This window comes from Panthera tigris, chromosome C1, assembly GCF_018350195.1.
Source record: "Panthera tigris isolate Pti1 chromosome C1, P.tigris_Pti1_mat1.1, whole genome shotgun sequence".
In the NCBI taxonomy this organism is placed as follows: Eukaryota; Metazoa; Chordata; class Mammalia; order Carnivora; family Felidae; genus Panthera; species Panthera tigris.
The window spans coordinates 198,161,883-198,306,061 of NC_056667.1; the positions used below are offsets into that span (position 1 = coordinate 198,161,883).

Genomic DNA, 144,179 nt, shown 5'->3' on the forward strand with positions numbered 1-144,179 from the left:
CTCAAAAGTAAAACATTAATTTTTTTTTTAATTTTTTAATTGATGTATTTATTTGGGGGGTGGAGGGGCAGAGAGAAAAGGAGAGAGGTAATGCCAAGCAGGCTCCATCAGCACAGAGCCAAGATGTGGCTCAACCTCACAATTCGTGAGGTCATGATCTGAGCTGAAATCATGAGTCAGAGGCTTAACTTACTGAGCCACCCAGGAGCCCCTCAGTCAATATTTTTTGAGTGAATCCGAGAGCAAGTAAATAGTATCCTTGGTAAATATTCATCAGATGAACACTTACCATATCAAATTTTTTTAATTATACTATTGGCTACTAGATTAATTATATGAAGACCAAACAATTAAAATCCACATGTACTCCTAGGGTATTAAATGCTTGAACAAATTTCCTTTTTTTGGCCTTCTGACCTCATCTATTCATTGGGTCTAATGTGTCTTCTTTCAGGCTTAAACTACTACTTCAGTGTCATTACCTTTCCAAATTTATTTATCTTTAGCTTCACGTCTATTCCTGATTTGCATTTGTATTTCTACATTTTTTTAAATATTTTGGGGAGAGCACAAGCAGAGGAGGGGCAGAGCGAGGGGGACAGAGGAAGTGGGCTCTACACTAACAGGCTGATAGCAGTGAACCTGATGTGGGGCTCAAACTCACAAACCACGAGACCACAACCTGAACCAAAGTCATACACTCAACTGACTGAGCCACCGAGACAGCCCTGCATTTGTATTTCTAAAAACTTAGTGTATATTTTCATTTTGATGTCCCTCACTATTTATACTTTAAAATCAACATTTAGAAACTCAAATTTATTTACCCAACCTCTCACATTGACCTCAAACAGACACTGGCAAAACTTTCTTTTTTTTTATGTTGATTATTTGCTTCACTGATACTCAGATGATCAAGCTAGAAACAATGAAGTCTCCCTTATTTCCTTCCATTTTATATTTCCTTTATGCAATTAACCTTCATGTGCTGCTGGTTTTACCTGATTTTGTCTCATACACATCTCTCCTTTTCCATGCTTTCAAGTCTTTGGTTGGGAGCTTGTTAATGCAAAACCTTCTTATTTGGTTTCCCTGCTTCTAGATATTCAATTCACTCTTTGTATCATTACCATCTTTTACAATTCCAAACAGTTCCCACACCCTTCAAGGAAAATGTTCAGATTTCTTAATATGTCATAAGAGAGTTTAACCTCTAGATCAGAGAGGGATTTTGTAGACAATACTTAATCCTATTACCCAAACTCCTGGGAATCACTTCACACGGCAAACTACATCCACACGAGTGGGTGAACTCTTGCTTGGAATAAGTTAGCTCAAAATGGAGCAGCTTTACTAATCCTTAGAGGCCAGAGGAAATTCCAGGTTTAAAAACGCGATAGAGGCTTTTTGGAGAAAGTGTTACGTTTACACAAGAAACAAACAGCATATAGGCAAAACAGATTAAAGCACACTTGAGGAACCGAAATCACTTATAAATATATTAGATATTTTTAGATACAGTAGTCCCCCCTACTGTTCCAAAACCCCTGGTGGATGCCTGAAACCACGGAGAGTACTGAACCCTATACACAGTATGTTTTTTCCTTTACGTAAGAATGATAGAGTTTAATTTATAAATTAGTCACGAGAGATTAACAACTAATAATAAAATAGAATAACTATGACAATATACTGTAGTAATAGTTATATAAATTTTGCTTTCAAGATATTTGACTATTCTGTACTCACACTTATGATGATGCGAGATGATAAAATGCCTACGAGACGTGACGCGATGATGATGACGTAGCAACTGTGAAGTAGAGCTAGCGTACTATTGACCTTCTGCTGATTCGTCATAAGGAGGCTCATTTGTTTCCCTGCAGCAGTTGGCCTCGGATAACAAACTGCGGAAAGCGCCACCACAGGTAAGGGGGAACTACCGTATATAAAGATGATCCCTGGGTCTTCAAGCTTCCTTCTGGACGGGTGTCAAGTAAGAGAAGAAATGAAAATGTAACTATTATAGTGCATGCATGTCTTTTCTGTCTTAAACAGTAATGCTAGTGATAGAGGAATTCAACATCTCCCATTTCTAATACACTGGCTTGCTTGTGACTAGCATCTTTGAGGAGGCTGTATTCTGAAGCCCAAAGAGATACACATTTATTCACCTGCATCAGGTGAATGGAACAAAAAAAGAAATTACAAGTTCTTTCTTACCTACATCAGTCATTTTGCAGCTTGTGCTTACTTTTTATTTATTTTGAAAGAGAGAACATGCACGTAAGCAGAGGAGGGGCAGAGAGAGAGAGAATCCCAAGCAGACTCTGCACTGCTAGTGCGTAGCCCAACGCAGGGCCCAAACTCATGAACCATGAGATCATGACCTGACCCAAAATCAGCTCAACCGACTGAGCCTCCCAGGAACCCTACAGTTTGTACTTTCAACAGATTAATTTGCTTCTTACGATCTGAAGTAGACTGCAGAACAAATGTTATATCCATATTACGTAACAGGTAACTATGGTCCTAAAGTTGAAGTCATGTGGCTAGGATCACAAAGCTAGCCAAAAATTCATTTACTCATCTTGCCATTTACATATGAGGTGATTATCAAGTCTGAACTTGAAAACCACGGAAGTATTAGTCAGAATTCATTTTAGTAAACATCTTTAAATGGAAAAGCTGTGTCTTGGTCTGGAACCCACGGTCCATTCTTTTTTAGTACCTAGAACAACATTACAAAAGACCACTACAAAAATCAGTTTAATCCCATGTTTTCTCTTTATATTAATATATTCTCATTGTACCTAACTATGTATCTATACCTTCATTCCATCATGAGCCCCTTAAGGATAGTGATTAGGTAATATTCATCTGCCACTCAGGCAGAAAGGGTTCAATAAATATTTATTAAATTAAATATTTGAAATTCATAAGCAGGAAAAATATCCAATGCCTAAATACTATTTACTTTTCTCTTATCACTAATTTCAGCATTATTTTCTCCTCTCTCTGCTTTCTATTTCCTATGAAAACCTAATGGTGACTGAGCAGTGAGATTTCCTTTATTATTAGCTATGAAGCTTGTCTCTTTTAATTTTTTTTAATGTTTACGTATTTTTGAGAGAGAAAGAGAGAGAGAAAGACAGAGTGTGAACAGGGGAGGGGCAGAGAGAGACACACACACAGAATCAGAAGCAGGCTCCAGGCTCCCAGCACATAGCCAGATGGAGGGCTCAAACTCACAAACTGTGAGACTGTGACCTGAGCTGAAGTCTGACACCCAACCGGCTGAGCCACCCAGGCGCCCCTGAACCTTGTCTCTTTAAATTCAAAGTTGGCAAACACAATCTGAAGACACTGTGATAATATTTCTTTCAGAAATGTGAGAAATATTCAGAGCAAGAAGTTCACATATTCAGAGCTCTTGATTCTGGCCAATAGATACTCATTTGGTTGAGTAAAAAAGCCTGGAAGAATTACAGAGGGTACCAGAAAAAAACACAAATAGCATATACGTAATAAGAAAATACTCTCTTTTCTGCATCTGTGAGCCCTAGACTAAGAATAAAAGATAAGCAGTACTATTTTGTAATATAATCCTAAGAAGGAACACTTAAAAAATCTCTGTAAACATCAAAATGAATTTATGTTGTTGGAAAGTGTTATTTTCAAAATGAAACGAGTGTGCAGTGTTGCTTTTCCTATTTTTAATGAATTAAGAAAGATGTCCTCCCTTCCCCCTTAACCGTTATCATTCCTTTCATCCAGGCTAAGTCAAGTATTATTTACTGATGCAAGCCAGTCACCACCTTTAAGCAGATCTCAGACTATTTCAAAATGTAGAATCAAAAACTTAAACAAGTGTCCATTTCACTGTTTTGCCTCTATTACGTGAACCGTGGTGTCAATAGCATTTTAATCTTTAACCATCAGGTCTTCATTTTATTTATTTTTTTAAATTTATTAAAACGGAGTCGGTGATTGCTAAGATGCTTTCTATCTTCGCCGCTGTAGGTATTATTCCTTGTGTTGCTCGTTTTCTGTCCCAGTGCTTTTGACACTGCTGGCCGCGTTCCAGCGTCTGGGGACAGGGTGTGGGCATTTGCTCCTGAGGTCCTGTGCCACCTCACTTTTGCGGAAAGGGACAAGTCACGCTTAGAACGTGAGATTGCAACGGTGATCCCTTCAAGTTCCGGGCCTAGGAAGGCCAGCGCCAACCTCGCTGCGCCTTCCCCTTCAACCCCGAGGCTCCAATTTCAAGCCTGAAATTGACAGGGCGGGGGCGCCCGGAAGGGCGGCTGGGTCACGTGGCAGGTCAGGTGACCGCTCGGCGCGCCCCTCTTGCCTGATCGCGCGCGTTCTGGGCACTCGGCGCCCCTCCGCACGTGGCGTGCCCGCAGCTGCCCTCGCTCGTCCGGGACCCCGCAGCCCGCAGCCATGGCACCCGGCCAGCTCGGTGAGCCCCTCGCGCGCCCTCGCGGAGCCACGCCCTCCGCGTCCCTTCCCCGCGGCGTCCTCAGCTCACAATGGCGGCGCCGGGCTGCGCGCCGTGACTGCAGGCTCGTGGTCCGTTCGCTGTAGCGCGGCTGGCAGGTGTCTGACCCGGGGGAGGCTCCGGGTTAGGCCCGACCAGTGTGGGCCACGTGATGGCCTTGAGTTTCGTGACCGTCCTCCCAGCCGATCCCCCCACTCCCCAAGGCCTGGAAGGACTTCGTGTAATGTATTGCGAGTAGTGAGGGGAGATGTCTTCTGTTTCAGCCTTATTTAGTGTCTCTGACAAAACGGGCCTCGTGGAATTTGCCAGAAACCTAACTTCTGTTGGTTTGAATTTGATCGCTTCTGGAGGAACTGCAAAAGCTCTCAGGGATGCAGGTCTGGCAGTCAGGTAAGGCACAGCTTAGTTTTTAAGGTAAGTCCAATCTGAGGAACGGAGTGTGATCCCGTTGACCAGAAAGGAATGCACTCCCAGCACAGAGACTGAAAGAAGTCATTTACTCCTTCCAGCAGCGTTGGGAGGTTGGCACACTACTTACACACTTTGCAGAAGAGGAAAGTGAGGCTCCGATTTAGTAACTTGTGCTCAAGTTTACAGAGCACCGTGAGGAGTTAAGGGTTGAAGCCCCAGGAGACCCCATTTCAGAGCCCTCTTTCTTAGCCCCTTCCTATAGAAAATTAATTTAGGCAGGCCATTTGTTATTAAAGAAAAACCCAGATTACCTGATTCACGCGATTCACATGATATGTTTGGACTGGCTCTGTAGTGAAACTGTTGACATTGTTAAGATTCAAGTCTTCCTGTGTTCCCTTACCACCTCTTAATGATATGAAGGCACGGATCTTTCATTCATTCCCTTCTTCACAAGCTGTTCCTTACCTGGCTGAGTGATGGGAAGAAGGAATGAATAAAATATAAATCAGCTGCCATTCCTGACCCCAAGGAGCTGGCATTCTGGTGGGAGAGTGGGCAGATAACTACTGAGGGGTAGAAAATGAATAAGGCTGTAGGAAAGCTCTAATAAATGACAGTGACTTTTTTTTTCCTTTAAGTTTATTTATTTTGAGAAAGACAGAGACTGTAAGTGGGGAAGGGGCAGAGAGAGAGGGAAAGGGAGAGTTCCAAGCAGGCTCCACAGTGCCAGCACAGAGCCCAACGGGGGGCTCCAACTTGTGAAACTGTGAGATCATGACCCAAGCCCAAACCAAGAGTCAGATGCTCAACTGACTGAGCCACTCAGGTGCCCCTGGATTACTACCTTTTTCATTGTGTAATCCTGCCTTCTGTAGCCAGCTTTCCTAAATTTGACAAGTTCAGATGGCGAGAATGCTTTATTTTCTTTATTAAATAAATGCTTTCTATTTTCCAAAGTCTTTTTGCATCATCTCTCTGATCTCATAAGAACCCTGTAAGAATCGTGAAAGACAGGCCAGCCTTTTCTGAAGAGCAGCAGGGTGAGAATCCAGTATCTGTTCTTTCTTTTGGAGCATGATGGATGCTGTTGTAGTTGGACCTTTCAAATTAAGCAAGCTCCTCTTCTATAGCCTATTTTTCTCCACCAAACTTTGTATCATGGGACCGTTTCAGACATAATCAAAAGTAGAAAAAGGTAACAAGTCTTCATGTTGCATATCCATTCTTCAGTTTAAATACTTGGCAGCTGTGGAGTCTTGTTTGATCTCTGCCTCTACTCACTTCTTGCTTACCTCCATTATAACTATGTATTTCTTACAAATTGGGAATGTAAATGTATTTCTCTCCCATTAGAGCGTGAGACTGTTCACACTTCATATTATACACACACGCACACACTGTCCTGTAATCCTAACAACTTTTCAGTGTAGGTAGTATTATCCCCATTTAATAAATAAGGAAACTGAGGCACAAAGAAGTTAGGTAACTTGCCCGAGTTCGTAACAGTTAACACAGCTAGTAAAGGGCAGAGCCAAGATTTTATCCCAGGAAGTTAACCTGGAGGTTGAGGTAAACTGATGAGATTTTAATTGGTGACTCTACAGCAGTGGGCATACCGAGACTCTTTGAAGACTGCAGCTGCTGTATGCAAATTCTGGAATACAAAGGAGCAACAAGCTTTTTAATGACCCCACATGGTTTTTCATTCTAAGAATAGATCTGCCTTCTCTGTTCTTAGCAATCATCTTCAGTTGGAGAAACTGGATTTTATTTCCCAAATGCCAGGAAAGGGAATTTTGAATTGGACAACATGTCACCAGTTTTTAGTGTGTGTTGGAACTGTGTGAGTCATTAGTCAAACACCAGTCATCTGCAGATGGCCCTTCATGGGAGACTGTACCCAGGAAATTCTGTATCCTATTGGAATTTGCTGCTTTAGTTTTTTTTAATGTTTATTTTTGAAAGGGGCGGGGAGGGGCAGAGAGAGGGAGACAGGATCTGAAGCAGACTGTGCACCTGCAGCAGTGAGAATGATGTGGGGCTCGAACTCACAAACCCACAAGATCATGACCTAAGCTGAAGTCTGATGCTCAACCAACTGAACCATGCAGGTGCCCAGGAATTTGCTGCTTTAAAATTTTTTTTTTAACTTTTATTTATTTTTGAGACAGAGAGAGACAGAGCATGAACAGGGGAGGGGCAGAGAGAGAGGGAGACACAGAATCTGAAACAGGCTCCAGGCTCTGAGCTGTCAGCACAGAGCCCGACGCAGGGCTCAAACTCACGGACCGCGAGATCATGACCTGAGCCGAAGTCGGACGCTTAACCGACCAAGCCACCCAGGCGCCCCAGGAATTTGCTGCTTTAAAATATTTATTGTTTTTTTATTATAAAGGCAGTGTATGTTGGTTGTAGAAAATTTGAAAAATGTAGAAAATTATAATGAAGGTAATAAATAGTTTATAATCCTGTTTAACAGTTGATATGCTTCCAGTCTTTTTATAAACATCTGTTTAATTTCATAGCTCGTACAGAAGATAGTTTTGCTTCTTGATTTTGTTCACCTAACATATTGTCAGCATTCTTCATGTCATTAAAATTTGCTTGTAAATCAGGCTGGGGAATAGGGGAGTTCATGTCAGTTTGGTGATAATGAATCGATATTTAAACATTGTTTTGCATTTGGCCGGGCCCTTTGTCAAAGTTTGAGATTGTTTTTTCCAGCTTTTTTTTCTGTGTGAAACTTTTAACATTTTACATAGATCTATTAATTCTTTGTTTAATGCTTTGAATGCACACCTTACGTATTTAATTTTAGTAGTTCTGTGATTTTTTTAAATGCTCAAACCTTTGGGGGTACCTGGGTGGCTCAGTCAGTTCAGTGTCTGATTCTTGATTTCGGTTCAGGTCATGATCTCACAGTTCATGGGATCGACCCCCGTGTCAGGCTCTGAACCTGTTTGGGATTCTCTCTTTCCCTCTCTCTCTGCCCACCTCGCTTGCATGTGCATGCTCTCTCAAAATAAATAAATAAACATTTTTTTATTTTTAAATAATCAGACTTTTGATTCATTGGGAATTTATTTTTATGTGTAGTAAACTCGGATTATTCCAATTACGAATATCACTTTACTAAAACACAATGTTTTATTTTCCCACTCATTTGATATGTCATCTTTATGCTTGTTTATTCTTAAAACTGAATTCTTGTTTTTACTTTAGTCTGATTCTGAGATATTTAGGGGATTGTTAGTGCTTTTTTGTATATACTGCTAAATTAGTTTTCAATTGAACGCATGGCTTACAATTCAGTTTCTGAATTCTGAAAATTAAGGCCCTGAAAAATCCCCCCCAAATGAGAACTGTGGACATAATGTTGAAAGATGCTTTGGAATAGCATAAAATGGAAAAATGACAGTTCAGTGGAAACAGCAATATCCTGTTCATCTATTTTCAGAGATGTCTCCGAGCTGACGGGATTTCCTGAAATGTTAGGGGGGCGTGTGAAAACCTTGCATCCTGCAGTCCATGCTGGTAAGTGGTTGGTATCTTCAATTCAAAACAATCAGTGGTCTTCAGGAATATTTTGGTTGACTACTTTATAGAATAAATGAGGAAAAAGGCAGGTGATAAGCCCCCCCAAAAATTACCTGTGAGTCTGTATTGGCTTTGTCACATTTGCTGCTAAAGTTCATACTACGTTAGACACTGTTTAGAATCTAGAATGCTTTATTATGTGATGGATTCACATCGTTTTCCTCTGCTTGCTTTTAGTCCTGATAACTAAAAGTGTTATTTCCTTCTGTAGTTAATGAAAATGTTTCAGTTTCTTGTGTGAAAAGATTTATTACACTCCACACTTAGGATAAAGTATCACAGTGTAACTGACTATCAAAATAATTCTTTTTCAAAGTGCTTTAGTTTTGTTTATTCATCTGAGACCAAGAGTTACGTATTAACCAAAAATGGTAAGAGATAGGTGTATTGCTAATTACAGTTATAGTAAAATTTGGCAGAATAAAATCCTTAAGCTAAGGAGGATCACCAGACAAGCCACTTACTTTTGGGAGCACATACATTAATGGAACTGGCAATGGTTATGTGAAAATTCCTCTTACACTTTGTTGCTTAAGAAAAGGGGGAATAATCGGTGTGCCTGGCTGACTCACTTGGTATAGCATGCAGCTCTTGTTCTCAGGGTTGTGAGTTCAAGCCCCATGTTGGGTATAGAGATGACTTAAAAATGAGAAATCTTAAGAAAAGGGAAAATGAGGAACTTATAACAAAGCTTTTTAAATATGCCCACTAATCTTTCACTATTTTGTTTTCTTTATCAGGCAGTATTAGAGGGTTTAACTTGATTGATGGGACCATATTGGAAAGAAGTACCTTATTATAATGTGTTTTTTTTTTAACTTAATACTTTAACTTTGTTAAATTAGGAATCTTGGCTCGTAATATCCCAGAAGATAATGCTGACATGGCTAGACTTGATTTCGATCTTATCAGGTAAAAATTTTGGAGTTGCAATTTTAATACGTTGAGAATCAAAGATTGTAACCATGACAAACACGGTGCCTCCCTTTTAAGACTAAGGTTAACAATAGGTTTAGTTTTCTGTTCACTCACTGTAAACGTTCATTGAATACCTTCTATGTGACATTGTACATACGTGAGCATTTTTAGTTCTGCCAAGTTTATATTACCAAAATTCACGTTTAAACTAAAACAAAAAGAAAACAACAAAAAGAACTTTTTTTTTAAAGAAATTATGACCTACATTTTGATACATATTAACGGTGTACTTATTTGCATAAAAATATGCACTGTTTCTTTTCAATGTATATAACACCTTTACTCAGATATTTCTATACCATATAATTTCCCAATTTAAAACACAATTTAGGGGCGCCTGGGTGTCTCCATCGGTTGGGCGTCTGACTTCAGCTTAGGTCATGATCTCGAGGTCCGTGAGTTCGAGCCCCGCATTGGGCTATGTGCTGACAGCTCAGAGCCTGGAGCCTGCTTCAGATTCTGTGTCTCCCTCTCTCTCTGCCCCTCCCCTGCTCACACTGTCTCTGTCTCTCTCAAAAATAAAATGTTAAAAAAATTAAAAAAAAAAAAAATATACAATTTAGTGTTATTTAGTAGATTCGGATTTGTACAGCCATCACCACAGTTAAAATTAGAACATATTCATCATCCCCCTCACCCCCAAACCCCCACACCCATTAGCATTCATTCTTCATTTCCCCCCAAATTTCTAACCCTATGTAACCATAAATCTGTTTTCTCTGTCTGAATTTAGCTGTACAGGTATATCATACCAATAGAACCAGATAATGTGGGGTCCTTGGATTTCTTAGCATGTTTTCAAGGTTCATCCATGTTCTAGTATGTCTTAATACTTCATTTTTTTTATTACTAAAAAATAACCTATTGTATAGATATATCCTATTTTATTTATTGTTTTGTCAGTTGATGGGCATTTGGATTCTTTTCACATTTTGTATATTAGGAATGAGGCAGTCATGAGCATTCACGTACAAGTTTTTGTATGGACGTGTGTTTTTACTTCTTTTGGTTATATACCCAGGAGTGGAATTCCTTGGTCATCTGGTAACTGTGTTTAACCCTTCTAGAAGCTGCCATACTGTTTTTCAAGGTGCTGATCATTTTACATTCCCTGTAGGGGATGTTTCTGCACATCCCCACCAACATCTGTTAGCTAGCCTTTTGATTCTAGTGGTTCTGGTGGGTATGATGTGGCATCTCATTGTGATTATTACTGGCCTTTCTTAGTGATGTTGAACATCTTTTCATTTGCTCATTAGCCATTTTGTATAGCCTGTTGCAATCCTTTGCCCATTTTTTAATTGTTTTTAATAACATTATTAAGCTGTAAGAGTTCATTTTGTCCTATTAGGTGGATTGTTTTTTCCTTTCTGTAATGGTGTCCTTTGACTATCACAAAAGCTTTAAATTTTGATGTCCACTTTACTTTTTCTTTTGTTGTCTGTGCTTTTGGTGTTATATTTGAAAAGCAGTGGCATAATCCAAGATAATAAAGATGTAAGAGTTTTCCGTTTTAGCTCTTATGCTTAGGTCTTTGATTTTTTTTTAAGTTATTTTTTACATATGGGTGTGAGTTAGAGGTCCAACTTCATTCTTCTGTATGTGGCTGTCCAATTGTCCCAGCATCGTTTGTTGAAAAGACTTCTTTCAGAACCCCATTGAATGGTCTTGGACACTTGGCCTATATCTCTGTCATTAAGCCAGCACCACATCATTAGTTTTATCTTTGTGGCAAGTTTTGAAATTGAGAAGTGTGAGTCCTCCAACTTTGTTGGTCTTTTTCAAGATCATTTTGGACATTCAGGGTTTCTTGCATTTCCACATGAATTTTGGGGTCAGCTTGCCCATTTCTGCAAAAACCAGAGTTGGAGTTTCATAAGGATTGTATTGAATCTGTATATCAATTTGGGAGATGTTGCCATCTGAATATTGAGGCATAAACTGGGGTGGCTTTTCATTTGTTTAGATTCTTTAATTTTTTCAACAATGTGTACTCTTTAGCACACACGTCTTATGCCTTTGTTAAACATTCTTAAATAGTTTTTGTTTTTGTTTTTGATTGTACTGTTAGTAAAATTGTTTTCTTAGTTTCACTTTCGAGTTTTCATTGCTGATGTGTGTATAGTTCAGTTAATTGTATGTCCTACAGCCTTGCTGAATTCAGAGATAATAGTTTTTGTGTGCATGTATGTGAAATACCTTGATTTTCTATATACAAGATAGTGTCATCTGCTGATAGAGATACCTTTACCTCTTCCTTTCCAATCTTGATGCTTTTTATTTAATTTTCTTTGTTAATTGACCTGGCTAGAACCTCTAATACGATTTTGAATAGTGGGGGTGAGAGTGGACATCCTTGTGTTGTTCTTGATCTTAGGAGAAAGCATTCAGCCTTTTGCCTTTAAATATGATGTTAGCTATGGGTTTTAGGGTTTTTCTTTACTACCTTTTATCATGTTAAACAAGTTCTTTTCTATTTGTTGAGTGTTTTTATCATGAGTGGATGTTCAGAATACTTTTTGTGCATCTGTTGAGGTAGGTGGGTTTTTGTCCTTTGTCTTATTGACATGGGCTATTACATTAACTGGTTTTTAGATAGCAAACCAACCTTACGATCCTGGGGTAAACCATACTTTGCTGCCATGTGTGCTTCTTTCTATATTTTGTTGGATTCAGTTTGCTAGGTTTTTGTTGAGGAATTTTTTGTTTTTATCAGTTTTTACCAGTTGTGCTTATTTCACTGTGTGTGAACCTGCCCACAGAGCCCCTCACGTTGCAGGCCCAGGCACAGAACTCTACTCCACTGGTTAATTTTAGATTAGTTTTGTATCTTAAATTATTCTTTTGGCCTTACTGTTGCTGCTGTTGTATATGATCTCTCTGAAGACAAAACAAATAAATACTTCACTCTTAGAATGGTCTATCGTTTTTCATCATTATACCTAACCCGTTGGAAATAGAGTCTAAAATTGAATGTCGAAGGTAATAGTGATTGTATTCCAAAATGAGGATGTTATCTATAGCCTTGTATTTTGCATTTCTGCTAAAATTTAACCAAATTTTTTAATGACTGGATCATATCATAGGAGCTAAGTGTACCTGGACAGCAACATTGCAAAATGATTTAGGGGAAATATGTTTTGAGAGTACCTGCTGACCGAAGCCACTTATATTTACCTATGTTCTGCAACAGTGGGAGCTCCTGATGTCTCAACATACTTTTTAGAATTCTAAAATGCCAGGCTTATATTTTACATCTTTAGACTCTTTGGTCTTGTTAAAACTACTGACTGACTTACATGTAAACCCCATAAAGTTTGTGTTTCTAATGGCAGCTAAATCCTTTTTTTTTGGCTTAGGGTTGTCGTCTGTAATCTGTATCCCTTTGTGAAGACAGTGGCTTCTCCAGATGTAACTGTTGAACAGGCTGTTGAGCAGATTGATATTGGTAAGTTAGAAAAAACATATTTGAAGACTGACGGGGGGATTATTATATCTTATTTATTTATTTTTGGACTATTTACATTTTTTAATTTTTACTTTTTGCTTTTTTTTATTTATTATTTTTTAGAGAGGGAGAGGCAGGTGTGGGGGTTGGAGGGCAGAGAGAGAATCTTAAACATGCTCCACGCTTGTGGAGCCTAACGGGCTCGATCGCGTGTCTCTGGGATCATGACCTGAGCCAAAATCAAGAATCGGATGCTCAACTGACTGAGCCACCCAGGTGCTCACTGGCTGTTTACATTTTAAAAGATACTTTGTTTTGATGTTCACTGAAAATCAAAAAATTGAGAGAGCAGAAAATAGTTACTGCTCCAAGATTGTGTTCTGGGATGACCATAATTCATCTATATTTTCTAAGCTCTTTCTTTATATAGAAATACCTCTGGGGTACATTTTCCTTATTTTTTTAAGGCAAAAATTAAGGTAGAAATACGTATACAGTGACTTTATTTAAAGGAGGCTAAAGTCATGGAAATACAAATTGTCTTGTTCTTCTAAGGTGGAGTAACCCTCCTGAGAGCAGCAGCCAAAAACCACGCTCGAGTAACAGTAGTATGTGAACCTGAGGACTATGTGGCCGTTTGCACAGAGATGCAGAACTCCGACAGTAAAGACACCTCCTTGGAGACTAGACGCCAGTTAGCCTTGAAGGTGGGGATGCACTTTTATCGAGCAAAGTGTTTGCCAAACCAAATGGTGTTCAGTTTTTAAAGACCATGTCACTCATCAGGCCTCTGCTTGGAGCTGAAATCCTTTTCCTGTAAGTGAAGAGAACCAAGCATTTCAGAGGTATAATGTCAAAAAGTTGAAAGACACTTGAAAAGAGAATGATTTGTTGTGTTCTTTAGTGATAGTGGGTGTCTTTCTTGCACAGACATGTGTGGGAAGGAGTGTGGTTTGCTCTGTGCTACCTGAAACCCTCTCGCCCCAACTTTGGTAAATGCTGCTGGTATTTCACAAAACTTACCCTTTTTGTAGGCTTTCACTCATACAGCACAATATGATGAAGCGATTTCAGATTACTTCAGGAAACAGTATAGTAAAGGAATATCTCAGATGCCCTTGAGGTATGGAATGAATCCTCACCAAACTCCTGCCCAGTTATACACGCTGAAGCCCAAGCTTCCCATCACAGGTAAAGGATGTGTGTTAGGTGGCATAGTTTGCTGTGTGTGGGTGTGTGTGTCTTTCTCTGTATTATATCTGTTGTGGTTGACATTGAAAAGGTAAATGAAATTACATCATGCCTTTTAAAGCCACTGGAAGTCTGAGGTGCTAGGTGTTCTCATGAACAAAATCTGTTGAGACAGTCATGGGTTCTGGAGAGAGGTCAGGTTGGAGATGGAGTTTGAAATGTCCTTGGCATATAGATGATTTTGAAGATGTGGGACAGGATGGATGGATTTCCTAGAAGAGGTCAAGATGTGGAGGGACCAGCTGAGGAACACAAGGCTAGAAGACCGGCAGGGCTCCAGCTGGTTTGGAGTGCTGCTAAGAACAGGAAAGTGACTGTTTGATCCCGGAAAAATTTCATGAAGCAACTTCCTTGGAATGATGGTTCTGGAAGCCCAGTTGAAGTTGGCCGAGATAGGAATGTGAGGTTAGGAGATAACAATAATAAAGATAGTTCTTTGAACAGGAAAATCAGTTAGGACTTCCATGGGTTTGTAGAATTAAAAGAGGCTTTTCACTTTTTTGTCCTGTTTTATTCTTGAGGTGGGCATTAGAACACGTGCTACTGTCTGGTCGGGGACGGGGTGGGGCGGGTTGCATGCGTGCAGAGGGCAGGGGAGAGAGTTGTGTGTGTGAAGGCCTTGGGTAGGAGTGCTGGCCTCGGGTGACCACAAGGACAGCTCTCTTCATACACTGGGAAAGCAGGGCGAGAGCACGCTTGTTGGTACATGGGGTGGCAGGAAAATGCGGGTACTCCTGTCTGCTTCTCCTTTCCCTTGTTACCAGCAGAGAGAGAGGAGCAGGGAGCAGGGTGGGAGATTTGAGGAGAATTTCAAATACTCCTTTCTTTCCCCTTCCCATTCACTGGATCCAGTCCTATTTTTACCCTACTTCAGATACATTTGGAATCTCTTCTAACACTGTGCCAGCCCCCTCAGTCACCCCAAAAGTCTCCAGACTGCAACAATCTAATTTCTCTCTGTTTTGTCTTTTCTACTCATGGCAGAATAATCTTAACCATGTAAATCAGGTGACGTTACACCCAATTTGAGACCATGCATTGGCTTTCCTTCCCACTTGAATGCCTGTGCAGGTAACAAACCCTGTTATCTGACTGCTCTTCCGTGGCAACCCTCCCCTACCCCATGCTCCTCAGCGCCTTGTTTCCATTTGGTCCACAGGCACAGTGTCTGCGGCCTTTGCTCTGGTCTTCGAGGTCTTTTTTGCCATTCAGATAATCACCTTAAAGTCACCTCCTCAAAGTTTTCTCTGATCACCCAGACTGAAGTAGCTGCCCATCACACTTTTCTGACAACACGACTTGGTTGCATATACAGTAAAACCTTGGTTTGCGAGCATAATTCATTCTGGAAACATGTTTGTAATCCAAAGCACTTGTATATCAAAGTGAATTTCCCCATGAGAAATAATAGAAACTTAGACGATTTCTTCCCCAACTGAAAAATACTCATATAAAAATGATTACAGTAATGTAATATGATACAAAATAATAAAGAAAATACAAAATACAAAGAAAAATAAATTAACCTGTACTTTGAAAACCTTCATTGCTCATGTGAAGGAGACGAGAGAGGAGGCTTATTGTGTAGGACGACTTTGACTATCACTAAGGGAATTACTGCTGTCTATTGGCTCAGTGGCATCTTCTTTTTATGCAACTTGAACAAGGCACCTATGTAATGATACTTGGTTTTGCCTCCTTTTGAGGATTTCATGGAAAGTTGACATTGCATTGTCCTTAAGCAGATTCATCGCTCACACTGCTGCGGCTTTATTTGGGTGGTGCTTTTCTACAAAATTTTGCACTGTTTTCCACATTTTACATATCTCCCTAATCTCATTACAAGTGAGGGATTCCTCTGCCTTTTTCTTCTCCTCTGCAGACGAGACACAGACTTAGACTTACAAAGTCTTGCAATTTTGGCCACTCACATAACCTCATTCGTACTTTTCGATGATTTTCTTCTTCCACTGTAATCATCGTCTTGCCGCCTTTCTTTTCAACCTTTTTCTGCGTAGGGGCCATTGCATATGCTCACACGGATGTTGACTATAGTACAGTATTAATAAATTCTTGTCATACACTGTATTGAATGTAACTGGCAATAAGGCAGCAGAGGAAAGGGTCTGAATGAAGGAATGAAGCAAAGTTCCTAAGCTGACTGTTGTGTGGAAAAGCAAAGGACTGTCCAGAGGTGCCTTGACATGACAAAAAATACACTGGTACCAGTTGTGGGCACCTTCCGATGTTCTGAAAAATCCCTGATTTCTGCCAAACACCACAAGCTGAGATGGAGCATCCGAGGATGGTAGACAATCACCCCACAGTCCTGCAGTGAGAGAGAGAGAGAAGAACCATTATCTTTGTTGTGATCCTGTGACATTTGGAGTCACATACTACTCATTGCAAGACATTGCTCATTTATCAAATTAAAATGTATTAGAAATTTGCTAATTTTGCAAGTTTGCTCGTCTTGTGGGATACTTAGAACAAGTTACTTACAATCTAAGGTTTTACTGTATTTATGTTTTACTTGTCTCCTCCCATTTAATCATCTTCTCCCGAGAACAGAAACCTCAGCTTTTTTCATAGCTTTTTGTTCATCGCTGCATCCTCAGTACTTAGAATATTGCTTGGCATGTTTCCTAAGTATTTATTGAATGAATACCTGGAAATTTGACATTTTGTGTGAATTTTTACATTTAGATTTCTTAGAAGAAATTCTCCTGTTTTATTCTCAGGTATTTCCTCCTTATAATGTTTCCCATTTAAATTCTGAGGCAAGAGATACTTCCATGTACTTTCAGTTCCCGTATTTTTCATTTTCAAAAGCTATTTTGTTCGTGCTGGTCAAGGGAACTCTTTTTTAGGAACTTTTTTTTTTTTTTTTTTTTGGTAGATTTTATCTTTTAAAGTAGTTAATAGATTCACAGAAAAATTTCTCAGAAAGTACAGAGAGTTAGTTCCCAGACATTCCCTCCCTCTGCATCTCCTCTCCCCAGTTTCCCCCTTTTACATCTTGTATTAGTATGGTATGTTTGTTAAAATTGAGGAACTAGTATTGATTCATTATTAACTAATGTCCACTTTACATTAGGGCTCACTCTTTGTGTTGTGTATTCTGTGGGTTTTGACATGTATAATGTCATATATCCGCCTTGACAATATCATGCAGAATAGTTTCACCAACTAAAAATTTTGTCCATTCTACCTCCCTGACTCCTGCTGCCATTCATATTTTTACCATGTCCATAGTTTTGCTGTTTCCATAATGTCATAAGGTTGGAATCATACAGTATGTAGCCTTAACGCTAGCTTGTTTCATTTAGCGGTATGCGTTTAAGTTCCTCTGTGTCTTTTGGTGGCTTGAGAGCTCATTTCTTACTGTTTAACAATATCCCATGGTATAAGGATGTATCATAGTTTATCCATTCACCCCTTGAAGGACATCAAAAATGGAAAGACAATTTTTAACAGTTATAAAAAGTTGCTAAAAACTTTCAAGTTTTGTGTGGACATGTTTTCAACTCATTTGTATAAGTATGTAATATTTTCTCTTATCGTTTTCTACTTATTGCCTATTTTGTTTCTTCTCTGGCTCTCCCATAATCTCTATGAAGACAGTGATTGGGGGATGAGACATTGGGGGCGGGGGGCTAGCTTATTCACTGATAGTATTATCCCCATTACCTACAACAGTGCCCAACATTGTTGTAGGCACTCAGTAAATATTTGTCAGAGTTTTATTTTTAGAAGTATGTATTATCCAAGATAACACAAAGGAAATGCAGTTATAAATTGGCTTTTAACTAATGGCTGCCATTTTTTTGTATGTGCTGAATTTATAATTTATATAAATATATATAAATATTTATCTTGCTATTGTCAGGAAAATAGGCAATGAGAAACTCTGAAATTGTAATCTTTTTAACTGCATTTTAGGCAGAGCCTACTGAGGCTGGTATAAAAGAGGAAAAATCCAATACATTTTCCCCCATCCGCAGCTCTTGCATTAGTTTGTAATAATGTTTTTGTTTACGGATTAGATTTTGTACTACCTCTAGAATTGCCATGACTGTTCTTAGTCCTGTACTAAAGTGGATCCCTGACGATCACTGGTCTTGTTCTCCTGTTCCTGAAATCACTGTTGGTTTATTTCTAGATTGGCTAGATTTGGTTTCTTCAGTAGCATATAACATATAGCATATGTGAGTGTGTATTGTATATTCTTTTTGGGCAGGGGGCCAGTGAGGCAGGCTAAGGCTCTAGTGTTTTGGTCTCTGTTTTCATCAGGTTCTTTTATGTTTGTGTATATGTCTTTGCCTCTTAATTATACTTCTCTGAAAACACACTCGTGCGGCCTTGACATAGGTTATGTTTTCAGCACTGTATATCTGACTTGATTGATCCTGCTTGGTAACATGTTGTGTATGTTTCCATATGTAGTTCTAAATGGAGCCCCCGGATTTATAAACTTGTGTGATGCTTTGAATGCCTGGCAGCTGGTGAAGGAACTCAGAGAAGCTTTAGACCTTCCTGCTGCTGCCTCTTTCAAACATGTCAGCCCAGCAGGTAAAGCACTGCTTTCTGAATGCTCTGGAACTGTTCAAAATGCACTTTTTAATTTTAGAAAGAATTGACATGTTCTAATGTGAAGTCTCAAACCACTTTTTTCAAGTCTGTTAACAATATTGATATGTGGTAGCATGACAAAATTTGGTAGTAAATTAATACATAGATGTTATTTATGTGTATGTAATTTTGTAACATTACTGTGAGATAATAGGATCAGGAAAATGCTTTTTTATAGTGGAAACAAAAAATAAAGTAGAATGGTTTAATGCAATATGGCTAAATATTTTTCCACAAGGTTGAAATAGAACTGATACAAAGAAGTTCTAGGGGCACCTTATCTGTAACTTTTTATAGCCATTGTATAAGATACATTTTTACTTCTATGGCTAAGTCAAATCTAACACATAATTCTTTGAAGCTTATTTGATACTAAGGTGATATAAACAGGAAAGAAATAAATGGTATGGGTATCAAGCCGGGTGGAGGGAGTCAGTAATGAAGCAAACTAACTTTGTAGATGTGTGGTGCTGGTAGACCCAGTGGTTGTTTTCAAAAGGCAGAGAGAAGAGATTCCCCCCTCCTCCCCCTCCCCTGCAACTGTATTTTTGTTGTTTAATTATCTGGCCAGATTTTTGTGTAATTTGGCATGGACACTAGAAATTAGCTGCATAGACCAGATGTTAAGAAAAGTTGCTTTGGGGCGCCTGGGTGTCTCAGCCTGTTAAGCGTCCACCCCTTGATCTCAGCTTAGGTCTTGATCTCACAGTTGTGAGTCAAGCCCCGCAATGGGTTCTGCGCTAAGCACGAAGCCTACTTAAAAAAAAAAAAATATATATATATGTATATGTATATATACGTATACGTATATATATATATATATGTATATATATATATACGTATACGTATATATACATATACATATATATATATATATACGTATACGTATATATATATATGTATATGTATATATTGTCTTGATTTAGGAGATGATAAGTAGTAACGTGTGGGGGTTTATTTTATGGTTTTCCATACCAGGTGCTGCTGTTGGAATTCCACTAAGTGAAGATGAGGCCAGAGTCTGCATGGTCTATGATCTGTATGAAACACTTACACCCATATCAACTGCGTATGCAAGAGCAAGAGGTCGGAACAGTAAAAGGGTTTTTGTTTCTTTGTTTGAAAAAGAGAAAAGAATGTTTTATCCTAAGTAGAATAAAGTAGTAATATCTTTTTTTTTTCAGTAAAAGATTCCAAGTTGTCTTTAATTTGTTTTTTTTTTAATACTTAGGAATGACTCTATGAGTGCCTTAGAATAAATTTGTTTATAAAAGTGTGTGCTCCTATTTTAATGTAATAAATGGAAACATAATTAGAATTTGGTGCATCTGATTTCACATTAGGCTGTTGAGTACATTGTTTAATATATGACTAAAACTGTATGGTTGTTTTAACTACACTACATTTGGTTAGAGTTATTTTTTATGTATTTCAGAAGTATCTAATTCATGAGGTTAATAACCTGTGAATATTACTGTAACATTTATGGAAGATCATTGAGAAACTTGACAGCACTGTTCACCTTCTACAACAGGGTTAGCAGACTGTGGCTCATGGGCGAAATAAACCCAGCCTGCCACCTACTTTTGTCAATACAGTTTGATTGAAGCAGGGCCAAGTCCCTTCGTTGATGGGACTGATTGCTACAATGGCACCGCTGAGTAGGTGTGACAGAGACAGTGTGCCTGCAAAGCTTAAAAAGTATTTGCTATCAGGCCTTCCACAGAAAAAGTTTGCCAAATGCTGCCTTAGAAGTTAAAATTAAAGAATACTTTGTTATGATCATTTCAGTTAAGTGGCTTACTAATCTGTTATTTAGATCTTATATAAATAATAGAGTTAAATTTAGAGAAATGGATTTTATATGATCACATTGGGGTTTTTTAAACATCTTTTTCTATGCAGAGACCATTTGTAACACTTCATTTTTATTTTTATAGGGGCTGATAGGATGTCTTCATTTGGTGACTTTATCGCATTATCTGATATTTGTGATGTCCCTACTGCCAAAATTATCTCCAGAGAGGTTAGTGGACTTTCCTGTATCTTGACCCAGGCATAACTGAGTAAAGCTCTATTTGTTCATAGTTTTCATTGAAACTATAACTTCTCATATTTATTTACACCATTTCTAAATTAAGTTTATCATTTAGAATGTTCATATTTTATGTAGAACGTGAGTCCTTGACTGAATTGTAATTTTGAGATTTAGTGAGTGTTTCAAATGAATATTTTGCTATTATGATAAAGTTTTAATTTATATATTTAGGTTTTTTTTTTATATTCTCTAGTAGTCATTATCTTAATGCCAAAGTTAATGTTTCTAAAGAGCAGAGGATAATGTAATAATGATAGCCTTACTGTAAACCTTTGTAGATCTGTAATGAAAGATGTTGTATAGGGGAAGATTATAAACTACTCTGAAAAACTAACCCCCATTAGTTGGATACCAAACAAGCCTTCTGGAAAGGTGGGTTTTGGGGCAAGGAGACAGACTGAAAGAAAAAGAAGATAGCTTGGAGGGAAAACAAATAGGTAGAAATGAAGGCTACATGAGCTTGACAACATTTAGTTGTTTTGGGGATTCTCCCCATGACCATTACCATCCCTCTACCACCCCCATGGTAGTGGAGCTGACCTGCTGTGTTTTATGTTCTAGCATAAGGCTTTGTAGTAGGACTTCGCTGTCTTTCAAAGATGTTAAATATGGTCCCTTTGTCTTGCTGTTGAGGTACTTGCTTTGCCTAAGGTTATTAGCAAAGATGTAATCTGATCCCCATGCCCTGCTCTTGTGGAACTTGCTTTGCCGAAGGTCATTTTGCTAGTACTGGCGGAGAGGGCACTGGAGAGGGCACTAGAGCGGGCTCTTTCTAGTGCAAAACACTTCATGAACAGGATAGTGAGAAATCGTTCTTCTTCTTAAGGTACATGTGTTACTGTGAATCATTTGTTTGTTCTTAGTTAAAACTGAAACAGCCCGAAACCCTGAAAGGAGAGCAAGTGAGATAAAGTCAGCTGTAGAACTCTGTGTTCTAATATAGGCTTATCTTTTCCAGGTATAGGTACTAGCATTATCTGCTGGAGAGAGAAACCAGAAAATGCTGCTGCATTAAGACAGATAATTGTGTTTAGATTGCTTAGGAAATGTTCCCTAATTTTTGAAAATAGAAATTAATGTTTAAAGGTCGCCTGGGTGGCTCAGTCGGTTAAGGGTACAACTCTGGATTTTGGCTCAACCCAGCATCAAGCCCTGTGTTAGGATCCGGGCTGAGCATGGAGCCTGCTTGGGATTTCTTTCTCCCTCTCTGTCTCTCTCTCCCCCACCCCCCCCCCCCCCCCCACACCTCTCCCTCTCTCAAAATAAAAACTTTAAAAAAATTAATGTTTAATATATTTATAGGTATCTGATGGTATCGTCGCCCCAGGATATGAAGATGAAGCTTTGAAAATACTCTCTAAAAAGAAAAATGGGAGCTACTGTGTTCTTCAGGTTAGTTTAATTCATGTTTGAAATAGTAATTTGTTTTCTTATCTTATGTTTCTTTTCCCCCATGTTTAATCTTTTCTTTATGATGACAACCTTTGAATTTACCCTTTACTGAAGTTTCTTTAATTTTTAATCCTACAGGGTTTTTTTTTCTTACTGTTAATTTTTTGGTTTAAGATGAGGGTAGCTTCCTTAGTCTTAGTTTTAAATTCTAATTAAAAAAAAAAAGTTATTCAAAAGGTGTTAAATTTAAATATCATTTGATGAAAGGCCTCCCCATCCTTCCTTTTTGCCACTATGTTACCTCTTTAAAAGTAATATTTTAAATTTCTTGCTTGTCTTTTCTGAAATAGTTGGTACTTTTTAGGAAATACTTGCATTTCTTTTTCTTTTTGTTGTTGTTTTTTCCTCCTGACACAAATGCATACAGTCTGACCATCTTGGAAGTTTGCCCGGTATGGGTGTAGCTTATGTAGCCAGTCACCCAGTCATTAGCCACCACACACGCTCTGCAGTGAATTAGGACCGGGTCAGTCTGTGATAGGTCCTGCTCCTCTTTGAGGTTGTCCCATCAAATTTTATGTCTTAATGGGATTTCCTAATAGCTTTGCCAGCATTGTGTTCTTTAACTTTTTCTTCTTATCAATAGGAGATAAAAATGGCATCTCATTGCAGCTTTAGTTTCCCATTATGTGTGTGGTGAACATCTTTTCATATTTAAAGTATTTTTTATTCCTTATTATAAATTATCAGACTATATTCTTTGCCTATTTTTCTAATTGATGAGATTTTTCCTTACTGATTTTTACACACTCTTAGGTATTAGGGAAACTAGCCCATAGTCTAAGATCAATATTGATGCCTGGCCATTCTATTATACCCATAGTGAAAGGATCTTACACATGCTTAAATTAGAAAAAACGAATATAAGCTTGCTTATAATGATTTTTTTGTAAAGTTAAATGAAAAATGTTAAAGGTTGTAGATGTGTTGGTTTTGACTCTATATTTGTATTTTAGATGGACCCGTCTTACAGTCCAGATGAAAACGAAGTTCGAACTCTCTTTGGTCTTCGTTTAAGTCAGAAGAGAAATAATGGTGTCATTGACAAGTCATTGTTTAGCAATGTTGTGACCAAGAATAAAGATGTAAGTTTGAAAATATCTGAACTGTATGCTAGTTACTCAGTATTTTTAATATTTATAAGCTTATACATTTTTAAAGACTCATATTTAAAAATGGTTGATGTGCAAATGTCTAGCTCATTTTTAAGTTATCAAGTAAGTTTGAGAGCTTAAAAAAAGAATAAATTATGATGTTAGAAGCTAATGTGTGTATGTACATAGAGATATTTATCTTCATTTCTACATAAATGGCATCGTATCTTTTATGATTCTGTTCCATAACTTGCCTTTTTACCATGCACTAAGCTTGCAAATATGTTTTCTATATCAGTAAGTGTAGATCCACATCTTCATCTAAAAGGCCACATGGCGATCCATGTATAGATGTACTAGGATAGATACTTAGATTGTTTCCATTTTCAGTGCTGTGATCAGTGTGTTCACGTAGTCAAGTTTTTGTTCTTGTGCTGTTTGTCATCTGTTAGGAAGGACACATTCCTAGGATGATAGTGGTGATTTTTTTCTAGTATTTATATATACCCTGTCATTTAATATGCATAGCACTCTAGGTGGGGGTTGGGGAAGGGTGACTACCCGATCATCTCTATTGTAAAGATCACAAAATTGTGACGTCAGGTACAGTTAAGAAATTTGTCCAAGGTTGCATAATATGGAAATGGATGAGCTGGTATTTCTTTTCTGAAATCTCTTAATTGGACCTTCGATTTTGAAGGATATTTTTGCTGGTTCTAACAGCTCTACTTCCCCCGCCCCCCGCCCTGCCCAAGTACTTAAGATGTGTAACTACACTGTTTTGTGGTCTTACCTGCTGGTATGTCTGGTATTTTTGATTGAATGATTGGGTATTGAATGTGAGAAAACTATAGAGCTATTTTGAAGGTCTGGACGGTGTTTTTTTCTTCCCTCCAGAAAGAGCTGACTTCTCCTTTTGGCAGGCAGATCAGATGGAGTCCGACCATCTTTATCCTGGCAGGAATTAAGCTGACTTGAATTTGGGCTTAAATCTTTGTGAGGACCAGTCTGTTTACGGTTCACCCCTGCTCTGCTGAAAGCATCAAGGGTCTGCTAGTATCACTTTTCCCTGGTGTACTAAACTCCATTTTTGCCACTTATTCCTGTAACACTGCCAAAATTTGGGCTCAGTTCCTTTACCTTTTAGCTTACTGCCTTTCAACTTAGAAAATGCTTGAAGCAAAAAGCATACGGCTACACTCGTTTCTTCCTACTTCCTTTATCTCTGGGATCTTTGCCTCTCAGTACTTGCTGTTTTACTACCTCACTGTTGAGCCTGTTTGTTTCTGGAAAAGGTTTAGTCTCGTAACAAGTCATTCATTGTAACAGAAATAGAAAATGAGGAGGTGCAATTGTTCCCAGGTCTGACTCCTGAGGCTTTAGGTAGAGTTGCTGAAAGTAAACCTCAGAGCCTTTATTGGAATAATTTGATCTGTTAATAAGTATATGGTGATTGAGACATGATTTTTGTTGTTTTATTCTTCCATTTTTATTTTTAAAAATCAGTGGTGCCCTGAAGTAAAGGAACATGGTAGGCATTTCATATATAAATAGCTTTCAGTCCTTTGCAATCTACTCCTTTGGTCAAGGCTATTAAGTACTGGGATTTCCAGATGGAAGCATGGTTTTGTACCATTGTTACTGTAGGCAGCTCACATTATAACATAGTAATATGAGGCTCTTTTTCTTCTTACTTTATTAATCTGACTGGTTAATGTGTCTTTTTAAAATACTGAAACAGTATTGTCCTAGATTCCATAGTACCTCTGTTGACAACCCTGCCTGCCTATTGAGACTCTTACTTTTGTAAGTTTTCCTTATAGGTTTGTAGGTATTGGACAGATGAATAATTTAACAGTATTTGATAGATTTTGTACCTCTGACTGTACTAACTTAGATGTTTTTTTACAAGGAATGAAGTATGGTTTTAATGCCTCTTTTATCTAAATTCTTCTCTACTTGTATGTATTTTTAATTAGAAATTTGGAAAGTAAAGCATAAGAGTGATGGTTTTATCTTTCTTTGTATTGCCCTCTCCTTTGAAAGCAGTGTTTTGTTAACTTTTCAGCCTCAAAATCATTGGAGGTGTAGAACAGTGGGAGAAGCGTAAGGATTGATTGTGCATTAAGAATTAGTGAACATGGGGTGCCTGGGTGGCTCAGTCGGTTAAGCGGCCGACTTCGGCTCAGGTCATGATCTCGTGGTCAGTGAGTTCAAGCCCCGCGTCGGGCTCTGTGCTGACAGCTCAGAGCCTGGAGCCTGTTTCAGATTCTGTGTCTCCTTCTCTCTGACCCTCCCCCGTTCATGCTCTGTCTCTCTCTGTTTCAAAAATAAATAAACGTTAAAAAAAATTAAAAAAAAAAAAAAAGAATTAGTGAACATGGTCGAAATATTTCCTCTTCCATTTTTCTTAAATAATGCTTTAATTTGTTTTAACTATTTGTGCCATGTATATATGACTGGATTCCTTCACTCCCATCCCCATACCATCTCCCCCTTGAGATGTCTTGTCTCACATTTCTTGATCCTGTCTCAGAATACCAGGGTTACGTTTCAGGGCAGACCTGTAGGAAAGCTGGTTTATGTTATTCATCTTTCTTAGAACCAAAGGAATAAAATGTATAGTTGGTGACTCAAACAGATACAGACAGGAAAGGATATACTACATTAATACTATCTTAGAATAAGAAATTCTTAAGAAATTCTTTTAATTGAGCTTTTAATTTTGAAATAAAAATGAGAATTATAGATTACAGGCACTGTTAAGAATTCCCATGTCCCCTTTGCCCCATTTCCCCTGATGGTAATATAATGCCTTGTAATACTGCAGTACAGTATCACAACCATGGTAATGATATTGATACAGTTAAGGCACAGAAAGAATGCTTCCACGACCACAAGGATCCCTTATGTTGCTCTCTTACAATCACACTCCCTTCCTTCCTGCCTCCACCCCCTCCTTAACCTTGGGTAACATCTAATCTGTTCCCCCTTTTATAATTTTCATTCATTGCACATTCATGAGTGAGTTTTTCTGTGAACATAAGTTCATATTCCTCTGTTATAAAAGGCCCAGGAGTATCATCAGTGGCTGCTGGGTAGTATCATAGTTGCATATTTAGTTTTTTTAATTGCCAAACTGTTTTCCAGAGAGCCTGTGTGATTTTGTGTTTTACACCAGCAACATGTGAGTGACCCAGTTCTCTGCATCCTCACTAGCTTTTAGTGTTGTCGCCCTTTTTAGTTAAGTGTGTGGCAGTATCTTGTGATTTTAATTAGCATTTTCTAATGGCTAATGATGGGTGTTTTTTCATATTTATTTTGCCGTCTGTGTATCCTTTTTAGTGAAATGTTTCTTTGTGTCTTTTGCTCATCTTCTAATTAGAATGTTTTTGTCACGGAGTTTTGAGAGGTCTTTACTTACTTAAATAGTAGTCCTTTTTTGGTTATGTGGTTTGCAAATATTTTCTCCCAGTCTGTACTTAGTCTTGTTTTTTTTTTAACTTTTTTTTTTTTTATGTTTATTCATTTCTGAGAGAGACAGCATGAGTGGGGAAGGGGCAGAGGGAGAGGGAGAGGGAGACACAGAATCCGAAGCAGGTTCCAGGCTCTGAGCTGTCAGCACAGAGCCTGACGTGGGGCCTGAGCCTATGAACCATGAGATCATGACCTGAGCCAAAGTTCGATGCCCAACCGACTGAGCCACCCAGGCGCCCCTGTACTTTGTCTTTTTATCCTCTTCATACAGTTTGCAGAACAGAAGTTTTAATTTTGAAGTCTGATTTTAATTTTGATGAAGTCTGATTTTTCCCTTAGCTAATTGATCAGTTAGCTGCTGCTTATAGTCTTTGTCCACATAGATAATCCTTCTTTTCAGTTTGTATTTGCTCTTTACATTAAACATAGTGACAGGGGCACCTGGGTGGCTCAGTCAGTTGAGCATCGACTTTGGCTTGGGTCATGATCTCACTATCCGTGGGTTTGAGCCCTGCATCGGACTCTGTGCTGACAGCTTGGAGCCTGGAGCCTGTTTTAGATTCTCTGTCTTCCTCTCTCTCTGCGCCCCCCTCCCCACTCATGCTCTGTCTGTCTCTCTCTCTGTCAAAAATAAACAAACATTAAAAAAAGTTTTAAACATAGTGACATTTCTGGCTATAGCAATTGCTTTATTCTGTTAGGACTGGTAGTTCACAAGTATTTTTGAATAGTTTCTACTTAGAATATTCTAGACAAAGCAGAAAATGATCGTAATTTGATTTTTCCTCAACAGCCATGGCTCTGTGTAGACATCACAGTTGTTTGTGATACCTGTGAAAATTATTCTCCATGTTCTTTCTCAACATAAACTTTATCATGTTTCCATATATGTTCCTTGGCACTGTGGTAGAGAAAGTATTATTTGTCGGTTTAGGAATGGATATGGTACTTCACAGCATGATATGTAAACACGCTTAAGCCGGAGTTGCTGCAAAATGGCATTAGTTTGAGTCCGTGATGCACTAGGCACTGTTGAGTTCCACAACAAGTATGTTGAATGTTGATCTTTTTCAGTAAAACACAATAGTGATTTCTATGAACAGTTAATTCCATTCTATCATTTGAAAGGTACAACTACTGGGCGCCTGGGTGGCTCAGTCGGTTGGGCGTCCGACTTCGGCTCAGGTCACGATCTCGCGGTCCATGAGTTCGAGCCCCGCGTCGGGCTCTGTGCTGACAGCTCAGAGCCTGGAGCCTGTTTCGGATTCTGTGTCTCCCTCTCTCTCTGCCCTTCCCCTGTTCATGCTCTGTCTCTCTCTGTCTCAAAAATAAATAAACGTTAAAAAAAAAAAAATTTAGAAAGGTACAACTACATCATAGGTCTATAAGAAAATGACCTGTAAGATGCTTAACGTTTTCCATTGGAGCTACAAATTCCACTGTAGTTGACCGCCCTGTGTCTTTTCAGTTGCCAGAGTCTGCGCTCAGAGACCTCATTGTAGCCACCATTGCTGTGAAGTACACGCAGTCTAACTCCGTGTGCTATGCCAAGAATGGTCAGGTAACCACACTCTCAAACCCACTTCGGGCAGACTGTTGTTTTTCAAAATGATATTCGTCCCTCAGGTGCTAGACTGCTTGGAAAGGAAAATTGGCCAGGTTTTTCTTTTCTGGGTTTGTTGGTATCTACTCAGTAATGTGATAAAACTGTTAGAGCTAGTGACGATCACAAAGTATCTTCAGAATGACATATTAAAATTGGGCGTATTACTTGCCCAGACTGAGTTGGCACATTTGGGTTAGTGGGACTGTAATAGCCGCTGTAAAACTAGTTTATTCACTCCCCTCCTCCTGATGGCTGTGATATTTCCAGTGAAGAGAGAGTCAAGAATAGTACTGCTACCTATTACTCCATATTTTTGTAGCTTGTTGGATATTTTTGCGTTATTTCTAAGGTTATTTTACCAAGAATCTGTAGACTGCAAGTTAACGTGATCTTTTAAAATCAGGTTTACTGAGACATAATTTATATACAATAAAATTTACTCTTTTTAAGTGTCGAATTTTGAGCAGTTTGCCCACATTATGTAGTTCGATGAATGACCACTACCACGAGCAAGGTGTTGAATGTTTCTTATAGACGTCAAGCGAGATATTTCACTTGTTTCCTAGTGGGCTGAGCCGTAGAAAGCAGCACTGAACCAGCTCCTCCTGGGGGTCTCTTCTAACTCTGGACTGAACTGGTTCTGCTTTCGCCATAGCTTCCGAGGCGTTGGGAGCCCTTCTCATGGTGTCTTGAGCTCTTCTTGGCACCTGTTAAATTATTTGTTCCATAAGTGGGGGAGGGAAAGTGTGGATATTCATTAGCATGTGACCTGGAAGACTTTGAAATTCAGAATTTTAGTGATTGTCAACTGTTAAAAGACTGCTTGTCTCTGTTAACAAAAACTTGGGGGATTGTGGTTACAATGGTGTTCTTGGAGTCGGGTTCTAATAAGTTCCAGTAAGACTGTGCCTCACTACTGATGTCCAGGAGTTCTAGACACTTACAGAGTATTAATAGCCATACTTCAAATGTCACCAAAGAGGTAAAATGTGTTAATAGTAGTTACTGACATCTACTCTCACCCTTAATAACTTAAGAATAATTTGTATTTTGGCCTACTGTTTTTTTCACAGAATTGATAGATTTTAGGAAATGTGCACAAAAGACCTGTTTAAAAAAAATATTGAAAGAGAGATTCATCTTAGTGTTCATGTTCTTCAGGTTATTGGCATTGGAGCAGGACAGCAGTCTCGAATACACTGCACACGCCTTGCAGGGGATAAGGCGAACTACTGGTGGCTTAGACATCATCCACAAGTGCTTTCAATGAAGTTTAAAACTGGAGTGAAGAGAGCAGAAATCTCCAATGCCATTGATCAGTATGTTACTGGAACCATTGGCGAGGTAAAAGTCACTGGGTTTGTGAGTGGAGTATACTGGTATGCTCACTCTTTTCTGTAACAGGTATTTTTCTTAAAATTTTACATTGTCTAAAATTGTAATTCTAAACTTTTTACCAATTCTCCATTGTCTGCTGTCTTTAATTTTTTTGTTCATAGTTAATCCCTTTCTGATACCACAGACCTTCCTTGTCTTTTAAAATTATAACCATTGGTTTAGTTTTATAACTTTGTACTTTCCCTGTTGGTTTTGAACTTTTGATGGCAGGGACTATTTTTCACCTATCCTGAGGCTTCTTTCACAGTGCCAACCAAGCATGATGCTTCTGCATGATAGGTGTGTATTCAACATGAAATACAAATTATCTGATAGCGGGTAACCAGTGTCTTCTCCCCCTACACTTTTCTTTTCTTTTTTTCTTTTTTTTAATGTTTGTTTTTGAGAGAGAGAGAAAGAGCGTGAGTGCATGGGGGAGGGGCAGAGAGAGAGGGAGGCACAGAATCGGAAGCAGGCTCCAGGCTCTGAGCTGTCAGCACAGAGCCGCATGTGGGGCTTAAACTCATGAACCGTGAGATAATGACCCAGGCCGAGGTCAGACACTTAACGGACTGAGCCACCCAGGTGCCCCTTTCCCCTACACTTTCTACCAGAGTCATTAACAACAAGCATACGGGTGCATTGAAATGACAACTCGGTGTACCTGGGTAGCTCAGTCGAGCAGACCATGATCTCACCGTTCATGAGTTCGAGCACCACATTGGGCTCGCCGCTGTCAGACTGCCAGTGCAGAGCCCACTTTGGATCCTATGTCCCCTTCCCTGTGCACACCCCCCCCTTGCACTGTGTCAAAAATAAATAAATGTTAAAAATAAATAAATAAGTAAAATTGCAGCTATCAAGTAGCCTGCTAAAGATCTAGAATTTAAATCTATATTTGGACATAGCAAATGTCGATAAATCCTATGTGGAAAGCAAAAGAGAAGTCTGGTAATCGGATACTCGATAGTCTCCTGAGGAGGTGAGTTAACCACATTACGTTGTCCACAAGTTCAGGGACAGGAATCCATGACATCATAAGTGTCACATAAGTGTGTCTTATAATCATAAAGTACTTAAAACATAAGCCTTTCTTTTTTTACTCTAATATTGGTATTATCCTGTTTAATATTACTAGTGAAATCTTGCTCGTAGTTCTGGAAGGATCTTTATATGTACGTGAACAAGAGTTAAAAGTATGTTGTTTTAGCCAACAAATCATCCAAAATGGAAGCACCTTTTTAAAAATGTGAATACCGTGAATCATACCTTGATTTCATCTGTATGACTAACTGTAGACTTGAGGCTGTGTAAATATAGTTCTAGAACATCCATCATCATCTGTTTGCTTGTTTTGATACAGGGATATAAAATAGTAGATTTAATTTTAGGCAGAGATTAAGAAACAAAATATATTTAGAATAAACTGATTTTGAAAGTAAATGGTATAATCTTTATTTGGTACACTTAGAATTACTTTTCTTAATGAAATGTTAAAAGCATCAAAAAAAATCCTGGAGATGTAAATTGGAATGAGCCATTATTTATAATTAAATCCTGGGACAAATGCCCAAGTGCTTTCTGGCATTCTGATTTGCATCAGATAGTATTAAAGATTGTATCCAAAATCTTTCTTTCCCCTCTCCACCCCCTTCTCATAGGATGAAGATTTGGTAAAGTGGAAGGCATTGTTTGAGGAAGTCCCTGAACTGCTAACTGAAGCAGAGAAGAAAGAATGGGTTGACAAACTTAATGAAGTTTCTATCAGCTCTGATGCCTTCTTTCCTTTCAGAGATAACGTAGACAGAGCTAAAAGGGTAAGTGTGGAAATGATGTGCATTTGCACAGAATTGATTATGATGTAAAACCACTTCAGAAACCCTGCTTTTGGTGTTTAAGTTCTGTAAGTTTTATAGCCAAGTTATGGCAGTGTGATCAGGAATATTTAAGTATTTTACTTTTCCATTTGATGTTCTTTTGCTCTTTTGGCCGAGCGAATCGGTCTGTATTGTGAACCCTTGTTAGCTTATGCTTTGTAGAGGAGGATTTTGGTTCTTGAGTGTCTTCACCTGAACTTGTGTCTTGAAAGTCAATGTCTCTTCTCCCCGCAGAGCGGCGTGGCATACATCGCTGCTCCTTCTGGTTCTGCTGCCGACAGAGTTGTGATAGAGGCTTGTGATGAACTGGGAATAATTCTCGCTCATACGAATCTTCGGCTCTTTCATCACTGATTTCGTTGCACAGTATTTTATGGTTTGCTCATGTGTAGGTGAAAAATCGCATGTGACCTTTTGACAGATGCCTTTTTTAAAAAATAAAACATTAAGTCTTAGTTATCTTGGATCCACAGCTTCTGGTTTGTATTTAATTTCTTGAAGTTACAGGCTCTCTAGCATGACAAACATTACCCACAAATACTTGTGTGTAAGAAATACAGGTATATCCCTGCCTCCTGGAACTCAGTTCCTCCCAAAACATTGCCTGCACCAAACATTAAAAATCATCAAGTAAGCCAGAGAAGCCGAGCAGACACTGGCGTTAGATAACATGAGCAGCCTGCAGCCTCACTGCTTTCCTCATAGGGGATTTCACTCATGCAGCCTTTTTTTTAGCCACAGTTCTAAAAAGCTTGGTTTTCTCCTTTCTAAAACAGCACCTTGCAGTGTGGGGCCTAGAACCTTAAAGGGGATAAATAAGTCTTCTGTTGGCCACATATACGAGTAATACTAGCCATACTCTTCCCTTCGTGTTAAATAAAAAGTTACCTGCAGTATCAGCAAGCCCTTCGGGTCCCTTCTGGAGGTCTGTAGAAACATAATCAATGTTTGCTCTTCAAAAGTAGACCCAGCATTCCATGTACAGGCTTACTACTGAAAGTAGAGCACAGTGGGGTGGCAGTGCCTCCCCACATCACAGAATGGTGCCCTTATGTGCCCTGCACAGGTGGCCCTGACTGCTGATATATGTGATACCTGTGGCCAACTAAAACCTTTTGTGATTTTTCATCGTAATGGAGGGGGTCTTCTTTTTCTATGTCTTTAATCTACCTCCTCCCTAAATTGAAAGTTCTGAAACTTTTGTGTTTTTTAAGGTCATCCTTCTAGTCATGCAATGGACTAATTTCCCAGCCCTCATTGAAAGAAGGCTGACTTGGCGTAACCAATAAAATACTCACAAAAATAGTCGACTTCTGGGGCTAGGTCCTGAAAGGCATTGCAACTTCAGCCTTAGTTTCTTGGATTACTTGACCTGGGACTGGCGAACACCATGTTGTGAAGACATTTAGGCAGCCCTCCACGGGGAGAGGAGCTGTTTTGGCAACACTACCTGCCAGCTCTGGGAGCCAGCTGTCTTGGAAGTGGTCCTCCGGCTCCCATCTCAGGCAACATCTGGCCGCAACCTCTTGAGAGACCTGAGACACAAGTGTGCGAAGGAGCTTCTCGTGAATTCTTGGCCCACAGAAACAGAGACATGTTTGCTTAAAGCCACGATGGTTGAGGGTGATTTGTTAGTAATAGGTGGCTAACCTAGGTTTTGGCTTATAAATTAAGTGTGCATTCGATGTCCCCAACTTGAGTGTTCTTTAACTTTACCAAAACTTAGCATCAAGGGTATAATTATCAAAACAGTGGTTGCTGTATTTAACACTGTCTTGCCTATCCATGCTTGCACAAATATTCTTGAGAACGGTACTACAAAATATCCTACTTAGATACACCAATGTGCAAATTCATCAAATTCATTCATTCTGTAATTACTGTTTTACATTTGCAGAAGAGGACTGTGTGAGAGCTGAAATGCCACCCTCCGTTACTTCCCAGATATGGAGGAGCAGTATTTTTTTCTTTTATAATTTATTTTTTATTATTTTTTTAATGTGTTTATTTTTGAGAGAGAGAGAGAGAGCGGGGGAGGGGCAGAGAGAGGGAGATACAGAATCTGAAGGAGGCTCCAGGCTCTGAGCTGTCAGCACAGAGCCCGACGCGGGGCTCAAACTCGAGCTGTGACATCATGACCTGAGCCGAAGTTGGACGCTCAACCGACTGAGCCACCCAGGCGCCCCCAGAAAAGCGATATTTTTAAAGACCCAAAATGCTTTTAAGAGTATTTCTGTTGGGGCGCCTGGGTGGCTCAGTCGGTTAAGCGTCCGACTTCGGCTCAGGTCACGATCTCACGGTCCGTGAGTTCGAGCCCCGCGTCAGGCTCTGGGCTGATGGCTCAGAGCCTGGAGCCTGCTTCCGATTCTGTGTCTCCCTCTCTCTCTGCCCCTCCCCCATTCATGCTCTGTCTCTCTCTGTCTCAAAAATAAATAAAAAAACGTTAAAAAAAAAAAAATTAAAAAAAAAAAAAAAAAAAGAGTATTTCTGTTAAAGAGTAAACTTTTTAAACCAGGTAAGTTTTTATTTTGGACTTCAGGCACACAGAATTAGAATAATCTTTAGCCCATGACAGACTGGTTTATGTACATGGTCTTAATAACATTATAGGACCGTGACTTCATCTCCAGGACAAAATCTAGGATCTGGACAATAACTTAGAATCCAGCCCTTTGGTGTCCCCCTCTTCCCCCACGCTATCCTATCTCCTCCAAGATAACCTCATCCTGAATCCCATGTCAATCTTTACATTTTTATGTAAACTTAAAAATTAGAAATGTTTGCTACCTACCCAAAGATTAGGAAGATTTTCTCTTATGTTTTGCTCTAGACAATTTATAGTTTTTATTATTACAGTTTACATGTAAGATCTGTTTAAATTTTAGTGTGATGATGTATGTGTCAAGTTTCATTTTCTTTCCATACGTTCATCCAGGTGTTTTATCATCATTTGGAAAAACTTCCTGTTGGATTTCCTTGTTTGCTTAGTTAACCATTATTTGCATGGGTCTGTTTCTGGCCTCTGTTCTGTTCCATAGTTATTTGACCTAACACCAGTGTTACGTTATCTTAAAAATTACAGCTTTGTGGTAAATTTTGAAATCAGATAATGGAAGTCCTTTATCATCGTCCTTTTTAAAACTTGTTTTTTGGTTAATCCAGGGCTTTGGCATTTTCCTATACGTTTTAAAATTAACTACTCTATTTCTATAAAGAATCCTGTTGGAGGGTGCCTGGGTGACTCGGTTGAGCGTATGTATGGCTCTTGATTTGGGCTAAGATCATGATCCCAGGGTTGTGGGATCAAGCCCTGTGTCAGGCTGGTGCTGAGCATAGAGCCTGCTTAAGATTCTCTCTCCCTCTTCCCCACTTGAGCTTTCTCTCAGGGGAAAAAAAAATTCTGTTGGCATTTTGATTGGAATGATATTGAATCCATAGATCAATTTGTGGAGAATTGACATGTCCCCTTCTTTCCCTGTGAAGGCTGATCCCCTCTGGTTTCTACCACCTTTTGGTTCCTCTCCAGTGGTTTCAAATATTTTGTAACATTTTTGTTCTATGTTTATAACTATCTGTAGGAGAGTTAGTCTAGTATAGTCTACCCATAAGAGAATCAGAAACGCCAGTGAACATCATAGGAAAATTTTTAGTCACTGCTTCCATTTCTTAAGTTTTTTTTTTTTGTTTGTTTGTTTTTTTAATTTCTAAGTCAGTTCTAGGGGCACTTGGGTGGCTCAGTCAGTTAAGTGTCTGACTTTGGCTCAGGTCATGATCTTGTGGTTTGTGGTTTCGAGGCCTGCATTGGGCTGTATGCAGACATCTCAGAGTCTGGAGCCTGCCTTCAGATTCTGTGTCTCCCTCTTTCTCTGCCCCTCGCCCGTTCACACTGTGTCTCTCTCAAAAGTAAATAAACAAATTTTTAATACATTTGAGTCAACTCTAGAAAGAATATTTTTTTTCTCCTAGGAATTTGACCATTTTGTCTTAAGTTGTCAAGATCGTTGGCACATGGCTATATTGTTTTGAATTTTTAAAGGGTCTTTATTATGGAGGTTTTGGGATGGACACAAATCAGCTAAACTCTGTACCTGTCATCCAAGTGTAACTCATGATCACTAGTTTTATCTGTTTGCCCACTTAACCACTCCTCAACACTGATTATTGTGAAACACAATATAGGTATTTCCTCTGTAAATATTTCAGTTAAAGTGACTCTATAAAATTTTAAAGTATTTTTACTCTTTAAAATATATAATCAATCTATCTGCTGAAGGGGCCAAGAAATAATAATACCCCAGTAGCAAAGAACATGCCTAATGCCGAGTTCTTGGTTTCTGATGCTATCCAATAAAAGGAACCAGGACTCCTTAGAGAAACAGCCAACTCTAAGACTAGGGCAGAAAATATACAAGATGAGATGGATGCCTGGAGCATCTTAGTTTCAGTTAAGGAACTGGTTTAAAAACAAAAATATAATGAGAGTATGTCAAAAGACATGGGAGCCAACGAAAAGAATTCCCAATAGCCAAAGCTGGAATCATTGGAGCAACAAAATAATGTAGTGGTGGATTATAACCCAATCTATGAAATATCTGAGTTCAACGCCGACATAAATGAATGACTAAATATATGAAGAATAAATCCATGGAGAAGAATTTTAAGTAATTTATATGGATACTGCACTTTCAAGGATATGAGCATAACTTTCCACCCCTGAAGTGTGGGCCCTCTGCATAGTGACTTGTCAAGGAGCGTAGCATGGAAAGGAGGGTGAAAGAGTAATTACAGTGGAGAAAGCTGCCCACCACCTTGGCCAGGTGAAGGTTGAACCACTGTGTCACGCTGTTAGTGTATGTATACCTAAAAATGGGAGTGGCACTTTACCTCTCTGGTCTTTCCAAAAACCTGTAACCCCAGTTGAGTCATGAGAGAAACAGACAACTCCCAGCTGAAGGACATTCTACAAAATACCAGTGCTTAACACTCTCAAGATCATCAAAAACAAGGGAAGTCTGAGGACTACTATCTAGAGGAGACTAAAGAGACACAGCCACTAAATGTAATGTCCCCAGGATAGACTGCTTGAACAAAGGACATGAGGTAAAAACTAAAAGTCTGAAGTATGTAGTTTATTATGGGTCAGTGTTGATTCATTCATTGTAACAAATGTACCATAATAATGTAAGATGATAACAAGGAGAAAGTGGGTGTAGGGTATGTGGAAACTCTGTACCATCTTCACAGTTTTTTTCTGTAAATCGAACTACTAGCAAATAAGTTTTTGTTTCTGTTTTTAAGTATATCACCATAATTCAAGTATCGCACTGAAAGACCTAACCACTCTTAATATCAAATACCCAGTAACTGTCCAGATCTTCCACACTGGCTTTTTTTCCCCTTAGTTTGTTGGGAATAAGATCTGAGCCTGAGACACATTGCATTTGGCTGGTACATCTCAAGTTTGTTAGTTGACTGGTTCCTCTCCTTTTTTATTTTTATTTATTTTTTGCAGTCGATTATTGAAGAAGCCCACTTTTTGGTTCCATAGATTTTCTGATATTCTGAATTTTGTTACTGCTTTCATATAATGTCATTTTATTTTATTTGTGCCTCTTTTTTTTTAATCTCTTTTAAAGTGTTAGTTGTAGTTTAATGATTTTTTTTAAACGTTTATTTATTTTTGAGAGAGGGAGACAGAGCGTGAGGCAGAGAGAGAGGGAGACACAGAATCAGAAGCAGGCTCCAGGCTCCGAGCTGTCAGCGCAGAGCCCGATGCGGGGCTTGAACTCACAGACTGTGAGATCATGACCTGAGCCGAGGTCGGGCGCTTAACTGACAGAGCCACCCAGGCGCCCCTGATTTTTTTTTTTTTTTTAAAGTTTGATCTATCAACAGTGGAGAAAGATCGGTTGAAACCTCCCTCTGTGAAGATGAGTTTACGTTACTCCCTGCAGATTTATAGATGTTTGCTTCTTGTATATTTGAAGCTAAAAAAGTGCTTGCATTTTTAAGTTACTATTTTTCATAGTGCTTTTATTATGTACTACAATCCTACTAGCAATTTTTGTCTTAGATAAAATATATAAAGTAAGTTATTTTATCTACTATGAACATAGCTAGACTAGCTCTTTTTCTGGTTTATATATGTCTAATACCACTTTTCATTCTTCTTTGGTGCTCTTACACTATAGGTGCAGATACATCTGGAACCTGTTTTTGTTTTTAATGCACTTTGCCAACCTTTCCTTTTGCTTTCAGCTCATTTGTATTCATGTCAATTATTGATATATTTGGACCCTATTTCTACCATCCAATCTATAAAGTTCAAACCACTTTTTATTCCCTTCCTGTATTACTGCTTTAAACTGATAACTCTATATTTCTCCCCTAATAAGAACTTCTTCCTGCTGAAAGAACATTTCTCCATTCTCATCCCCCAAAACTCCCATGTTAATCCCAGATTTTCAATTCAGGGTTAGAGAGAGACATTTTCTCCTACCTTTTTTTTTTTTTTTAATTTAAAGACAATCTTTCCGAGGTTTCTGTTAACTACTTTGCATACCTCTTGCCATTTCTCCTGCGTTTTCTCTCATGTAGAAATTGTATGCAGTGTTGTGGTCTCTTTAGGGACAAATTCATTTTTAAAAATAAATTGTAACAAATCATGGCTGTGGAAAGTGCATAAAACATCTACAGTTTAAAGAATAATATGTGAACAGGGGTGCTTGGGTGGCTCACTCGGTTAAGCCTCTGCCTTTGGCTCAGGTTGCGATCTCACAGTTGGTGAGTTCCAGCCCCGCATCGGGCTCTGTGCTGACAGTGCCCAGTCTGCTTGGGATTCTCTCTCCCTCTCTCTCTGCCACTTCCCTGCTCACTTGCTGTCTCCCAAAATAAATACACTTAAAAAAAAAAAAAAAAAAAAAAGAACATGTAAAGAAACACTTATGTCACCATCAACCAGGTTAAGGAAAGTAATTTTTGCCAGCAGCCCCCCCCCCCCAAGCCTGTTCTGGATTATTTTCCCATTTTTCCCTCCAGGAAACTACCTTGTGCCTTTTATGATAATCAATAACTTGTTTTGCTTCTCACCAGTTGGGTGATCTTGGGCATGTGGTTTGAACTCTTGCAGTTTGTTTCCTTCCTCACTTGTAAAATAAGGATGGATTTGCTTCTGGAAAGGCTGAGTAGCTCTTGGTTAAAAGTACTTCTGGTTAAAGACACATGAAGCCAGTTTGTCAGGTTCAAGTCACAACACTGCTACTAACAAGCTGAGTGATGTTAGGCTATGCACTCAGCCTTTGCCTCACTTTCTGTCTCTATGCACCTCATAGGGCTGTTACGAGGGGTGGGTGAGACAATGTGTAAGAACACTGAGAATACCACCTGGAACATAATAAATACTGTAAAAAATGCTAGTTACTATTCCTGGTGTTTTTTGTGTATATGGAAGGTGGTGGAGGATGACATTAATGCATGGAACTTGCTTCAAAAGTAGTAAGTGTATATTTGTGGAAGATTTTATTTCAGTTTCCAAATAGGTAGCCAAGAGATGTCTGATTTCCTTCAGCCTTTCATCGACTCTGTTTCCCCACACCTTACTTCTTACCAGTAGGCAAAAAGATATTGCAGAGACTTTCTGTAAGTAAAGAGGCATTTTCTTTTCTTTTTTTAAATTAAAAAAAAATTTTTTTTAGTGTTTATTTAATTTTGAGAGAGACAGAGTGGGAGTGGGGAAGGGGTAGAGAGAGAGGGAGACACAGAATCCGAAGCAGGCTCCAGACTCTGAGCAGTCAGCACAGAGCCCGATGTGGAACTTGAACTCACAGACTGTGAGATCATGACCTGAGCTGAAGTTGGACGCTCAACCAACTGAGCCACTCAGGACCCCTCTTTTTTTTTTTTTTTTTGAAATAAGAGTCACATAACACAAAATTGACCATTTTAACAATTCCAACTTGTATAAATCAGTGATTTTTAAGTGCATATATTCACAAATTTATGTCACCACCACTGCCTAGTTCTAGAACATTGTCATCAACCCAAAACAAAGCCTGTTCCCATTAGCAGTTACTCTATTCCTCCCTTCCCCCTGCCCCTAGTACCCTTTAATCTACTTTCTCTTTTGGTTTGCCTATCCTGGATACTTCATATAATTGGACTCATGATATATAGCCTTTTGTGCCTGACTTCGTTCGCTTAGCGTAATGTTTTCAAGGTTCATGTTGTAGTGTGTATCAGAACTTCACTTCTTTTTACAGTCAAATACTATTCACTTGTACGGACACACCACATTTGTTTATCCATTCATCAGTTGATAAACATTTGGATGGTTTCCACCTTTCGTCTATTAGGAATAATGGTGCCATGAACGTTCGTGTACAGGTTTCGATGTGAACATATGTTTTTGGTTCTCCAGAGTATGTACCTAGGAGTGGAATTGCTGGGTTCTACACAATTCTGGGGTTAACTTTTTGGAGAACCACCAAATTTTCACAGCAGCTGGACCGTTTTACCTTTCCACCAGCAATGGATGAGGGTTTCAGTTTCTGTACCAAAGCTGCATGTTTTTGAGGCAAATATAACTCTTTAGCGCTTGGCTCAGCATCTTACAACTAATGCTGAATTAATTAGATCAGTAGGTTTCATTGTAAAGTCCCGTCCAGCCGTTTGCTGGCAGAGGCAACGTTTCCTTCTGGAACGAAACGGCAGTTTCCAAAGTACTGTAATGCAAGGAGAGAAAAGAGAAGGCCAAGGGAAAATCCTTGGCCTTCACTGCATTATGTGGGAGAGGAGCCTCCTGTGGCAGGCAGCGTGCAGACTTGTGTTCCAGGGCCCCGAGCTGCCTGCCTCCCTCGGCCTCCACGCAGCGCTAATTGTGAGTCTTCGGGGCTCCACACAAGAGCTATTTTAGAGATAAATTTGGCTCCTAAGATTGTTAAAACGCGCATGTCTCTAAAGAGTAAGTAAAAAGGAATTCAAGGAAATGTAAAACATGCTTTAATATCTTCTACCTGACCCTAGTGAAGAATGTTAGAAAAGGAATTTCCATTCTTTGCTTTCAGCTGAAGCACCATTTCTCTTGCTGTTTTATTAGAGTATTTTCTTCCTTTGTGATTTATATAGATTTTTGTTTGCAATTCAAATTAATCTTTTATTTCAGCGAACTTATGGAGTGAGCCAATGTGGCAATGATTATAACTCTCATTTCAAATGTGAGTGCCATATACTCTTTAAAAATAATGTTCTGGGGCACCTGGGTGGCTCAGTCGGTTAAGCGTCCGACTTCAGCTCGGGTCACGGTCTCGCGGTCCGTGAGTTCGAGCCCCGCATTGGGCTCTGGGCTGATTGGGCTCTTGAGAATCTGGAGCCTGCTTCCGATTCTGTGTCTCCCTCTCTCTCTGCCCCTCCCTCGTTCAGGCTCTGTCTCAAAAGTAAATAAACGTTAAAAAAAAAAATTTTTTTTTTTTTTAAATAATGTTCTTAGCCTGAAAAACCCACAGCAGGCAAGGTCATCCTTGTGTTGTTCTCCTTTATCAGCCTTTATGCTTATCTTTAAGTGTTCCTGAACACGAGAAGTCCCAAGAGTGGTCTTTTTTTTTTTTTTTAATGGTTGAAATCTATCTCCTGAAAATGGGATTTTTTAATTGTAGCTTGCCACTTTCCCTACCACAGTAATGGGAATTTACTGAATAGGAAGCAATTTCAGCATTTAAATGTGCTGATGTGATGTTTCTTAATCACTTTAATGAGTTTCATGCAACTAGAAATGGAATAGAATTTTCGATGGAAATATAATTAAATAGAAAAGTCATTTCCTATACTTGTAATTTCCACCTGATCATTTCTTTATTCACTGCCTTAGAAAGTGTGCCTTACAGACTTATAGTGATATTATTATACAGACTAATTTGCATCATTCACTTAGGTCATTAGAGCTGAAAACAATATAAATACACAATAAATTTCATTGCAAATCAAATGCAGCAAGGCAAGGTAAAGCTTCAAACCTATGATTTTTCTTTTTGATTCTGATATATTTGTTAGTTTTACCTGATTTTTTCTTAAATTGGCAATTTCCTGCCTGAATCCAGATTGGTCTTTTTTTTTTTTTTAATGTTTATTTTACTTTTGAGAGAGAGAATAAGACAGAGCGCGAGAGAGTGCATGCACAGTGGGGGAGGGGCAGAGACAGAGGGAGAGAGAATCCCAAGCAGTCTCCACACTGGCAGCAGGGAGCCTGATAACGGGGCTTCAACTCGCTTTCAATGGAACCGTGAGATCATGACCTGAGCCAAAGTTGGATGCTCAACTGACTGAGCTACCCAGGTGCCCCCAGATTGGTCTTTTAATTATGCATTTTCAACCTGGTCTGTTTAAGACAGGTCTCAGGAAGAAGTATCATGAGTCAGTAAAAACTGTTTAAAGAACTTTGGAAATCCTCTTGGTTCTTGTTTTTGAATGATTTTTCTGAGAAATAGTAAAACAAAGTTTTACCATTCTTGCATTGTGATGCCAAAACATAAAAGGCCATTGAAATTTGTTTAATTTGTTCTGATTATTTGAATGTAGTTAACCGGTTCGCTATTGAAACAGTTTAATTTTAAAATTAATGTATTGCTCTTGAGAATCTAGCAGACATTTTGGAAAACGTGGTATTTTTAAATCTTAAATATGGAGCTTGTGGTTTTTTTTTTACATATCAGTGTATAAGTTGTCAAGAGGCTTTGCTGTCCATTTAATCAATACAGTCCAAATGGATTTACCTAAACTCACATTTGGGAAGATAGTTTTAGGTTGCAGATAGTGGTTCGAAGCACATTCTCAACTGATAGCTACTCTTTTGTCATGTTTTAAAATATAAAGACTGTTAAGCAAGATGGAGTCGGGGTGTAGACCTTGACCCACGTGTTACCTGGGCTTCCTCTTCACATATGGAAATGGAGGGACCCGTGTCCATTCTCGTAGGTAGGCCTGCACCTTCAGTGGGACAATCCACTGCACAGTGTGCATAGATTTGTATCGAATCACATGTTCTCTTCAGTGATGAATGATGACAAACGAGAGAGTCACTTAATATCACCATGATCTGTTTCTTCTGTGATTTATCTCCCTTTCTCTTTTTTAAACGTATTCAGAGCTGCTGTCTTGGTCATTACTGGCCTAATAAAGCTGAAAGATTAGGAACGTTAAACAGAAACCCAGGGTTGGCTTCTATGTCCTGCTAAGGAAAACTGATCTGAGCTGCATTCTTTATAAAATTAGACTGTAAAACCTTGTCCCAGTGAGACACTAAATGTCAGGGCATTTTATAAACCATAAATCAATTCAGATGTGAGATGTTTTTTTTTCAACAAATGAACCCTGAGGAAATCTCTTTCTGTATTTAGTCTTAATATTCATTGGCAAGTATTTATTGAAATATTTTCTTCTGTTACTCAACAGTGTATAAAAAATGTTTTCCAAACGCACTTGGGTGGCTGTCGGTTAAGTGTCCAACTCTTGATTTCGGCCCAAGTCATGATCTCCAGTCATGATCTCACGGTTTCTGGAATTGAGCCCCGTGTCAGGCTCTGCGAGGACAGTGTGGAGCCTGCTTGAGATTCTTTCTCCCTCGCTCTCTGCCCCTCCCCCACTCGCGTGTGTGCATGCATGCTCTCTCTCTCTTTCAAATATAAACTTTAAAAAAATGTTTTCCATCTCTTGTATATTATGAATTACTAATTTTTAACTAATTAGAAATCAACTGTTTCCAACACCATTATTTACTGTTTTAGATGGCAGATCTGATCTCAAAGTTTTATTGTTTCCCCAAAGTTAAACTGAAAAGGAGATGTCCTCTGTAGGTCAGGAGTGTGCAAACTCTGTTTCCCGCTCTGCTGGGGCACCTCAAAAGTGTCAGCTGGCAGGAAGCAAGCAGAGCTGAGTTGAGGTTCTCCTATCACAGCATCTCCTTAAGACAGAACTGCTCTAGGATATACTGTTCAAGCAGTTTTAACATCACAGGCCTCCTGGTTTTCCTTTGAACCTCTTTGAATGGGTGTTTATTCAATGAAGGATGGCATGGAGAGGGGAGGGAAGGAAGAATGATAGTTGGAAAAAAACAACTAAAGGTTCTTTCAATCCCACTTCTGAAGAACCAGCTAGCAAGCTAAATAAATATTTGAGTCCACTGAAATCTGGTAAAGCAGAAATATAAAACTAGCTCCATTACTGAAGAGATGAAATGATAAGAATGAATCTGTTTTTGTAGTGACAGATTTAGAAAATTTTGTATGTAAATCGCCAAGGGGGAAGCTGTACACATGATTGGTTTTCCAATGTTTGCTGAATTGAAAAAGAACATTCATTTAAAACAAAAATTTTATTGTTTATTTCTGAGAGAGAGACAGAGCATGAGTGGGGGAGGGGCAGAGAGAGAGAGGGAGACACAGAATCCCAAGCAGGCTCCAGGCTCTGAGCTGTCAGCACAGACCCCAACACGGGGCTCGAACTCATGAGCCATGAGATCATGACCTGAATTGAAATCAGACACTTAACTGACTGAGCCACCCAGGCGCCCCTGAAAAGGAACATCTGTGGGGATTCTTCTTTATCCCAAATTCCTTTATACGACATTCAAGCCATGACAGTCAAGTTGTGGAATGTAAATCTTTTATTAAACAGTTGTCTTTCCACAGTAGTAAAGCTTTGGCACATACAGTATAAAAAATAATCACCAACCATAATTATACCAAATTCCTCTTATCAACTGCATACTAAGTGTCTTCAATACAATTTTTTCCATATAAAAATACTGGGAAAAATTGATAAATAACAGGTAAGAGAAAGATATTTCTAGACCATTACTAGAATCATTTGGAAAAGGTGAATACTGTGGATATTTTAAATACCACAGTTACAAGGACATGCCGTCCCTACAATACTGCAGGCCAGTTAAGTGGAAGCAGAAGTGTTTGGGTAACTTTCCTACTTAAAAATTTGAGAATATCATTTCAATACATTTTGTATGTCGGTTGGTGCCTATGCTTCCCTATTGATCCCAAACCAAATCACAAGTTAGAATCATTTCATTTAAAATACTGAGCGGTATTGAATACTTCGGAGCAGAACAGGCGATGTACTGCTTCCATTTATGAGAAAAGTCTCAAAACACTCCCAGGGTGATGCTTGGAGAAGCTGTGAGTTGAGCTGAAGCTGGAGAAGTCACTCCAGAGCAAAGGGCTTAAGAAAGAAACTCTCTAAGATGGGGTCTGCTAACATCACTCCAGTTTGGATGGACCTTGGCAGAGAATCCATGCTTGTTTCTCTGGATTGAAAATATCACTCTCGGGAATCTTCTCTGTCAGCCTGTACATCTAAAGGCATGAAGCACTCAATTGGGCAGTTGACATTCTGTTAAAACAGAAAAGGAAAGGAAAAAAAAAAGCAGCATTCGGTTAAAATAGAAGAAAAATTTATAAAAAAATCCTGTAAAGTTACAGAAAAAAGGCGGGGAGGATTTTATGACAACCACTTATAGATAGATGATTTTTAGCTTCAAGAACTTATCAATGTACCGGGCAATAGGAAATGTTTAAGAGTTTAATAAGTCTGAACCTAAATTATGTCATAGGGTACACACTCTTATGTGGATCCTGAGAAACTTAACAGAAGACCATGGGGAAGGGGAAGAAAAAAAAAAAAAGAGGGAGGGAGCCAAAGCATAAGAGACTCTTAAAAACTGAGAACAAACCGAAGGTTGATGGGGGGTGGGAGGGAAGGGAGGGTGGGTGATGGGTATTGAGGAGGGCACCTGTTGGGATGAGCACTGGGTATTGTATGGAAACCAATTTGACAATAAATTTCATATTTTAAAAAAAAAGGTGTTTTTTAAAAATTAAGAATATTTGGTTCATTCAGAAGAAAGGTAGCTACAGAAAGAGACTCCCTACTAGGTGTCTAACTGCGTTTAGGGAAGAAACAGTCGAGGTGCAGGTGCACGTACAGTGTTCGTTCTCTGGTGGTATCTCTGCGAGTACTGGTTGTAGTGGCCGGTGGAGCCTTCGTGACCGGGTTCAGCCCCTGGTCTTCGGCAGTTGTCACAGCGCCAGCCCTGAGAGAACACAGGCATGAAGTCAGATGGGGTTTATGATAACCCGGGAGCATCACAATTTAGGTCTTCCACGTTGGCAAAGTATAAGCTATAAGTGGTTAACCACTGAGGGAGCTTAGATGAGGATTTTATGCATTTACAACTTGTAGGATACATTTGGGCTTATTGCTTATATCTTATAATTGCCCCTGTCTACTTATGCTTTTCCTGAAATGTTGTCCCTTCTCTCCCTATTCAAACCCCACCCATCTGCTAAGGGTCATTCCGGTCCCAACTTCCTAAGTAAGCTTTCTGTACTAGAAGACAGAGAGGTTTTCCTAGAATCCTAGAGCTTTTTAAAATGGACTTGCGATCACAGGGACCAACACCCTCATTTTGCCGGTAAGGAAACTCAGGCCCAAAGAGTTACTTGCACAGAGCAAGTGGGAGAACCTCGTACTGAACTGCCGGTGGATTTGGGACTGCCACCCAGCTGCGTGACTCCTGGCCATCTCTATCTGTTGTCACTTCTTCCTCAATTTCCATGCCTAGTGTGCATTGTAGCCTTTCATCTGGCCAGACACGGGATGAGAGATGGGAACAGGATGGAGCGGGGCCACTGAGACTCCTCCCTGAGAGTTTTGCTAGAAATGTTAGGGAACAGGTTCTTTTTCGTTGTTGCTCCTAAGCCTGTAGGTGATAAACATGGAGCTGACAGAGGTCATCTTTTTCACTATCAGCAGGAGTTTCTAGAAAACAAAGCCAATACAAAGGAACAAAGCATATGAGAGAGTGAGAGACTCTGAATGCCACTGCCGCAGCAGCCCTGAAGCTGGTCGATCCTGGACTCTTCAGCTTTGTGAGTCTTTTTTTGCCTAAATCAGCTTGAGTTGAGGTTTCCTCTCATAACCAAAAGAACCTCAAATAATACAATCACTTTCTTCTACTGTCACTTAAATATTCCAGACATATTTCTCCATTAAAAAGTATATTCCCGGGGCGCCTGGATGGCTCAGTAGGTTAGGTATCTGACTCTTGATTTTGGCTCAGGTCATGATTTCGCGGTTTAGGAGTTCGAGCTCCATGTTGGGCTCTGTGCTGGTGGTACAAAGCCTGCTTGGGATTCTCTCTCTCCCTCTCTCTCTGCCTCTCCCCTGCTCTCTCTCAATAAAACTTATAAAAAAAGCATATTCCTCCTAATACCTAATACAGGTAAATACCTACTTACAGAATCACTGAATCTGGCTTTTACACACATAAAAATGTAACAGTTTCTACTGCTGTCTTTAGTGTTTCATTTAGCACTTTCTTTAGAACAGAACAGGTGTCACAAATGAAAGGTTTCATGTGCGTAAATAATGAGGAGATGCTGAAGTGAGACCACAGTCTAAAAATTAACTTTCCATCACACATTTCTATACCAACCACTTACCAGAAATGCCTGAGTTCTATGATCACAGTCTTAGTTTAATGAGAGACAGTGAGCACCTCCACAGGTTCCCTCCATCAGAGGGAGGAGGTCAGAGTACTTTCCATGAGCTCAGGTCCTCAGGTGGGGACAGAGGCAGACACCCGAAGACCCCTTCCTGCCTTTCTAAAAACCATTTTCATCATGTTCCTTTTCTTCTTGGGTACCTACAGTTGGCTAATACCAAAGGCATCAACCAGTGAATCTTACCCTGGGGTGGGGAGTATGCTCTTCATGTATCAGAATGTGAGGAGCTGTTGGAGAGGGTGTGTTTTCATTGAAAATAAAAGGAATGTTATGTTTCATGGCTTGTGAGTTATAAGAACCATTTTATTTTGAAATTTCAAATAATATTAGAGAAAAGCACAGCATTTTCTATCATACTGAGGTAGAGCACAGACTAGAAATGGTTGAGGGGCCCCTGGGTGGCTCAGTTGGTTAAGTGTCTGACTCTTGATTTCGGCTCAGGTCATGACCTCACGGTTCGCGGGTTTGAGCCTGAGTCAGGCTCTGTATTGTCAGCATGAAGCCTGCTTGGGATTCTCTCCCTCTCTGCCCCTCCCCTGCGTGCACACGCACACATGCTCTCTCTCTCAATAAATAAACTTAAAAGGAAATGGTTGAGAAGTTCCAGTTTAAATGATGGACTTCCAAGCCTTTCCATAAGTGGCTTCCCACTTCTTCTCATCTGATTTGTTACCATAAGACGCTCTGCAGACGGGTGGCTCCCTGGACCCCACTTATGCCAGCCCCTTCCCTTCTCAGGTGCTTTACTCTGGTCTCTCTGCTTCCTCCTCTTCCCTCAACCTATTTTAAACAATCTAGTGGCATCTGGGTGGCTCAGTCGGTCAGGTGTCTGACTCTTCATTTTGGCTCAGGTTTTGTGAGTTCGAGCCCCCACGCTGGGCTCTATGCACTGACCACATGGAGCTTGCTTGGGATTCTCCCTCTCTCCCTCTTTCTCTGCCTCTCCCCACTCGCACGCTCTGTCTCTCTCAAAATAAATAAATAAACTTAAAAAAAAAACAAAAAATGAAACGTTCTAAACCCCAGCCAGTTCATGTTTCTCATTCCATGGAAACTTTCTTGCTGATTCCAGCCTACCTAGAAAGTATTCGTCAGACTCACTAAGAAACTTAATCACCTTGACTTTCAGTGTATGCTAATTTAATGTTTCCAAATATATCATGAAAAGCCAGGACCATTTCTCCTTCCCTCTGTCCCATATTCCTGAAGCACAGTGCTAGACCAACAGCAGGGATCTATTACTGGATTGAGAGAGGATACAAGAAAGTGGTAATTTCTTAGGTCCAGGATGTTATTCAGAATATTTAATAGCAATGCCACGGGGACACCTACCTATCAGAATGGATCTAGAGGCCCAGTGCTGTGCAGCATTTAACACTTTAATTTAAGATGAAGAATTGAGACAGCCCGAGAATAGTAGGTGTGAGAAGAAGGGCTGGGGCTGCCACGGAGGGGAGAGCTGGGAAGGGGTGTAGAGGGGCCTAACGTTGGCAGCTATGTGCCAACAGGAAATGAGGTATTTCTACTTTCATAACTGGCACTACCACACCTTTGTGTACAGCATACACACAGGAAGCTGACCTCTTAATCCCCAGTGCAGGAGCCCCCTCTTTGTCTTATTTAAATTAGAGGGAGGCTGGCCTTACCCGTTGGCCTCCGAAGCATGTGCAGGAGCAAATGGCACCAAGATATTCCTTCTGCCACTGTTCTCCTACATGGTATGTCTTCCCATCATCATAGCACGTTGCCTCATCTGCGTGGAGACACAAGTCAGAAGCTCATGTAAAATTGAGAATAAAACAGACCTCACCTTCCTAAAGAGGGTGGGTTCTGTTTCTCTCCAAAATTTGCATCATCACAGCCAAAATCCTACATGTTTGTGAAAACCATTGTTAGGAGAGGTACTGCTGTATAGATCTTAGGGCAGCACTTCCAGAAACTAAATCTGATAAACTGGATAAGGTTCGTATTTTAAAAGTTGGATCTAAAGAACCATAAAGCTTTCTTGTAGTATTTCACTGCAGCTTATGGTCAAAATACTGAGGAAAAGTGCTCATGTGCCCTGTAATAACATTAAATCATGGCTCATTTTTGAAGCTTGTCTCCACTTTCCCAAATCAAAAGATTAACAAACCCACTGCTCACTCCTCAAGGAGACCTAAAGTCTCCAATCATTTCTGTGAATGAGAGCTGCAGCTCAGTAATAAAAGTGGGAGTGCTTAATAAGCCACTAAAAATGATGTGTGGCAACGTACGAGGATCACACTTGAATTCTCCTTTTCCATTTCCAAGACAGGTGCAGCTCATCATCTGGCCATTCTCCCCCTGACGATCCCACTTCTCTCCAATCTTGTAGTTCACGCCATTGTCATGGCACCATTCTGCAGGGTGGGGAAAGTCAGAGGCAGAGAGTTACCAGGGTGTTCTGACTCGCAAGACAGTGCGTGAGCTGGGACACGTCACAGGATTTTAAACGCCAGGCAACCTGGAAGGAGTGGCAAGAAAAGTTGAAAGTCATGATCTCCATGACAAACCAGTTTTGGGTTGGATTTTAAAATATTATCTTTACAGTTTCGCATTTTCTAGGATATTTTAAGACGCGATGTATTCCGCCAAAATCATGTCATAAGAATTGTCAGTGACCTTCATTTGCATTCTCACTCTTAAGGTTTAAAATTACTGGAAACCAAAGTAGGATTTAAATAGTCTTTGGGGAATGGATCATAGATGAAAAGTCACTTTTTGGATTTGCAGAGAACCTGGATACAAAGTAGTTCTATTAACCAAAAAACAAAGCTCAGCTGGTTTCCACGAGTCACAGCCTGTTTCTTGTAAACGGAAAGGGTAAACGAATAGGCCTGTGTGTCAAAACAAAACAAAAACAAACAAAATGATAGATCACTGGTTATTATCCCTACAAACAAGGCTGCTTCTGAGGAGCATCTAAAAGTCACAGTGCTGTATCTTTACTACACATAAAAGATGTCTTTAATCTCCAAAACAAAACGCACCTCAGAAGTGTGTATAACAGTATACCAGTTCTTCCCTTTTATCAAGTCGGTCACTCCTTACTTTGGCAATTACGACACATAAGCAAAGGACATGTGAGTTGGGCCAAAGCATCACATAAATCCTTATAGCTCCGCTCCCACAGTTGCGCCTAAGTACTTAGCTTGGTAATAAATATACAAACTTAAAATAGTTCAGTTTCAGAAATGAAGAGCCACCTAAATGATGCCAAATGCTAAAACTTCCAACTCCTACTGAACGGCATAGGGCACACCTGCTCCATCTTTCCATTTTCAGATGGTCAAGCACACCAGCCTGCATTGAAAAAATTAGTTGTCTTCATATGTTAGTCTGAATTAAACCACTTCACATTTTAGTCTGAAAATCTCTTAAAAATCTATTATGTTGGATTTCCCCAAATACAACTTCTGGATATGTCTTGTAGGAGGCTCATTTATAAGCCATAATGGTTAACACCTATAAAAAGAAACCAATTGTCCATAACAATCACATCCCCTAAAAAAAAAACAACGCAGAAATGAGAGTTTTATAAATTCTAATGTTAAATCTCAAAGCATAATAAGTTATTTCTAGGATCATTTTAACTGAAAGTATAATTAAAAATATTACAATCTTTTTACAGTTTGAAACTCAAATATATTTCAAATGAAGTCGATTCTTAATTATGTAGAGATGAGTATCTGTTCTCTCTACATTACGTGGCAAGATTCAAGCTACCTGATGTGTGTACATGGATGTGTGATATGAGGGTGTGTATGCATGAGAGTGTGTATATATTATGATATGTGTATGATTGGTGTGTGTTGAAAGAGAGCATGAGCATAAATGTTCACCTCTGAGCTTACTCAACTTTAAAGATTAAAAAAGATTTGGGATTCCTTCATGTCTCTGCTATTCTTCATCAGACTTGGCTCCAGAGAATTTGACTTTATTATCTTAACAGAAAATTTTTGTAAAAAAATCACATTATCATCACAAATATATTCTTAATTAATAGTCATATTGCCCCATAACCCTGGAAATGAGGCAAGAGTTAACAAGTAAAATTTCCCATCATTTTTTATGATGCAAAATGTTACTTTGAGGCCAGCAGTCTCCCCTCATTTGCTTCATGTTTGGAAGAGCCCTTGTCTGCCAAACATGCTTGCTTGGCACACTGTGCTAACGCCTGGAACCGGAGGAGATGGACAAAGCAAGCTACTCACTAGATGAGTCACATCTGAAATGCCCACTGCCAAAGCCCAAGCACTGGCACGAGAGCTTAAAGCCAGATTCAGACAGCCGCTCCCACTCCTCTCCGACGGCATGATGGGAAACCGTGTAGGGGTCGAAGCACGAGTCACCTGTAGGTTGGTTTAGGCCTTGGTCGACTACATGAAGAAAAGGAGGAAAAAGAAAAAGAAAAGACATCTTATTGGTGGTTTTGGAGCATAAAGAGAAAACCGAATTACGGTTATAATGACTTAGTCTAAACCAGAAATCCCAGCAGCATTAAGAAACATGTCTCTGTTCTACCCAATGCATCAGCTGCTCTAACAGTGCTTAGATGCTGCCAGTGAACACTTGCCCAAGCACCTTAAAAGGAGCCCACATTTCATTTTTGCCATCACTTCTAAAAAATCCTCATTTCTGGCAAAACATGGAACACATCTCAAGGCATTTTAAGCTAGTTCAGAACCTGAGCGGGACGCAGAGGCTGGACTGTCTCTCCAGGAGTATCTGAGGGACCTTACGCTAGTTACTTTGCATTTCTCTGTCTTACTTCCCTCACCTGCAACACGGGGATACTAATAAAAATATATCTACCTGCTCAGGATCTTGTGAAGGTGGATATTATAGCATGAATTCAAAGCACTGGTCCATTGCTAACACTTAGAAAGTGCTCAACAAGTAAAAAATATTAGAGAGCATCTTTTGCTTTTGCTTTTTATTTATTTATTTTAATGTTTATTTATTTTTGAGAGAGAGAGTGAGTGAGCAGGTGAGGGGCAGAGAGAGAGGGAGACACAGAATCTGAAGCAAGCTCCAGGCTCTGAGCTGTCAGCACAGAGCCCGATGCGAGGATTGAACTCACAAACCGTGAGATCATGACCTGAGCTGAAGTCAGATGCCTAACTGACTGAGCCACCCAGGTGCTCCTGAGAGCATCTTTTGCTTTTAATGCAAAAGTCTCAGCCATTCTTATATACCATTAGAATGCAATATTCACTTTTATTATTGCAGCTTTTGCTTTGCATAACCGTGCAAAAATAGTGCAAAAATCCTAGGTTCTGTACATTATTATCATAATAGTAGGACTGCTTTACTTTAGCAATAAAATCAACTGTTTCAAATAAGAGAAAGCAAGGGATATGAACGACTCAGGAATGAGTAATGAGGTCTCTTCATGTTGCCTCAGATCTTGGTCTTTATGTTTTGAGAAAACTTAAAGTAATCTGTGCAAACAAAGCATGCTTCCAATGATTTTCTAAAAATTAAATAAACTAACTTCGGTGACTTTGAATCCCACCGGGTCTATTTCTTTTTATAGTGCAAACATCAAAATCTCAAAAGCAATAGATATTTCAAGTGGCTAATAGTTTAAAAGGCATCACCCTGGAAGAAACTAGAGTTTGAGAGCAACTAAGAAGTCTGACATGTCTAAAAGCCAGGAGAACCTGGCTAGAATGCAGAATACTGCTGCTGGGGATACTGGGTTGGAAAGAGAAATGAAAGGAAACTGAAGTGTTACTAGGGATTTCGGTAACCCTCCTAAAAATAGCCAGGAGTTAAAATTCCACCTGACTTAAGTTATGGAGATGGAATCTTAAAGAAAAAAAAATGATGTGGAAAAGCACAAAGACCTCTGTGCTTTTGAAAATTCCTTTCATGTGGCTCCCCACTAGTAAAACCATGCAAGGCAGAAGGCATGCATTACCATGGATACATAACACAACAAGCACAAAATGATCCCCCCACCAAATAGTCAAGTGCTTAAATTCACAGACATTTATACACGTAAAGTAGCATGGTCATCTGTGTACTACACATTCGGCAGCTGACCCTGGAATAAAGCCCCTCCCTTGACAGGGATAGAATTTAGCACTCCCTGCTGATGTGGGATACAGAACCCTCTGGTGGGAAGATGGAAGGTTCATGGTTTCGATTATTCCCTATCTCATGTTCCTTGGTGAATCTTCAGCTGATGCAGGTTGAAAAGCAGGTGATACACTACTGGCTTAAAAGGACTTTGCAAGTGCTGCAAAGAGGAGTCGGTGACCGTTTAACCTCTATTTCAGCTTTGGGCCTATATAATCAGAAAAAGAAACTGAAATAACACTGGACTAAGGGAGCTCCTTGAACAGAAGGGGGCTATGTTGGCAGCATTTTACATGAGGAACAAAAACCAGCAGTCGCTAATGTCTGCAGATAAGGAATTTCCTTTACAGGTAATCAGTTCCAGTACTTAAAAATCCCTGAAGAGGCAGCAACATGGTGAGATGCAGAGGGCCTGGGAAAAGAGATCAGGAGACTTGTGCCCTGTATCAATTCAGATACTCACTGGCAGGTAGTCAAAATGTTGGACTAAATAATATTTGAGGTCCCTTCCAGGTCTATTATCATACACTGTTTGAAACTATTTGTAGATGCATTTTACAAAGATACTTGGATATCATGAGGGAAAAATCATTGCATTTAAAGTTGCTCATTTACTTAATGGCATTACCTCCCAAAGTTAAAAGACAACAGCGACAAAGGAACATTCAGTCAAGAGAAAAAGGGTCTCTGGGGTAGTCCAGAGGGGAGCCTGTGCCTGAGTAACCAGGCATGCACGTACCAGAGTTGCCCACGGTAACGACCTCCTCCCGAACCTTGTGCCTCTTGTGGTCTTTCAGTGCCTCCACTATGATGTTGTAGGTGGCCCCTCTGGTGAGGCCTGTCAGGGTGGCACTGGCCGAAGTTCCAGGAACTCGGAACTGCAATTATCGGCACATCCAAAGTGACGGAAAGAGCGTTATAGTGAGGAATTCATGTGACTTGCCCTATTCCCTTATCAGTAACCCGCGCTACGTAAATAAAGCAAACAAGGAAGGACAGTGGGAAGGTCTCAAACCAGCCGTAGAGAGAAATGGAACTTGGGGGAGAGGCCATCTTTTTTATTTGACCTGCCAAAAATCTACCCTCTGTGCTCCCTAGTTATCAGGAGCCCTCAGTAACTTAATAGCCAGTCTCCTCTTCGTCCTGCTGTAATCGCAGGTCTGTGTAAGCCCACTGGAAACCCTCACCACCCCATTTCACATAAAATGTGGACACTGTGCCACGAGCGAGATCTGTTCATCCTATGCAAGGTGGCATGTGACCCCCAGATGGGGGCCTTAAAGCATTTTGGCAAATCCTCAAACTCATGTTTCTAAGCTCATGAAACTTTCACGGTGTGGTCAGTTTCTTTTGTTTTTGTTTTTGTTTTTTAACTCTTCCACTTTCTAAAAATAAGAACACAATAAAAATTGATACCAGCAAGACAAAGAACAAAAGTTTTAGAGAATCCATCGCTTGTAACAGCTGATATGCACGGCTTCACTTAAGTTCCTTCTCCTTAGACATATTGTAGATAATGGGATTCTTCATGGACAAACTATAAGGTGGCTATTTATTTATTTATAAAGATTTCATTTTTAAGTAACGTGTACACTCTACGTGAGGCTCGAACTCACGACCCCGAGATCAAGAGTCGCATACTGTTCCAACTGAGCCAGCCAGGTGTCCCAAGGATGGCATTTTAGCCCTTCTTGCACAAATGTAAGTTCAGGCAGGATATTGATCTGTCTTTTCTCAGATAACTTTTTGTCCATATTACTAAGGAGTCCCAAATGTGTGAGAATAATAGAAGTTATTTTATTTTCTCTACTAAACAAAAGTTAATGATACTTTTTGGCACATCCCCCAAAGTAAGGCATCCTGAGATTTTAAAAAGAAGAATCAGGGCTTACGCATGTCACCTTTCTAAAAGGTACTAGAAATAGAGCCACTTTATAGTTGAGCTCTGGTCACTTCAGTTACCTAGCTTACTTATTTCCAGGCAACTCAGAAGTAAAGAGGAAAAGCAATTACCTGTAAAGGTTCTTCATCAATGCCAACGGGATGACATGAAATGATATACTCAGAGCTTTCTTGGAATGGGGTCCAAGAGATGGTTGTCTGAGAGAGAGCTTCTTGTCCTGTAGAGGCATTTGGATTGAGTCCCAGAACGTGAGGGTAGAGGTGATGGTCTACGTCTCCCCTGGGGACATGACCAACTTGGATCTCCTCATTTACATTCGGCGGATATGGTCTTGGCCTATGCCTTACAGGGGTGGCCGTTGTGGGCGGTGTGGTGCGCCTAAAACCATGCTCCTCAAAGATCATTTGTTGCCCAACACTGGGCTGCTGACCAGAAGTGCCAGGAAGCTGAATACCGTTTCCAGTGTCATACCCAGGGTTGATGAAAGGGGTCTTTTGAACTGTGGAGGGAACATCCAAGATCTCTGGTCCGTGAAGATTGGGGTGTGGAAGGGTTACCAGTTGGGGAAGCTCATCTAGCCGAGAGAGGTTAGAGCCAAAAAAGCAAAGCGTGTTAAGCTCCCAAAAGTAGCAGCAGTAGTCGTTATCAATTCAGGCAACAATGACTCTTTATCAATCTGATCAAAGCCCTTAGAAAATTAGCAGTTCTTAAATCACAAAACACTTTTTCCAAAAAGAAATCTTTATGATTTTTCTCAAAGGTTTCTTTATAGTTTAGAATGAAAAAGCGTTCGTATGAGTTTATCATACACATAAAGCTTTGAACCGCTGAGCCCCATAGAAGCTGCTTCTGCTCAAATTAAGCCTAATGGAACTGAAATGTGCAGCCTTTTTTCTTCTTTTTTTCATTTGAGAATCATGTTATAAGGACTAGAGTCCAGACTAATTATTTCAGCATCTGAAGTATGAGAATTCCAGAGGTCTGACTCAACAGTTTTTCATGAATTGAAATGATAAAAATACATACATGTTTATTTCTAAAACTCTCCTATCAGCATAAATATTAGCATTTTCTTCAAATTAAACTGAAATTGGAATCATAAAGTTGAAAAAACTATTTAGCTCAAGTTTCAGAAACCAAATAATAAATAAAGACAAATAGGAGGGATTATTCTCCCTACTTTTTTGTTTTTTGTTTGTTTCACATTAACTTCAACAGAAGGTATAAAAGAAGAGCAGTAATAGCAACCTGCTTTTTACATTTTAATAACTGGCTTACATTTTTGAAAAGTGAATAGAAGGCTTTATATTGACTGGCTAAGAAAAAAAAAAACTGAATGTTGCCGATTATGTTAGGTTATTCATGATATCAAAGAGCACAATATACATGCTGAGCTGTTTAAGAAACAATTTCCAGGAGAAAGGTATCAAAACCTCGAGAACCTTTTCACGGCAGAATTTATCACTTATAATTAGTTTTGTCTTGATTATCTTCCTACCCAGAAGGTGCCCTTTACCTGTCTTTTTCCTTCCAATCAGAGGCTCACTCTTCTGGTTGTTCTTGAGGGCAATGACTTGGATGGTATACTCGGTCCCTGGTTCCAGACCTGATGGAAGGACAGATCATCACATTAAAGTCTGTATGCTCAGCTAGTCAAATGGAAGTTGATGCTACTGGGGAGCAAGCATCCTCTCTCTAGCTGGCCTTTGGCCTCCTGAAAAGTAAAACAGATTTCACCTTTTTCCTGCAAAACCCAAATACTCCACATAGGATGACCACTTGGCAAATTAATAATTTTCCTACCAAATCCGACACCTGAGTAAACATGTTTATGCTAGTTTTTTGTGGGTATTCCTTTAACACATGGTCTTATTTGCCCTTTTGAATTCAAGAAAGTCTATCAGCATCATAAACCACTGGTGGAATACACATTTGGGGGAGATCACTGCAGATTGTATACATGAATCTACTTAGGCCTAATAACCAGATGGTCCTCAGTGACAGGGTCAATGAAAAGTTAGACTATAGGTAAGTACTCTGTAAGAGAAAGCAGCCAATCTTTGTGTGGTCCCTGTAGGAAGTATCCAATTCAACTCCTTCCACATCTGATTCTATTTTCCTTCCTCCAAAGTTTCTAAAAAAGCAGCATCTCTTTCTGGTTTCTCTGTGTTCCATAGTATTTTAAAATCCAGATGATATCCTGTACATAGTTTAACATTTTAATCTCCTGGAACAAAAATAATACCAGAGGCTTATGATCTTTCCCACTGAGATGCACAACTCTTATTCTCCATTCCAGGCATTCTCCCCAATATGGGTGGTTGGGAATCACTTTGCCTCAAGACCTAGTCTGTGAAACTGGGCAATGAGGGCAATGGCAGGTGGCATTCTGGCAAGTCCTGTAAGATCATCAGATCTTTAGGGAGCTCATGGGAGGACAGGATCACAATTAGTTTGTTTTGAAAAATGTCTTTTTCTAGGACTGGACTGACAAGTATTTGGCAAACATATAGCCAATAAATCTAGTTATGCCATTATGACAGTATTAGAATTACTGCATTTTCATGAATTCCTGTATTTTCAGATGTATTGAGCTCTACAGCTCTTCCACAGAGAATGCTTTTTGAAGGTATCAGAAACAGGGCTTCTTGTTCTCGTGATACAGCATCAAAGGCATAGTTGGGATCTGCTAAGTGCTTTGTGTGTCCTAGGGAGTCTGGAGGAAAATAGCAACATGGAAACCCCAATACCAGTAATAGTAGCCTCTGTGACACCAGGGCGAGGACGAGGGACCACTTCTCTGGGAGGGGACCCAGGTTTCTCATACTTGATGATGTAACCAGTAATCCTGGCACGGGGTGGCTGCCATGATACCAGCAAGGAGTTGGGTGTGGTGGCCAGGAAACGCAGATTGGATGGTGCATCAATGGCTAAAAGAAAACAAAATTAAGTCTCTAAGAAAGTGAGTAAGCAAGGAAATTATTCCCACACTCCTTTCCCTCCCTTATCAACAGACTTGAGAGAATCTGAGAGTTCTAGAACTATAAAAATGATTCACTTGTGATCTGCAATACAACGTCAGTCTCATTTATGTTTCTTAAGCTCACATCACTGATCACCTATAAGTTGATGGCATTTCTTCAGTAAAAAAGTAGTTACAAAAAAAAAAAAAAAAGTAGTTACCAGTGGAGGCATCGATGACCACAGGAGAGCTCCGAGCATTGTCATTCAGGGTGTATAAATAGATCTTGTAGTCCATGCCGGGTTGTAAACCTGTGATTTGTAAACAGATGCTTTTTATCTGATCTTAAATTTTTAGGAGAATTTTCAAACTCCTGTGCAATTTTCATGGTTCCTCTACCATCCCATACAGACCACGTTTGAGCAGTAAATTAGAGCGTGGCATGGGTGCTAATAAGAAACATATCTCAAAAGAAAATCACTGATGCATACAAAGATACTGGCTAAAATACATTTTAAAGTTAAAAAAATGCTATTAGAAGTGGTCGTCTTGGAGAATAAGGGGCGAGCACCTGCTGAGTGTGTTTTCTCTTATTGTAATCAGTCACTGGCTGGTAACCAGACCTAAATTGACCCAGATATTGAACATTCTCAGACTACCACTTTGATTTTTATGAAGTAGTGTTGTTTGCTTTTTAAAATTTAATTATGTTTTATAATCAATATTAATGTTACGAACTGTATGCCACTATTTAGTTTCTTTTGGTTTTAAGCATTATGTTATATATATATTTTTATATAAGATGAAAGTTTAAATTTAATAAATGGAACTTGTGCCATTTCTTTGGCAAGCATTAGACAAAATCAGGCATTCACAGAATACAATGATTTCTAATCATAGTATGAAAGTGAGTTTTTAAATATTATATCTGGATTATTGTAAAACACTGACAGTAAATTTAATCATTGCAAGTGGCAGAGTAACTGAGAAGCTAATTTATGTCATGAATGGCAATCAACAAACGGGATCAGTCCAGTGAGTTCCCTGACCTGTGATGGTGTAGCTTCTGACATCTGGCTTAATGGTTCTCTGAATTGGAGTCTGGCCGTTTGCTGGGATGGCATCAACTTGGAAGCCAGTGATTGTCTCAGTCTTGGTTCTCCAGCTGATGGTGATGGTGGTCTCCGTAGCATCAGTCACACGGGCCCTTCTTGGAGGGCTGACATCTGCACAGATCACAACTGGAGATTAGCGCCCGGCTGACTCATTTAGGTAAGGTTTTGATATTTTAAAATGTTTCTTTATTATACACTAGATATATCCATTTCTATGAATAACTAATAATATGTAGATTTTCCCCTGCATCCAGAGAGAAAGGTTGACAGTAATTAGAAAGTATGAAAAGATTCACCTGTCATGCTTTTTTTTTTTGCAAAATAAAAACCTTTGCAGATATTACTAGTGGTTTCTGAGTCTGACTTTACAGTATCTACAAATATCTTAGTAAGTGTTAAAATTACTAATTTATTCTAACATAAAATATGGGTGGTAGGAGTTTCAATGATATGGCCAGCCAGCAATAACATATATAGTATTGCTAGTATTTTGTCCTTTTTATAAGGCTTCATTTTTTTCTCTCAACATATGCAGTGGAAACTGTATTTTATAGATTAGGAAATTTTGATACTTTATGTGATTTTTGAAAGAGCATACTATAAATTATTGATATGGCACAAAACTAGAATTTTGACCCAATTTTGTCCAATACTTATTGTACTGTTAAGGTACAGCAGAAGTCCATGTGTCTAGCCTCTGCATTTATGAAGACAATTTCCAACAACTAGAGCATAAACTAAATGTAAGTCCTAGTTCATAACACTAACATTATCACATTTTGAAGTGATTCCATTTATGTGCCAGTACACACTTTCTGGAGGGCATAAAAGGTGACTGTAGGCAGTCAAAAAGATGGGCAAGCAAATCAGTTTCCATATTGCGAATGCTTCTATGAATTTGGTGATCTAGAAAATCATTTACCATTCTTTCATTTTTGCTTATGCAGAATATCTGTCGACATTAAAATGCCTGATTACTCACTCTCCAGAGTAGTGACAACTCCCTGAGCTGGTCTGCTTGTCAAACTGTCCTTAAGGGCATAGACGCTCACTTCATATTTGGTGGCCACCTAGAAAGGAGGACACGGTAAGCTTTAGTAACGTGATCTACTGAAGCCGAGGCATTTTCACTACAGCATTAGAAAAGCACAATGGTTATAAAAGAAAAAATAAACTAGCAAAACCCATAAATTCCTAGATGAGTTTTATTCCTGCACTGCAGATGATCAACAGGACGTGTTAATTACATGAATTTAAAAATGTGCTTAGGGGTCAAGTTAAAGTAAGCTTTAACTTACATACTTACACTGATACAAAGCTGATACAAAGTGGGGAAAGCAGGTATTGGCCTGTTTTTCTCCTTTATGATCTGACAGGTGCCAATCATGAATTTTTCTGACCACCGAGAGGCAGAAAGAACACTCTACTCTATCTCTGAACCCTCTTTCTGTCATTTCTCCTGAAACTGGCCTTATGTTAAGAAGTCCATCCATATCCTAGACTCCTGGCTAGTTTTCCACATGCTTATCTAGAAGGATTAAAAATGTTTCAATGAAGGGAGAGTCAGGCTGGATTGGTACACACTGGAGAATATTCCTTGCCAAGATAAAAGAGCTCAAAAAATGCATAACCAAAATGGATTTATGCATTCAGCCTATGGATATATGAATTGCCCCCCTCAACACACACATACACACATACAATCTTTTAAAATAAACAGAATACATTTAAAGAGCTGTGCAATATCCTAGTAATAGCCCCCTATTGACCAAAAGCATTACTGATAAGCAGTTGATCACCACATATTTTTGTATGTTATTTGCATTATGTACTGTACTCTTATAATAAAGTAAGCTAGAGAAAAAAATGTTATTAGTAAAATCATAAAGAAGAGAAAATAAATTTATAGTACTGTACTATAAAAAATCAGCATATATAAGTGGACCCACACAGATCAAATCTATATTGTTCAAGGGTCAACTTTATTTTATTCCAATGAAAAAGGGCACTGCATACCATGAGTCCTGATACAACCACAGATGAGCTGTCAGGAGCAAGGTTGATTTCTTTCATTGGTCCAGTCTTTTCCTTGGGGGTCACCCGCACTCGATATCCAGTGAGCTGAACATTGGGCGCTGTCCACTGGGCGGTCAGGCTTGTTGGTGTAACCTGGGTGAACTTCAGGTTGGTTGGTGCAGGAATGGCTGTCGGGATGGTCATTAATTAGAGGTTATATTATAGGAACTGGGGAAAAGGGAAATTAAAGTGAATTCCGAGAAGTATAGATTGTGCTTGTTTGGTGAGGTGGGTTCCCTGGTCAAGTCAAGATTCAGTATGAGAAAGTACAAGAAGGGATGCAAAATAAAGAAAATGTTTGCTGAAAAAAATGTGTTTTATATCCACCAATTCTCAGAATCACTGGAAACACTTGGAAAAATGCCAGAAGTCTAAGGGACTTTGGGTTTGAAAAGTTGTTTTTTTTTTTGCTTTCCCTTAAAAAAAATAAACATTAAAAAAAAAAAGTCAAGTTGGCTTATTGGCCATTAGGATTGATTTTCCATTTTATATGGAAAGATGAGCAATAGCCCTTTTCCTGGATAAGTGATCTTTGTATAGAAAACCACTTCACAGAGTATTCCATCCCCAAAAGACAGAATTATGTCTTTATCCTCTTTATTTGAACCCCACAGCAGATAGTGCTGCTAAATTTGAAGTATTCTCTGTGGTGCAGCATAAGAAGAAAATTGGCTCACAACAGAAGCAGAAAAGAGAAGCAAAGAGCAATAATACAGATAGTCACCTCCAAGGTTTATGGTGCCACACAGACACAAATTTAGCATTCCACTCTGCTTCAGAAACAAAGCACAAGCGGATAAAGTATAGTGGAAAGCATTTGCCCTAAACTGTTTCCACTGTGTCTGACTCCCAAACCCGTAAGCAAATTGCGCACTCAGCACATGATATCTAACCAGAGAAGGAAGGTCTTACCTACGTGTTCTCAGAATCATGCTGCTAGGAAATAGCCCAGTTTGGGTTCCTTTTTTAGAGTAAGCTCTAGGATGCCAAACTCCTTTCCTTTATGCACGGCGAGTGTGACCGCAGGGAATCCCGGTTTAAGAAATAATTCACAATTTTAGGACCATCTTCAGTTGTCTCACTTTATGGCCTTATTTATAAGCCAAGCCACTCTAAAACTTCCCTTTATGAGACTGTATCTGAATATCCCTTAAACTTTGTTGCTTATTACTATTCCTTTCTAAAGAGGGTCTTTTCTATTAGAGAGGCTGCTTTTTTTTTTTTAACCCCCTTCCAGGGAATCAATAGCCCAAGAAAGTATAATTCATTCAGCAGGGCATAAAGCCGCTGCTCCCGTGAGCACCCACTGGTGCAGTTACCGATATACCTGTGGACTGGGTTCCAATCAGGGGCTGGCTCTCCATATCATCGTGCAAGGCAACCACACTGACTGTGTACTCAGAACCCGGCCTGAGGCCTTGCAGCTCTGCTGTGTCTTCTTCACCATCAGGTGCAGGGAATAGCTCATGGATTCCATCCTCAGGGTTCGAGTAGGTCACCCTGTACCTGGAAACTTGCCCCTGTGGGCTTTCCCAAGCAATTTTGATGGAATCGACATCCACATCAGTGAATGCCAGTCCTTTAGGGCGATCAATGTCTGTTAGGCAAATTAATGGTAAGAGGTTATGTGAAAAGCAAGTTGTGAAATAAGCATTTTTACAACATGCAAAGCAGTTTTGCAGATACCATTTTCTCTGATGAATTAAATTCCAGTGAACCCACTATTAAATGGAAAATTACTTGACACCTGAATAGGTTTTTTAGAAACTATTTAATGTTACATCACTTATCAAAACGTAGGTGTATGTGAGACACATAGGCACCTGGTAAAATGTCCCCACAATGAGGATTTATTTCTATTAATTTTACGATATTGTGAAATTTGTTTTTTACAATTTGTTTTTTACAATTTGTTTTTACAGATTTGTTTTTGCAATGTGATGTTAGTCTCACAGACCTGAATTTTCTATACCTTGGAAGCGGTAAAGTTGATTTTCAATGTTAGAGTCAGATTATTACAACCTTTCTTTAACTCTTCTCTCCCCACTCTATTATTTACATTAATCACTGGTCCAGACAGTTTTCCACATGCTCCGAACATAATAGCTTCACGAAGCATGCCGCAATCAACTTTACCATCCAGTCGTAGAAAAATAGGTCCAGGCAAAATATTTTGTAGATTTGCTATAGGCAAACAAGATTTTGCTGAGGCCATTTGAGCAAAAGAAATTCAAAGCACAGCAACTATGATAGCTCCACAAACTTCCTTCCCTATATGTTCATTGCTTGGCACCAAGAAGGAAAAATGTTCGTAAAGGGCTCAGCTCAAGATTCAAACTAACCAAGTTGGCTTTCTCTAGGTATAATCGCAAAAGATGTGCAGAGGGCATTCATTTGCCTAAGAACACAACTGACTTTGAAAATGGGAAATAAGCATCTGTTACATACTGGTTACTGCAGTTTGAACCAGAGGCTGACTCTCTCCGTTTCGATTCTGAGCGTAGACACTGACCACATACTCCACTGTGGGCTGTAAGCCTTCAATGGTCATTTCTGTTTGATCTGCAAAGGGAGTGAAAAGCAAATGCATCTATGTCATCCACTGTAAGGTCAGCTAAGTGACTTTCAGAGTTCCGTAATAAACACACGGTGGCCCAGAATTTTCATTTGCAGAATTACCATGAAAACATGGATGAGTCGGATATGAATTTCCCTTGGACAAACACGTTCTTTGCTAATACAAACTGCCATACTGGAGTAAAGTCAAACTAAAAGAGACACTTTAAAATTTAATATGATGTCTCCAACAATGAAGGATGCTGCTCTTGGAAAAAATGAAAATTAGCCTGACCTCAAGATACTACCTTGGGATCCTGATTTCACCAGCATTTTATATAAAAACAAAAACAAGAGTTAAAAGGATCTTAAAAAGTTAGACCATCTCTCTCTTTGGTGTGCATGATAAACAAACCCACAAAGATAGATCTAATCATGTAAGATGTTCACACCATCAAACAGAACTATGCATGTAAAAGTAGAAACACACTTATCCTAAAAATGCTACCATGGAGGGAGTTTGTAACAATCTTGAGCCCTGAGTTCACAAATGGGGATCTCTGATGCATGATATGAAAATATATAGTACTTCAGACCTAGGTGGCCATTTATATTAAAAACCATATGGTGTGACCCTATTCTGTTTATCCTGATGTACGTGAGATGCTGGTTTTTCTTACCTGGACCCGCAGTTTTAGTTTTTGATGGTCCTGGGCCATTTTTGGGAGTAGTGGTCACTCTGTAGCCAGTAACAGGGGAACTTGAAGGCAGCCATCTGACACTAATGCTGTTTTCCTGAACGTCAGTCACTTGCATCTGTGCTGGCTTGTCAATTTCTACACATAAACACAAGGAGAAATCAGTGAAGCCCCAGTCCATGGGGACAAGAATGGACAAGTCTTGTTTCCAGTTCTGGTATGTACAGAATCATCTCTTATTACCATTAAACGACTCACAGGTGTATCTTTTGCAAAAACACAGAGATTGCCTTCTGGAGGTAGGGCATGCATCTAGATGCCATTACCTATTTTCAAGATGGCTGCTTCATTCACAAAGACTATATTCCAAGTAGGTGTTTGTCTTCTTATCACCTCATTCCTTCACTCATTAACGAATATATTGAACACCTTCTATGCTTGTCTCTATTGCAGGCACATGGAATATATCCATTAACAAAATACAAAAAATCCCTTTGTATATCTGGTGATACTTCTTTGTATATCTGGCTCAAAACTCTGCTGGCTGTCTATGTTGTTTCTTATTAAAAAAGAAAACCAGGGGTGCCTGGGTGGCTCAGTCGGTTGAGCCCCTGACTTCAGCTCAGGTCATGATCTCGCTGTCTGTGAGTTCAAGCCCCGCGTCGGGCTCTGTGCTGACAGCTCGGAGCCTGGAGCCTGTTTCAGATTCTGTGTTTCCCTCTCTTTGCCCCTCCCCTACTCATGCTCTGTCTCTCTCTGTCAAAAACAAATAAACATAAAAAAAAATTTAAAAGAAAAGAAAAGAAAAGAAAACCAATTCCACATGAGGAGAGTACTTTTGAAGAACTCTGTAAAACTAAGTAAATATTCCCATGTCACCTCAGAGCAGGGGTTGGTACCTGTTCGATAATCAATGGAAATTGGCTTGCTGCTTGCTGGGCTGTCTCCACGGCCAGTGACAGCATACACGGTGATGGTGTAGTCTGCTCCAGGTTTCAGGCCACTGATGGTAGCTGTGGACTTGCTCCCAGGCACAGTGAACTCCTGGACAGGGCTATTTCCTCCTGTGTGAAAAGAGGTTAGTTCAAAATGTGAGGGGCTGAGAAATAGTCGGTGATTGTTGAGTAACTGTAATAACATATTGAGACAGCAGTTAGTCACACGTTTTCTTATTCCTCTTAAAAGAGTGCTATTAATAGGGCCTAAACAGAAACATATTTATTTATGCATATAGTGAACCTTAATAAGTGTGTAAAAATTGGGAGAAAATCATAGTTAATGCTTAACTGTGGCATGCTTAACATTCCAGCTTTAAAATGTCTCTGAATTGTGGGTTAAGATTAGAAGAAGAAAGAAGGTAAGTCCTCATATGTATAGACTGTGTTCCTTTTTCAAAATATTAATGCAATATATTCATGTTAAATAAAATTTTTAAGGGGTGCCTGGATGGCTCAGTCGGTTAAGCATCCGACTCTTGATTTCAGCTCGGGGCATGATCTTATGGTTCATGAGTTTGAGCCCCATATCGGGCTCTGTGCTGACAGTGTGGATCCTGCTTGGGATTCTCTGCCTCCCTCTCTCAATGCCTCTCTCTCTCCCTCAAAAATAAATAAATATTAAAATAAACAAATAGATAAATAAAATTTTGAAAATATAGGAAAGTAAAAAAAAATACAAATCACTTATCATTTTACCACTGATAATATATTTGTGAATTTTGAATTCTTTCTTCCTCAGCCCTTCTATTCCCCCTTTAGTATTACATTTTTTTTCTTGATTTTTTTTCTTGATTTTGCCACCCATTATAGCATACGTATTTTTTCACATCATCTTAGAAAAGACAAGGCTCCTCTGAATGGACTTGCCAAAGTTTCTTTACATACGTATCCATTGCTGGGCGTTCAGGTTACCCACAACACAATCCGACTTGATCGGAATGAAACAGCGTCTTCCTAACGCACCTGTTTCTCCATAGGTGATCCTGTAATATCTCACTGTGACAGCGGGAGCATCCCAGCTTATCAGGAGGCTGGTGGGGGTGGCGGCGATGACTTCCAGGTCCCTCGGAACATCAGAAACTAGAAAAACATGGGAAAGTTGCCACATCTATAACTTTCAAACAATGCCCAGATTCACTCTTCGCTCATTTTTCAAGTCAGCGCCTTTATAATTCTCCCATATAATAATGTAAATACTATGCAAGATTAGTAGAATTAAAAATTATGAACAATTCAAGGTTAAGGGGTTAAAAAGGCAATTCAAATTGTGATGAAATCATTATTACAAATTTATCATAGTGCTTTTTTCTTCAACTTTTTATTTTGAAAAATTGTAAAACAACAGAGAAGTCACAAAAATAATATACTGAACACCTATATCCCCTTCTCACAGGCATTTGCTAATTGGTAACATCTGCCACATTTGCTTGTCTCTGTCTTTCTGTTAGTCCACTTGAGACTGAGGTACAGATATCATCATGCTACTTCTCCCCCAGATACTTCAGTATCCATCTCCTAAAAATAATGACACTATTACATTAAAATAATTGTGTTTTTAAAGGAACTTTGAAACAGGGACTTTCTTAATATTTTGAATAAAACTTTAGGTATTGGAAACATATAAATATCTAAATTCAGTGAGAAATTTTTTGCAATAAAAAAATGATCTTCGGGGCACCTGGGTGGCTCAGTCAGTTAAGCATCCAACTTCAGCTCAGGTCACGATCTCACGGTTTGTGGATTCGAGCCCCGCATCAGGCTCTGTGCTGACAGCTCAGAGCCTGGAGCCTATTTCGGATTCTATGACTCCCTCTCTCTCTGCCCTTACCCAACTTGTGCTCATGCTCTCTATCTCTCTCAAAAAATAAAAACTGAGATGTTCATTAAAAAATGATCTTTGATACAGTCTAAGAAGGAGATTTTCTCCACATACACTCTCACTTCTCTCTCCATGTCTCATAACCACAATCTATTTTTAAGAGACAATGACTCAGACAACACAAAGCTGTTTCGCAGAAGACACCCCCTGCACAGGAAAGTCCTCGGAGTTTCTTTGCAGACCAGAAAACAAGTTACCTGTTGCCTGTTGGCCAATCAAGGGAGGACTTTCCTCTCTGCCATTAAGAGCAACGATGCTGACCACATATTCTGTGCCCGGAATGAGATTGGTGAGGGTGATGGAATTCCGAGACGGGGGCACCCGATCTTCCCGAGGTCTTCCACCAGTGTGCTCAGGGTGATGGCGAATCCGGTAGCCAGTGATGGTGGCTCGAGGAGCAATCCAATGGACGGTGAAAGAGTGGGCAGTGATATCAGAAAAGTCTATGCCAGTTGGGGAATCGAGACCTGTGTTTCCCACCCAGGGGAGAAAGGTGGGGATGGGGAAAGACACCACCAGTTTAGAAGGTGAGGAAGAATGCAGGGAAGGTAACACACAGCCTTCTGTCTGTCCTTTCTCATTAACACAACATATTGCCATAAACCTCAAGTTATGAAGCACTGATTCTAAGCCACACACAAATTTCGAAATCCTAAACTGACTCAGTTCCAAATGGCCAACTCAAGCTCTTTTTTCTTTTGCTAAATAATCCAAGTTATGTATGTGTGTTGTTATTCTAGGCTTCTGCATCACTCTTAAAGATGGGTGTTTAAGATATCCTGGGAATTATTTTCAAATGCCTCAGTGTTCAAGTATTCCACATTTCTATCCTGTGTCTCTCAAAATAAGGCAAGTTATGCCCACTCTCAAGCTTTTGGCTCTCAAGGAAGTTTTCTATACTCAAAGGGAACTGATAGGTCAATGGAGTGATAATAATGCCAAACATAAAGCTCTCAAAAACTAAAACAAGACATCATCCTGGACAAATTACAATGCAGGTAAATCCTCATGAATTGAAAATTTAGTGTACCATGGAAAAAGTAATCAGAATTTAGAGTTTATCTCAAATTCAAGTCACTTAATCTCTCTGGGACTACCAGAAAATTTTTATTTTAGTACTAATAATTACTTATTCTATTCAATAACATATTCAAACCAAATTGAGATGTCACAACTTTTTTGGGGAAGCAAGTGGATTATAATACATAAGTTAATGGATACATCACATTGCAGTTTCTTAAAAGGAATAATTAATAGAAGCTCTCATATTTAAGGACTTTAATGTAATATTATGGGATTCAAATCAACTTCTTTACATTATGCATGCATATTTCATCAAGCAGATAAAAAAGATAAACTTGTTGGCTTAGCAAAGGAGGGAAAAGACTTCCATGACAAGGACAGTGTTGGGTCAGCCTTAGAGCTACCTAATGAAAAGGAATGTTTGCTATCTCTAAATAAATAGGGATTATATTATTCTTGGGTGATTTTTTACAAGGACAGATAACAAAGTTCCTGGACTATTTTGAGTCCTCTCTGGAAGCAGAGAGTATAATCTTAGTGACTGGAAATCAGGATAATACTTGAAGAAGTATCATTTAATTTTTAAGACCGGTGATCAAAAAGGAATGACAAGGTTATAGCACCACTACCATCACAAGAATGGAGATGTAGTTTTAGAAGCAGTATTCTACTTTACTATTAAAATTGGTAGGTGAGAGCTATTTGATAAGCATACTGCCAACATGACTCACCTGTTTTCTGTCTTCCTCTAAGAGGTGTGCTCTCGTGTTGTTCGTAAACACTGGAGACACTGACCAAATATTCGGTGCCAGGCAGGAGATCTGAAGAGGCAAGTGGCACTTACTTTTAAATTGTGCTCAAAAGCATGAAAAAGCAAAGCACCCTTAGGACTATTTCAACTGATAAAATACAAAAAGGTTCAGTCCTATAACTGACTTATACTGACATGACTATTGCTACCTGGAGATGGGCTGTAACAAGGTGATAAGGAAAGGTCACCTCACCCTGTGATATCTCTAAGCTCTGCCCTCAGTTCCACTTCTGAGAGTGATTCAGCCATCTGCAATAAGATGGTCGCTGCCATGTAATATTATCTCTGTCATCCACTTAATATGATATCTATTGAAGGCATATAGTAATAATGACCGTGGCACTGTGGATTATCATTTACTCCTCACCAACAACCCCAGGAAGTAGTTTGCTACAATTGAAAGTGGACTTATGGCCATACAATAAACTACAAATATTTAAAGTGTACAGTTTTGACAGGTTGTGGTGTATGTAGGAACTTATGAAAACATCACCACATTCATAACAACGGAAGTACCCATTTCGCCCAAAAGTTTGGTTTATAACCATCCCCATTTTACACAGGAGAAAACTGAGGTGCAGAAAAGTCATCTTCTTTGGTGTACTTACCCTAGATCATATAGGATTTGACCCAGACCAAGACCAGTGGTCTTAATAATTAACCTTTACTGGAAAAGAGTCCTATTCCATGAGGAAAGTGATTGGTTCCACCATATTGAAGGAAGAACAGACTACTTAAAAAATTACATACACATTCCTGAGTATCCTCTACTCTTAATTTTGAGGTCCCCAGAAAGGTACAGAGTAGGGTTTCTAACCTTTGAATTCCTACTCAGTAGACCTCATTCCCCTCTACACCATCTCCTCTTCAGCCTTTGTACAGAGGCCGCAAGGTTTGGGAAAGCACCAGACTAAAGAGCTGGATACTTAGACTCTACTTCCCTTATTCCTGCTTGCCCAGGGGCAATTGACTTAGCCACTAGAGACCTCGGTTGCTTCATCTGTAAAATTGGGTAATAATGGCTTCTCTGGGGGGCGGCGGGGGGGATGGCTACCTTGCAGTCTAGAGGAGGATCTAAAATAAGATCTTAGAATGTGTGATGAACATGTGACCAGTCAGTGGGGCAGACAGTGGTCCTGAAGCAGGAGCTGTGTAATGAGCAATGCTGTAACTACTGACTCCAGAGTAATCGAGAACAGAAACAACAGCCCTGTTGATAGGCAGAACTAAGGATGTTCTCACCCTCAGCCATGAAATGAGAAGCCAAGACTATAGTCATGTTGAGCTGCCTTTCATTTTCTAAAATGTGTCTGCAACATAGAGGATATTTTCAGACCGTCATTTGGTAATATACCTAAATGTGAGCTCTTTCTTTCCTTACGTAGAAACCTATGCTATTCTCATGTGCTTATTTTACTATTATGGTGAAAATAATAAGAAGCAACATTTACAGGAAAAACAGCGCCATGTTGCAGCTTCCTTCTATTTTCTTTAATAAACAATGTCTATTTCAAAAAGGTAGGATCCAGAAAGACACATAAATGGTTGCTGTTTATTTGAATGTTAGCTGTTTTCTGGGTCCTCAGCCTTCAGAGAAGTCCTGCCAAAAGATTCTTTCTGAAGTACCAATTACACTTCTGGCTCTTTCTTCAAAACAGCATCATCCCGATCTATCCTGGTAACATGTCACTGTTTCTGTGTTTTCAGAAGCTGGAGATTACTCACTGGCACTTTTTTTTTTTTTTTTTTTTTAATGAGAATAAAACAGATATGGTGACACTATTTTCAATCCTTATTGTTTCTCTCTCTGAACATCTAAATTTAGTCCTCTATTTTCTCTTGACATTCATTTATTTGTATGTGCTTATTTGGAAGCAGAATTTATTTGAAGTCTTCGAACTTCGCTGCTGGTGCTTTTCTACTGTGATCTTTAAAAAGTTGTGGATCTCAAAGATACATACATTAAAATAGTGACAAACGTGACATCTTTCAAAGTGTACAGAGTCACACATCACATTTGGGGTTTTGTTTGTAGTTTTGCTGTAGCTGTCTTGATCTTAGTTGCTCCTCCCTGAGAACCCGGAATTCTCTCCTCGTGCTCTAGCTTAGCATTTATGGAACAGATACAGTTGACTGCTTACTTGTTAAGACCACTGCGTTGTCTGAAGGAGAGATGGACAACTCCGCAACATCTTCCTCATTCTTGACAGGGGAGTAGCGCACCAGGAGGTTGGTCAATTCAATGGACGGAGGTGGGGCCCAGGTGACACGCATAGTGTCTGGACCGATATTGGTGAATCGCAGGTCAGTGGGAGGAGGCACAGCTGGTTTCAAATAAGAAGGAAGACAGAGTCAATGTCACTTTTAAAATGAAAGGTAACAAAAATTAGCTGGAAAGGTAAAACCAATAGTTCATGCATTAAGGAAATGAGTCAGAATCATGCAAACAGTCTAATCTAAATCTGATCTAAATCATAGTGAACTACTGTTAAAAATAAAACACTACACACAGTACTGTTAGGCCTCTTTAACCTTTCTGCCATCAGTACATTTCAAAGAATACTTTTCATCTACTTTCAAACATGTTGATTGTAAGTACATTATTAACACCAGTGACAGTTATTTTATCCCAGGCTGAAGAGGCTGAAGTTGCCACACAGCAAAGAGAAACACAGCGGTACTTTTCAAACACATGCACACAGACGAAAAGACAAGAGGTCCTACATTTCCCCTGATGTGAGATGACTACAGCTACCGGCATCGCTACGATCCCACTCCGTGAGTTCTACCTACGAGTGCAAAGGGTTCATGCAGATTGGTTCTCAGCATGTTTCTTACCATGCAGGGCAGAGAACCTTCGGAATGTTGCATGCTTGGCCCCAGACTGGTTAAAGAGGAGTTTCTTTACCTAGCCATGGCAATGCAATCCACAGTGCCCCAAAGTTTCTTTTTCTCCTATGTCAAGACAACCCCCTTCCAACCCGCCCTAAATTTGACTGGGTTTTTAAGTCCACTGCAAAGAGGGAACATGGTAGGGTTTATCAAGGAGTCGAAAGAAGAGCATAACGGCACATTCTATAAGTACCTCTCTCATAAACTGGTGCTCATTATCCGAGTTGGTATTCATGTGAGATACTTTGTAAAAACTCCAAGTCTGCAAATTCATTTAACCTTTGCCATTTTGTGTTCAACAGATCAGATCTCGTTAGCTTTCTACACATTTGTGGCTTAAATGAAAGTGTCTTTAAGACCACTTGCATATGCCTGCATCCAATCAGTGTAGCATATACATTCAATTCCTTCGCCCCGGGCCTCAACCCACCCTCTCTTTCTTAATCATTGGCAAATCGCTGGCTTTTCCCACGAAACATCCATATTTAACCAGAGTGACTGGTGGCAGCATGCAACACCGTCCACGTCTCAAACACAGAAGTTTTCAAAATTCACCCGTTTGCTGTGTCAGTGTAGTAGGGGCACTCTCTCCGCCATTAATGAGAGTGATAACGCTGATGTCATAGTCAATGCCCGGCTCCAGCCCTGTCACTGTGTAGTATCCTACTGAGGAGTCCACAAAATCTTCAAAAATAGGGATACCTTCTCCTGCCGCAACTACTGTGATGCGGTACCCAATAATGGTGGAAGAGTTTAGCGGGGTCCACCTCAGGCCGATGCTTGAATCGGTTATATCAACAAAGCTTAGGTCAGTGAGTTGGGGCACCTCTATTGAGTTACAAAGCAAAGAGGGGCAAAAGGAAAATAGAGGCAAAAAAGAGGAAAAAATAAAGCAGTGTACATCAGGTTACCAGTGGTAATAATTGATGGAATGTTAAAGCAATGATGGTAATATGCAATCTTTTCCAAATTTTCTGAAGAGACATCCTAATCATCATGAATAGTTTGCTTTCCTGGGAGAATAAGACAGGTTACAATATTCCTTGGGATTTTCTTGCATTTTAGAAGTGTCTCTAAATAGTAGAGTTTGAACCTCTCAGATTCCTAAAAATCATAGGCCTATTTAGGAGGTCAAAACCATTTTTAGAACCTAGACATGATATCTGTAGTAAGTATCAACAATGCTGTTTTTTTTTTTTTTTTTAAATCCAAACTGTTTTAGTAGGAAAATAGAGCTTGCATGAAGAAGCTTAAAAAAAAAACATCGGTGGGTTTTTCTTTCTTTTCCCATACAAAAACTCATGACAACATTATGGCCATAATGCTGATGCAGTATCACTGTATGGTGTGAAATGTGCCATTCAAAAGCACATTCAGGTGGCAGACAGACTTGAGTCCAATGCTATTGCCAATATCTTGTTTAATTCATAATCAACGTTATTTAATTAGCATTAGTAAAAGCATTCTACCAAACAGGGCAAAGGAGAACACCGCCTGTCCAATGCTTTCATTCAGTCACAATCCAATTTGGGGCAAATAAAAAACCTATCCCTAGATAGGTCTTTTCAGTGTTGTCTTTCAATCCACCAGAAAGAACACCCGAAGGTATGGCCTTTCTTTTTTTCTTCAGTTTTATGAAGGAAGGATTTGAAACTGCAAGACGAAGAATTAGACGTGTCAACCAAGTGCTAAGCCAATGCTCACATGTGGAGATAGGTACGATTGTACAGACAGCTGTTGAAAATGGATATGGACTGTAAAATCAGGGACAGATGTACCGATGGGATGCATTTACCATATTACTTTTAGCCTGTCAGTACAGAGGACAGACACATGACACTGTTTTAGTAATATTTCCACGTGAGCTGACAGTACAGAGTGAAGGCCATGGTTGCCACTCCATTACATACCCATCGCAACAAACAGCATCCCAGTGAAGCACAGAAAGTAAAGCGGTGTTAACAGCAAAAGCATTTGTCCAAATAGTTGCTTTGACTTCATGGTTTGGGAGAGTGTGGTTGGGAGGTCAGAATTAAATCCCAAATGTATCTGACACACTCAGCCATCTGGGGATTAAGATATCAGTCCCCACTCTCATCGAATCTGCCACTCTTAGGATAACTGCTTATTGTTCCATTACCTGGGATGATGGTATCAGAGATAGGGGCACTTTCCTTGTCATCTTTGACGGTGTAAACACTGACATTGTACTCCAAGCCAGGACTCAGGTTTTCAAAAGTGCAGGAACTCTGATCTGCATGGACCACTTCTTCCAAAGAATATCCCTGTTGGCCATTTGTAGGGGTGGTGGTAATTCTATAACCAGTAATGTCTAGAGAGGACAGAAAGGAGGAAGTTACTGCACAGAGCATTTGTGACCCAGGCTGAATCAAAGTAGACCCCAATGATGGACCCACAGAAGGGAATGGGGAAAGGACCCAGCATTTATTGAGGACTCTCCTGTTGTTCAGTGCTACAACAACCCTTTGAGGCAGGTATTAATATCCTCAGTTTAAAGAAAATCTTGGAATGGGGGAGTGATTACCATAGGCTTGTCTGACTCCTAATCCAGGTTCCTTTTACCACTATACCCTGCTTTGCCTTAACAGATCATCTTCAGGACAGATGAGGAATCCTCCATTTTACCTGCTTAGTCTGGAATGGTTCTCAACCCTAAGCATATTCCCCAATATGGGCTCTCCTAATTTACAAGGTCTGAACCTATGGGATTTACAGGAAGGGAATAAGGAAAGGAGACAAAGTGAAAAACAAAAGTGGCTATACTTATATTGTATACAAAAAATGCTCACTGTGGAAGATGTAAGGAATCATAGAAACTGGGCAGTAAGAGTGTTGAGGGGGAAGAGAGAGACATTCAAATTAAAACAGTGATAATTAGAGATCCACAGGGACCAGACTAAATGAGAAAATATGTTTAAGTTAAACTTACTAAAGGGTGAGGAACAGGCTGGACACGAAAATGGTGTCTAGACAAGAAAGTCCAACTGGATGGAAATAAAGGTTTAGGTCATTACATTTGCTAGTGACCATCCAGACAGGCAGCCTAGACCATCCACGAAGACTAAATGTTAATGATCTGGTTTCAAACAAGCATACGACTTGCCAGCTTAAAGTTTCAAACTGGAGGTCATTTCTGTCTTTCATCACCTTTAGAGTTTTGTGGTGCCTCTCATGACAAAATATTTGTAAAACTTCATTGAATAGTATACTTAGACTCTCTAACAATAGACAAAAGGAAATTTCTGCAGTATGATTTCAGCCTTTTTTTTTTTCTGGCAATTTTTAGCGCCACTGAGCAAAAGATACCATCCAGAATGGTTTCTGTCAGCCCTCATGATTCCCTACAGCTTGATAAGGGTCTGCCTTATTCACTTTCCTGTTTTCTAAAGACACATGCAGTGAAACACTCTACATGTCACTCTGTGATGTATGCTCACGTACTATATTTTTTATGGAAAGCTGGGTACTTATAATGTTGACCCTTTCTCTCAAAGTTTCCAACACCTTTGTCTTGTGACAGTACCACACAGACTTGCCCTTGATACATCCCAGGCTTACCTGGAGTGGTGCTCCTCTCCCAGGACACTGTAAGCACACCGGTGTCGGGGTTTGCCTCCAGGTGCAGGTTTGTGGGTGGAGACAATGCTATGCAGAAAAAAGTTTAAGTTACAAGTTAAAGCTAACACCAAGCACTTGACCTGTGGAATGTTTCTTGCTGCCCTTTCCTTCTCTCCCTCCCTTCCTTTCCCTTCCCTCCCCTCCCCTTCCCTTCCTTCTTTCCTCTTTCTTTTTTCTCTCTCCTCTGTCTCCCCCTCCCTCCTTCCATCCCTTCTTTTTAAGAATCAGTAAAAACATAATAGAAGCTATACTATGAAACCATGGTGGACAGCAATTCTCTGAGACCATTTTTTTTACAATTAACAATTTTGAAATACTATTGACATTCTTTCTGTCTTTCCAGTTCATAAATATTTTTGACATTAGAAAGAACAGTTCTGATGCCATGGAATATATGACAAGAGTTGAACTTGCTGCTCCAAATTTAGAAATAGCTAATAAGATAAGGAGACATGGGATCTTCCTCTTACACCGTCATCAGAAGCAAAAAGTGAGACTGATATCAGTTATTTTTACAAGTTGGAACAGTTTTAAAAGCTAAAAGAAAAGAGGCAAAGGACTCCTCTTACGTGTCACAACTTTCTTTACAATCGGTGTATCTCTCTCCTGCCCATCTCTCAGGACCGAGATGGTGTAAATGTATTCCACGCCTGGAGTCAGGCCAGACACGACGATGCTTCCTGACTCTGAAGTCACTTCTCGTGGTGCTTCCCCTCCCTGGCTTGGTCGTACACCCAGCTAGAAGAAGGAAAGCAAAATAAACACCAAGGGCAAATATTTCCAGAGCTAGGTTACTGCCAAGAGGTTTTGGTCATGCTTTGTATAATGTGAGCTTCTATGCACACTGCATGCTGTGCTTTTATTAGGGAATGAGTTGGCGCCTGCCTTTCGCTCTATTAGATTCTTCAACTGGAAGCTCCCTGGACTGGGGGCGCAAGGTGGGAGAGGTATCTTCCCAAACTGCATTACATTGGCTTGTAATGGAAGTCTCTGGAGAAATGTCATTACATAAGGTTTTGCTTGATAAATAATCTCCTGATATAAACCAGAAGTACACAGAGGCTTGAGGCAACATGGCAGTTCATTTCTATTTTCTTTTTTTTCTTTTTATTATTTATTTATTTATTTAGTTAGTTTTTTGAGAGAGAGAGAGAGAGAGAGCGAGCGGGGAAGGGGCAGAGAGAGAGGGAGACACAGAATCTGAAACAGGCTCCAGGCTCTGAGCTGTCGGCACAGAGCCTGACACGTGGCTCGAACATATGGCTGGTGAGATCATGGCGTGAGCCGAAGTCAGATGCTTAACCGACTGAGCCACCCAGGTGCCCCTCTATTTTCTTTTTTGCTGGAAGAAATCCTCTAGCACTTTTTTTAATGAGTTATGAACATTCAATGTAAAGGTTAGTAGAGCCTTTAACATTTTGTACTTCAGAAACATTTCTTTTGAAGAAGTATGTTCATAGCTTAAACTGCAGGACAGTATATTACAAAAGAAGAATTAAAATAAATGTGCCCATAATTTTCAATTTTTTAATATTTTATTTCAAAACCTAGGCAATACCGTATCATCAAACAGTGTTCTACTCTAGAGACGTCCTTTGTAGGTTACAAGGCTTCTGAAAGTCAGAATGACACGATTAAGGAGAATTTGAAAGGTAATCTTCAAAAACCGTTTCTCTATATTTAAGTAGCATAATCATCAATATGGCTATTTGCATATTTCAAAAAAGAAGTGACCTTTGGTGTATTTTTTTAAACAAGCTGTCATTGGGATTTAGTCTTGATTTCCAATTATAATAAATATTTCTCTCCCTATACTCTAAATGCCAAAGAAAAGAATTCTTTTAAACGTATTCATTTGTATTCATCACTTTCCTAATATCATTACTTTAAAGAACATGAATCCAGATATCTACAGGGAAGACCTTAATCTTAACTTCTATTAAGAAATTCACCCAAGGGGCTTTGAACAAGTTGAGATGAAATGATTGGATGAAAATGTGATTTTTAAGTGACTCTGACTTTAATTGGTCTCTCTAAATGGGTTTTTGTGAACTTGTTGACACCCATTTAGAACAACACAACAAATGGTGTTTCCTTATATATTTTAAAATGCAGTCCCCTGGGGGAAAGGATGGAGAAAATCAGATAACAACAACAGTTCCATACTAATGTTTTATCCTTTTGCGAAGCACTTCCACAGCCTCAGCCCATCCTTCCAGAAATCCAGTGAGGCCACAGTAATGTTATACCTGGACAATGCGGTCAGAGAGGCACAGACAGAAGCAGCGAATAAAACCCAGGTCTCCTGACTCCCAAACATCCTGTTTCTACCACATTCAGAAACATAAGGCCACTTCAGGGCTGTCTCACAAGAGGTTAGGGATATCTGCAATTTACCTTAAAACCAATCCTTGGAGCAGGTGTCCATGTGATCACAATGGTGGTCTCAGTGACCTCTGTGTTGTAAGGTGGAACGGAGCCGAGAGGCTGCCCTGTGAAATAGAATCAATGCATGTGTTCAATGTGCTGGAATCACAGACTATTGCACAGAATGCATGTAGCAATTTTTTTGTTTTTGTTTTGTTTTTGTTTTTTCAGAGAAAGAGAGAGCGAGAGTGGGGAGAGGGGCAGAGAGAGAGAGAGAACCTCAAGCAGGCTCCACACCCAGCACAGACCCCAACGCAGGTTCAATCCCACAACCCTGGGATCGTGACCCGAACCGAATTCGAGTCATCTGCTCAACCGACTGAGCCACCCAAGCACCCCAGTAACAATTACTTTTATGGAGAACCTCTGTTTACTCAGCTAGTGGATCCTGAATGTAACACCCTCACTGGGTGAGAATTTGGAGTAGGTCAGCGCTTCTCAGTCTTTTCTGTGCCACACAAGTTGTCTGACACCTGGCTAAAATGCAGGTTCTGACTCTGTAGGACAAACATGGGGCTAGAAGTTTGCATTTCTGGAATGCTGATGCTGAGTCCATGCATCGTACTTGAGTGACAAAGAGCTAAGTGGCAAAGAAGACACTTTCAAGTCCTTGCAGTCTATGATTTGTGTCTTTTCATCAAGTTTGGGATTTGAATTTTAGGACAATTAATTTCCCTGGAGAATCCCATTTGAAATATGAAACTGACCACAAATTGATTATCATTCTGCTTTTTAAATCATTAATTTGAGAACAATAGTTAAATTACAGATGAGATCTGAAAATAGCCTTAAGTTGAATTATTCCATAATTATGGTCAATTATTTTTGGTTGCAATAAGAAATGCCACATGAAAGTTAAACAAAATCTGCCATTAAAGACACACTTAAAAATTCTAAAGGTTCCTTAAATATGTGATTACCCATTTAGGATAATCAGACTGAAAAAATTTAGTACTCTGCCACTGAAATTAAGAATTATAACAAAAGTTAATTTTGCATCTCCTAACATCCTAACCTCACTGTTATTTCTCTTAATAAAAATATTACTTTAAAAAGAAAAAAACAGAAAAGAGGAGTGCCTGCGTGGCTCAGTTGGTTAAGCGACTGACTCTTGATTTCGGCTCTGGTTATGATCTCATCGTTTGTGAGATCAAGCCCTGGACTGGGCACTGCACTGAGTGTGGAGCCTGCTTGGAATTCTCTCTCTCCCTCTCTCTTTGCCCCTCCCCCCCTCACATGCACACTCTCTCTTTCTCTCTCCCAAAATAAATAAACAGTAAACAAATTTAAAAACAAGAAGAGAAAGGATGAAAGAGTATGTGTACACAAACTTAAGATAGACATTTTCGGGGTACCTGGGTGGCTCAGTTGGTTAAGCGTTTGACTCTTGGTTTTGGCTCAGGTCATGATCTCATGACCTGAGTCATGAGATCAACTCATGAGTTCGATGAGTTCACAACTTCATGAGTTCACAAGTTCGAACCCCACATTGAGCTCTGTGCCAACAGCACAGAGCCTGCTTGGGATTCTCTCTCTTGCTCTCTCTCTGCCCCTCCCCACCTCGCACTGTCTCTGTCTGTAAATAAATAAATAAATAAATAAACTTAAAAAAAAAAAGATAGACATTTCAACAGTCCTATGAATCTTACTACAGAATTAGAATCTCTAAAATATAATCGGCTGAACAACTAAACCTTGTAATAAGGAAATGAGCATTTCAATAACTGGCTGCTATGGGAAAGGTGAGGTCTCAAAAGCCAAGACATTTGAACAGGGCAAGTGTCAAATTCAAGGGTTTCAAGTGTGTTGCCAGCTCGGATCACGTGTTTGGTGTCTTCATAATTCCTTCTTTTTTATGTACCAACCAAATTCTGTGCCCACTGGGGGAAACAACTATTAAATGCATTTATGCTAAATTGTGAATGGCTGGTGAGACAGTCATCCCCCAGAGGCACACACATGGAAATTAAAAGTCTCAAGACCCCACTCACTACTCAGCGCCATTCATCTTCCCTGTGATCACATGGGAATTCAGGCACCATTGCAATTCTTCCTTCCCCCCACTCCCCAGTATGGACTTTAATGTGTGATTTTAAAAACTGTTTTGAAAATACTGTGTGGGGGAAAAATAAAATATGTGTGTGGGCTACTTTGTAATTACTTACTCTAATGGCCAAATTGAAGTTCTACTGGTTTAGTGAGCTTTTTCCTAACTATGTTATTATTTCAAGGGTGTTTTGGGGGGAACCAGGATGGGTAATCCATGGTGCCTTCCCAGAGTCTCTGAAATCATACACCACTTGGCTGCTGCTGACTTTGACAAAATGCTGTGGCCAGCCCTGAGTGACCATGTTAATGGCCACCAAAAAAAAAAAAAAAATTCAGAAAGCAAGCAGCTTCTTGTACTGAACATCTGTGAAAGCCACAACTTTTTCACAAATTACATTCTTTTCAACTGTCTTGGGCTTCAAGACTGGGTGTTTTCTACTGCTTGAGCCAGCCAGCTAGAATCTTCCTAAGTTTAAGATGATACTCTCTGCCTGGGAAGACCATTACAGGAAAGTCTCCAAACCACAAACCCACAAACTGATGTCAAACAAAGGATGTGACTGTAGTATGAATTATGGGTTCTGGCAGGTCATACATGAAGAATAGCCTAGCTGTTAAAGAAATAAAATTTGCCCTATTTATAAAGGAATAAGCTGTATTTTCCCCAGAAACAGCCCCCCACCCCCACCCTCACATTTGCTTTTAAGAATTTGGCACAAGTTGTAAAATCCAGAAAAGTTCTTCCCAGAATTAAGCTTCGTAAGACAGTAAAAAGCTACAGAAACTTACAGCAATTTCAAAAATATGCAAGCCCTACTGATGTTTATAGCCTCAGAGAGTTCTCCAAGTTCAAATGAAGTTGTGGAACTCCCTACTTAAGTAGGTTTATTTAAATTGAAGCTTGGTTGAACTGTTTTCGTTCTCATTCTTCCCTCAATCATCTATTCAGTGAATATTTTTTGAAAGCGTACTGTGTGCAAGGCACTATGTTAACCTTTATCTAATAAAATTAGTTTTGACTATCAGTACTTCCCTTAACTCAAATATAATTTTATTTTATATAAATATACTGTGCAGAGAATAAAAATAACATGTCCAATATATCAAAGTCTCCAAATAGTCTACACTGACCTGCCATACTCTACCTAATTACTGTTAGTACCAGTGAAAATGGTTTTTCTTTCGTGGGCACTCAGTCCAACAAAAGAAACTACACAAAATATGTATCATGTTAAGGAGTGAAAAAGTAAAAATGATAATTTGTAGAATCATATGTGGTCAGAAAAAGGCTAAATCTACTGAAATCTCCATTCTAATTCATAAAGGGCATCTGTAAGAAATAGATATTTACAAGAAATATAAAACACTGGTTTCGTATTAATGGATTCTAGAGTATCTTAGTAACATGTAACATAAAATAGCAAAATTTAAAGGTTAACTTACAAATAAAAAGACTTCACTTGCTTACAATTAGTAGTTACTTAAGAAAAAGACTCCACTAACAAAAATCATACACCAAATTTAAATGGAATTAAATTTTTGGTAAATTATGAATTCCTACAGGAAAATGAATTTTCTTTGGGAAGTAAATTCCATAGTTATTTACAACTAAACTTATATTCACTTTTTGAATGCTTATTAACGTCTGTATTTTTAAAAGCTTTTAGAAAAATGTAAACTAGTTGATAGTTGTAATATATGTCAAAAAGTGTTACGTGCTTCTGTAACTGAAAAGGTCAATTTAAAAATAACCAATAAAGCTAGAAATTAGGGGTCTCGTAATTCTTTGTAATATAAATGAGAATGTTTTTAATAGAAATCAGTTTATGAATATAGGTCTTTATTGTGATGTAGATACATAGGAGATTTAAGGCCACTTCCTATAAAAAAAGGTTGAATAAAAAAGGATAGATGTGACCAAAAATTGTCAGTATTTTCTCTCTTATTAAGAATTCTTGAAGTGGAACTTCAAGAGTAATTTAAGAAATATAAAAGGAAAATAAAAGTTACTCTGTTCCTCAGAAATACTTTGATCTGCTGCAGTCTCATAAAGAAATAATTTCCTGGGGCACCTGGGTGGCTCAGCTGGTTAAGCATCGACTCAGCTCAGGTCATGATCTCATGGCTCATGAGTTTGAGCCCCACATTGGGCTCTGTGCTGATAGCTCAGAGCCTGAAGCCTGGTTCGGATTCTGTGTCTCCCTCTCTCTCTGCCCCTCCCCTGTTCGTGCTCTGTCTCTGTCTCTCAAAAATAAGTAAACATTACAAAAATTAAAAAAAAAAAAAGAAAAATCATTTCCTTATCTTCTTGGTCTGTTGGTTTCCATTCAGTTGGTAAATGTTTTTATTCTACATTTACTGCTATCATTCAACACCCAGAGTATTAGGATGTAGACATAGGTGCTGTTTCCTTGCCTTAACTAGGATTTGGTAAATTCATTTAATACAATAGCATTCAATTTTCAAATAACTAGGTGCTTTAAACTGTGTTACTCAAAGTGGTCCCAGAGGAAAGAAGAAGCTTGGCAACATTTGTATTTTAACATGCTGCTACCTTCATCAAGAAAATCTTGCTTCGAAAAATAATCAACTGAACTGAATGGTGTGTTTCATGATTTATATTATGGCACAAGCTCCTTATTGTCCAATAAGAAACAATTCATGGTTCAAATAGCTGCTCCATGACCACATTTTGAGTAGCACTGGTTTAAATCTTCCTTTTTTTTGTTTTTTTAAGTTTATTTATTTGTTTTGAGAGAGAGAGAGAGAGAGAGAGCAGAGCAGGGGGAGGGGCAGAGAGGGAAAGAGAGGGAGAGAGAATCCCAAGCAGACTCCTCACTGTCAGTGCAGAGTCCGATGTGGGGCTCAAACCCAGGAATTGTGAGATCATGACCTGAGCAGAAACCAAGAGTTGGAAGCTCAACCGACTGAACCACCTAGGCACCCCTTATACTAAGGTTTTTTAAGTTAACTTTTTAAAAGTGGGATGAAGAACAGGGAATGTAAATAAAGGTAAAAGAACCTATGACATCACTAAGAAAAGAGGGTAAACTTTGGCTTACGGGTGGTAAAGACTCCAGTGGCTTTGGGGCTCTGTTGGTTGCCTTTGACAGCCATGAGGGTTGCAGTATACTCAGAGGCAGGCTGCAGATTCCTCAGTGGGTACTGGGAGGCAGAGGGCCCTATGTTGTACTGCTTGGGCTGGCCTCCCCGGGTCAGGGCCACGGTCAGTCGGTACCCGGCTATGCGGGCCCGAGGTGGAGTCCAGGTCACTATGACAGTGGAGTCTGTTTCGTTGGTAAATCGGAGGTTAGTGGGAGCATCCAATTCTAGAAAGAAAAGATGAAACACATCAAGAAATATTTGAACCTTGGTAATGCTCATACTGAAACTTAAAAGCCCAGCTGAATTTTCTAAAGATTTCTCAAGGTTGAAACTAAGCAAAAGTCAAAACCTTGGAAATGTTGAGCCATTAAGAAATGGAGTGCTACACAGAACTTTGCAAAACTGTGTCAGTCATGAGAAATTGCTGCTTTTTTTTTTCTTTTTTTGCTTGACTTTGATCCTGAGGAAGGTCTAATTTTCCATCCTGACTTTTCCATCACCCTCTGAAATTGTACTAACATTATAGAGATAGCATTAAAAATACAAAAACGAAAACACTTGTGAAGGCTACAGTTAGACTCTGCTCTGAGCCAAACAGGTTAAGAAATGAGAGACAAGCCCACTAAAATGAGGGCAAGACATAACCTCTACAAGGAACAGAAACAGTATTCTCTGCATTTATTGAATGACTAGTCCTTTGCTAGAGAAATAAAAGTAATTTTCCCATGATTCCTATCAAGTAATAATTATAACATATACATCAGAATCATGGTAAGACACTGGTGAGTGTGCACTATCAGAAAGAATCACACACATCGTGAGTTTCCTTGAGTATGATTACTAGCGGTTTCCCTGCAGTAATTTAAAACCCTTTTCAGATGAAGGGAATGCTTAGGAGATAGTCAAGGATAATCACTGAAAGAATGGGACATAGAGTCAAAATGCCATTACGTCTTTGTAGATCTAGCTCCATCACTTCCTAGCTCTGGAACTTTACAAATTGCAGAAATTTTTATGAGCTTCAATTCCTTCATGAACCCAATGAGGATAATAAGACCTTCCTCATTAGATCCAAAAGAGTATTAAATATAAGGACAACGCTTGTAAAGAACTGAGCAGAGGACCTGGCACTTAATAAGCAATGTTTCAAGCAATCACTATTCGTAAGTAATTCTCTCATAGAAGGGTTAAGAGCATACATTTCAAGTTTGACAGAGACAAATGTAGTTATAAAAAATATACTCAGGTTTGTAATCCATGTCTGTTAGCAAAGAAAATTAGGTTCTCTGAAGTTGTCCTCTCTCAGTGCCATCACGTGGGTGCATGAATTTGGGGCACAGGTTACCATTTAGCATGACGGAGCGGGTCTCAGTTTTGCTTTCAGGTGTGATGTGCTTTACGTCCACTCTGCATTTCCTTATCCACTGGGTATTTCCCTATTTCTAACCATAAACCTAGGAGTAAATGGTTTGCTGCACATGCACCACAGATTGGGAATGAGGGTGGAGGATTCGGGGTGGAGATGGAGGAGAGCAGAACATACTGGTCGTCTGTTCTGCCGTCAGAGGCTTGCTCTCCCTCCCTTGGTTCACAGCGAAGACTTTGAAGTGATAGGTGACCCCGGGGGACAATCCGGTGACCTCCGCAAAGGTGTTCCTGCTAATGGGCAGCCTCTGTCCATGCTCCCCAGGCAAGTTGACGGGGATCACGTCCACGCGGTAACCCGTCACGGGGCTCTCAGGGGGTGTCCACATGATGGTGATCTTGACGTCAGTCACTTCCACAAACTGTAGGTCCTTGGGAGGGGGAACTTTATCTAACAGACAAGAGCCAACTGGTCAGTCACAATTCCTACTGAAGACTATTGTTTTTTGTTTTTTTTTTAAAGCCAATTTCTAGATGTATATAAGGAAATTCACAGGGGCTCTCATTCCAAACTAATGCCAAGTTTTGTCTCTTAACTAGAAAATATGAATTTTTTCTTATATTTTCATGGTTCTGACATACTGCTTACATAGAACATTTGAAGTTTTTATCTAAAATATGTAGGTTAACCGAAGAGTTTCCAACATATTAAGTGTCCTATCAAGTAGTTTAAAATAAACATGCAAAAAATACAGTACAATACAATGCAATACAATAATACAATAATAAAATAAAATAAACCCTTATTGTGCAACAGAAAAAAATGTGGTTTGTATTTTACTGAACCATTTTATAGTATTTCAAAGGAACAGAGAAAGTGAGCCTTAAGTTTCTAGAGAAAAATGTGAAGACGCTAAGGTGTCAGTTTTTATTCGGGAAGGCCAATAGCCAGCTTTGATAAGTCAGTTAATAGTGTGGACATTTCAGTCATATTTCTTAAGTTTAGGAATAAACTAATCTATAAGATCACTTGCATGGAGGAAATGTTGACAGAGACGAAGCAACCCTCCCACAGAAACAACTATTCTTTCGTCTAACATTTCTGGTCCTCCCTAGCAGGCTAAGGAAATGAACACAGTCCAAGGATAGTTTTATTTCTCCAACAAAAGAGCGGTTAGTCGTGTTTCCTCGTTAAGCCCTAAGAGATACAATGCCATAAGAAGTGACTTTAAGTTACCTGAACGCGGGACACCAGTGGTTTCTTGCTGGATGAAAACAGGAGTACTTTCTTGATTTTCTTCCACAGCATAGATCGTGATGTTATACTGAACTCCAGGTTGCAAGTCACTGAGGGTGACGGAGTTAGCAGTTTCAGGAAGGTTAAGTTCTGTGCTACTACCTTCTACTGATGGCGAGTACACTATTCTGTATCCTGCAGATTCAAGGGGGAAACGTTAGCCACACTGTTTTATGAAACAGAGGTTTCGTAAGTCGTAAATCTCTTATCAGAAAAACCCTTAGCATCTTGCTTGATTAGTTAAGAACCAGTGATGTTGCCACTTCTCATAAGGACTATTCAGTACAAAGGTAAAATAAGAGCAGCCGTGCAAACCTTTTTAAATAATAAATATCATCCTTGAAGACCTAATATCCTTAATAAATGTCTATTAGAGATGCCACGAGGTGAAAATACTCATGTTAAAATGATTTCTTCTCTTTGAGCTCCGAGCACTGAAAGCAATTAGTGAACTACCTTGAGCACAGATTGTCTAGCACTGTCTCTTTCAGAAACTTTAGAGGCAGCTGAGCCACTTAATGAGCTAAGAAGGCAACTGAGCTACCTCTTTAAGAGTAAGTCTTAGAATGAGGTTTTCAGAAAAATTAACCCTCTTCGGCCTCAGAAATGCCTGGTTAAATAAGTCCATGAGCTGGCTTTAGAAATTGTGTGTGTTGGGGAGCCTGGGTGGCTCAGTCGGTTGAGCGTCCGACTTCAGCCTGGGTCATGATCTCGCAGCTGACGAGTTCGAGCCCCACGTCGGGCTCTGTGCTGACAGCTTAGAGCCTAGAGCCTGCTTCAGATTCTGTGCCTTCCTCTCTCTCTGCCTCTCCCCCACTCATGCTCTGTCTCTCTCTGTCTCAAAAATAAAGATAAACATTAAAAAAAATTTAAGAAATTGTGTGTGTGTGTGTGTGTGTGTGTGTCTGTGTGTATGGGGGTCAATAAAATGGATATGATGGGAAATGATCCGTAAGAAAATTGAGCTGTAAGCCTTGATGATAATCACATTCTGAATTACTATTACACACACACACATACACACGTACCCCTCTACCCTAGACTAGTAATTATGCAGAAGATTTACGTGACCTCCCTGTCCACAGGTTAGAATCGGCCACCTCGCCACCTACGCCATCAAGACTAACATGGCAGCCAGGGAGAGGAGGCCACGCTCACCTGTGATGGGCGCCTGGGGTCTGCTCCAGCGAACAACAATCGAGGTGTCATCGACTCGGTCCACAGCAGGGTCAGGAGGCGCATCGGGCGCTAACAAAAAGAAGAAAAGGGCAAATGAGGAAAACAGTCAGGAAATATCACTCTAGGCCTGTTCTGCAGACAAACAATTCTTCTCACAGCATGTAGTACACATGTACCTGTTGTCTGTGAAGTAGACAGGATCAGACTCTGCTCTCCTTCTTCAGATATCTGATAGACATTTACAATGTATTTTCGTCCAGGAAGCAGGTCAGGGATGCTCACAGAAGTGGCCGTGCTTGGAAGATCTTTAAAGTAAAAAAGGAAAGGTTACCAATCAGAGCAAACCAATCCCTCAAATCACTCCAACCTATAAAGGGGATATTTTTAAAACTGTACATTCATAAGGGAAGGGGAAAGTCTAGAAGGAAATGTACTAATGGGTAATCGATAATTATCAATACATTATGAGATTTTTCTTTTGTTTACCATTTTTTTCTGAATTTTTTCTCTGAAGATATAGAATTTTGTAATCCACCCCCAAATTTATAAAAATAGCTTTCTGTAGTTAAAAGTCAGGGTAGCGGTTATGGTCAGGGGACGAGGGGGTGGGGGGTAGGAGGGATGATCTTTTTTCTTTAAAGTTTATTTATTTTGAGAGAGGGGGAGAGAGAGAAAGAGAGCATGAGTGGGGGTGGGGCAGAGAGAGGAGAAGAGGGAGAGAATTGAGAGCAGGCTCTGCTAACAGCACGGAACCCAACTCGGGGCTTGATCCCACGAACTGTGAGACCATGACCTGAGCTGAAATCAACAGTCAGAAGCTTAACCAACGGAGCCACCCAGATGCCCCTGAGTGTTCTTTTTCTTAATCTGGGTGCTGCTCACATGGACGTCCTCACTTTATAAAAATTCATCAAGCTGTATGCCTATGATATATTATACTACAATAAAGTTTTTTAAAACCCCCTAACCATGAGAATTTGAAAAGCATGAGTACACCCCCAAAGGCTAACATTTTCTGCTGTGGTCCTCATACTGGCAATCACTTCCCTGGAGAAAACACTATGGTTGTACAGACTTGTGCCCAGGCAAACGGGTAAAGCAGCTCACACTGGGACCAGGAAAATGTGAGCATGGCTCAGGAAAAATCCAAGCTCAGTTCTAGAAAGGGTCAGCTGTTCTCCTTCCTCACATTGGAAGTTTGTTCGGTCTGAGCAGTCAACTAGTTCCAAAACTCAATGAACACCTTCTTGGAGGTCCCCCAACCCACATACACATAGAGTCACCATCAGCCACTCAAAAGCTATCATGGCAACACATTTAGCTTACCAAGGTACTGTGGTTCATCTCCCTCCTCACTTAGCTCGTATTCCACACGGAATCCTGACACGGTGTCTGATGCCGAGACCCATGAGACCACAAAGCTGCTGGCCGTGATTTCGGTCACAGATTCAGAAGTGGCCACAACGGGAGAAAGGGGTGTCGTCTCTCCTGTCACAGTGTTGCCTAGACAGCCACGGGAAGGGGAGAGGGAGCCTTCAGCCATCAAGAAAATGTCCTACTGTCATCTACAGAACACCATTTTTTAAAAACAGTATTGGGGCCATCCATGGAAGAATAGGACTTGAGAAGCAAACCACTCCCTGAGGACAGCGCAGCTCTGAGGAACACAGGCATGGACATGAGGATGGCTCGGGTACGTACTAGTCACTGCTGTGCTCGTGCTGGTGGTGGTGAAGTCAAAGCGTGTCACCTCTCTGTGGCCGTAGTGCTGAACACTGATGAGCTGTCCCTCATATACCACACCTGGGGTCAGGCCTTTGATGGTGTAGGAATTCAAGTGGCCAGGAATGGTGGCTTCCTTCCAACCGCGTGGGGAATTTTTCTAAAGATTTAAAAGAAAAAAATCACATAAGTATTCACAAGGGTGAACATTCAGAGATGATCATGAGTAATCTTCAAAGAACGAGGGACCTGTGCAGCTCCATTGTGGAGGAAAATCGTGGAAAACTGAAATCAGAATAGGGACCTGTAGCAGAGTTTAATGTCAATAATAATTATTAGTGTGGCTAATATTTACTGATAGCTTATTGTGTACCACACCCTGTGCTTTTACTTGCATTCTCTCATTCAGTCTTCATCTCTCCCTTCTCCAACTTCATGGTATAAATGCCCTCATTTTACGGGTGAAGAAACAGTTATATGACATGCCCAAGGTCACACAGTCACAGGCACGGGGCACCTTCCTTTTTGCCAGACGAATTTATTTCATATTAGCAAGAAAATACGATGAGCCTAAGTTTTGCCTCTCCCATTTTTTAAATGTCTATGATGCACAGAGATATATTCTTTTCTTAGGTGGGAAACGGCCAGATATTCTACTTCTCACTTAGTAGGATACAAATTTCTTGCCTTGCAGAAATAGTTAAAGATATAATATTACTTTGTGACTCAGTTCCTGCAACCATCACATATAAGGTTCAGCTGGTCTGGCTGTATGACTCATTCTTGGATATGATTTACCCCATCAAAAGCGGTTAGCCAACTTTGGGCAAGACTGCAGAAGAATGTGATTTCGGTTTATTTAATCTTTGCTTCCAGTTTACATTTCACATCCGTCCAGCTTCATTAATATGTCATGGATCACAAAACTCATTGCAGTAAAATGTGTGGAAAAGAAAAACACTTACTTCAAACAAGATGAGATCCTTTTAAGTGTAAATATTCTAAGCTAAGTCAAAATACATTTTTAATGCCCAGCGACTTTTTAAAATTATCCAATCAACCAGTTCCTCAATAATTCAAATACTCAAGTGTCCATTTATATACATATATATATTTAATTTTTAATGTTAATTTATTTTTGAGAGAGAGAGAGACAGAGTGTGAGTGGGGGAGGGGCAGAAAGAGAGGGAGACACAGAATCCAAATCTGCGCTGTCAGCACAGAGCTGGATGCGGGGTTCGAACTCACTAACTGTGAGATCATGACCTGAACTGAAGTCGGACGCTTAACCGACTGAGTCACTCAGGCACCCCCATTTATATTTTTGAAATAAATGAAATGGATCGTAGTATATTTTAAATTTAAATTTTAACTCAAGTACGTTGAAAAAAATCTCAAATTAGTCATTACAATTAGATCAGATTTCATGATAACTGTTTTATTCAGTTCTAGAAGGTTAGGCATCAGAAGAAAGTATTCAAAAATACACTCTTGGATAATATCCATTGAGGAAAAACCTGAAAATTCTTCATCGTTAAAAATCTTAAAGAAATTAATCACTGCTGCTTCTTTGAAGATTTTCCAATTCAATGTACATCTTATGACTTCCCTATAAATGTCCCTTATTACAGTGATCTCACGCAATACTTCAGAATTAGTTTTAAAGTAAATAAAACTGGGAGTGAGATGTAAAGATGAGAGACAAGAAGGTATTGGAGGGGGAAATACAGTAATCCCACTGGCTAACATCACTAAATGCAAAGTTCTGGAAATGGCTGCTCTGGACACTATGACGAGAATACTGAGTATACTACAAAAAAGAATGCTTTTGGGGCACCTGTGTGGCTCAGTTGGTTAAGCATCTCTTTGTTTCAGCTCAGGTCATGATCTCATGGTTGATGAGTTCAAGCCCCATGTCCGGCTCTGTGCTGACAGCTCGGAGCCTGGAGCCTGCTTTGGATTTTGTGTCTCCCTCTCTCTCTGCCTCTGCCCTGTCCATGCTTTCTCTCTTTCTCTTTCTCTCTCTCTCTCTCTCTCTCTCTCTCTCTCTCTGTCTCAAAAATAAACATTTAAAAAAATTTTTTTAAAAAAAGAATGATTTCACAGCTTGAATTTTTCCCAAAGAGTTTAAATACAATTGCCTGAGTTGGTCCAGCATTTTGTTTTATTTTGTTTTTAATTGCTAGGATTTAACAGCTGTGACTAAAAGTGGACATTTTTTTTCCCTGGGTTTAAAAGAGTGTTTCTTAAGTTATGAGTCATGAATTTTGGAGATCTAACAGGCAGGTTTGAAGGGTAAGAAATACTAAAATTTACTAGGTCAACATCTTCCTCAGTATGATTTCTTCAATTTCTAGATGCTTCTCATTAAAAACTCAGAAGGTTCACTTTTTAAACAAGCCAACTATCACCCCTCATTTTCTTCCCTGGAATCACCTCTTTTCCCCCTCTACCTAAATAACTTCAGAGAAACAAAAGTAACATTTTAAGAAGTGATCCCTTAAAAAGTGAACCTCTATAGCTAAATATTAATTTTTTCAAATCATGGAAATGATGCCGATAACTGTCTTCCTCTGACAGAGGTGCAAGATATACGAAGCCTTTAGATTCCCTTCCCATATCGGGGAAGAGTTGTTTCAGACATTATCATCTCTAATTCCTTGTTAAGAAGATCCTTCTAAATAACAAATCTTTCTAAATCCTTCTAAATACCAAAAAAGCAAAATCTATATATCAAATCACAGACAGTTCATCAGATCGGTTGGCTTGAAAGCTGGAAAACAAATATTTAGAATGTGTTTGTTTCAGAACCCTCAATGTCCCGTTTGTGGGTGGGATACTCACAGGTTTCCATCTGAGAATGTACTTGGAAATGTGAGATGGCTCTGGTGCATTCCACTGAATGGGGTGAGAATTGGGCTGACTGGGGGTCTCAGTGATGATGACTTGGACGGGACCAGTTGTGCCTGAAAATGAGAATGCGAGATTTGGTGATCTTGGGTATTCACTTGCTTCAACTTAAAACTAAGTGCACGTGGATGGCCATCATTAAAAGATAGTTTTGCTTATCAGTAAGGGTGAGTATAGTTAAAAAAAAATTCTGGGATTACTTTTTTACATATTGCCCTTGGAAATCAATGCAATAAAATCCTTTTTAGTCAATAAGTCATTGTCGTTCACATGAGAAATGCAAATAGAACTTGTTTATAGCAAATAAAATAAAATTTGAAAAATGCCTTAGTTTTATTTTGTCTCCATTTTCAAAATAAGAATTGAGAAAATTGCCAAACTACCCTAACCCAAATAAAGTAACAAAGAACCCAAACTCCCATTTATTTATCATACTAAGCTTCTTTAAAACAAATTCTCATTTGTGAAGCCTTTCATCTAGAATGAATCCACCCACTAAGAAGGAAACAACATTCTAAAGGTCATATGACATGATATAAAACACCCATATTTCTAAATGGGGTAGAATCCTAGATGAATACACAAAAGCAGTAATTACAGGTTCAGTTTTATTTCTTATCAGCCTACGCATCCCATTAGGGAAAAAGTTTTCATTTTATTTTTACTTAGTAAGTATACTCTAAAATCATATCACTGATGGGCCATGTTATTAAGAGATCAAACTTTTTTTTTTTGAAAAGCAATTATCAGCTGAAATGACAGGTTGAAGTATATACTAAATTCAGTATTTCCACATCTCAGTATGTATTATTGTTTCCTACAAAATTTAAAGTATGTTTTTTTAAAGAAAAAACAATATAAGGAAAATGGAATTAATTTCTTAATAGTGTAGACTCCACTTAGGATAATAATGAATTACCCAGAAAATTTATGCTTGCTGAGCAGAACACATCTTTTCCCTAAACACTGTCTTTTTCATGATGTCAATGTTCAACTTTTTTGAAATGAAAACAAAGTTTCTTGTCATAACCTTTCCAAGAATTTCTAACTGCCACTCTATCAAAGACAGCAAAATTTTGCAAGTTTAGTAAAGTATTTCACCAGATTGTTAACAGATTTAGGTTTTCTGAAAGCTCTTAGGAAAAAAAAATATTGATTTTCAAACCTAATTATCTTTGCTGTCAAATTCTCTTTGAAAACAAAGTTTTCTGTAGCAGAACAAATATATAACTTGCATCTCTGCGTAGACTTAAAAGATTTACAATAATATGCTCACTTCCACACTGAGAATAATTCAAAGTGGTTGAAAACTAACAAGTTAAGATTCTTTGAATCTTAATTTCATTTAATGCACCTATTTCTAAGCCACATAAATATCAAAGCCCATGTACAGAATTCTTAGTTTTCTATAATTCCATGTCACTCTTTGAATTACCCCTTCTGTTCATGAAGCTCCTCAAAAATACAAATAAATTTTTAAAGACAAATGGTGAAGCAAAATGTTAGAGATGTGACTTCCGTGAACATCAGTAAATACAGGAATATCAGGTCCTTAAATTACTTACAATAATTGGCATAAGGTTGTTCAAATATCAATCCTTTAAAGAATTCCTACTATAATTTCCTTAGGTAAAGAGACCTCTGATATGTATATTATTTAATTTGGCAGTCATGATTTTGAGGGAGGAAAAGGTTTATGATGCCATAGAATGTACAACACCAAGAGTGATCCTTCATGTAAACCAAAGACCTGGGGTGAAAATGGTGTCTTGATGCAGGTTTATTGATTGTAACAAATGCACCACTTGGGTCGGAATGTTTGTAATAGGGGAGGCTGGGCATGTGTGGGGCAGGGGCTGTACGGGAAGCTCTGTATCTTCCTTTCAATTTTGCTGTGAACCTAAAACTGCTCGAAAAAAAATTAGCTTTTAATTAAAAGAAAAAGTTTATGATGGTTGAATGTCTGTTAAGTTTTAGAAAGACAATACAAATGACAATTACTGTCCACCTTTAACCCTAATCCTGTTCCTGGGTCCACAAGGTAATAAACAAGAGGGGAGGGAAACAAAAAAGGTGACTCACTTGTTTTTACCTCAGTGATGGAGCAAAACTACAGAAGTTTTTTCTCTTTCTAAACTTTCAAGCACTGGTTTGAAATTATAGGTTTTAAAATTTAGGCTTGTACCATAGACCACTGAACATCAGTGTGGATTTCATGCATTTAGTGTATTTTTTATCAGAGAGTAAAGAGCCCGTGTCCATCATTTGTAAGGCCAACTAAATTCTGGTTACCACTAGACTTGAATCTACATATGATTTGAAGACAGGACATCTGAAAATTCTGACATCATTTACATTGGTTAGATTTGGTAAAACTAAAATGAACCTAACTGGTATATACTAGCAATTACCAGTAAAAACCTTACTCCCTCTCTTATTCAATCTGCTCAGGCTAACCATAAAATAGTTAAGTAAAGATATGACACAATGTGTATGCTTTTAAAATCAGTTTAAAATAAGGCCAAAATGAATCATTTCCAGGAACAATGACCCTGGGGAAGTTAAATATTTATGAGTTTGTGACTCAGTCCTTTTTTCTCTATTTTGTTTGCTGAGATCTGTGCTTCCATGGCTGTTTATTGACAAACCAAATGCCTCTTATCTTCTCTGAGTTTGAACAACTCCACCAAATCCTCTGTAGATGGGAGCAAACAGGGCAAGGCTCAGAGACAGTCTACTGGTCATCTGTGGTTCCTTTATTCTCCCCAACCTCATGAAGCCCCGCGCGCTAGGCATGAACCACTGAGCAAACCAGGCATGGAGATAAGCACCCAACCACGTACTGAGGGCAAACACCAATCCCCTCTCCAAATCTCCTTCTCTGTGTTCCCTGAGCATTCTTCTTACCCTTTTTAAAAAATAGGAACAAAGTCAACAAGTAAACTCCAAAGCAGAAGGCTTCCTTCCCATGTAGATTTCACCCCTGTCCGGTTCACCTAAATGCTTCCAGCGAGCAGTTTTGTGAATAGGCTCATTGTAAAAGGGTGAGAAAAAATTTTTTCTCTAAATCATTGAGGACAATTTTCGACAAGTTGCCACAACGATAACAACCATAAACATAGAAACTCAGGAGCATTTCTTTAGAAGGCTCTACCCTTTAGTTGCCTCATTAAAGGAAAAAATATATATATATCATTTCTGAACTTAAGGTTCTTCTGCAATCAGATATTTTAAACGTTATTAAATAAAAAAAATATATTTTAAGTGATTCCTACACCTAAATTCACCATGAATACAATTTAAGAGCCAGGTCAATTTGTGCTGTGAGCTTGTTTAAGCAAAGTCACCTTGTACGGCCCTGGCAGTGACTGAGGACTGGGGAGAGCAGTGTTTCTTCCAAGTTTGTTGGAAGGGTGTATCTGGGCGGTTAGTGTTTAGGATCAGAGATTGTTAGGTTGTTTGTGCTAGAAGGAACTTTAAAGGCAATCAACTTTAATATCCCCATTTTACAGATGAGAAACTAGTGAGTGAAGCTTGACATGGAACTCTTTCACAGCCTACAGCCAGGACCCATGTCTTGGCAAACTCTACCTTTGGCCAAATTGTTCCATATCCTGTTTTCTGTGATAGTGAATATGTGTAATAAGAGATACTAATCTCTTATGACATTATGGAGGGATTTAGTTTACTTAATCTTTTTCTGTTTATTTTTGAGAGAGAGAGAGAGAGAGAGGGAGACAGGGCACAAGCAGGGAAGAGGCAGAGAGAGAGGGGGACAGAAGATACCAAGCAGACTCCTCACTGATAGCAAAGAGTCTGACATGGGCCTCAAACTCACAAACCGTGAGATCATGACTGGAGCCAAAGGCAGACACTTAACCGACTGAGCTACCCAGGTGTCCCTAGTTCACTTAATCTTAATTTCTGTCATAGGCAGAATCTGATGCTCTCCCAACTTCTTTTTGTTTCTGAATGTGGCCCATGTTTCAGGTCTAAGGGTAACAGAGGCCTAGGAGGCTTTGCAGCTTAGTAGTTGCTCAAATAACTGGTGCCTAAAAATTTGAGCTTCATAATTCACCGTGTCTTATTATAATCACTCAGTGAAAATTAAATTTAAAAAATGTTTTTTTGTCTAAAATGAATTAATCACACCTCCAGCTAGGCATTATGTCCTGTGACCTAAAAAAAAAAAAAAAAAAAAGAAAGAAAAAAAAAACGAACCCAGCAATAAACATTTGAGAATATTTGAACTGCGTAGGCAGAAAATTGACCAAATTACTCAACTCTTGACCGAGGATACTTTGTTCTACACTCCAACTGATCAAACAAATGAAAATTTTGACACAAAGAAGCCCCAGATGAAATGGTGAGCGAACACACATACCCTATATTGTATTTCACATAATCTCTCTAGGCAACCTTTCTGTTAAGAGCCGTAACATACAACCCCACACATTACTTCCAGTATAGTTCACGGTATGGTTTCTATTTCCACGTGGGGACGTGAGATGAAATTAGCCAGAGTGTTTTAACCTAATGGAACGCTCTACAGTGTTCAGGAACAAATTTACACACAGGCACATTTTCACAGCTGAGCACACCTTTAACTTGATGGAGGAGAAAGGAAAATTATTTTAGTCAAACATCTGATTATTAGAGACATGAGAAAAAGATAGAAAATAGAGAGGAGGCCAATGCAGGCATCAGAGTATTAAAAATACTGATGCTGCTCTGTTTTGGAAACTCCGTTAAAGACTCTCAGTTTGCACTAAGAAAGGTACTTACCTGGATAGGTCTGCAAAGGTTGGCAATGCCACTCCCCAATGCCACGGCCATAGCAGTAGCACTGGTACCTGACACCATGCACGTACTTCTCCCAGGAGTCTCCAATTTGATAAAATGTTCGGGTTTCTGAATCCTGGCATTGGTCTAAAATATAAACAAGCAGAAGAAGCAGCATTGAAGACAGGGAGGTACAAATTTCATTTCAGTGTGCTAGACCATATATTATTTTTTTTTTAAGTTTTTTAAGGTTTATTTATTTTTGAGAGACAGAGAGAGACAGATCATGAGCAGAGGACATGCAGAGAGAGAGAGGGAGACACAGAATCCAAAGCAGGCTCTAGGCTCTGAGCTGTCAGCACAGAGCCCGATGCGGGGCTCGAACCCACGAACTGTGAGATCATGACTTGAGCCAAAGTTGGATGCTTAACCGACTGAGTCACCCAGGCGCTCCTATATTCTTTAAAAAACATTTTTTAATGCTTATTTATCTTTGAGAGAGAGAGAGAGAGAGAGAGAGACAGAGTGTGAGTAGGAGAGGGGCAGAAAGAGAGGGAGACACAGAATCTGAAGTAGGCTCCAGGCCCTGAGCTGTCATGTCAGCACAGAGCCTGATGCAAGGCTCAAACCCACAAACTATAAGATCATGACCTGAGCTAAAGTCGGATGCTCAACCAACTGAGCCCAGACGCCTCCCCCTCCTTTTTTAAAAATTTTCAGACCGTATATTCTTAATTTTAATGGAAACTTGCAACTGTCCTTACATTTAAAAAAAATTTAATGTTTTTTATTTTTGAGAGAGAGAGAGAAACAGAGCATGAGCTGGGGAGGGGCAGAGAGGCAACTGTCCTTACAAATATATGTGGTTACAAAATGTTTTGTTCATATCTTTTACCTTACAGAGCAATTAGTAGTAGTAAAAAAAAAAAGTACCCATTGGGAGAAATGTTTAGCTTTCTAAAAAGATGGTATTTCTTTTTTAATTTATTTTTATTTTTTTCAAGTTTTATTTATTTTTGAGAGAGACAGCATGAGTTGGGGAGAGGCAGAGAGAGAGGGAGACACAAAATCTGAAGCAGGCTCCAGGCTCCGAGCTGTCAGCACAGAGCCCAATCCGGGGCTCAAGCTCACAGACCGTGAGATCATGACCTGAGCTGAAGTCAGACACTTAACCGACTGAGCCACCCAGGTGCCCCAAAAAAGACGATATTTCTAAATAAAAAATTTATGATTTAGATTTCAGTATATACTGACATTCTGAATATCAATTTTGGAACAATAAATTAGATATTATATTTAACCTATATTGATGCACTAACTTACCATTTGAATAGTAAGAACAAAGGATCACTTTATATACCTCTTTAAATTTTGGAGTGCTTAATTTTACATGCACGTGGATGAACTAGATTTTAACAACGACTACTTGCTGAGCAGTTTCTAAAAAAAAACCTCTCAGGCTTCTCTCTCAGCTTTGATAATCTCATGTCAAACAAACTCATCTGATCAGTTTGTTTTCGTGGTGAGCAATAGGTCTCCTTTGGTAAGGGAATATTAATGGATTACCTTAAGGCTGGCCACGCAGCTCTTTTAAGGCTCAATCTTCACTATTTGCTTAGATCTATTATAAAGGGCAGCCAAGAAAAATAAAGTATTTGGAAGGAGGTATTTACTGGCATGCTCACTTGCCCGCGTTATTGCACAGTCAGCAAAGGAAAGTTCTCTTTCATAACATGGATTCTCTTTATGATTCAGAACCAAAGAACTAATTCCATTCCATTAAAATAAACCTGCATGTGTTACCAAACTCAACAAAAATAGATAACTGTCACTATCAAACTGGTATCTTGGTCTATGATTAGAAAAAGACTTTGCAAAGCTCTCTGCAAGCCATTGATCAAAGTCTGGAGTCAACTTCCATTATGTAATATCAAATGGCTCTCCTTATCTGAAACTTGTTAACTAGTCCCAGCGTCCAAAACCTCCTAGAGACATGAGGCTAATTACCAACAGGATCGCATTTCCATCTGCCCCGGCCCTGACCAAAGCAGGTACAATTCAGCATGTGCCCCTCTTCATGACGCTTGTGGAATGTGTCATTCACGTTGTAAGTGATGTCGTCAACAATACACTGATCTGTTTAGGAGACAGTGGGATGGTGGAGAACTTTTTTAAGTTTCATGATGAGATAAAAAAAAAAGTCATGTTTTTCAAAGCATACAGTTTTTTTCCCCACTAAATTACCAACACCTCCCACTAAAATAACTTTTATACTAGCATAGAAAGAACATTTTTTCAAACCTTAGTCAGGAATACAGGATTTGGAAAAAAAAATTCTCTGTCTTATCAACTTTTTTATAAACTTAAATATCAGAGGTCAAAGTCTATGCAACTAAGAATATGGTAAAATACACCTTCCTGTGGAAAGATAATTTTTAAACAAATACATGTTTTACTTTTGGAAAAGTTCTTGCTAATTTGATAATGTCCTTTAGATCTCTGCGTGCTATGAGAAATAGGAAGAAAATTAAGCACACTTATGGAGTACCCAGCATGGTGTGATGGTCTGATCTCTGGAATGGCTGGGGTGGGGAGATATTTGGATTTGGGAAATAAAATAACATCGATGGCATTTGTGAAATTAAAAACAAAACAAAACAAAACACAAGAGTAGGCCAACTGTGTTCCAAACTCTCTGAGAGATCCTGAGAAAATTACTTTCCCTTTTTGGGTCTCAGCTCCTTCCTCTGTAAAATGAAGAGTTAGTCTGTACGTCTTTCCTTTCTGTTCTGCAACATCATGTGGAATTATTATTACTCTGGTATTGTGTTACCCACAAAAGGAGAACAAGTTCAGGCCAAGGTCAACACACCAGTTATATGGACTATTTATTGGTTCAGAGTTGTACTTAAATCGTACTCTTCAAATCAAAGAAACAGAAGTACCAACATGGTTTTCATAAATCGATATCCTATATTATATCCCAGGATCCAAGGGAAAAAAAATTGAGCTGAGCAAAAGAAATAGGTCTCTCTGATTGTCACCTTCAATTTGGATCTGCAAGGATCTGTTTTTAGAATAGCAAAGTCTCTTTTCTTTACAGAAATTATTCAATCTTTTCTAGACATGAATCCAATGGTGTAACTAAAAGCTGACAGGATCAAATAATTGTGTTCTAGCCTTTGAAGTCATCTTCTCAGCCTAAGTACTTACATCCTGGGAATGTTTCAAATTTTAGAAGTGCTCTGCCAGCTTCTCTCCACTGGCTGCCTAACATGACAAACCTATCTAGCACGGTAGACTGATGGCATGGCGTCACACATTTCCTCTCCTGCTTTTGGAAAGTACAAATGTCCACAAAACTTGGTCCTCTCTGCAGTCTCGGTCCTTTCACATGCTCTCATTAATAAGCAAGCATACCTCGGAGCTGAGAGTAGGCGACACAAGTCCATTCTCCACGACCATTCCCAACGCATGTGCACCTCATCATGTGGCCCATATCATGCTGTTTGTCCCACTGATCTCCAATGCGATACATGACCCCTTCATTGGTTGTGCAGATTTCCTCGTGGGCTATATAGAAATGGATGGAGAAATGATCACAAGGTATAAAAACATGTGCAGTATTATCAGTCCTTAGGCTAGTAGGGTAACCAAGAATTGGTTGGAAAGCAGTCTGGTGTGCTTCAAAGAAGTCTCAGGGCTACTCTCTGCATGTGTAGAGTTTTAAGTACCAGAGGGAGCAAACATAGTCCACAGGTGAAGTATGTTGTAGGGAATAATTACAGGAAAGGTTGAGGGATGTTAAACCACAATAATGCCTACACATTCATGTAGAGGGCTTGCATTGTTGTAGAAGACTGATGTTGACTACTGCCTCATAATTTTTTCTACTTCCAGCTTATTCTATCCTGAAGGGAAACTATGCATTTGGGTATAGAATTGTAAGCTAAAGCATGTTTTTCTTCTAAATCCGACATTCTCTTGTGTTGAAAGAAATAAAAGTATAAGTAGTTTTCTTATGTTTCATGGCCTCACATTCCACAACATACGGTGCACGGCTTCTCAGTTCCAAAACTACAAGATCAACTGTAACCTATGGGGTTCTTGAAATTTGAGAACAAAGAAAAGGTATTGGCCCCCCTTTCTCTATCCTTACAAACTAGATCCCCCTTAAAAAAGAAAAGATCCCATACTTGAAAGAAAAGCAGAGTTTTGGTCATTTTGGTATTTAATAAGTGACCGGGCTTATTCTAATCAAACCAAAATTATGTTGTAAATATCGTGGGTCTGTGACTACAGCAGTTATGTATTAAATGCTGTAAGTTGTGTGCTCTTTACAAATGACAAACCTGTAAAATATGTGCATTTCCAGACTTTAAAAAAAAGCATTTTTATTGCATTTATATGTTTTTGGAATTCAACTATATCGAAAGGATTTTACAATTATATGAATGGTTATATAATATATAATTATATATGATATTATATAACTATATGTATATAAATATATCCTACAAAGTTGCATGCTGCCTGAAAATTAAGACTTAATGGGTAAAACAGGAGTAAACCGGACACTATTCTTCTGTCTTACTGCGTAAATGGGTGTCTACAGGGCTTTGTCTTACCGGCCATGGGGCAGAATCCAAACTTCTGGTCAGCATCGTAGTTCTCCGTTGTTCCACACCACTTCATGTTGTCTCTCCTGCCCTCAGAAGTACAGTCCGTGTAGTTGTGGTTGTTGTACAGGAAGGGGAAGTGGCACAAGGCACCATTGGAATTTCCACCTCGAGTCTGAACCAAAACTGCCCAGAATAACAGACAAATAGGAAGAAATAATATGACAACTGAGCTTACAGTGGGGACTAAGCATACAGCTTCATATGACCCCAGCTTACAGTGGGGAATTACCACAGGAAGGTTCCGAGCGAGCCAGGTCTCTGCAGCTAATTCACGGGGAGTCTACCTCAGAAGAAAGGATGCCTGATAATATAGTCTCAAGCTTCCTTAGCGTATTCACCTTCACCTTCAAAACAGATTTAAATCCAATTTCACTCTCATTTTCCCAGCCAAAAGAGAAAAGATCAAATGGTCGCTTTGAATAAAACATAGTGTTAACCAGTAGAGAAGCAAAAGCACTCAGGCATTCATCCTGTGTATTCTTTAGCGCTGGGGGATTGCCTACGGATGTTAATATACCCGTATCTTTAATCACATCATAATCCCAGTGTGTCAGAAATAATTGAACAGGAGGGCTTTCCCCTCGGTGTCATTTCCCAAGGGTCCTGGGGAACATGGAAGGATCTTCAGCTGCTAAGTTCGCTTCACGTCTCCTGGGTCCAGACTGAACAAAAGTGATACATCTTTTGCAGCCTCAAGATGAATGCCCAGAAGGCTGGCAAATAAAAATAGGGCGTGAGAAATGGGTTTTTCTCACTGCTGTGCTTTCCTCCTGGGAGACTCACCAGTATGGTCTGTACAGAAGGAATATTTCTGGTCTTGCTCATAATTGGAAGTTGTGCTGCACCAGAGATGTCCATCCTGTCGCCCTTCTGTGGTGCAGGAGTAGAAAGTCCTGCCGTTGTAGGTGAATGGTAAGACACACGGCTCCCCGTTTGAATTGCCACCGTAGGTTTGGGTTACAGCTACAAGCACAACCAAAAGGGTCTCAGTAAATAGAGCTGCATTTATCTCCCACCAGTAGCTGCTTCTTTATAGCTTAATGGAGACTAAGCTTGTGCCTTCAAGCAGCCAGCACAGAGAATCACCTAGTCAGTCTAAATGTATTACTCAGGAAACCTATCTTTTGTGAATAGAGTGACACCTGAGTTCCTCTGCCCATGTCCTTTGTTGCCACCTTTGCTGCCGTGCCTCAGTTTCCCAATTTGCAATGGTGTATTAATACAGACTAGTTAAGAATGCTGTTCAAAGTATACTGGAGTGATATACAGAACTCTGTTGGTGCCATAATAATTAATACATGAGGTTATTCTAGGGAAAAAGTCAAAGGTACCAATTGTTATTGGTTACTACCAATTATATAGTTATACCACTATAGTGGTTACTACCACTTTTGTAGCCCAGAAGCAATGTATTAAGTTGTTGAAAGTTTGCATCATGAAGCTCCAAAAATTTGAGATTCAGAGTATAAAATATGGTTGGTTTGCTATTCAGAAAGCAGCCCTCTTATAACAACATTTTAGACAAATAAAGATAATACATAGCAGTTTAATCCCCACTACAGGAAAGAAAATACGTAGATTAAAAAGATTGGAAGAAAATATATGAAATGCCAACCCTGGTTGTTATCACAGGGTGGTAAGATTATAAGCTTTTCTTGTTTGCTTTATTGTTTTACTTTGTTTTTTTTTTTTTTTTTTTTTTTTGTAAATGAATGTACTGCTTCTCAAAAATTTAATAATAAAAAGCTATCAGTATTATTTTTTGAAAAGATAATACAGACCTGTCTCTTGGCAGCTGACACCATTGCCCAGGCAAGTGCACAGCATTTGCTTATTTCCTTGTGTCTTCAGCCACTGCATCCCCACAGAGTAAACCACACCACTGTCTGTGACACAGTGACCATATGGAGCAGGCTGGGGGTGAGGCTGGGGCTGGTAAATGGCGGTTCGGACATCTGTGAAAGAGCCAGATCCTGAGGGCATGAGAAAGGAAAGTCATAAAGCTGGGTGAGAGAAACCAACTAACTACTTTCTGGAGTGGGGATCTTCAGGGTCCCATACAGATCACTCTGAAATCCATGGTGTTACTGATCTGGAACTGAAAAGAAATGCCCCTCCCTTTGTTAGCTTTTACGTTCAGCCTAGGAAATAACCTATAAGAGTCTAACCAAAGGGTCTCCATCTTCCAGCTTATCTGGATTATATTTCTAAATCACAGACATTATCCTGCCACTCAACAGAGCAGATGCCCTCAACAATTCCTCACTCAATCCAGGAAGAACATGGTCCACAGCTTCATAATCCTCCACACTTAAGTTCTTCCAGCTCACCTCTGACCACGTCCTTCCTTGGTGTAAGCCTTGTCTCCTCATTCACTCATTGTACCCTGTACTGTCTTCATGTCTTTCCCTTCTCCTGGAATGGTCTGCCTCACCCTCGCTCTCTTAGCAGCTTCTATACGTTCAATATAACTAGGCATTTCTCTTGCCAATATTGTTTTTGAGAAGTCCCTGACACCCTGCGGCAGACCTGTGGCCGTCTGTTTAACTCTGAGCTCAATGAAAGCATCCTGGGCAGCCATTCTGGATTCTCTAGAAGTTGTTCCTCCTTCCACATTTTGTTTCCCCCCAGGATTATTTGAGAATCGGTGTGTGTGTGTGTGTGTGTGTGTGTGTGTGTGTGTGTTTCTAAACCCAATCAATCCGCTTAACACAGCTTTGTTTTCAGAGTAAGACAACACAATACGTTGATCTTTTCTCTAAATTGTTGGAAATCTGTTCTCTCAAAGGCCAGGCCCACAGAAGAAGAGTCAGAATGAATGCCAGAATAACTGATGGACTGAATTCAGCATCTCTCTAAGCCCTGCTCACCACTAGAACCCAAAGACACTTTACATACAATGGGTCCCAAGGTCATACACACCGGGGAGTGGGCATCTGTATATACCCCACTGAAGAGCCACAGTACAAAGTAACACAAAGATCTCATAGAAGCAGGATCCATTTTGTTTGACCCAATGCTTCTCAAACTTTTTAAACAGAACCTTTTCTGTATAATATTAGTAATATTAATAAAAATAGATAACATTTATTGAATCCTTACCCTGTTATACCTCAATTACCCTTTTAATTTAAACTATTTCAGTAGGGGAGCTGGAGGAGGGAAAAAAATAAAACATAAACTATTTCAGTAGATTGATGTTTATAATTGTTTGTTTTTTTGGTTAGCAGTAATTTCACTGATATAATCAAAAACCTCAGGATGCATGGGTGGCTCAGTCACTAAGTGTCCGACCCTTAATTTCAGCTCAGGTCATGATCTCACCATTGTGAAATGGAACCCTCCTTCGGGCTCCACACTGTGCATGGAGCCTGCTTGGGATTCTCTCTCTTTCTCTTGCTCTCCCTCTGCCCCTCACCTGTTCTCTCTCTCTCTCCCTCTCTCTCTTTCTCTCTCTCTCAATCAACCAATCAATCAATAAAATAAAAATGAAAATAATCAAATAACTCAAAGATACTACCAAGTCTAATCTTGTTTACCTTTGGAAGTGCTCAGAGCAAGACGAAAATTCACCAAAGGGAGAAAAATCTAAACGAATAATATTTTTATTTATGGTTAAATGGTTGATTGATAACGGGCTAAACAATAATGCTAGTACATTATGCAGTGAAAACTTGATGAGAACATATTAAGAAGGATAACAGAAGCACACACCCGTGATCGCCATTATTTCTGTCTTCAGACTCTTACAAAACAAGTTACAATGCAAAGATCTTGCTCTTGTGCCAGAAATAATGAAAACTACTTTTTTTTTTTAAGTGCTTTAGACATTGTGTCATTCATTCTCATCCCTAGGCCTCCTCTGAATTTCTCGAATTGTAAATGCCAATACATGAAGAAAATGATTGTGCATTATTTTATGGAATGCAACAAAGTCTGCTGGAGCATGGAAACCACGCATAAAGAATTGTTTCCACTACAAAGAAAGCTGAATGTCAGGACAAGGAAACATATTCCAGTTTGGAAAAGAACAAATGTACTTTTTTCCCTTTTCCTAGCAGAAGAACCAAGTAGTCATGTAACCCATCATAACCCTTTCATTTCCATTAAAATGCACTTTAGGTATTAAAAATGCATATGTAAAAAAATGCATATGTATGTGAATGTATATGTGTGCATATCTACATATATATCTATATATTAATTGTGTGGGTTTTTTAACATTGGCATTGCCTTAAACATCGTTTAATCTCTTGGGGCTAAACCTCCTTTTGTTCCCTCTAAGATCTATTTTTATTTCATTTTTTAAAAATTTAAAACCTGATATTAAACAAAGTTTTTAACAACTAGCAGTCTGTAAATGAACTCAGATTATTAGCAGAAACATGGCAAACTCATCCTCAAATGGCGTGTCAAAGGAAAGATGGATTTGCAGAAATAGGTTTCGAAACGTGCTGCGGTTTCTGGCTAGTTCTGTGCCTCACCAGCGGACGTGGTCTGCAGAGCCGCATGCCTCTCACACTTCCACTCCCCCCTGCCGTTGCCTGTGCAGATGCACTGGAGCAGGTTCCCCCGATTATCCTTCTTGCTCCACGTGTCGCCAATTCGGTAGGATGTCCTGGTGTCCTGGTCATTGCATCTGTCTGTATCAGAAAGGAAGCATTTCAATATACACGTCATGTCAAGCTGGGCAAATGCTCAAGTCAACGCTAAAAAAAGAACGTAGTGGTTTAAAGTTTGGTGAGCTATTCTCTGGTGGTAGGTTTCTATGTGGCTCTGGTACCACAGGTGTCAACCTTCTGAAAGATGGGATTCCATTTGTTAGAGCAGAAAGGGAGATGTGTGACTTTGTAGGATTTAGTCTCGTTCCTCTTTGCTTTTGCCAAAGGACTTTTTCATCATCTTTCGTCCATTAATTTAAAAAAAAATTGTTTTCACATTGGTCCTTGGATCAAATTCATTCTCTGGCTTTCTATTTTCCCCCTCTCTTTCCTTCTCATGCTCTCCCAGCTTTCTCCCAGTAATTGCTGGATATGACCAGCCTTTCAACAGGGGACTTTCTTTAGAAAGTGGGAAACAATAGGAGGCAAGCAGGTTTCAAAAGGTCTCCCCCCAACTGCCCCAAAGAAGCTATAAAAAACAGTAGCATCTCTTTTTTCATTTGTTATGTAAGAAAATTCAGAGTACTGCCAACTTCTTTAAAATGTTCTCTTCTAACCTTCCCCAACACACACCTATTTAAAATTACCAGTCAAATGGCTTCTTTTGAATGGCTCAGTGTGAACCTTTCATGGAAAAATGGAATTATTAACATAAAGTGATCATTTGTAACTAAATTGCCATTAGTGTATGTGTTCAATTATCTGACAAATAGATTGTTTCAGTTATAATCCAGTTTTGCCCATATGCTACAATGTGAGGAGGGAGGATTTGATTTCTGTATGAATCAGAAAATCACAGCACGAGGTGAAAGAGACCATAATTAGACGGTTGATGTAAGTGCACACAAATACACACCCACATTGATCTAGCATCAGAATGGAGGTCTGGAGGAAGATATTATAGCTTTTCTCCATATCCCAGGGAAAAGTACTTCCCTAAACCCCCGTAGCACTATTTTCAGTATTTTTCTTGAAGCCCTTAATATTACACTTTGTAGAAAATGAATATGTATAAGCCTTTCTTATCTCCCTGACCGACTAAGTAAGTGCTTTTGGAGGCTGTACTAATGTCCAATTTATTTTTTGCATTCCTATACCATCCTGTATAAACTGGGGACTTACAAAATTTCATGCAATACACGACTTTTCTTTGAGGAACTTTCCCCCAACTTGCTATTAGAAGAACTTTAAATAATAGATGAGGGTTTGAGTCAGACACTTACTTTGTTTTGAGCTAAAACTTTGCCACCAAGGTCTTGGAAGTCTGATGATCATAATAACATTCTAAATGCAAAAGATCTAATGAACAAGCAAGTTTCTGGGAAAGAGTCTGCCAGAATTATTATCACTTTCCATGAAAGACTCATTTTTTTGTTAGCAAAGAATTCAAATTTAGAGTTTGAACATTTTAAGATGGTTAAACACTTTAACCTAGATAAACAAAATAGGTTCAATATATTGAGATTTGACTTAGAATTTATTTATACCAGCAACATTAATGGTTGTTTTGCTTCAATAAACTAGTTGCCTTTGGTCTGAAAAGTTCAAAAGAGGAGCCTTGAGTCCCTAGGGCAACAGGTAGGACCTCCAGACAATCCTAGAAGGAGCAGCAGGGGTGCTAGAGGTCAGCTTCTTTATGGCACTAAGAAGCCTATTTAAGAGCTTTGGGTAAGAGACACTGTCCTTAGTCCCACGTAGACACATAATTTTAACCTATATGTACTTTTTATTTTCATCAGTTTTGCCAGTGAATATGCCCCAGTTAAATTTCAAACATAGAAGGAAACCTAAAACTTTAGAGCTTCACTCCATTCTCTGTTAATAGTACCTACATACCCAAAGATGTATTTGCATGGATTTTGATGATTTCTTTGCTTTTAATACTTGGAAAATATCTCAGTGATAATTTAATCAAACATTTGCAACTAATCTTCAGGTCCACAGCATATTTGGCATTTTAATGCATATTTGGGATCTTTCTTAGTCACTCATAGCCGAAGACCTTATTATTAAACTTTATAGTTTTCTTTGAAGAAACAGAATAAGTTGATTGTGGAATTTTTCTTGACATCCAAATGTTACCAAAGCATGCTGGTATGGTGGGTGTGTTATAAGTGACATCACGTTACATACAGGTCTCTCTAGGAATCCAGAAAACAATACCTCGCCTCATCTTGAGCAAAAGAACTAAGACGTACTTCTAGAAGTACAGGTGATACGTCCACTGCCTTCTCCCAGACAGGTACAATCCACCATCATCCAGCCTTGATATGGCTTTTCCCAAGTTTCTCCAACAACGTAGGAAGTTCCAGCAGCATGATCAAAACATTTCTCAGCTGTAAGGAAATTTGGATGAAAAACAGGGGCGGGGGGGAAAGGGTTATTTTGAATTGTGCAGGCTCCTTGTAATTTAAAGTATATTGTGTAAGCAAAAATCCAGCCACATTTTTTTAAGTGGTACTCTGTTCAAAAAGAAAGGCACGCCCTATAACTAAGCACATAGTAAGTAACCAAAGTGAAAGAAAGCCCAAGACGAGCTGGCAGGCGGAAATTCTATTCTCCTAATAAGTACATAGACTATATATATTCAGCTAGTAACATTTCTCACACAAGTATTTGAGTGAAAAGGATCTGTATATGTATTCATCTGTGGGGGACAAAACACCCACAATTCCGATCTTAATTATGAATGCATAAAAAAAAGACAAGAAAGCTGTTTAAAATCTGATTTCTGTAATAACTACAACACAAAAAGTCTGATTCAGGAACAATTTATATATTCAAATCTACAGGCAGAGACTTAGACTTGTGTTTATAGAGTTTAAGATTAAGGCCAAAAGAAGCTCAAAAAGTTTGAGTTTGAAAAAGAAAAATTACCAAGGTGTGACAGAGCACACACAGTATTGTTTCAGTCCAGCGTGTTCCAATAAAGAAAGATGTCAAAAGTGCTATTTTTTTTCTTTTAAATAATTTATATCTTGACCAACGAGAAAGCAGCGATGAGACAGTAGACAAAAGAAATGACTGTTTCCTAAATCTTTCAATTCGATCCTGTCCTTTTGAAACAAAATTAAGACATCTACCAATGTTAGTACTTTTGGGCCTGATTCCTTCAGGGCTGTGGATTATGAACTATTTCAGTAGTTGAAATAAAATTTCCACTTCCCTATTTTTTGAATTGGAATTCAGATCTCGCGTCCACAGGGCCTTTGGTGCAATCCACCATGTTGGCTGTGCCTCCCCGCCTCTCCGTCGTCCCTCAGAGCCACACACCTATCGGCTTGCAGGTCCATTCTCCTTTCCCATTACCAAGGCACACACACTCCAACATGTAACCGCCGGTCTCATGTGGTCTCCTCCACGTGTCACCGATCTTGTAGGACTGACCCCCTTCATGGCAACGGTCTGTTCAAGATAAAAAGCAAATGTTAGAGAAAAAGACAGAGAATATTTCAGTTAAAAAAAAAAGAAAGAAAGGAAAGAAAAGGTCTCACGTTCCACCCAGGATAGGTACTTGGGTTAGGCAAAGCAAGAACACAGACAACAGCTTTCCCATCAGAGGCAGGGGGAAAGTTAACAGGTCTGGTCACTTTGGGTCTTGGTTAAGCATGATGGGAAATCACACAGAAAATTGAATGGCAAAGAAAGAGGTCATAAATCCTGGTTCCTCAGAGAGATCACAGGAAATTGGGTCCTAAAGCAGAAAAGAAAGGCTGGCAGGCAGATTGAGGCTGACGGAATGAAAAGGCCACACTGGGCATAGCTTTCCAGCTTTCAGGAGTGGGAGAGCCCATGTTTTACCCCAGCATAAAAAATGTCACATTGGTGGAAATCACATAGATGCACACCTATCAAGTGCGGAAATCTGGGTACTCTTCTAAGCTATTAAACACAGTGGCACATCAGAGGCCAAACTGTCCATTAGATTATAAGCACTATGGACCACTAATTCATAAGACTGCCAATAAACTTGAATAAACCCTAACATTAAGTACAGGAAAAGCTGATTGGGTCTATTGACAAAGGACTGCTTTGTTCTTTTGGACAGAAGCCTTTCAAGTAACTTATACTTAAAGGATGGATTAAAAAACTAAATGCTTTCTTTTTAAAATTTAATTTAATTAATATATTAATTTTTTTTTTTAGAGAGAGAGAAAGAGAGAGAGCAGGGGAGAGGGGGAGAGAGAGAGAGAGACAGAGAGAGAGAGAGAGAGAAAATCTTAAGTAGGCTCCATGCTCAGTGTGGAGCCTGATGCGGGGCTTGATCCCATGAACCTGGGATCATGACCTGAGCCGAAACCAAGAGTCAGATGCCCAACTGACTGAGCCACCCAGGTGCCCCACTAAATGCTATGTTAATAGAGTCTATTGGTAGCCTAGTGAATAATAATGAAAAGGCTGCCTTAGCTAAATGGGAATTAATGAGAGTCAACACAGTCCCCAAAGGTCCTTGGAAACACTAGTAGGCTAACCATTCCATATTATCCCTGGGAATAGAGATTTGTTTCCTGGGTAAATCCTATAAGTCACAAAGAAGTCAGACTGTATCTGTGGGATGCAAGAAGTCTCTGCATCACAAACAAGAAGAGCAGACCACACAATGGCTAATTCACCTCTTCTTGACCATCTTCCTAATCACTTGATCAGTCTAGCTTGAAGATGTCCAGGTAAATTAAAATGAACAACTCCTCCAAGCATATCTTACTGAAATGGAACTCAAGAGATCCACTGGGTACTCACAGGTCCATACAAACTAAACACTGTTTCCACCTGTGCACAGAGCCATCTTCCAGAAGCACAGGATCCAGTCGGGTGATCACATAAGAGCACCCAGTCACCTGGGGTAAAGCCCCGAATTAGGAATATCCAGTCATGGATAGCAGAAAGTGACAGTGACGGTAATGGAGAAATTCATTTATTTTATTGACATTTTGCAGAATGTCTTCCTTACTTGCAATGGTACAACTTATCCTCCCTCGCCCAGCTCCGATGCAGGTACAGTCCCAGATCATGGAGTCTTTAGGGCGCTCATAAGTGTCACCCACTCGGTAAGTGTTCCCAGTGTACTTGTCAAAGCAAGTCTCTTCAGCTGAGGAGAGAAAGAAAGTTCATGTGAGCCTCACATATATAAAAGCTTTTTTATTCCACTAATCCCATCCAAAGAAAAACTCACTTTTTCATTCTATGAGTAGCACAGTACAACAGAAGTATGTAAAAAATTAAAATGGGAGATCTAGATTTTACTGCAGGCTTTAATGAAGCTCAACTTTTGAACTTTGACTAGTTCTCTGATTTTCTGTAAATTAATTTCTATTGTAAAGGATTCTCAGGCCCTTAGGAAAAAACTGTATTAAGCACTACTTTAGGACTGGTTAGATGGTGAAGGAAGGCTTCCATTGTAATCTCTGGCTCACTCAAACCAAGGTCCACACTAAAAGCAAACAATTTGAAGATCTCCACCTCCCACCAGGCACTGTCATGTCTTAATCCTATTTCCATTTTAGCCTCATCCGTGCTTCTTTCCAGGTGTTGTTATAATTTACAAGAAACAGAAAAATGGTCATAAAAGAATGAGAACTTTGAAGTAAGCAGCTCCTGGTTTTATGTAACTGACAAATCACTTTATAATAGAGTACCCAAAGTGTTTTCTGGCCCGTAATCTTACATGTAGTTTAAGATTTGAAATTCTTTTCTAATAAACTAAAATTTCATAAGTGGTTTCTTTGGAGGGAAAACACAAAATCTTTCATTTTCTCATCAAAAACTTTGAGAGAATAAAACAAAAAGTAGACTCAAGAAACTACTTTCAGATACACTAGTTGTTTGGTTTTAAAGGTAGAAGTAACATGTAAAAGACAAATAAAAGCAGTTATTAACAGTTATTTAAAGAGGAAATGATAGACAATTCTACTGGGAAAATGGTGTACATATTTTTGTTACCAATGCTAAGTTTAATTAACAAGCACCCACTTCTCCATATATCAAAAGATACTAACTGCCAGGCTCCCACCACTTACGTTCAGGTTTACTCTCGCAATTAAATCCTCGGCTCCCTCCATAACAGGTACAAACCAAGGCATTTCCCAGGTAGGTGCGCTCCCATTGTTGGTTTATCTGATAGTGTTTCCCATTGTCATAACAGCCAGCTATAAATGATTGAAGAAAAAACTGATTACATCTCCATCTTCTCTTTTTTCTAAATTATGGAATTTTCTTACACAACTAAATTGACAAGACTAAGCAACAAACATAGAAAAATAAGTTAATCAACAGAGGATCAGAATATTCCACTCTAAAATATATAGAAATTAGCTATCTAAGGAGTTAACCACAATTCGTACATGTAGATATTTAGGTATTCCTTTTTTCTCTCTTTTAACTTAGCTAAATGTTATACAATGATGTCATTTCCATCTGGCCAGGGGTCTACATCAAAGGAGTGGAAACATTTTGGAAGACAGATACCTGGAATTACATTTTAAAATATGCAAAGACCTTCAATGCTTTTCTGGGGTAATAAGTCAAGAAGGACAACTTTAAGCAGTTTCCTTTAGCCCAGGCTATAGGAGGGTGTGTCTTTGAAAAACTGGAAGAGGAATTCAGATCTGTTCTTGGAGAAGTATCCTGAAGGGCCCAAAGCACTGTGAACCAATCACATCGCTTTCAAGTTCGGAACAATGTAACTATTTGGACACCCTCCTACCACCCCCATTTTGAAAATATTTAACCAATTATTTAGTAACAAAGAAAATCTGAAGCGTAAGGATCACACTAATACCAGATGGAAAATGTAAAGGCAGTTTCCTCCTTAAAAGCAAGTTTGGATGAATTCATAGGAGGACGACTTTAATAGGTACCGCTGACAAGAGCGCTGCGGGAACCCCTGTGCTCCAATGCATTATTTTATTCTAAGGCCCTCGGAACCAGCCTGCTCAAACCCCGAGCCTTTTGTGCCCTCGTTCGGCAACTCTCATTAAGGAGTGCACACACACACACACACACACACACACACACACACACACACACACACGCCGCACACGCGCGCGCGCAAAACTTCAGCCACAACTTTGGTTGGCTTCAGGGTCCCGTCCCGGGGACAGCCTGTTTCAGCCCGCGGTCGGTACTCACGCTTGCTCTGGCTGACAGCCACTGGGGTCTGGGGCTGAATGATTTGCTGAGCCTGCCTCTTGCTCTTCGAGGCTCCGGTGGAGGGCACCGCTGTCCCCAGGGACAGGACGGCCAGCAACAGCAGCCGGGGCCCCGGACCCCTGAGCATCTTGAGACGGTGCGGGAGGGAGACGCCCTCACCAGAAGGCAAGTTGCCACCAAGTTTGTCTCCCTTTGCAACCTGCGGGAGAAGGTTCCAGTGCCTTCTGTGGGTTGGTGACCCCAAGAAAATAGGGGCCAGGGGATGGGGAAGGGGACGGCCCGAGGGACAGAGGGGAAGGAGAGGACGAGAGAAGTTGTGGCTGCAGGTCCCCTCAGGCGCTCGCGCCTGGAGCTCCCTCACCTCCCCCTGCAAAGCGCTGCCGGCGCGGGCGGCCGAGCCCCGAGCGCCAGGGTTTATATGGGACGGTCCCCTCCCGCCCCCCACGAGGCCCAGGGCGCCGGGGAGGAGGGACGGCCAGGCTCCCCCCACCCTCCGGCCCCCGCCGCCGCCGCCGACCGCGCGCCGATTGGCCCGGACTCCGGGTGACGTCAGGGGGACTGTGGGTTCGCCGCGAACAAAAGAGATGCTGATCGCCCGCCAGGACTGGGGCAAAGGAACTTTTTTTTGGTTTCCTTTGCGGTCGTCAAACTTTCTTGGGGCTGAGGGGGAGGGATGGGAAGCGGCTGGAAAGGGGTAGACTGGGAGGAAAGGGAGGGGCTGGAGTTGAGCGAGGCGAAGGGGTTGCAAGACACCCCCCGCCTTTCCTTTTCTTTTTTACTGGGGCGGGGGGAAGTTGAGGAATTGCATCACTTCTGAGAAAAAAAAGTCTGCTCGCTGGAGTGTATTTTGGGGGGAGGAAAAACCATAAAGTAGCCACCACCTTGCAGCTGGAGGAATGTAGACTTTACAGTCCCAGGGCGGGGCTGGCTTCCCTCCTGTTCCCTCTCTTTGGTCTAATGTGCACTGACTTGGGACTCGCTTTCTCTGCCTTCACAGCTTCCTATTCAAGACTTCTCCCCTTCTGAAGGCTGTACCTGCCGGGTTCTGAGGAAGGGGGGAGAAAGCGATTCTTTAATGAGCTTCTACTAAGTTCTGCGGGGTGCTTGGAGGATCTGGGGGAAATTCAGAGAACGAGTTTTCTTTTTGGAAAGACAAAGCAGCAGTTAAAAAATGTGCGGGAAAGTCTCTTTCCTGGGGATGGGGTGCCTGTTTCCACTCAAAGTGAAATCAGTCGTGGATGACCTGAAACCTGGAGACAGAAAGGTCTTCATGTCTTTGCCCACGTTCACCAAGCCTGTTGCACACGGGGGGAGAGATCTTGTCTGACTCACTAAAAGCTAAGAAAAGACCATTCACAGCCTTGCCTCCCAATAGTCCCTTCCTTGCTTTTATTTGGCATTTTCTTTTGGTAGACATCAGTTCCATCACAGAATGCCCTTCCCCCAGCCCCTGCTGCCAATAAAAAAAAAAAAAATACATCTCAATTGTTACATATTCCAAGAATGTGGAAAGTTCCCATTTAAGGTCTCTCCCTCTTTCCCTCTAAATGCAGAGGGTTGAAAGGGAATCTGAGAAGACTAGCATTTAGCAATTCATCACAACAGTTTGTTTTCAGACAAACCGGAGTCACACTCGGCTTTAAAAAGGTCTTCAAAAGGAAGACTCCAGTTTTCTTCAGCAACTCCAGAGAGACCCTGACTCAAAGTTCTGCCTTCCAGAAGTAATGTTCGTGGTGCAGACCTCCTGTTTGCTTTAAGAAGCTATGAAAAGTACTGGGAAAATGTTTATTTCTGCAAGTACTTGTTTTCTCCAAAAGTTCCACCTCCAGTAACTGCCATGGGTTAAAGAACTCTATGGTTATAAAATACCCAACACATCAAAGACACAAAACTAACATTTGCTTTTATTAACGCATGGATTAAAAAAACCCCACAGCAAATATCAGTTTCTTACAAGTAGTATAAAATAACTCCTTGAGTAATCTTTGTGACCAACGTTTCAAGTTGAGAGTGCCATGGGTTTCCCCAAATTTAGAGTCCCGTCTGGGTTAGACTTTTTTGTTTGTTTGTTTGTTTTTTTAATTTCTCATCATCATTCAACAAAGCAGTTTTCTCTTTCAAGTATAAAAGGGCCCCTTGTAAAATGCCTAGTAAATTTCTGGGAAGCCAGAGGGAAGGATACCTGGAAATCAGGATGTAAGCAAGATAAACCTGAAACTAAAGCTTTCTTAAAATACATAGATTCTGGGGGAAGGAAATAAGTGGTTAGAAAAGTATTTTGTCAACCAACAGCATGATATTTTGATATATTTGCTGTACTCAAAATATATTAGAATAATATATATATGAGAGCTTGGAGGAAAAAGGACTACCTTACATTTGAGAAGAAACTTTTATATTTCAATCCTATTGAAATATAACTTAAGGAAATAGTATATCTCTAATATCTTGCAAGCAAAAATATAAAAATATGAGACTGAATTTTATAGGAATGTTTGGAAGTTTACCCTTTTACTTGAACTTTTGTTGTTATTCTTAAACTTTGGAGACGGAGACATTTCTTTGGTTAAGATAACAAGGCTTGCCTTGGTATTCTTTCATTATCAAAATCCCTTGTAACTATGTAAGTCTAGTATCTCTTACTAGCGAGTTAATTAAATATTGAAGACCTCTCTGATTCTGTTCTAACTCAACTGATATGCCTAGGGTCCAAGATTCCCTTGCATTTCTTAAGAATTCTGGAGACTATTGGGACAGGATGGATTCTTCAGTAAATAGTATCTTTCTACTTGCAGGATATATCCTTGGATTTCTTTTTCCTCATCTTGATTTGGATAGGAAAGTGTGACAAAGAAGACAGAAAGTAAATTCATAGGTGTCTGGGGCTGGGCCCAGGAATTAACTGTAAATGGGAACAAGAAATCTCACTGGGGTGATGAAAATAAATGTTCTAAAACCAGACTGCTGGGAAGGGTGCAACCTGGCAAAGTTCCTAAAAATGATGGGGTTGTAACTTCAAAAGGGTGAAAATTATGACATTCTGTAAATTACACCTCAATAAAGTTGTTTTTTAACAAAATTGATCAAAAAGTAGTATTTCTTTATTCTTTTCACTTGTACCTCTTCTGATTTTGTGTCAAGGACACACTCCCAAGAGGCTGCAGCCATACATAAGGTGGCCTCATTTCTTCATCTTTCTGAAAGGAAGTTTGCCTTTGATACAGTAGCAGATTCTGTCCCTCTATGCCAGAAACTCCTTAAGAAACCCAGTATTTGTGAGATGACATGTATGTTTCAAGACAGAACAGATCCTTGCTTAGGACTGTGCCTTGTTTCTCCATGGAGGTGCCGTGGTGATAGGATTTTCCCAGAATTTATTTAGAGCAACTTAAAAAGGAACACACATACTCGTGCGTGGGGAGGGGGGTGTTATTTGGATGTTTTGTTATTAGAGGAGGATATTGAGGATTATGAACAATTATGGAAATCTGAGTTGAATTGACTATTAGTTGAAGGTTATGGTTAAGCACAAAAAGAATTTATCAGATCCAGTCATTTAAAGAGGATTGAAATTAAAAAACAATTTAAGGGATAAATTTTAAAAGGCAATTTTTTTCCAAGTGAAAATGAGTTTCCTTTAAGACTAATACACACATGGCAGACAATACCCTTGCTAGCTGAAACCCTTCTATTAGAAAAAAATCTTAGCCCTGATAAGAAATAGCTTCTTGACCCAAAGGTTACTTTAAAGGAAGGTAGGCTGTTTTTCCTGAAAACCTTTGGCTTTTATCCTGTTCTTAATCTCTTTCAGTCCGGTTAGAGGGAAGGCCATTGACTAGAGACCTTTGGAACTTTCTGCCTTAAGAGACTGTAGTGTCTTTTTCTATTTCATGGCTGGAGAAAGATAAATTGCAGTAGTTTTGTTTCTTATCTTGATTTTATTTTTTTGGCATGAAATCCTTCCCATCTTCTTCCCTTGAAAATGGCCAAGCTTGCAAAACTGCTACTCATTAAACACAGGTGTGAGAAGGAAAAATAAATTGCCCCTAGGGCAGCCCACGTGGGTTGAATGTCTAAGCAGTTTGTCTGTAATTGACAGGGCACCTACAACCAGGGAAAAAATATTTGATAAGGGCGTTAATTTATTCCTTGAAAGCTAGCCAGCTTCCACTTAATAAGTATTTTGTTTATATTTTAAGTTACTTTATTATTTAATCAGCACTTTTAAAAGCTTTAATCTAAGCTCCCCCCCACCCCCACCCCCTCGCCACTTTTTTAAACAGGAGTACTCTTTTCTCATTAGACTAACTCCCAAAAGGCTTTTCGAAGAAGTCTAATCCATCCAGTAAAACACAACTAACTACTGTGTAGCTGGAACACTTAACCAACGCTAAGAGAACATTTCCAGCTTCCCAAGATGGGTAACAGTTTCTGGGAAATTTTTTATTTTTGTGTGTTGCTTCTTTTTTCAGTTTTGCTTTATTTTATGTTAGTGTCTTTAAAGGTTTGTTTTGAAAGGCTGAAAAAATTTTTTAAAAACTTGGGGTGCCTTGGTGGCTCAGTCAGTTAAGCATCCAACTTCAGCTCAAGACATGATCTCATAGTTTGTGGGTTTGAGCCTCGCATCTGGCTCTGTACTGACAGCACAGACCCTCTGTCTCCCTCTATCTCTGCCTCTCTCTTTCTCAAAAATGAATAAACATTACAAATTTTAAAAAACTTAAAGTATTTGGGGTGCCTGGGTGGTTCAGTCAGTTAAGAGTCCAACTCTTGATTTTGGCTCAGGTCATGATCTTACAGTTTGTGGGTTTTGAGCCCTGCATCAGGCTCTGCACTGACAGTGTGGAGCCTGCTTGGGATTCTCTCTCTCCTTCTCTCGCTCTGCTGCTCCCCTGCTCCAGCATGTACTCTCTTTCTCTGTCTCTCTCAAAAATAAACATTAAAAAAATAAATAAATAAATAATTAAAACTTAAAATATTTAAAAAAACTGAAAAGATTTCCACTATTTAAATTATTTTATATCCTTTTACATTTACATACTTTCAGTTTCTGATATGCAGCTGATCATGAAGGTTGTGTCAGATGCTTAAAAATACACATTATCTCTTAAATAAATTTTCAAGCCAACAAAAGGCTATTGTCATATAGGTGGTCAGTAGACACTCTTTCTACCAACTTTTTTAAATGATTAATTAGTTACAATAAATTAAAGACATTCAACTCAATTATAAAAGTGAAAGCATAAATATATTTATCTCTAAATCTTTGCTGAACCATTTTCTAGATAAATTTAAGATACTCTCTCATTAACTATAAAAATTTTACAGAGATGCAATAAACATTTAAAATCATTACTGTGTTGGGGCTCCTGGCTGGCTCAGTTGGAAGAATGTGTGACTCTTGATCTTGGGGTTGGGAGTTTAAGCCCCATGTTGGGTGTAGAGATTACTTAAAAATAAAATCTTTTAAAAAAATTTAATGTTTATTCATTTTTTTGAGAAAGGGGCGGGGGGGGCAGAGAGACAGGGAGACACAGAATCTGAAGCAGGCTCCAGGCTCAGAGCTGTCAGCCCCAGAGCTCAAAGCATGGCTTGAACTCATGAACCATGAGATCATGAACTGGCCAAAGTTGGACACTTAACCCACTGAGCCACCGAGGTACCCCAAAAATAAAATCTTAAAAAAAAATCTAAAATCATTACTGTGTCAAACATGGAAAACTAAGGCAAGTTTAAGTATCTGCATCAGGTCTTAAAGATTCTAGCACCAAAAGAGAAATAAATTAAATAGCTAGATTTTTTTAAGCACTTAACTCTGAGACAGACCTGATACTAAGTGCTTTACACGCATTTTTTTTTTCATTCAACCATCAACAACCCTCTGAAGTAAATACTATTCTCTATTCACTTACTTTTACAGATAAGGGTCTGAGGTTTAGAAAAGTAACTCGAAGGATGTTTTCTGAATTGCCAGTCCTATTGAAATTGTGGTATCACTTAATGATCTTCCTCTGGAACAAATATATAGGCAAAACAATTGGCTAAAGAATTTAGTGGGTGATTTAGTCAACAGAAGACTAATTTATTCAGAAGATGTCACACAGATCTCTGTTACCTGATATGTTACTAGTTGTCACCTGTGGTATCTGGGGCCATTCTTTTGTGAACCAATTTCCTTCCAACAGCCTATGTTCTGATATTGTGAATCTCATGTAGAAGACCATTACCTGACTCCAGTAGACTACAAGCATGGTGGGGCAGAGTCTCTGTCTTGTTTACTCTGCCTGCCCAGTACTGGACACAGGGCACTATTGGGTAAGTACTTGGCACCTATGAATGAAAGAAAAGAAGGACACACGATAGGCACTCTCAAATTCACATTCAGTGATTATTTATCCAGCCGGTCACATTACTAAGTGCTCTGCCTCTGTTATTATAGTTTATTGTCAAAGCAATTGCCAGAAATAGATATAAATAGCCTCATTTTTCTCTCTGAGCCTCCAGAGATTAAAGATGGTCCTTAAGCTGGTGTAGTGAGAGAGGGACAAAGCTGGAACTTCAATCAAGTTCTTCCTGACACAAAATCCATGTTCTTTGCCAAGGCGTACGAGGCTTCCCCAAAGAGATCTGTTCCCTATAAGTGTTAAGAAATTTGGAAAAATTCTTTGATGGTTACTTTTTTTGGTTGCTCGCAGATCTTCATGCTCTGCTTTTCACTGCCTTGCTCTGACCTGGGGGCTGACTCCTTGGACTGTATGGCAGAAATCTCTGCTTGCTGGAGGGCAGGAGGACAAAGAGGTCAGGGTGCTTCTTTTGAAGTCTGTTTCCTGTTTCAGGGCCGCAGTTCTGGGGGGCAACTGCCTGTCTCTAGAACATGCGTTCTTTCTCAGTGGGAGCAATATTGCCCCCAAGAGGGTAAAACTGGTTCTTGAGAAGTGAGTGGGGGTTAAAAAAAAGAACCCAAACAACTCACCCCTACACCCCTACCTGATAAAATCTTATTCCTTTGTTGTTAATTTATTTCGTTAGGTAAAATTTGAGTTAGATTTAATTTTTGGAGTGGGGGCAGTTGAAGTGGGGATAACTAAAAAGAAATGGGGAGGAACTCTGCTCTGGAGCGACGTCTCCTGCCAGACAGTTCTCTGATACTCCAGCCCTCACTGGCTCCCTCCTATGATGACAGACCTAGAAGTAATAAAACTTCATACCTCCCTGGTCCCTGGGAGCCTCAAACATCCCTTCTTCTTTATCCCTTGGCTATGCCCATACCTCTTTAACAGGCCTTCACCAAAGTGTCTCAGAGGAAGTCATTTGAATTCTATTTCCTGCTGAACTCTAACAATACAGATTCCAACAGTTTCTAAGGATAACATGAATAGTTCACATAAGCTATGGTTTAAGTTGTAAATTTTAGCCAAATAGATTTAGGACACATGAATTCTTTTCCAAACTTAGCAACTAATATGACTCAGTCAGTGATTTCTTCTTGCTTTTCCCACGTCTTGGCCTTTATGTTTTCCTTTTCTCTGCTGAATATGTGCCCCTCAAATATTATATCTTTCCCAGAGTAAAATGCTCTGATGATAGGAGCACATGACCTAATGATTATAAATTATAAAGAAAAGAAAACAAAACAAGATTTTATTTTTAAGTATATATGTTGTAACTTCCTAACTCCCTTGAAAATAATTTGATTTATCCACCAAGCAATTTGGTTCATACAAAGAATATGGGATCAAGAGACTTACCACATCAAAAATGGAAATTTATCTTTAAAAATCCCTCATAAATCTACAAATGGCATGTATGGAAAAGCTAAAGTTTTTATACATTTTTCATATGTGTAAAGATGAGCTTTGCTTTTTAAGTCATTTCAGATACTGAAATAATTTAGCTGAGAGCTTGTAAAGTCAAGGAAAGCTTGTTTGGATTGCTCTACTCCTGTGAGCAGTAAATACCAAGGTCTTACCAAAATTCGTGTAGATAAATTCCTTATGCAGAAACAAACTTTCTTAGACAGACCTGATGCATCACTAATCATTTATACCTTTTGGAGACTCTTCATCATCTTTTGAAAACTAGAGAATCCAAGGGTGCCTGGGTGGCTCAGTAGGTTAGGCTTCTGTCTTGGGCTCAGGTCATGATCTTGTGGTTTATGAGTTCAAGCCCCCCATCAGGCTCTGTGCTGACAGCTCAGAGCCTGGACCCAGCTTTGGATTCTGTGTCTCCCTCTCTCTGCCCCTCCCCCGCTTGTGCTCTGTGTCTGTCTCTCTTTCTCAAAAAACATAAATAAACATTAAAATAAAAAATTAAAAAAACCTAGAGAATCTATTTATTTTTATTAATTTGGAAATCAAAATATGTATCACATCTTTGTCAGCTCTGTGTGATCAGTTGTAGCTCATCCTAAAGGTACTTGATAATTTATTCTCTATTTTTTACAGCACAGTGGTCACATTTTTGTCAATTTGTACAAAATTCTTGAAAGATTCCTGGTACTTTAACAACTTACCCATTTAATTAATCTTCCCATTTGCTTTGTCCAATTAAGTTTTGAAGCAAAATAATACAAATTTTTACAGACCCTAAAGTATAAACTCATTTCAGTTTGGAAGAGAGAAATACTAAGCATAAATTATGATTAGAGCATTAAATTTGCGCGGATACTATCTAACCTCTCTGAGGAAGTTATCTTTATTTTTTAAATTTTTTTAATGTTTATTTATTTTTGAGAGACAGAGAGAGACATAGCATGATCCGGGGAAGGGTAGAAGGGGGGGGGAGACCCAGAATCCGAAGCAGGCTCCAGGCCCTGAGCTGTCAGCACAGAGCCCAACACGGGGCTCAAACTCACAAACCCAGAGATCATGACCTGAGCCGAAGTCAGACACTTAACCCACTGAGCCACCCAGGTGCCCCAAGTTTTTTCAATTTAGGCACACATAATATGAAATTAGAAGGTAAGTATTCTCCTTTACTTGTGAAAATCTTTATCTTTTCATTCTCTGTTCTTTACCAAATTTGTTTAATTGTGGGTAAATTAAAATTGCTTAAAGTTATAATCTAGACAGCCAGCTCTAATATTCCATCAAATTGTGTTTTTGGTTATTCCCAAATAATAACAGATTATTTAGAGAAAGCTGTATTTAAAGAAGTTTTTAAAATTTAAAAAACAAGGACATACTGTTTTCTCTAAAATGTTCCCTTAAGATTCTTTAACTGTTTAATGGTATAATTAACATGTAATAAATTGCACATACTTAAAGTGTACAATCTGATAAATGTTGGTATATGTGTACACCCAAGAAGTGATCACCACAATTAAGATGGTGGACATATCCATCACCTTCAAAGGTTTCCTTGTTTCCACCCTCCTGCCTTGTCTATCCCCAGGTGACCACTAAGCTGTTTTCTGTCACTATGGGTTAATTTGCACATTCTAGAGTTTTATATAAATAGAACCATACAGTATATATTCATCAGTACCTGACTTTTTTGACTCAGTGTAATTATTTTGAGATTCATCTATGCTGTTGCTTTTATGGATAGTTCATTCTTTCTATTGCTAAATAGTATTCAATTAAATAGTTTTACCACCATATATTCATCTATTGATCTGTTGATGGACATATGAGTAGTTTTTGATGGCTAGAAATAAAAACCGCAAGAAATATTTGCATGTAAGTGTTTGAACATATACTTTCTTTTCTTGTGGGTAAACGTTTAGGAGTGGAATGGCTGGACCATATCATAGGTATATATTTTTTAACATCTTAAGAAAAGTCCAGATGGTTTTCCAAACTAGTTGTGCCATTTTACATCCCCACCAGCAATGTATGAGGACTATACTTTCTTAACATCCTTGACAACACTTACTATGATCCATCCTTTATATTTTAGCCATTTAAATAAGTATGTAGTGATGTCTTTGTGATTTTAATTTGTATTTTCTTAATGACTAGTGATGTTAAGGATCATTCAAAGTGCTTATCCATTTATACATCTTCTCTTGTAAAGTGGCTATTCAAACCTTTTTCTCATTTTTTGTGTTTTTTTTTTTTTGTATTGAGTTTTGAGAACTTTTTATATATTCTAGATACAAGTTATCAGATATATGCTTTGAAAATATTTTCTCCTGATGAATAGCTTGTCTTTTTTTTTTTCTACAATGGTATCTTTTGAAGAGTAAACTTTTCTAATTTGATCAAGTACAGTTTACAGTTTTTTTCTTATGCCATTTGTTTTGAGTCTCTTAAGGATCACTGTCCCTTGTTGCCTGATACCCAGTGTCTTGAAGATCATGGTTTCATACACTTTTTCTTTCTTTCTTTCTCTCAATCTCTCTCTCTCCCCCCCACTTTTTTAAAAAGTTGTTTCGGGTGAGATTGTAAATTTGTTTCCTATGATCCTATCTTAGCTGAGAGTGGGACTGCTCTTCAGTTTTCAGAGATTTTAAATATATTAATCAGTAACTTGAAAAAATACTATGCCTTATTTCAAATGTAACTTGGAGTTATATGTATTACATATGCATTTTTAGATAGTTTTGTGTCTCTTTTATTTTGTGCCCAATAAAAAATATTACTTTTGACAGTATTTTATTACATAGATTTTTTTTACTATTGTCTTCATATTTCCTTTTAGCTAATAAAGCATTATGTCCTTTTCTATCACTTTACTCTTTGACAATAAATTTTATTTCTCTTGGAACATGATGTCAAAGACTGAAATTGGAAGAAAGTCTAAGCTCAAATCCATGGAAAAGACACCACAGGAAATAAATGTTATAGCCATGGGGCTTCTCTAGGTGTTGAATTAAATGGTTATTAAGCTAATTGATAGATAATCCTGGAATCTATTATCATTTAATATGATTAGTATGTAAATAAGGTGACATAACTTGTGTTCTGTGTGAAGTTGTTATTGATTGTTATCTCTGCTTGCAAGTCAGAAAATCAATAGGAAAATTATGATTATTAGTGGCAATGATAACAATTATAGGCCTTCTCTAATTATTCTGGCCCAATCTGATATTTTTCTTATTTTGATTACACTTACATTCTTTTCTACATACACTGGCATATTTCTATGGCTTCTTGAAAAAAAATCTGCATGGATTCTTTTCTCTTCAATAGCACTGTAAACTCTTTGATGGTAAGCACTGAATTCACTCCTACTAGAAAGTCTTTTAAATTTTCTATTATTTGAGGTTTTGTAAGGAATACGGTGGAGACTGTCCAACCAGATCCATTCTCTTCTTCCACAGTTAGTTGCTTTGTGCACAGCGAGACTACATCTCACAGCCTCCTCTGCGGTTAGAAGTTGCAGTGGAAATAGTTCTCACCAATGGAATGTGAGAAGTGATGTGTCTCTACCGTGGGTCTGGGACTTAATTCAATGGGCATACCTCCTCCAGATTCTTTTATTCCTTCCCACCAGCTGAAACCACGCAAGCTTGGAAAGCATCCAGCTTTTACCCTGCAGATGATGAAAATGTCTTGGAAACAGGTTGGGACCTGACTCTGCTCTTCATGTGAGCAGAGCACAGCTTCACCATTGACCTGGACCATTCATTCTGGGACAATTGCATAAGAAAGAAGTACACTCCTTTATGCTGTAAGCCTCTGTGTTGTTGATCATCTTTTTTTTTTTATAGCAGCCCAGCTTTCACATTAACCAACAGTGGGGGTCTACTCAGTCTTCCTTAGATGCCCCGTTGCCATGTCTCTTGTCAATAATTGGAGGCCCCAGAAGGGTGCCTGGGTGGCTCAGTCGGTTAAGTGGCCGACTTCAGCTCAGGTTATGATCTCGCCATTCATGGGTTTGAGCCCGGTGTTGGGCTCTGTGCTGACAGCTCCAGAGTGTGGAGTCTGCTTCAGAGTCTGTGTCTCCCTCTCTCTCTGCCCCTCCCCCACTCATGCTTTCTCTCTGTCTTTTAAAAGTGAACAAATGTTAAAGAAATAATAAAACAAGTAATTGGAGGCACCGGGTACCTCTAAAGGTAGGGAAGAAATGAAGGACTGAGAAGTACTTGAATGTCTCTCTATAAGCAGGAACTTGACAATTTCTTCATCTCTCCTCTAGTCTACCTAACCAAGGGCCAACTCACTACATCCTCACCTCATGAAGCAGGAGCTAGGAATTTGGCTTACTGAATAGATGGCCCAGAAATACCAAATGCAGTAGCAGGAAGAGTGGTAGAAGGGAAACCCAGTGCTGAAACAGGATGATTGACTGAAAGTTGACACGCTTACTCTCCATGTGGCAGATGGGAGAATTTCTCTCTGGATTAAGTATCTTTGGAGAGAGTGATATGTAGATACAGTGAAACAGCCAGATGTCAACCCCAATCACCTATAGTGATGTCAGTCGGTCATTAGGCTTCATCATGTGCGCAGAGTTTCCAGTCAGATCTTTGGTGCCTCAATTCTCAATCTCAATAGACAGCTAACGGTCACCAAACATCTGAGGAAAACCTCTTACATGAAGAAAGAGCAGAATGGACTTACACAGAAGACAAAATAAAAGATTTGAATGAGCGACAATGGAAGAAATAGGAGAAAATGAAAAACAAAATAAATGAAAACTCGAAAATCAGTGACTGTAGAGAGAGAAGAGATTTATTGTATGAATAAAAAAACATTAGTAATCTATATATGTATGGGCATTCAGGGAGCAAGAAATAACTCACAAATTAAAAAAAAAATAGGGCAGCATAAACTCTGAATATTGATTTTATTAGATATTATGGTGGAATTGGGAAGTGTCTTTACAGGGGGGTGAGTAAGGTAATGGAGGAAAGATGGGGAGGGGTGGGGTAAGAACAGCTGTTTTTCATAAAAAAACTTTGCACTAATGGGGAACCTGGGTGGCTCAGTTGGTTAAGTGTCAGACTTCGGCTCAGGTGGTGATCTCATGGTGTTAATCTAAGCCCCGCGTGGGGCTCCACACTAACTGTGTGAGCCTGCTTGGGATTCTCGCTCTCTGCCCCTCCCCCACTCTCTCTCTCTCTCTCTCTCTCTCTCTCTCTCTCTCTCAAAATAAACAAATAAACTTCAAAAGAAATTTTACTCATTATCTTTTGATAAAAATAGAATAAAATTATAAAAAAGCAAAATAATAAAGAAAAAGAACTCTCAAAACACTTGATTTAAACTGAATATTTGTATTAATTCTAGTAATGGAGATAGATATTGTACTTTTCTCTCATTCAGTAGCTTTCCAAATTGGAAGGACAATGAAAGGCCAGGACAAGCGAGAGAATCCACTACCCAAGCTGTCTTTGGCAAACAAGATTTATTTCAACTCTTTGGAAAGGAAGCAAAAGTCTTGTTCCTAGAGCTCAGATACCTTGACACATCCTGACCAAGAGGACATTTGAACAACAAGGCACTTGACAATTTCTTCATCTCTCCTCTAGTCTACCTAACCAATCTCTGTCGTAGACACTAGATCAGAAATCTGTAGGGAGGGTTCATTATTATTTTTAGAATGTGTTGATGATCTAATGTATACCTATTAAAAATATTCAAAATTATACCAGGGCTATATTGCATTAAATGAAATTAAATAAGCACTGGAAACAAAATGCACATGCCTTTCAATACAGCGATCCCAAATTCCTGTCTTTTTTTTTTTTTTTTTTTTTTTTTAAGATACCTAACCTAACCCACAGATCGGCAAATTTAGAAGCCAAATCTAGCCCATCATTTTTTTTATGCAGGCTGTGATCTAAGAACAGATTTTATATTTTTATTTTTAATTAAAAAAAAAATTTAATGTTTATGTATTTTTGAGAGGGAGAGACAGAGTGCAAGCAGGGAGGTGAAGAGACAGAGAGGGAGACCTAGAATCGGAAGCAGGCTCCAGGCTCTGAGCTATCAGCACAGTGCCCAACGGGGGACTCGAACCCACACACCATGAGATCATGACCTTAAGCCGAAGTCTGATGCTTAACTGACTGAGCCACCCAGGCGCCCCATATATTTTTAAAACCAAAAGAATAATACTTTATGACATGAGAAAATTATATAAAATTCAAATTTTGGTGTTCACAAATGACATTTTACTGGAATACCACGATGCCCATTTTGTAGCATATTGCCTTTGGCTGCTTTCTTGCTACAGTGTCAGAGTTATATAGTGAGAGAGACCACATGACCACAAAACTGAAAATATTTACTATTTGTCCCTTTAGGAAAAAGTTTGTTGACCATCCGAGTGAAGTATCTTTCCAGATGACTATAATATTTCTTCTAATCTTTTTAGTTGCCTTGTTCACACCCAATTCCAAAGCAATACTTTACATTCTGCACTTTATCATGTCTTTTCAGAGTAATTCAAATTAACTTTCAAAGAAAACGCTCTTTTCACACTTCTGTACCTCAAAGGTTCAAAAATATTTAATTAAATTGCATGATTATGAAAACAAGTAGAAATGGAATAAACAGTTTGGTAGCCAAGAACTGAGCCCTGGTAAACCCAACTGACTGGAGCAGAAGAGCATTGATTGACATGTGGACAGGACCATGGCTTTGAGGATGCGTGGCATCACTGTTATGTTCCATGGACAGAAAGCAGAGCACAGGCCAATACGGTGCATGGATGGAGTGGAAGTTGTTTAAGAGATTTTACTTCGAAATTGTAGTCTGGTTATTTCCGCTGTTTGGCATTCTCGTCCCAACTAAAGTATGAACCCCATAAGGGCAGGGGGTCATCTTCACATTTCTCTCGTATCCTTTCCCCAAGCACGGGATGCTGAATGGAACGCGCCACAAACGTTCAGTTAGTGTCCCGATGGGAGGTTAGATAGTGAAGCTTCCACAAGCCAGAGGTGACAATGCCTGGGGTAAGTCAGTTCTCAGAGTCACACAGACAGGTCTGCTCAACCACGGATTTTAGGCCCTCAATCTGTTTTGATTTGTGACGCTGTATTTCTTTTTTGCCATTCTCCCAAATGACACTTCAGCTTTCCTGATTCATTTTTATGCTTTCTCATCTACCGCCTCGATGTTGGACTCTTGCCTAAGCAGCAGCATTCAAAGAAAAGCCTCCTGTCAGAATCGCTGATGTGAAAGAAGGCCATAAGGTTCAAACGACTTCATAGCGCATAAAACAATGTGGCTGAAAATGGGCACATTATTTATTGTTCCTGACAAAGAGGAGGACGCAGTGGAAAGCTTGCTCAGTTTTGGTGAGATGGGAGAGTTTGCTGCACGCTGCCGAAAACTTGAGTTATAAGATGTCATTAATATCGACAACAATAACAAAGCTGCCTTGAAGGCCAATCGTTATATGTAATTTGCATAATTTTTGCCTCAACTATTTTCACTTTTATTTACTCAGGAATATGATTAAAAATCTGTAGTAGAGCAGCCTAGTCTAAGGGTCCTTATTACACTAAGACAAAAATGCTTTTGGGTTGCCAATTAACCAAAAGTTTTGTATACAAAGTATATACTGCTACGTATAATTGCTCAATGTATAATTAATTGTCAAACGTTAAATATGTGTACTCTGATATAAGAAACACTAACAAAAATTAGGTTATTGATTTTATTCTTCATTTGCCTTATGATTTCAGGGAAAGTACTTATTTTTTCACCCTCTTTTTAAGAAAACTGGATAAAATTATACCTGTCTACATCTCCACACCATTAGTATATTGCAAAGAGTGGTCTGCAGAGTGGCATTTACAGCAGCTTTTGGCTTCATATTTATCAATTAGCAGTTTTATATAACTGACACTCTGGTCCTTGCTTTATCAGTACATACATCTGTGTCACCTTGATTATGCTTAAAAAAAAAAACCACTTGTGCCTCAGTTTCCTTATGTGCAAAACAGGTATGTTGAATTATATTATTTCTGGGCGAAAAAAATTACGTCATTATAAAACAGCTCTTATCACTTGCAATTTTTAAACTTCACTTTCAAAAATGGCTGAATATAAAATAATGACACATTTACACTTGTTAACCATTCATGTACGTATTTTGTCTATACCCAGAAAATTGAAATACATATTTTAGCAAGGAATATGGGTTTGTATCTGAACTTGCTTTGTTTCTAAGTAAGAGAAAAGTTGAAGAGATAAAGCTTTATCTCTAGCAAGAGTAAAAACTGTGTTTCTCCCCTCTGTTTAAGTCATCAGAAAATCTTTGTTACTCTACCTCATGGTTTCCTCTTTTGGGGTCCCTGGAGGTGGGCAGTGCAGTTCACAAAACAGGCATCTCTTCCCTGCCTGCATCCTAAAGAGACGGCCAAAGAGGGCTAGGATGGAGGTAGTGATTCACGATGGACCTGCTAACTGTGCCTGGAATTAGGGAGGCTCCTCTGCCAGTTGAAGGCCCCACTGGACTGGAGTGACCCACGGAGGGCACATGACTGTCCTAGCAAGGCCAGATGCATGGAGGAGCAGAGAGGCAAAAAAGATTTCAGTGACCAGCCTCCATACCTAGGGGGAAAAAGGAGTGCAGAGTTCAGCTGGCTTGTCTGGTTATTCTTTCCAAATTTACCAATTCAGTAACTCACTTCACTTCTCCAGAGATGAGACAAAATGGGATAAAGGTCAAGGAGAATTACCAGGACTGTGCTTATGGAAAATCATCAGGAAGAGGGTAAAGATGCTTCTTTTCTAAACGTACGGTCATAGTCATTACCGGCTATGTTCTCCGGAAATAAACCTTTGTGAATTTTTTTTAAATTTTAGAGAATGCCAAGATATGGCATGTAAAGCAATCTAATATAACTTCTCAGGTAGATTCGTCCATAATGAAACCACTCTTGGTTCTACATTTGCAGATGCTCTTTGCAAAGAAATGTGTGCACATGTTTAACATTTATCTTCAGTATTAACTGTGTTAGCATTACTATTGCTTACTCTGACATTTTAGTTTTAACATTTCTATTTGGAGGAATTAAAATACCTTTGACTTCAAAGGCAATATAACTCATTTTCACAATTTGGAGTTCATGTGAGTGTTTCATAAGTGTTTCAGAATGGCTGTCCATGAATTTAAAGAATGAAATGGCTTCTGAGACAATGTTTAAGAGTATGTCACTTGGAAATTAAAATCCTACTTGTGGGAATTGCTTCTATGGAAATATATGTCAGTGTACAATATAGGATATGGCTTGATAGAATGAATATGTTGGCAGAATTTTCAGTGACTAGATAAAGGTCTATAATGAAATAATAACTAGCAAGATAAGAACAAAATAGCTATAATCTTAAGTACACTTTGACCTTCATGACAATGGATAGAAATGATAGGGAGGTAGAGATTTTATTTCGACATAAGGATGAACTTCTTCATGGTAAGAGCTATCCAAGACTGAAATGGGCTGCCTTAGTTACAAAAAGGCTGTATGATCACTTGGTGATGGTACTTGAAGGAGAATCATTCATGCTTGTATTCTATTGGTTGACTTCCAAATTCTCTTCCAATCCTAATATTCTGTAAGAGCTATTGAAATATGTAATGATGTCAACTCTTTCAAAGTTTTTTTTTCCCTTTTATGTTAGTTAATACAATATACTAAAACTAACCATCATGCCTCTGCTTACAATAACAAAAAAGAATCAGGAACATTTAAAATCGGCTAAGTGGAAGAAGAGGACCATTGGAAATGAATTTTTGCAAATTAAAGTATTGGGAACAATATCTATTTTCTAACAAGATTAAAAGATTATTGCAAGTATGAAGTATTTTATACTATTAGTATTCCTTTATTACTTCTGAAAATAGTTTCTATGTATTACCCCTAAAATAATGCTGTAAATGATCGAAATTTTGTTGGTGAAATCACTTGGCAAATTCTAAAATTTATGAGAGGAAACTCATGAACAAAAGCTGCCCAAAGAATGGACACTATTAATTTGGAAGCATGGTCTTGAAGATTTGATAAGTAGATGGATTCTACTGTCTTGGCTATAACTTTTCTAATAAATTAGCCACAGCTTCTTTTTATCCAGATGGATGGAGTTACATTGATTTAGCATTATCGAGGCAACAGTGGTCAAAACACATGACTAATTTCTTTATTGCATCCCAGAGTTAAGCTTCACCAGAAACACATTTCCTGATTTGATAGTAAATGCCACACCCTCAATGACAACTAGGAGGAGCTGTTTGGTCTTTACTCTGTCTCAAAATCCTCACTGTGGCATCAAAACGTGCCTACTTACACTGAGTTCACTTTTTGAGTCTTTTGGTTCACATATGTAGAGTACAAAAAATTACATGTTTTGTAAAGAAAACACGATTGCTGGTATTATTTATGCCAATGAAGATTCTTCTGCTCCTTTTTGTTCTTAAAGGTTTTCATGAATTGTTTTGAAAAGATGGCTTGTTAAATTCTCAGCTCAATCATCAGCTCTTGGAGTCCTGTTTCTGTGCATAGGAACTTACCACACTTCTCAACTGCTTTTTTACTTTGTAGGAAAAAAATGTTTCAATCTACAGTTTCAACTGTAAAACATCTCCCCCCCCACCCCACCCCCACTGTCGTCATGCCAAAACAAAATCCCCCACATCACTCTGCATAACTGAATCATATACTCTTTGAATTTCAAAAGGTCACCATTGGAAACCTAAACAATGCAGTGTTTGTTTGTTTAAGTTTATTAACTTATTTTGAGAGAGAGAGAAAAACTGGGAGGGGCAGAGAGAGAGAGAGAGAGAGAGAGAGAGAGAGAGAATCTCAAGCAGGCTCTGCGCTGTAAGCACAGAGCCTGATGTGAGGTTTGATCCCATGAACCCGAGATTATGACCTGAGCCAAGATCAGGAGCCAGATGCTCAACTAACTGAGCCACCCAGACACCCCTGCAATGTTCATTTATTAAGAGAGTTTTATGTAAAAAAAATTATATTGGAAATAAACATATAGTTTCTGACCTCAAATACTTCAAGATTAAATTTGAGAAAAGACAAAAGCTTTAATATGGCTCAAAATTGGTAATAGCAGTAGTTAGAAACAACATAATTAGAGGTAGGAGACATTTTCTCTGGTGTAAGACTGATGAGATGATAAACATATATGCATTTTTTTTTTTTTTTGATGTGTGCATCTTGGAGAGTAAAAGATAAAGGAGTGGGTAAACATTTTTTTTTTTGGCTATGTTCCTATGATGCCAAAGTTATGAGAACCCATCAGCCAAATAATAACAGATTGAACACATCCAAATAATATTACTTTGAATGAAATGAAATCGTTATTTCTATAGATGAACAGTGAATATTGGCAATGTCATATGTGTAAATCAATAACAATTAAAAAAAATCCTACCTCAGTTTTCTATTGCTGTATACAAATTGCCACAAATTTGACAGCTTAAAATAAGACTTAAGTATTATTTCACAGTTCAGTATATCAGAAGCCTGGGCGTACTTGCCTGGCTTCTCTGATTGGGGTCTTACAAGCCCCAAATCAAGGTGGGGCAGAGATCCAAGCTCAGTCAGATTATTGGTAGAATTTAGTTCCTTGTGGTTGTTGCCAGGAGCTCAAAGCTCCTCTTTGGTCCTCGATGTGGCCCCCTCCATCTTCAAGCCAGCAAGGATATGTTGAATCCTTGTGCTTCAAATCTCTGACTTCTTCTGCCGCAAGCCTGAGAAAGCACTCTTTTTTAAAGGACTCATGTGATTGATTAGGCCTGTCCAGATAATCATTTTGATTAACCCAAAGACACCTGATTGGTGACCTTAGTTACACCAGCAAAATCCCTTTTGCTATATAATGTAACTAATCTGGGCTTGATAGTTCATCATATTAGAGTGAGAAATCTTAAGGGACTATTTTAGAATTTTGTCTACCACATATATTAAACATGATCCCAAATGTCTTGGATGTAAAATCCTCAATTATCATAACTGTGTTATCCATGACTTGGGATCTTTCTCCAGGTACAAGATGTCCACTAGAGGATGGGGTGTATTTTTGGAAATGGCAACCCTTGGAGAATTTTTCTAATGTGTTAAATGTAGTCAGTGTTCTCCTAACACATTTAAATTTTAACCTTAGTTCTATTCTAAATTATAAAATAATACTCATTATTCCATGAGTCAATATTAAAAATAGTTGGAAAATGTTATAAAATTAATCTCATTTTGCAATATATATGTGTATCAAATCATTACCTTATACCCCTTAAACTTATGCAGCGTTGTATGTTAAATATATCTCAATAAAGCTGGAAACAAAATAAAATGAAATATTATAAATCTGGTAAGAATCTGAGAATGTATTCCAGAGAATCCATGGTACATTTTTTACCTGGCACCACTTTAAAAATAATAGCCAAGGATAATACTCAGTCATAAAAAAGAATAAATCTTGCCATTTGCAATGACATGGACAGAGCTTGAGAATATTATGCTAAGTGAAATGTCACCAGAAAATGAAAATACCATGTGATTTCACTCATGTGGAATTTAAGAAACAAAACAAATAAATGAACATAGCGGGGGAAAGAAAGAGGCAAACCAAGAAACAGACTCTTAACTACAGTGAACACACTGAGGGTTACTGGAGGGGAGGTGGGTGAGAGGATGGGTGATATAGGTAATGGGGATTAAGGAGGGCACTTGTGGCACCATGTGTTGTATGGAAGTGTTGAATCACCATATTCTATACATGAAACTAATATTACATTGTATGCTAACTAACTGGAATTTAAATAAAAACTTAAAAAAAAAAGAACTGGAATAGTCAAGCAAGGGAGGTAACATGTATGCAATAAATAACAGCAAGTCTAACGGTAAAAAAATAGTTAAGAGTTGAAATAATTAATACATTTATGAACTGAAGAAATTACAAACGACCTCTCCTTTTTAAATTTGAAAAAAGTGTGCATTACTCTTGCTAATAGACAGTGATATTTAGAATGTTTCCACTTCTGGTCTATTTGATAGATTAAATCCAAGGACACATTAAGTGTTATGCATGCCCAACAAGTTGTAGGGGGCTGTGCTACGGGGAGAAGAAAATACAGGACATTTTTTTGAGAACCTAATATTGCAATGTAATAATAAAGAAATCAATGACCACCATTTACTAACTGCTTATTATGTGCCAGGCACTGTGGTATAGATAAGTGGTCCAGACTAAAGTGCTGTGAGAGGTTGAGCTGGGAAGTGGCTGAAGATGTGGGCTCAGCAATCAAGCTGTCTGGGTTCAAAGCTATGCTTATTCACTAATTATATGATACTGGACAAGGTTTTTTAGCCTCTTTGTGGTTCTGTGAAACAAGCATCACCTTCAGTATCCTACTTGTTGAATGGATTAGATAATCTATGAAAATTATTAGCACAGTGCCTGCCTGGTACATAGCAATTGCTCAGTGAGTAACACATTTAATAAATTATTGAGGAGGGGCACCTGGGAGGCTCAGTCATTTAAGCATATAACTCTTGATTTCAGCTCAGGTCATAATTTCATGGTTCGTGAGTTCAAGCCCCAAGTCGAGCTCTGCTCTGATAGCTAGCATGGAGTCTGCTTGAGATTCTCTCTCTCCCTCTTATCTCTGCCCCTCTCCCACTCATGCTCTTTCTCTCTCTCTCTCTTTCAAAATAAATAAATAAACTTAATAAATAATATTTTTGGAGGAAAAGAAGATGGAAGAAAAAGTGGAAGGAAATTGATACAGGCAGAGTGATCAAGAAAGGACTTATAAAGTAGATGAAACTTGACTTGAATGAAATTAAATTGAATTTTTATACAGTTGATCCTTGAACATGACAACATAAGGTTGAACTGGGTGGGCCCACTTATATGTGGATTTTTTTCATAAATATAGTACAGTACTGTAAATGTATTTTATCTTCCTTATGATTTCTTTTTTTTATTTAAAGTTTTTATTTAAAATTTAGTTAGTTAACATATATGGTAAAATTGATTTCAGGTATAGAATTTAGTGACTCATCATTTACATATAATACCCAGTGCTCATCACAAGTGCCCTATTTAATTCCCATCACCCAGGTAGCCTATCCCCCACCCCCACCCTCCATCAACCCTCAGTTTGTTCTCTATAGTTAGGAGTCTCTTTTTTTTCCTTATTGTTTCCTTATGGTTATCTTAAAAACATTTTCTTTACTTGGAGCACCTGGGTGGCTCAATAGGTTGGGCATCTGACTCGATTTCGTCTCAGGTCATGATCTCACTGTTCGTGAGATTGAGCCCTGCATCAAGCTCTGGGCTGACAGTGTGGAGCCTGCTTGGGATTCTCTCTTTCTCTCTGTCTCTGTCCTCTCCCATTTGAACTTTCTCTCAAAATAAATAAATAAATAAAAATTTTTCTTCTCTAGCTTACTTTATTGTAAGAATACAGTATATATGTAACACATGCAATATATTGTAATTGACTATTTATGTTACCGAGAAGGCATCTCATCAATAGGAGGCTATTTGGAAAGTTTTGGGGGAGTCAAAAGTTACATGTGGATTTTTGACTATGTGGGGGGTTGGCACCCCTAACCCCCATGTTATTCAAGGGTCAACTGCAATTGTTGTTGAGGAGAAATTATTTTCTAAATTATTTCAAATTCACAAAAAAGTGTTCATTTTGTAGCAATAAGAAACTGATTATATCTGCTTCTTTGGACACTGAATCCACATATTCTGCCTGTTGGCAAATACTAGGTCTGTATAATTTCATTTTCTTCAAAGATAAGTAAACAAGTGCCTAGTCCATTCAGGCTGCTATAACAAAATACCACAGACTGGATGATTCATAAACAAAAGAATTTATTTCTCACAGTTCTGGAGCCTGGAAGTCTAAGATCAGAGTGCCAGTGTTGTTGGATTCTGGTGAAAGCCTTCTTCTGCATTGTAGACTGCCAATTTCTTATTGTGTCCTCACAGTGATGGAAGGGGCTGAGGAGCTCTCTCTGGTCTCATAAAAAATTCATCTCATTCATGAGGGTGCAGCTTAATCACCTCACAAAGTTCCCCTCTCCTAATACCATCACTTTGGGCATTAGGATTTAAGCATATGAGTTCTGGGAGAACACAAGCATTCAGACCATAGCAACAAGCAAACAAACCAGTAAGGCCCACTGGAATAATAGGACACTGTGTTATATTGGATAAGCAGGCTCGTTCCTGATGTATGAGATTTAACCCAGGAAATTGGTAAATGAACTTTCAATATTTATCTCGACTACCCAGGAGTACTATGTATGCTTTTTCATCATCAGTTGATTGGTACAAATGCCTTAGTCACTACCTTCCAACATAACCCAAGCCAAGATGAACAATGACCATTGCTTAAGCCTCAACCTCCAGTCAGAAGAATGGGAAAGCATCATAGCCATTTAGGTCACAAAAAACCTGGGTTCATAGCCATCTGGTTAGTCCATTCTGCTAATAACTTTTGTTTATATATTTCCTATCCAAGAACAGACTAATCTAAGACTGGCCCTACATGGCCAGTCCACAGACTAATTAACCAAGAGCCAATTAACCAAAGCAATCATCTCTTTTTTCAATATATGATCCCATGATGAGATAAACACCTTGACTTTCCCCTGAAGAACCATTCCTTCTCCACTTTCCATCTATGATTTTTAGGCATAGATGACCTCAGATGTGGGATTTTGACTTGACTCTGGGTAATCAGAGCATTGAAATGCCTTAGCCTTTGCTCTTGGTTCATGGACTCACAATCCAAACTAGGCCAATTAAATCTTTCCTGAGAATTTTTATACAATTAATTAATAATTGTACTTTCTTTTAGGGCTGCTAAAATAGTAGAACGTAGGTGTAAAGCTACTGGTGGGTAACATTCTCCATAGGGAAAGAGGTTGCCTGGGAAAGAAGACAGCCCAAAGAAAACAAACTCAGAAATGGAGACACTCAGTCTTGAAGGTGTCATTTGAACACCTATATCCAGCAAAGCAGTTAAAATCCCTCTAGACTTGTAAGTTTATGAGCCAATAAGTTATTTATATGTTGTATAAACACATTTGAATTTTTATTTCTGTTACTATCAACCAAATGTGTTCTAATTCAGATTTAATATTGGGCATTACCCATCCAGATTAATTAAATTCAGTCCCAATTATAGAATCCTGGTGGACAGAATCTCTAACTCCTAGTCCAATCAACTGTATTTAGTATCAGATAAACTCACAGAGCCCAAACATGCCTGTTGTTGATGCTTACCCCAGTAGGTGAGGTGAAGAGAGGTACTTTCATCAAAGAGGGATGGAGATATGTACCAAAAGTCCTTTGGTTTCAATCTCTAAGAACATTTTGGAAAAGAATAATTATAAAAGAGAATTTCCTCTAATTATCATAAAACTATAACAAGTAAAATGTGCGTGACTTTTATAATCAGAGTATAAGAACATTTATTTGAAAAGGGGAAAAAATCTTGCTCTTTTGTTAAATTCAGTGGCTGTTAGGAGTTTTTATTCTTCAAATAATTTTAGTGAACATTTAATAATGGAAATCCATGCAGCAAAAATGTTTCCTTTAAGTCATTTGAAACAAGGGGAACAGTGCTGGGATGATATGTAGACAGCCAAAATCGGGTTAGGCATTTTTCCTTTCCATGCTTCATAGTCTCATGCTCTTTAGCCAAATTCCTATTGGCAGTCCCTGTGATCTGTTCTGTCTCTAACTACTTCTCTCCCTAAGGCACACTCATTCCATGAAATCATCTGATGTCTTGTTAAGTAGACATTAGAGACTATTTGGAACAGCTTTCATTTGGGATATGTTTCTAAGAAGTTAATAATTATGAAATATAAAAAAAGGGGGGAAACCTAATGTTATCAAAAATCCCCAAACAACTTGATATTGGAGGTGCTTATCGGTTCTAAATCAGACTGTGGCTAGTTGGTTCCTAAGTATATAGCCTTTATTCCTAAGTAAATTTTTTTCTTTAGGATTGAGTGGTCAACCAAGCTCAGTCATCATAGGGTAGAAGAGATGTTGGAAGTCATCTGGTCTAACAGCATTATTTTACAGAAGAGGGTACCCAGGCTCAGAAAATAAGTGAAGCTAAAAGAGAAGAACATTCTAGGAAGGAAAAACAACTAGAACAAAGACACTGGGTTGAGAAACATTACACTCAGGGACAACATTTTTGAAAACTATTTTTTAAAGTTATTTATTGTGAGAGATAGAGAATGAGCAGGAGAGGGTCAGAGAGAGAGGGAAAGAGAGAATTTCAAGTAGGTTCTGCGCTATGAGTGCAGAGCCCAATGTGGGGCTTGATCCCACGAACTTGAGATCATGACCCAAGCTGAGACCAAGAACTGGACTCAACTGACTGATTATTTTGAAGCAAATCTCAGTCATACCATTAATTTTCTATAAATATTTCCTATATATCTCTAAAGAAAAAAGGTTTTTAACTCTTCTATAGATAAGAGAAACTTTTGAATATTTGTAACCTGGGGAGCAATATGTTCAGAACTGTGCTTTGTAGGAAGGCTAGTATGACAATTATGTGTGGGAGGGGCTGGGGAGCATGGTAAGCACTTCATATTCCCCATTGTTATCATCACATATGCTACCTTAAAATTAGTTCCTAGTTTCCAAATTTAAAAAGTGCGGTACAATTTTCTATTCCAGTATTGAAAGTAGAAATAATTTATACATTCTTGGCCATTGGAACGACTTCCTTTTGGAGGTTTTGTCATCTTGACATTTAGTTTCACGGTTTGTAATTCTTTTATTCATTGAGGTGTATGGGAATAATGTAAGTGTGAATTTTTCTATTTCTACTTATACATTAAATATTCATCTTTTATTTTATTATACTGCTCATAAGGACATTCTGAGTAGTAGCTTGATGTTTATGGGAGAAAAAAGCTTTCTTAGGTCTAAAAAATTGCCTTTGAGTTCCTCATCTCTGTGAGTAGCAAAATACATCACATAAATTATTCAGGTGATATGAAAATAAAATAAATACATTTCAAGCGGCCATATAGGAGATCATTTCTCCGTATATCAAGTCCTCTTTCATATAGGCACTGCAAAACCATGAAAGACTGAAATATTTTCTGAATGAGAAAACTTTCAGCACGATGCGCCTCCCAGGGCATTGTGAACAGTCTAAAATAATCCCTGTCTGGCCCTAGGGTTCTTGTTGAATATTTAGAAGTTGGAAATTCTCATTTCAGGGTAATTTTTCCTTCACCCTGTCATCTCAACGTGCCACAACAATACTAGAGAATAAATATAAGAGTCTGTCTGGCCAGCTGAGTAGGCTCTCCTTTACATTGCCGAGAGATTTCTGGAGCACCGCAGAGGCTTTCAGATCTTCAATGCATACAGTACATCTTCTGCTTTTAATTTAGGCTTTGAAGATAAACACAAAAGGAAAGAACAGATAACTCACTTTCCAGTAAAAGACTCACATTTTCCATCTGACATATTGTCATGCATTACATAACAGTACATTTTTTCATACCAGTGTTCGTCTGCTGTATATTTATAATCAGAAATGTCACATGATCCACTGAAAAGAAATCAGAATTATGCATCATTGCTATCATTTACCTCCTTATATTTCTTATCAGAAGGTTTTCCCTGCAGGTTACCTCTGTAAATTGTGAGGAATCATTAGAAAAAAGCCCAAGTGGAGAGCCAGCAATGTCCTAAAATTGTAGAGAAAAAAAAGAATTCTTTGTCTAACCATCACAATAGCATATTTTTGAAACTCTTTATCTTTTTGAATGCATTATTTTCCCTTTTAATGAATGAATTAAAGTTTTCAGAAGAACTTTGCCTATCACATTTATTTATTTGTGTTTTAATTGCAGCTTTATTGAAGTACAATTGGCAAATAAAATGCAAGATATTTAAGTGTACATCATGGCAATTTGATCTACGTATTCATTATGCAAAGATCCCTCCATCTAATTAATTAACACATTTGAGGTGTATTTTTTAAATCAAAACACAAGATTGATAGATAACGGAAAATCAAGAATTTTCATAACAAATCTCTCCTAAATTCTTGAAACTTCAGACAGACTAGCAGGAAGTGATATGAGCATGTGGTGACTGGTATACTTTGTCAGGCCAACACATCATGCTACCAAAAAAGTCTGTCTGTGGAAACATGTTTGTTTTCTGAAAAAAGAATCCTAGTTGCTTACAGAATTTCAGGTTTAAAAAGTCACAGATGTGCCCAAAGTGTTCCCAACCTTTAATTAACACAGAGGAAAGGCAAGAAACCCAAGTTCTCACTACTGATCACCCACTGGTGGGTTGCACTTAGGCATGTTGCCAATTTTTTGTTTTCAATGCTTCACTTTTTTTTATTTCCAAATAAGATAGCATTTTAATCATAAAACCAATTTTAAAAGAGCACACACATATAAGACAGTAATTGCTATTCTTTTTATTTACATAAATCTGGGAAATCAAGATTGCCAACAATCATTCAGCCACAAAGTTTATTGAATATCTATTCCATAAATTGTTCTTGCTGCTGGGGATTTAGTAGTGAACCAGATTGCATCTCTGCTTTACTTGGTATAGAGGGGGAACTCAGACATTGAGGAAAGTGATTTCATTTTAAGTGCCACAAATATTTCAAAAGGAGGAGGAAAAAGCTCTGTGGGACTGAATGATAGGGTGTGCTAACCAAATGTGGGCAGTCAGGGAAGGCCTAGAACTGATGCAAAAGTTGGGTGAAGGGTTGGGGAAAAGTAAAAGCCCTGAAGTGGAAGAGAGACTGATGCATTTGTGGACTTGAAGGGAGATCAGCGTGGCTGGAATTCAGCAGTGTTTCCTGGTAGTTTTCACACCATTGCATGCAAGTCGATGGACCAGTTTGTGCCTCTGGCAGTCCAAAGGCTCAACATCTTGGCATATCTGCAATCAATTTGCAGAAGCGCTTTGGACTTTGGCAAACCAGTTGGGAAGTTTGGCATGAATGGATGCCGACAAAATAGAGAGGGGTAGGACTGGAGAGGACTGGGAGGTGACTGGGAAATGGGACGGGGAATTTAGTGTGAGCAACACATTCAAGGTCAATAAAGTCACAGACGTCTTGTTGAGGATACCCAACTATACTGGGGGCAGTGGAGAACCATAGAAGGGTTTTAAGCAGGATAGAAGTTTGTCTGGAAAGGGGAGGAAGTGATTCAGAGATGCCTTTAAGAAATCCATTTGTTGAGGCGCCTGGGTGACTCAGTCGGTTAAGTGTCTGCAGCTCAGGTCACGATCTCTTGGCTCATGAGTTCAAGCCCTGCATTGGGCTCTGTGCTAATAGCTCAGTGTGGAGCCTGCTTTGTATTCTGTGTCTCCCTCTCTCTCTGTCTCTTTCCTGCTCACTCTCTGTCTCTCTCTCTCAAAAATAAATGAACATTAAAAAAAAAAAAGAAAAGAAAAGAAATCCACTTGTAGATGTTATAGGTCTAGAGCTCAAAGAAGATTCTGACCCCAAACCCAGTTTTTCAATTTCATGCTGATTCTAGGAAACCCTGATATTCTTTCAATACATTCCTTTTGGTCTACAATAGCCTGAGTTGGTTTCTGCTGCTTGCAGTGAAGAACCCAAACTAATGTGATAGTATGCAAGTAACAGTGAGGATGACATCAATTCACACACACAAGATACAAATTCAGTTTAATTTACCGAATAAAGACACAGCAAAATGGTCAGAGTTTATTGATTCTGCATCCCTTTTGGAAGCGTGTTGAGCAGCCTGAACTGCAAGGCCTCTGTGCCCAGTTTAATGATTATACATGCGTGTTCTTCAGGGAAAAAATGAAATGTGAAATAGTCTCCTTAAAATGGATTATATTCATTGTCATTGTGAATTAAAGTTGTAAAAAATACAGATTATGTAGAAAAAAATTACAGTGTTAACACTATGCCTGAATGTTATTAAAGAAATATCTGTTCTGACATATCAAGTCACATCTATTGGACATAAAGTTAAAAAGCAATCAAAATTTTTGTCTCATTTTTATAGACATTAAGGATTTTTTTTCCTGAGTATCTTGGAATCTAATTTTTAATGTTAATATTGACAGTTTTACATCAGTTAACATTTGATAGGTATGGATTGAACCCAAGTTAGCTAGACTTTCTCCCCAGGGTAAATAATGTGATTTTACTTGGCTTCTTTTCTTTATTGCTTGTAGCATTTAACTTTTTAATTGAAGCATTTTTACTGTTGAAGTATAGTTGACATACAACGTTATGTTAGTGTCAGGTACACAATATCATGTTTTTTGTTTTGCGTGAATTTTTTCTAGTTCCTGTGATAAGGGATAAAAAAAAGAATTTCTTATCAACCTGTGTTACTTCAGTAGATTAACTTTCCATTTTATCCAATTCAAGACTGAGATGACAGCTTCCCTACAAAAACCTCTTACTATGGATATTCATGAAAAGATTTAATGAAAATTAATGAAATAAAGCCATTCTATTTTGACAGTGATTTTATTATTTTTATGTTTATTTACTTTTGCGAGAGAGAGAGAGAAAGAGAGAGACAGAGCATGAGCAGGGGAGGGGCAGAAAGAGAGGGAGACACAGAATCCGAAGCAGACTCCGGGCTCTGAGTTATCAGCACAGAGCCCAACGTGGGGCTCCAGCTCAGGAACTGGGAGATCATGACCTGGATGCTTAACCAATTGAGCCACCCAGGCACCCTGTGACTTTCAGAGGTGGTGTTAACCATGTTTAAATAGCCTTAAGAATCCATTGAATTTAAAGGAAAGAAAGAAAACCTAAGAAAGCACATAACTAATGATGAATGCTAGGAGTTATCTGATTTACACATGGTTTCTTTTCCTAAATTTGGGCATAAGGGTAGCCTATTTCTCACCCCCATCTTTTGTTTATTCTTCCCGTTCCTATGCATGATTACATGTGGATGTAGACAGACCAACAATTATGCAACCAATTTCACAGTTAAGTGAGTTGTCTGTGTTTAGATATCCTGTTGGTCTCTTAAGGCCTATTTTTTTCTTCCCTTGTGATCACCAAATCATGTACTGCAGTGGGTTTGCCATTTCAGAGCTATGACCCAATGGCTCTGATGCTGGTGGAGAACATCTCTAGTAGAATCTCCATCCTCTGCTGTTCCACATGATTTTCTTTTGCCCAGAGAAATATTCTGAGTGTTACAATTGAGTCTCGATAAGAGAGTCATTAGGAAGCTTTTCTACGATGATAGGCATATTTGTACACCTAAAACGCTAATGAGACAAACATGAGATCAGTTTGAAACTCTTAATGCTGGTAATTTCTAATTAATGTGCCTTTTCTTCTGACACCTTCTTTAAGGAAGCATATTTAATTTTTCTATCACATTTCACTCTGTTCCCATTAACCTCTTAAGCTCATGCTAATGGTTTACAACTTTTTAATTTACATTTTATCTAATTCAGAAATAAATTAAAAGGCAGATGTTTTCATAACTGTGAGTCAAGAAAAACAGCCCATCCCTAAACAGTATTGGTCAAGTCTCTTTTGATGCAAGGGTCCACAATCTAACTGGCCCTAGTAAAAGAGGGAATGTGTTGGCTCCTATAACTGAAAAGTTGACAGGCATCAGACCCAGCTGGATACATACACATAGTATGGGGCATCAGGATCCCTCTTTTTCCAACACTCCTGACTCTGTCTTCTTCAAATGGGCTTGTTTTCAGGAAGAACTTCCCACACTCCCAAATACAATGATGAGATGTCTACCAGCAGCTCCGGGTTTCTAATCTGTTAATTTAGTAACTCCAGCAGAAAGAACACTTCTTTCTCTCCGTTGGTGGGATCTTTCAGGGGCCCAGCAAATAGCATCACTCTTTCATGCCTAGGTTCTGAGTCAACTGAGATATAAGACAAA

The 144,179-nt window shown here is 39.0% G+C and overlaps 2 protein-coding genes across 14 annotated transcripts; one reads left to right on the plus strand and one right to left on the minus strand.

The window, feature by feature from the left end:
- The first annotated feature begins 1,867 nt into the window (after positions 1 to 1,867).
- ATIC (5-aminoimidazole-4-carboxamide ribonucleotide formyltransferase/IMP cyclohydrolase) lies at positions 1,868 to 32,271 on the plus strand. 2 transcript variants are annotated; one of them, XM_042993771.1, is made up of 16 exons: positions 1,868 to 1,928; positions 4,768 to 4,894; positions 8,376 to 8,452; positions 9,361 to 9,427; positions 12,853 to 12,941; positions 13,497 to 13,648; positions 13,976 to 14,132; positions 18,639 to 18,764; positions 19,803 to 19,910; positions 20,765 to 20,850; positions 22,225 to 22,314; positions 23,331 to 23,459; positions 28,414 to 28,506; positions 29,713 to 29,895; positions 31,590 to 31,745; positions 32,040 to 32,271. In XM_042993771.1, exons 3-16 carry the CDS (start codon positions 8,407 to 8,409, stop codon positions 32,157 to 32,159), a joined length of 1,602 nt encoding a protein of 533 aa, XP_042849705.1. In that variant the 5' UTR covers positions 1,868 to 1,928; positions 4,768 to 4,894; positions 8,376 to 8,406; the 3' UTR covers positions 32,160 to 32,271. The 2 variants fall into 2 exon arrangements, with proteins under 2 accessions (XP_042849705.1, NP_001277521.1); NM_001290592.1 differs by lacking the exon at positions 1,868 to 1,928 and adding an exon at positions 4,386 to 4,465 and having other exon boundaries at positions 32,040 to 32,268.
- Positions 32,272 to 44,442: 12,171 nt separating this feature from the next.
- On the minus strand, positions 44,443 to 113,599 carry FN1 (fibronectin 1). Of its 12 annotated transcripts, none has more exons than XM_007086095.3 (46): positions 113,339 to 113,599; positions 112,228 to 112,356; positions 111,162 to 111,299; positions 109,484 to 109,615; positions 108,409 to 108,546; positions 106,034 to 106,192; positions 103,331 to 103,522; positions 102,333 to 102,512; positions 101,496 to 101,672; positions 100,288 to 100,440; positions 98,875 to 99,003; positions 96,871 to 97,014; positions 92,020 to 92,141; positions 89,155 to 89,335; positions 88,780 to 88,956; positions 87,630 to 87,758; positions 87,433 to 87,522; positions 86,215 to 86,409; positions 85,156 to 85,428; positions 83,570 to 83,836; positions 78,429 to 78,523; positions 76,601 to 76,769; positions 75,972 to 76,058; positions 74,533 to 74,724; positions 72,948 to 73,220; positions 71,642 to 71,824; positions 69,421 to 69,510; positions 67,864 to 68,133; positions 66,751 to 66,867; positions 65,689 to 65,853; positions 64,772 to 64,927; positions 63,984 to 64,097; positions 62,863 to 63,132; positions 61,476 to 61,663; positions 60,442 to 60,529; positions 59,394 to 59,570; positions 58,566 to 58,655; positions 58,133 to 58,312; positions 56,899 to 56,988; positions 55,493 to 55,599; positions 54,219 to 54,357; positions 51,607 to 51,771; positions 49,627 to 49,752; positions 49,018 to 49,124; positions 45,790 to 45,897; positions 44,443 to 45,197 (listed from the first exon to the last, which is right to left on the minus strand). In XM_007086095.3, the coding sequence occupies exons 1-46, from the start codon at positions 113,484 to 113,486 to the stop codon at positions 45,126 to 45,128; spliced, it is 7,071 nt and encodes a 2,356-aa protein (XP_007086157.1). In that variant the 5' UTR covers positions 113,487 to 113,599; the 3' UTR covers positions 44,443 to 45,125. The 12 variants fall into 12 exon arrangements, with proteins under 12 accessions (XP_007086157.1, XP_007086152.1, XP_007086155.1 ...); XM_007086090.3 differs by having other exon boundaries at positions 55,493 to 55,881; XM_007086093.3 differs by having other exon boundaries at positions 55,493 to 55,956.
- Positions 113,600 to 144,179: the final 30,580 nt, after the last annotated feature.

Coding starts and splice junctions, on each gene's coding strand:
- FN1 (XM_007086093.3), bottom strand. CDS start 113,486: ATGCTCAGGGGTCCGGGGCCCCGGCTGCTGTTGCTGGCCGTCCTGTCC. Junction 101,673..102,332: donor CTTCTGTACAGACCATACTG/GTGAGTCTCCCA, acceptor TATTCTGGGCAG/TTTTGGTTCAGACTCGAGGT. Junction 54,358..55,492: donor TTGATGAAGAACCTTTACAG/GTAATTGCTTTT, acceptor CGATAATTGCAG/TTCCGAGTTCCTGGAACTTC.
- ATIC (NM_001290592.1), top strand. Junction 9,428..12,852: donor CTTGATTTCGATCTTATCAG/GTAAAAATTTTG, acceptor TTTTTGGCTTAG/GGTTGTCGTCTGTAATCTGT. Junction 14,133..18,638: donor GCCCAAGCTTCCCATCACAG/GTAAAGGATGTG, acceptor TTCCATATGTAG/TTCTAAATGGAGCCCCCGGA.